At 44.1% G+C, this 143,793-nt stretch overlaps 6 protein-coding genes and 2 pseudogenes across 10 annotated transcripts; 3 read left to right on the forward strand and 5 right to left on the reverse strand.

Moving 5' to 3' along the window:
* The first annotated feature begins 1,821 nt into the window (after positions 1–1,821).
* On the forward strand, positions 1,822–19,887 carry LOC129838087 (probable C-mannosyltransferase DPY19L1). The gene is made up of 22 exons (XM_055904800.1): positions 1,822–2,218; positions 2,575–2,599; positions 2,736–2,823; positions 3,017–3,154; positions 3,251–3,371; positions 4,846–4,939; positions 5,064–5,121; positions 5,573–5,664; positions 8,004–8,103; positions 8,669–8,746; positions 14,001–14,087; positions 14,205–14,264; positions 14,558–14,638; positions 14,836–14,937; positions 15,112–15,183; positions 16,068–16,147; positions 16,291–16,315; positions 16,644–16,763; positions 17,143–17,317; positions 17,562–17,661; positions 17,754–17,879; positions 18,172–19,887. Exons 1-22 carry the CDS (start codon positions 1,975–1,977, stop codon positions 18,341–18,343), a joined length of 2,238 nt encoding a protein of 745 aa, XP_055760775.1. The 5' UTR covers positions 1,822–1,974; the 3' UTR covers positions 18,344–19,887.
* Positions 19,888–23,952: 4,065 nt separating this feature from the next.
* On the reverse strand, positions 23,953–28,829 carry LOC129837552 (uncharacterized; annotated as a pseudogene).
* Positions 27,219–35,773, forward strand: LOC129838088 (uncharacterized). Of its 2 annotated transcripts, none has more exons than XM_055904801.1 (2): positions 27,219–28,796; positions 29,071–35,773. In XM_055904801.1, the coding sequence occupies exon 2, from the start codon at positions 31,262–31,264 to the stop codon at positions 32,342–32,344; it is 1,083 nt and encodes a 360-aa protein (XP_055760776.1). In that variant the 5' UTR covers positions 27,219–28,796; positions 29,071–31,261; the 3' UTR covers positions 32,345–35,773. The 2 variants fall into 2 exon arrangements, with proteins under 2 accessions (XP_055760776.1, XP_055760777.1); XM_055904802.1 differs by having other exon boundaries at positions 27,219–28,563; positions 28,730–35,773.
* Positions 35,774–36,907: 1,134 nt separating this feature from the next.
* On the reverse strand, positions 36,908–54,517 carry LOC129838090 (fucolectin-6-like). 3 transcript variants are annotated; one of them, XM_055904806.1, is made up of 6 exons: positions 54,339–54,429; positions 53,140–53,216; positions 43,808–44,102; positions 43,333–43,487; positions 37,952–38,234; positions 36,908–37,366 (listed from the first exon to the last, which is right to left on the reverse strand). In XM_055904806.1, the coding sequence occupies exons 2-6, from the start codon at positions 53,213–53,215 to the stop codon at positions 37,195–37,197; spliced, it is 981 nt and encodes a 326-aa protein (XP_055760781.1). In that variant the 5' UTR covers position 53,216; positions 54,339–54,429; the 3' UTR covers positions 36,908–37,194. The 3 variants fall into 3 exon arrangements, with proteins under 3 accessions (XP_055760781.1, XP_055760782.1, XP_055760779.1); XM_055904807.1 differs by lacking the exon at positions 54,339–54,429 and adding an exon at positions 53,633–53,663; XM_055904804.1 differs by lacking the exon at positions 53,140–53,216 and having other exon boundaries at positions 54,339–54,517.
* Positions 54,518–55,161: 644 nt separating this feature from the next.
* LOC129837553 (fucolectin-6-like) lies at positions 55,162–63,143 on the reverse strand (annotated as a pseudogene).
* A 4,808-nt stretch (positions 63,144–67,951) lies between these two features.
* Positions 67,952–97,874, reverse strand: LOC129838089 (uncharacterized). Its single transcript, XM_055904803.1, has 6 exons — positions 97,678–97,874; positions 93,199–93,275; positions 79,745–80,039; positions 79,293–79,447; positions 78,816–79,098; positions 67,952–68,486 (listed from the first exon to the last, which is right to left on the reverse strand). The coding sequence occupies exons 1-6, from the start codon at positions 97,749–97,751 to the stop codon at positions 68,315–68,317; spliced, it is 1,056 nt and encodes a 351-aa protein (XP_055760778.1). The 5' UTR covers positions 97,752–97,874; the 3' UTR covers positions 67,952–68,314.
* A 1,529-nt stretch (positions 97,875–99,403) lies between these two features.
* Positions 99,404–108,268, reverse strand: LOC129838091 (fucolectin-4-like). The gene is made up of 5 exons (XM_055904808.1): positions 108,101–108,268; positions 107,521–107,839; positions 107,079–107,233; positions 100,473–100,758; positions 99,404–100,254 (listed from the first exon to the last, which is right to left on the reverse strand). The coding sequence occupies exons 1-5, from the start codon at positions 108,153–108,155 to the stop codon at positions 100,104–100,106; spliced, it is 966 nt and encodes a 321-aa protein (XP_055760783.1). The 5' UTR covers positions 108,156–108,268; the 3' UTR covers positions 99,404–100,103.
* A 14,940-nt stretch (positions 108,269–123,208) lies between these two features.
* On the forward strand, positions 123,209–142,055 carry LOC129837186 (SWI/SNF complex subunit SMARCC1-like). Of its 2 annotated transcripts, none has more exons than XM_055903114.1 (26): positions 123,209–123,445; positions 125,101–125,220; positions 125,449–125,534; positions 125,742–125,916; positions 126,022–126,091; positions 126,458–126,527; positions 126,640–126,715; positions 126,843–126,968; positions 127,216–127,334; positions 127,482–127,612; positions 128,247–128,306; positions 128,437–128,474; positions 131,078–131,199; positions 131,307–131,378; positions 131,540–131,653; positions 131,915–132,068; positions 132,351–132,521; positions 132,620–132,878; positions 133,296–133,457; positions 134,811–134,866; positions 137,398–137,539; positions 137,645–137,814; positions 138,207–138,341; positions 139,985–140,252; positions 140,444–140,560; positions 140,659–142,055. In XM_055903114.1, exons 1-26 carry the CDS (start codon positions 123,260–123,262, stop codon positions 140,748–140,750), a joined length of 3,291 nt encoding a protein of 1,096 aa, XP_055759089.1. In that variant the 5' UTR covers positions 123,209–123,259; the 3' UTR covers positions 140,751–142,055. The 2 variants fall into 2 exon arrangements, with proteins under 2 accessions (XP_055759089.1, XP_055759090.1); XM_055903115.1 differs by having other exon boundaries at positions 127,240–127,334.
* Positions 142,056–143,793: the final 1,738 nt, after the last annotated feature.

Genomic DNA, 143,793 nt, shown 5'->3' on the forward strand with positions numbered 1-143,793 from the left:
GATGTCATCACTAGAAGGCAGCTTTTCCCTCTAGTGCTCTCTGTCCCTTTCCAAGCCAAACAGATGAGATCAGATCATCTTTCTTGATGTTCCTGTCTGTGTGACCAGCCACCATTACTCCACTCCGCTGCAGCTTTGGCAACCATGTCTCTGTCCTCGAGGGTTGTCGCGGCCACAGAGTCGCTCTAAAGATACACAGTTAATCTGGTCACCTGGCATAAAGGTGGTACCTCTGGTATGACAGCAAATATAGTTCTGCACATTATTGGTCAGTTATTTTATCTGATAACCTTCAGCCAAGAACATTTTGTATCTAGAGGAAGACATCTTGATCAGTCCAAGATTAATCTGAAGACTTATAATGAAATAAATACATTTAATTATTAACCATATTGAACCATTGTGACCACTACAGCAGATTTATTAAAATGAAAAAGCTAGAAAGAGCGATAAACAAAAGTAGCACAAATGATTTAATACTACATGTGTCCAATAAACTCTCATAAAGTAGTAGTGTTTATAGTTTTGTAGTCTTTTGTGAGATACAGAGGCCATTAGGAATACATTATCAGGTCAAACAGTACACGTGTAGTAAATGGAATGCCATTTTGCCTGGTTTTGTAGCAAACTTGAATGTTCTCAATTCATACCCGAAACTGTAGTGACATCTAGTGGTTAAAACCAAGACAAGTGTAAACCATTATCTGCTGGTCAAGGGATGCCATTACTGTAGTTTGTCAATTTCTGGAAAATGTAGTGGCATTAGTAATGCAAATGTAAACCTGTGCTTAGCATTCATAATTCACAGGGAAATATCCTGGGGCTCTTTTCACAAACACAAACAGACCCCACAGAGCCCCAGGACAGCAACACAATTAAACTCAACAAAATCATGAGAAAACAAAAAGATAATTACTTGACACATTGGAAATAATTAACATAAATACAGAGCAAACTAGAATGCTATTTGGCCAAAAACAGAGAGTACACTGTGGCAGAATACCTGACCACCGTGACTGACCCAAACTTAATTAAGGAAAGCTTGAATATGTACAGACTCTGTGAGCATAGCCTTGCTATTGAGAAAGGCCGCCATAGGCAGACCTGGCTCTCAAGAGAAGACAGGCTATGTGCACACTTCCCACAAAATAAGGTGGAAACTGAGCTGCACTTCCTAACCTCCTGCCAAATGTATGACCATATTAGAGACACATATTTCCCTCAGATTAGACAGATCCACAAAGAATTATAAAACAAACCCAATTTTGATAAACTCCGATATCTACTTGATGAAATACCACAAAGTGCCATCACAGCAACAGGATTTGTGACATGTTGCCACAGAAAAGGGCAAACAGTGAAGAACAAACACCATTGTAAATACAACCCATATTTATGTTTATTAATTTTCCCTTTTGTACTTTAAGTATTTTGCACACCGTTACAACACTGTATATAGACATAATATGACATTTGAAATGTCTTTATTCTTTTGGAACTTCTGTGAGTGTAATGTTTACTGTTAATCTTTATTATTTATTTCACTTTTGTTAATTATCTACTTCACTTACCTTGGCAATGTTAACATATGTTTCCCATGACAATAAACCCCTTAAATTGAATTGAAAGCCTTTCAATTGAACTGAAATTGACAGAGCGAGAGCCCGAGGGATGGGGGGGATTCTGCTGGCATGTGCCACTGTCGCATTAGGATTATATTTACGTTAGAAAAACAACATTTTGAATGTAAGTGTTCTAGCTACCAACTGACGTATTTGTGTTACCATGGCTACTAACGCATGCAGTCTGTATTAACTCCAGTTGGGGGCGAACATTTCAAAGATTTGTGCAGTGAACACAGCATCACTCAGGTAGCTAGCAAAAGGTGTAGACCCTGATCGGTGGATAGAAGGTACCCATCCAGTTACTTCTACAAAACGTCTTTCACAGCCGAAGATTTACGATTATGAAAACATGGTCGTAAAAACTAGAAAACAAAACGTGAAGGATCAACCGCCGCAGCCCAACGTCGACGACAGAGACAGGAGTCCGTTTGTATCGCCAGGCACAGGGAAAAGTAGACGAGCAGGCAAAGGCACCCCTTTCAACAGCTTGCTTCACAATAGGAATGGACTATTTCCTGGGTTTTCATTCATCAGAAGTAAGCTTGGCCTTACTCCGTCTGCTTTTGTGAAACTCGGAATCACTCTGGTTCTTGGTAAGTGTCACACAACACATATACAGTAGTTAGCTACCTACCAGTACTGTAACTATGTTGCTAACGTAGCTAGTTAGCTTACGTTACGTTAGCTAGCCAACGCTAGCTCAAACAGCACAACCACAACGACAGCTAACGTTACTGAGGTTGCTATCCCAGACTGTGCCCCGGTCATTGGTGGCTAGCAACTTTAACATTACTGTAACTACAGTTGTTAGCTAACGGAAGTTATATTATTAAAACTAACGCTAGCTAGCTAACGTTAGCTAACTAATAATAGAACAATGATTAAACCCCACAACTTTCCCAATATCATTAACTAGTTATATTCATGTTTCTCTGTATTTTCTTCATAGCTGCTCTGGCTGGGTATTTACATTGGTAAGTTAAAAAGCTAACCTCTAACATTTCAGGTCAATGGCATGCACTTCAAAGTCTTGCACGTTTCCTGTGTACATTGATTGTAGATAACTAACTTTAGCTAGATATCCCTAAAGCCTATTTGTTGTTTCTGTAGGTACCATCTCTCACGCCTCTTTGAAAATGACAGGCACTTCTCACATCTGTCAGGACTAGAAAAGGAAATGGCATTTCGGACAGAAATGGTAAGTCTTGTGGTATTGAAAGATGACAGAAGGAGAAACGAATGAAATAATGATGACCTATTCTATATGATTTTGTGTGATACTCTGTCTTGCAAAATCTTAGAGCTGTGTTTCTGTAGCAGGCCATGAGCCAATACCTGATAAGGGCTTTTATGTGGGAATTTAATCCATTTGTTATATGATCCTGTTTTAGGGTTTATACTACTCCTATTTCAAGACGATCATTGAGGCACCAACCTTTCTCAACGGCCTGTATCTGGTCATGAACGATCGGCTTACAGAGTACCCACTGGTTATAAACACACTGAAGAGGTTCAATCTCTATCCAGAGGTAATATTTGTGGATATGGACATCCTTGGAATTTGATTGGACAACAGACTTTGTTCAGGGTCTTCATGCTGAAATCCTTCCTCCACTGCTCTTTAGGTGGTCCTGGCCAGCTGGTACAGAATCTACACAGATATAATGGAATTCTTTGGACTCCCCACCAAGATGTGTTGGTCCATCAATAGAGGAGAGGGTATGGCTCCGGTGGATGGCTGTGAAGGTACCAATGCAGTCTTGTTTGACCTGAACACACACAGACACACACAACTCTCTAGGCCAGATGCAATCAAACCAGCAGTATGGGAAATAATTAAGAAAATTAGTGTTATTCCTGTGCCATCCCGCTGCAGTGGTTCATCTGAAATATTAGTTATATAAAAATTTAAAAAACTAGTTATTGCTGCATATGAAATTGAAAGTTGGCATAACGCCAATGTTCCACTCCGTAGGGAGAAAACTGCATGATGATCAAAAAAATATATTTCAGCATATATATATATATATATTCCACTGCACTGGATCAATGTTATTTTTCTGAATTGTGGATTTCCAAATGTGCAAGTTTGACTGAATATCAGTTAATTTCAGGAAAATAGAGATCTGTTTCCCACAGGAATGCCATGCAGTTGCTTAGCTCATGAATAATTACAATCCATGAGGCTATTTCTTGCTTTTGTTGCATTTTTATTGAGCTGCTGCACAAAGGAAAACCTTTCTTATTTCACATAACACATTTCACATGTATCCGGAGCGACTTCAATGAAATCTATGAATATGGGGGAGGTGTTTTGTGAGGGGAGGTTGTTCCCCTTTTCTACTTGTTGAACTGTTCTCTTGACTTGTCATTAGCACTCCATAGCATGTTATATGCGTAGTACTTCAGTGTTATATAGTTTAGACTGGCGCAAGTTACACTTCTTTCTAATTAAAGGTGTGAATTATGTGAAAGCACACACAATGTAGTTTGAAGGTGCTGCTGTACATGTAAGTGCCGCCTGCCTTTTGTTCCTGTTTCCACTAGCTGAGTGCACAGCAAATTAGAGCAGACTCAAAATAGCCCTTTATCCTCAGCAGTTCTATGGTAGTGAAATGAGAAAGCCTCCCACTTCAGGAAAGCATTAAGACGGCGACTGAAGGCTTCAATGTTTCCTTTAGGCTTATGTCTTTCACTATGAGCGAGCCATGTGTCAGGTGTCAATCAATCATTATTCCATCATGCTTTCAAACATCTTGTTTTGAGCCATTCCATCAGTCGACTTAACATTTTCTAAAAGGAAGGTAATTTGTGTGCTACAGCAATACAACAAGCAAACAATATTCTTGTTAACTCGAAATGACACAACGACAAGGTTCCAGTTTAACAAAGTTTACTCTACTATATGAACACACTACAAGGTAGCCATTACACTCCAGGCTAGGTCCAACAACCCACTCTTTTCATGCGCAGGCGCACTCTTGACTCAGTGATAGCCCCGTAATAACAGAAGTATAGGGATACTTAAAACATGAACTTAACAATTCTCACTCTCATTTTTGTTCCGGACTTCAGGTCATGGCCATAGAATAACATATAGTAATTTTAATAGAATCTCTGGTCATGAGAATCAGTGCTTTGAAGTTATGGCCTTTGGCTATTTGAGGTCCTTGCCATTGCCAGTCTCAATCCTAATAGCCTCTCTGTCTGTGTGTGTCAGGTATGGGTGACCCCGCATACTTCTACGTGACCTTTGTGTTCCTCCTCAATGGTCTGATGATGAGTCTGTTCTTCATCTACGGGACCTACCTCAGGTAACTTAACCTTTACCCTCCTTTGATTTTGCATCGGTTGGGCTCAAATTTGAAAGTAATTTAGTGACTAATGTTCAAACAAAATAAGAAAAGATTCATCATCTCCCTCCCTTCATCTTTCTAGTGGCAGTCGGCTCGGGGGTATGGTCACGGTGCTGTGTTTCTTCTTCAACCATGGAGAGGTGAGTGTATAGCGTACAGGACCGTGAAGGTGGGGATGGGTTGATGGATACAATGCAGGCAGCCATCAAAAGGATATCTGTCTCAGTCAGGCTGAGTGGTTGCTCTATTGTATTCTTCACACCAATCGATACTGACATTTCAGTCATACTCTCAGCTCTCCTGTCTCCTCTCCACAGTCGCCACCCACTTGTCTCCTTGACCTTCTCTGTCTGTACTGGTTTCAATGCAGAAGTGTGAATGTATCCGCATCATTATGATAGGAGCATTGGTGTAGTGTGGGTTGTAGGATGATGACTAAATGTACTGCATGAGATTACTGGATGCGTCTTTATGTACAAATAGCTCTTTGCAGTTGTCATTGATTGATTGCGTAGTGGTACAGAAAATCCCATCCTACGCAGCAATTTGTTGTCGCAAAATAAAGTAGGATTGTGTTTGTTTCTGTGTCAGAGCACCCGGGTCATGTGGACTCCACCCCTGAGGGAGAGCTTCTCCTATCCCTTCCTGGTCCTGCAGATGTTACTCCTCACCCACATCCTCCGGTAACTCACCATCCCTCCTTTCTCTCCTTTCTCTCCTTCTCTTTTCAATACCCTCTGGCTGCCTCTTCATGTGCTAGTCAAATGTAATGTAGAGCAGCGATTCTCAACTGGTAGGTCGCAAATTTGGGTCGCAAAGGTTTTTGATGGTTCACGGGTGTCTGAGTAATTTTTTTAAATTTTTTTTAATAGGAAAATACTCCAGTCTGAACTTAAACCAGGTAGAAAGTGTGAAGAACTGATAATGTACTTGCATGTTTTTATAATTTAATCCCTGAACACTTTTTCTTAAATCACAGTATTTTCAATATAGAGCTATTAACTTCTCTGGAATATGTGGGACGGTAGCGTCCCACTTGGGCAAAAGCCAGAAAAAATGTGGCGCGCCAAATTCAAATATATTACTATAAAAATCAATCTTTCATGAAATCACACATGAAAGACACCAAATTAAAGCTACACATGTTGTGAATCCAGCCAACATGTCTGATTTCAAAAAGGATTTACGGCGAAAGCACACCAAACGATTATGTTAGCTCAGTACATAGCCACAGAAAAACACAGCCATTTTCCCAGCAAAAGATAGTAGTCACAAAAAGCAGAAATAGAGTTCAAATGAATCACTAACCTTTGATGATCTTCATCAGATGACACTCATATGACATCATGTTACACAATACATTTATGTTTTGTTCGATAATGTGCATATTTATATCCACAAATCTCGGTTTACATTGGCTCTATGTTCAGAAATGCCTCCAAAATATCCGGAGAAATTGCAGAGAGCCACGTCAATTAACAGAAATACTCATCATAAACTTTGATGAAAGATACATGTTTTACATATAATTAAAGATACACTTGTTCTTAATGCAACCGCTGTGTCAGATTTCAAAAAAACTTTACGTAAAAAGCACACCATGCAATAATCTGAGATGGCGCTCAAGCATAACAACATTTCTCTGCCATGTTGGAGTCAACAGAAATACGAAATTACATCATAAATATTCCCTTACCTTTGATCATCTTCATCAGAATGCACTCCCAGGAATCCTAGTTCCACAATAAACCGTTGTTTTGTTCGATAATGTCCATTACTTATGTCTAAGTAGCTACTTTTGCTTGCATGTTTAGTGCACATGTCCAAACACTCGCGCAAATGCAGGCGAACTTGGACAAACTTCAAAAGGTTATATAACAGGTTGAATAAACAGGTCAAACTAAGTAGAGAATCAATCTTCAGGATGTTGTTATCATATATATTCAATAACGTTCCACCCGGAGCATTCCTTCATGTCTGTAGAAGTTATGGAACGCAAGGCGATATCATGAGGAAAGCGCGTGACCAGGAACTGGCAATCTGCCAGACCACTGACTCATTCCCCTCCCATCCGGCCCCACAACACAGCATAAGCTTCATTCCATGTTCTACAGACTGTTGGCATCTAGTGGAAGGCGTAGGAAGTGCAAACAGATCCATATCTTATAGGGAATTGAATCGGTGATGAGTTGAACATTGACCAGTCTCAGAATTCTCACTTCCTGTTTGGATTTTTTCTCAGGTTTTTTCCTGCCATATGAGTTCTGTTATACTCACAGACATCATTCAAACAGTTTTAGAAACTTCAGAGTGTTTTATATCCAATGGTAATAATAATATGCATATATTAGCATCTGGGACAGAGTAGGAGGCAGTTCACTATGGGCACGCAATTCATCCAAAAGTGAAAATGCTGCCCCCTATCATAAAGAAGTTAACAGCACTATTTTGGTTGATTTTTGTGTTCTCAAGCCAGTGAGGTGACTTTATTAACATTCTTCATCAAGAATATGGGCAAAATGTAATTATTGACAATGAAAGAGTTGGCTGGGAATATAATTGCTACATTAGCTATCAATATAACATTCCGTTTTTTTCAAGATTGGATTTTGGCGATTCTTTTTCACTATGCGAATGTCGCGACTGAGACAACCTAGTTCAATTTGGATCCCGAGGCAAAACCAGTTGTAGATTATATTGAGAGCTCTGCAATTGTTATGATCTCAATTCATTGTGGTCCAGATATCTGGTTTGTAAAGCTTGGTGTTTGCAATACCAAGGTTGTTGGTTCCATTCCCACATTGTTCACATTTTGTATTAACTCTAATTCACTTTGAGTCAAAGTGTTTGCTATTCGACCATGTTAACTTGTTCTCTAAAGCTGTCAGTGTGAGTGGAAGGCTTGGTGGCTGATACATTCTGTCTAGAGGCAGCCTGAATGGGAGCATTAGAGTGTGTTCCTGTGTTAATGGATTTCCTTAACTCTCGCCTCCTGCCCTTTTCCACATCTGTCTCTCCAAAGGACACGCAACCCCAGCAGAAAGACCATGTGGGCGCTGGGCATCTCCAATTTGTGCTTCATGCTGCCCTGGCAGTTTGCCCAGTTTGTGCTACTTACCCAGGTAAGAGAAAAAAAGAGACATAAAGAAGGGTGGAGGGAAAGGTAGAGTATGTGAGAGGGGTGAAGAAGAGATAGGGATAGATAGAAGGGAGGCTGCGAGAGAGAGATAAAAAGAGACAGAGAAAGAGATTGACAGAGAAAGGGAGAAGAGTAAACTGTTAAAGGGACGTTGTAAAAGATGGAGACGAGGTTAACAAAAAAGAGCACAGACAGTGAAAAAGGAGGGAGGGTGTGAAACGGATGGAGAATAAGACTGGAGGAGGAGCGGAGGCAGACAAAAGTGTCGAAGGTTAGTCTTTCACACGGATCTGCTGGCATCTTTGATAGCAAAGCTGTTGCAAAGCAGTCTGGCTAGATTATAATAGCAAATGTCCCTCAGCTAGCTACAGTTCCCTATCCTAATCAGAGCCTTATATATAGGGATTTTACAACATACTGTAATCTAAGTACTTATAACATCAATGTGTTGTGCTCAAAATAAGCATGTACCCTTTATTGCAATCATTTCACAGTTGTTGTATACACTACTTATTGCTTGTGTTTACACATTTGACTACTTGTTTCAGGTGGCCTCTCTCTTTGCCTCGTACATCCTGGGATACATCAGCCCCACCAAAATTCAGTCCCTCCTAGTGACACACATGGTAAATGTATTTTATGGTTCCTATCTAACCTGCACTTGTGGACGTGCATCGTAAAACAGGGCTGTGCGTTTTGCCAAGGAGTGTGTTTGTGTGTTTGTGTGTGTGATTCAGTCTGTAGCTACCTCAGTTCCAGCTCTCCTAATCCTCTCAGCAACACAGGCTGTTAGCGTGGCTAGCGTAGCGGGCTGGGGCCAGTGTGCTGGGGAGATAAGAGAAGAGGCCCTTTGTATTAAGATGATGCTGGAGATTTGTGTCATCGGAGGAGGAGAGAAGAGAGGACATATGGCTGTGAATAATTCATCCGCCTGGCAAGAAGTGGCAGCGTGAAGAAAACGGGACACTCACAGGCTTGTGTCCTTGACGACCTACAGCATTGTTAAGCCCACTTTGTCTGTAACAAGTTTGGTGTGTGTGTCTGTGTGCTATGACAACAGTAAAATAGTCCCAGTTGGTATTAGATTGAATGTCGTGGCCCTGCCCACCTGTGGGGGGAAAACAACCTGTGGTTGCCTAGGTTACCCCATTGGCACACAGCTGAAACGTAAAAGCTATTTCCTTGTTGTTTACCTGTTTTAGTAAATTACAACAACAAAAAAGTATGTCTAAAGATTACTTCCAAGTGTTCTCACTACTTAGAAAAACATCATATTGTAGAGCTTCCCTCATGCCCGTTGTCATGACTGCTAGCAGCCACGTGAGTGAGTGCTACCCACCGGCTACAGACCAGAACATTAAGCTAACCGAGAACAACAACACGAACAAACGGACTATAAAGGACTATACAGCTACTAGTAGTGAGTGGAGTTATAAACGGACTATAAAGGACTATACAGCTACTAGTAGTGAGTGGAGTTATAAACGGACTATAAAGGACTATACAGCTACTAGTAGTGAGTGGAGTTATAAACAGACGATAAAGGACTATACAGCTACTAGTAGTGAGTGGAGTTATAAACAGACGATAAAGGACTATACAGCTACTAGTAGTGAGTGGAGTTACAAACAGACTATAAAGGACTATACAGCTACTAGTAGTGAGTGGAGTTATAAACGGACTATAAAGGACTATACAGCTACTAGTAGTGAGTGGAGTTATAAACGGACTATAAAGGACTATACAGCTACTAGTAGTGAGTGGAGTTATAAACGGACTATAAACGGACTATACAGCTACTAGTAGTGAGTGGAGTTATAAACGGACTATAAAGGACGATACAGCTACTAGTAGTGAGTGGAGTTATAAACAGACTATAAAGGACTATACAGCTACTAGTAGTGAGTGGAGTTATTACATTTACATTTAAGTCATTTAGCAGACGCTCTTATCCAGAGCGACTTACAAATTGGTGCATTCACCTTATGACATCCAGTGGAACAGCCACTTTACAACAGTGCATCTAAATCTTTTAGGGGGGGGGGGGGGGGGGGGGGGGGGGGGGTCAGAAGGATTACTTTATCCTATCCTAGGTATTCCTTAAAGAGGTGGGGTTTCAGGTGTCTCCGGAAGGTGGTGATTGACTCCGCTGTCCTGGCGTCGTGAGGGAGTTTGTTCCACCATTGGGGGGCCAGAGCAGCGAACAGTTTTGACTGGGCTGAGCGGGAACTGTACTTCCTCAGTGGTAGGGAGGCGAGCAGGCCAGAGGTGGATGAACGCAGTGCCCTTGTTTGGGTGTAGGACCTGATCAGAGCCTGGAGGTACTGAGGTGCCGTTCCCCTCACAGCTCCGTAGGCAAGCACCATGGTCTTGTAGCGGATGCGAGCTTCAACTGGAAGCCAGTGGAGAGAGCGGAGGAGCGGGGTGACGTGGGAGAACTTGGGAAGGTTGAACACCAGACGGGCTGCGGCGTTCTGGATGAGTTGTAGGGGTTTAATGGCACAGGCAGGGAGCCCAGCCAACAGCGAGTTGCAGTAATCCAGACGGGAGATGACAAGTGCCTGGATTAGGACCTGCGCCGCTTCCTGTGTGAGGCAGGGTCGTACTCTGCGGATGTTGTAGAGCATGAACCTACAGGAACGGGCCACCGCCTTGATGTTAGTTGAGAACGACAGGGTGTTGTCCAGGATCACGCCAAGGTTCTTAGCGCTCTGGGAGGAGGACACAATGGGGTTGTCAACCGTGATGGCGAGATCATGGAACGGGCAGTCCTTCCCCGGGAGGAAGAGCAGCTCCGTCTTGCCGAGGTTCAGCTTGAGGTGGTGATCCGTCATCCACACTGATATGTCTGCCAGACATGCAGAGATGCGATTCGCCACCTGGTCATCAGAAGGGGGAAAGGAGAAGATTAATTGTGTGTCGTCTGCATAGCAATGATAGGAGAGACCATGTGAGGTTATGACAGAGCCAAGTGACTTGGTGTATAGCGAGAATAGGAGAGGGCCTAGAACAGAGCCCTGGGGGACACCAGTGGTGAGAGCACGTGGTGAGGAGACAGATTCTCGCCACGCCACCTGGTAGGAGCGACCTGTCAGGTAGGACGCAATCCAAGCGTGGGCCGCGCCGGAGATGCCCAACTCGGAGAGGGTGGAGAGGAGGATCTGATGGTTCACAGTGTCGAAGGCAGCCGATAGGTCTAGAAGGATGAGAGCAGAGGAGAGAGAGTTAGCTTTAGCAGTGTGGAGCGCCTCCGTGATACAGAGAAGAGCAGTCTCAGTTGAATGACTAGTCTTGAAACCTGACTGATTTGGATCAAGAAGGTCATTCTGAGAGAGATAGCAGGAGAGCTGGCCAAGGACGGCACGTTCAAGAGTTTTGGAGAGAAAAGAAAGAAGGGATACTGGTCTGTAGTTGTTGACATCGGAGGGATCGAGTGTAGGTTTTTTCAGAAGGGGTGCAACTCTCGCTCTCTTGAAGACGGAAGGGACGTAGCCAGCGGTCAGGGATGAGTTGATGAGCGAGGTGAGGTAAGGGAGAAGGTCTCCGGAAATGGTCTGGAGAAGAGAGGAGGGGATAGGGTCAAGCGGGCAGGTTGTTGGGCGGCCGGCCGTCACAGGACGCGAGATTTCATCTGGAGAGAGAGGGGGGAAAGAGGTCAGAGCACAGGGTAGGGCAGTGTGAGCAGAACCAGCGGTGTCGTTTGACTTAGCAAACGAGGATCGGATGTCGTCAACCTTCTTTTCAAAATGGTTGACGAAGTCATCTGCAGAGAGGGAGGAGGGGGGGGGGAGGGGAGGAGGATTCAGGAGGGAGGAGAAGGTGGCAAAGAGCTTCCTAGGGTTAGAGGCAGATGCTTGGAATTTAGAGTGGTAGAAAGTGGCTTTAGCAGAGTTATAAACAGACTATAAAGGACTATACAGCTACTAGTAGTGAGTGGAGTTATAAACGGACTATAAAGGACTATACAGCTACTAGTAGTGAGTGGAGTTATAAACGGACTATAAAGGACGATACAGCTACTAGTAGTGAGTGGAGTTACAAACGGACTATAAAGGACTATACAGCTACTAGTAGTGAGTGGAGTTACAAACAGACGATAAAGGACGATACAGCTACTAGTAGTGAGTGGAGTTATAAACGGACTATAAAGGACGATACAGCTACTAGTAGTGAGTGGAGTTACAAACGGACTATAAAGGACTATACAGCTACTAGTAGTGAGTGGAGTTACAAACAGACGATAAAGGACGATACAGCTACTAGTAGTGAGTGGAGTTATAAACGGACTATAAAGGACGATACAGCTACTAGTAGTGAGTGGAGTTACAAACGGACTATAAAGGACTATACAGCTACTAGTAGTGAGTGGAGTTACAAACAGACGATAAAGGACGATACAGCTACTAGTAGTGAGTGGAGTTATAAACAGACTATAAAGGACTATACAGCTACTAGTAGTGAGTGGAGTTATAAACAGACTATAAAGGATTATACAGCTACTAGTAGTGAGTGGAGTTACAAACAGACTATAAAGGACGATACATCTACTAGTAGTGAGTGGAGTTATAAATGGACTATAAAGGACTATACAGCTACTAGTAGTGAGTGGAGTTATAAACGGACTATAAAGGACTATACAGCTACTAGTAGTGAGTGGAGTTATAAACGGACTATAAAGGACTATACAGCTACTAGTAGTGAGTGGAGTTACAAACAGACGATAAAGGACTATACAGCTACTAGTAGTGAGTGGAGTTATAAACGGACTATAAAGGACTATACAGCTACTAGTAGTGAGTGGAGTTATAAACAGACTATAAAGGACTATACAGCTACTAGTAGTGAGTGGAGTTATAAACGGACTATAAAGGACTATACAGCTACTAGTAGTGAGTGGAGTTACAAACGGACTATAAAGGACTATACAGCTACTAGTAGTGAGTGGAGTTATAAACGGACTATAAAGGACTATACAGCTACTAGTAGTGAGTGGAGTTATAAACGGACTATAAAGGACTATACAGCTACTAGTAGTGAGTGGAGTTATAAACGGACTATAAAGGACTATACAGCTACTAGTAGTGAGTGGAGTTATAAACGGACTATAAAGGACTATACAGCTACTAGTAGTGAGTGGAGTTACAAACAGACTATAAAGGACTATACAGCTACTAGTAGTGAGTGGAGTTATAAACAGACTATAAAGGACTATACAGCTACTAGTAGTGAGTGGAGTTACAAACGGACTATAAAGGACTATACAGCTACTAGTAGTGAGTGGAGTTATAAACAGACTATAAAGGACTATACAGCTACTAGTAGTGAGTGGAGTTACAAACAGACTATAAAGGACTATACAGCTACTAGTAGTGAGTGGAGTTAGACTATAAAGGACTATACAGCTACTAGTAGTGAGTGGAGTTAGACTATAAAGGACTATACAGCTACAAGTAGTGAGTGGAGTTACAAACAGACTATACTAAACAAGTTAAATGTCTTACCTGTGATGAAATGTTTTCCACACACATACTGTAGCTACGTATAGTGTACTTGGACACTGGGTCCCCATATTTCCCACTGTCCCACACCGAATAGCCTGAAGTCATAGGGCTCTTCTCGCAGGCTCTATTTCCCTACGTGGAAGTATTGCGAACCGTAGGTTGGGATTTTTGACCTGGTTACATGTACATTGAACAACACAGCAGCTTTTTCTGTATGCCATCAAATCTATGATGAAGTTGTCTCTTTTACACTGGGGTAAATGGGAAAATGTTTGTTTTCCCCAATTTGTGGGTGTGGTCAAGGGGAATTCCTTATTATTATGTGAATATCGACTCGGACTATGTCACCAAACTTCTTTCCACCCCACTCCATCTCCAGATCACACTTGCTGTGTGCTTTGTTCTGATGTTTGGAAACTCCATGCTGCTGACATCATTCTACGCCTCCTCGCTGGTCTCCATTTGGGTGAGCTGGACTAACACTCTCCTCATGCTTTCCATGTGTAGAGGATGTCTTTTATGTTAAGCATGGTGTGATGTTGAAAACGGTATGGTGTTGAAATCAGTTCCTTCCTGGTTGCAGGGAATAATTGCCCTGCGGGACAAATTTGCAGAAGCCTTCAAACCTGGCCTCATCACATGGGTAAGAGGACATAAGTGTGTGTGTGTGGACATGTTTAACTATACTTGTGTGGACATGATACTTGTGTGGACAATCAAAAACTGGGGTCCCCACAAGGAAAAAGTATATTTCTAGGGGGGGGTGTAGAGTTAGTGTTTAGGGTTAAGGTTAGGTTTTGGGGTTGGGTTAGGGAAAATAGGATTTTGAATGGGAATCAATTGTGTGTCCCCACAATGTTAGTAAAACAAGACTGCGTGAGTGTGTGCGCGGGCACATGTCTGTGTGTCTTCTGGTTGACCTATGTCTGCTCTCAGGTCATGCAGGGCCTGGTATGGGTTGTCTCCACTGTCATTCTCAAGTTCATGCTGTCAGCCATCTTTGGAGCCTCTGATGATGTAAGTCTTTGAAAATAGCCCTGAGCATTTGAAACAAGCTAGCTATATGGCCTTACATGTTGGTTCCTTTTCTGGAAGAATCACTGCATTTTGAAACAAGCCATCACTCAATAGTATGATAGTAACAAAAGTTAACAGGAATATGCTAACTGTATTTGAAATTGCAGCTATTTTTACTACAACTTTCTCTCTCCCAGGCTCACATCAGTAGCTTAATAAAGTCCAAGTTTACCAGCTACAAGGACTTTGACACCATGATGTATACCTGTGCTGCTGAGTTTGACTTCATGGAAATTGAGGTATGAAAAACACTTGGACCTATTTGGCATAGGAACACGGCACTAGTGTTAGAAGGGATCCTTTCGTAGTATTTGGCAGCTCATTTTGTAAAGGTCATGTAATGTGTGTGTGGTGTGTCAGAAATAAATGTTTTTCTCCAGTCGATATGACGTGTGTAACATTGCTCTTCTCAGACCCCACTGCGCTACATCAAGACACTGCTGCTCCCCATCAACATGCTGGTGGTTGCTGTCATTGCAGGACGGGTAAGACTTAATTTGTGTGCCATACACCAGGCGCTCCACACAATCCACTGTTAGTGAGCAAGGCAGGCAACCTTTACATGTCATTTCTCCCGTTATGCTCTGGACTTGCCTGTTGAGCTCAATTTGTCATATTTGAGGCAGACTTGAAGAAACGGCAAGAGAATCATGTTGCAAAAATATTCAAGAATCTCCTCGAGCGTGTCCAAATGTGTCAGTTTGATCTAATTGTGTGTCAAATGCAGAATCAATAAGACAAGTCCGGGTCTCCCGAGTGGCGCAGGGGTCTAAGGCACTGCAGTGCTTGAGGCATCACTACAGATCCGGATTCGATCCAGGGCTGTCGCAGCCGGCCGCGTCTGTGAAGCGCATGAAGCGACGCACAATTGGCCCAGCGTCGTCCGGCCTGGATGTCCTTGTCCCATCGTGCTCTAGTTACTCCTGTGGCGGGCCGGACGCATGCACACTGACACGGTCTCCAGTTGTACAGTGTTTCCTCCGACACATTGGTGCGGCTGGCTTCCGGGTTAAGCAAAGCAGTGCGGCTTGGCAGGGTTGTGTTTCGGAGGACACATGGCTCTCAACCTTCGCCTCTCCCTAGACCGTATGGGAGTTCCGGCGATGGGACAAGACTGTAACTACCAATTGGATATCACGAAATTGGGGAGAAAAAGGGGCATTCTGCTTGACTTGCTTTGCTAATATAGAAATGTAGGGCTTCTTAATAATGACACTGGTGAAAATTGTTAATTATTTAATATTTGCTGTGAGTATGCTCACTTTTAGCATATAATAGAAGGTGGAGTCATCCTGCTCAACGTTATATCCCTTCTGAGGTTCTTTTTTAAATTTGTGACACTGTTTGTCCCTTCTCCTACTCTGTACAGACGATCCAGGATGTTGTGAGGTTCCTGAGGGAAGGAGAGAAGTATTCTGTCAAACCTGAAGACGATGACGACGATGAAGAGTGAGTATATTTCCCTCTGTCCTCTCTGTAAAACTCACCCTCTTAACAGCACAAGTCAAAAGGTAAACTTCTGTGTATATTTTGCCCATTCATTCTTATAAAGACCACACAACTTCTCATAACTTTTTTCACATTTTTCACAGGCCAGAAATGTTGGCAAAAGGAGAGGTAAGCAAGCATCCTGATTTCCCTGAATGTTACTGCTGTGTACACCGTGGCTGAGTCTCCTCATGTTATATGATTCAAGCCTTCTGTTTTCTTAAATGCGGTAATGTTTATCTGCTTCAGCTACAATAATGATCATAACCTGCATACAGAGGCAATTTTCTCCTGCCAGTTAAATTGTGCTCGCTTTATTATCAGTTCTAGCTCTAAGCATTTCATTCTCTTGCTTCTTCCATCCATCCCTCCCCCAATCTTCTTCTCTCCCTGTGCCCTTCAACCCTCATTCTCTACCTGGGCTCTTTCTCTCTCTCTCTCTCTGTCATGGTGTCAGCTGGTGTACCATAGCCTACAGTTGATAGCGTTTGCAGTGCTGGCGATGCTCATCATGCGTCTCAAGCTCTTCCTCACGCCCCACATGTGCATCATGGCCTCCTTGATCTGCTCCAAACAGGTCAGTCCCTGACACGACAAGATTATCACAACACATTTAGCACTGACACCACACACATACCGCAGATTTTTTTTTTTTTTACCTTTATTTAACTAGGCAAGTCAGTTAAAAACAAAATTTTATTTTCAATGGCCCTAGGAACAGTGGGTTAACTGCCTTGTTCAGGGGCAGAATGACAGATTTTTACCTTGTCAGCTCAGGGATTCGATCTTGTAACCTTTCGGTTACTAGTCCAACGTGCTAACCACTAGGCTACCTGCCGCCCCTACATAACGTTACCAAAGATGGATCACAACACCACCAGAGACCTTCATCACCAGAGACACTACAGACCGGTGTTCTCTGTGATGCTCATGGGTTGTCTGTCTGTCTGTGTCAGTTGTTTGGCTGGATAGGGGAGAAGTTCAAGCTCCACATGATGGTGTTTGGCATCCTGTCCATCATGGCCATGCAGGGTGCGGCCAACCTGCAGGCCCAGTGGGGCATCATGGGAGAATTCAGCAACCTACCCCAGGAGCAGCTGCTGGACTGGATCAAAGACAACACCCGACCCAGTGAGTGCTGTCTTCATCCTATGTCTGAAACCAACCCCTGGCAATTGAGACAAACGTATTTATAAAAAATAAAAAATAATTTGCTAAATAGCATCCTTCGTTATGGAATTGACTAATCTGACTAGGTTGGATTGGTGAAAGCAATTGGCTGGTAACCTCACTTTCAGGTATCCAGTCCCTTTCAGATCACCCATGCCTTTGTGGACTCTTCCCTTAGATGTACTTTGTTTTGTGTGTGGTGCAGACGCTGTGTTTGCTGGAGCCATGCCCACCATGGCCAGTGTGAAGCTGTCAGCCGGCCGGCCCATCGTCAATCACCCACACTACGAGGACGCTGGACTGAGGTGTGGACAGAACATTGATACTACTGCACTAGCTTTGTGCTAGGCTAAAACCAATTCAGCGTTGTCTAAACGTTATGGTCTGTTCCACTCAGGGAGAGGACCAAGCTGGTGTACGCCATGTACAGCCGCAAGTCTGCCGAGGTGGTGAAGAGGAACCTGATGCAGATGGAGGTGGACTACTTCGTCCTGGAGGACTCATGGTGCACCCGCCGCTCCAGGTAACCCTGGGTGGCTTTCCCGTCAGTAATCCACTGCTGTTAACACTGTCATATGTTCTTGTGACATTGTCAACAAGTCATTCCAGTCAGTACAGGGTATTTTTCCAACTCACTCTGAAATGACTCTGAATTGAACTGAACCCAATTCTGCTGCCAAGTGACCTTTTGAACAATCTGTTTCGCAGTCCGTTAATCACACAATGTTTTTGTTTAGTTTGGTTCTTTGCTGAAATATTTATCTTTCGCTGCCCCTCTCTTTCTCCTTTCCTGGCTTTCTCTGTGCTCTCCCCAGGCCTGGCTGCAGTATGCCTGAGATCTGGGATGTGGAGGACCCTCAGAACGCTGGGAAAGTCCCCCTCTGTACGCTCATGTCCAGGGACTCCAGGCCCCACTTTGCCACAGTCTTTCACAACAACGTTTACAAAGTTCTAAAAGTTCCCAAAGCAGATAAAGAGCTCAGATAACAGCAGGGTCGGCCTGTTTTTGGTGCTACCTTCTAGTATTTCCACCGACCTGGTGCGTGTTTTTATATAGTTCCTTTTCCTGTTTGTCTGTCTCCCTTTGGAGGTACCACTGCCACAGCTGCGTTTTACGTCTCCCTTTTTTTGAGGCTCTGTTAGAGCAGTGGACTGACGTGATGGGCTAGATAAGAGTCCCCACTCGTGTTGTATAAGCATTTTATTTTATGCGAGCTTATACTGAAAGTTGTTCTTTATGACTGAATTCATTTTATTTTAGTGTGTATTAGTACATTTTGGATGTCAGGCATATTTAGTTTTTGTACTTTTATGCCCTTTTTTTTGCGTATTAAGAATGGTCATTATTTAGACAGTGTTATTTTTTTATTCACTGATGTGTGTAATAATTTTGTTATTTGCCAAAGCAAAGTGTAGTTAGTATAACTAGTAGTGTTACAGCTGCAAGTGTCAGGTTAATGTAGCACACCTGAAATGTCCTTTAAAAGAAGCGGAATATGATAATCTGCAAAAAGATTTTTCCCAACAAGCCATTGCAACTTGTAGCAGTGCATTATTTTAAGCATTAGCGTAATGACCTACCACCAAATATCAGTGGTTTAGGACCCTGTATTGACATACAGAAAACACTTAGGCATCTTTGGAGTTGTTAAAGTCATGCCAATTTAGCGTCATTGCTTTGTACTCCACCACACAGGAAGTTACATCATGAATTTTAGCCTTTTTTGCACCTCAAAAAGTGGCCTTTGCACATGTCACAACAGCAACATATTAGAATTCAACAATGTATTATGACCCAACATTTTTTATTTTTTTGCTTGCGGTGACTTCCCCACCATTCAATTTTGGGGACATAGCTGTGAAAGACTACACCACTCTGTGGACTCCACTTTACACTCGATAGCACTGGTGTGCTCTACCCACTTAAAACCACTGTCCCCTTTTGTTCATGCAGCTGTGAAAGTCCCTTTGCCACTCTGATGAGGTCAAGGGTCAAACAGGAGAGTGCTCCGCTTAACCGGAGTGTCCTTCTCATTATCCCTGTGACTCACTGCCTTTTACCAGTGTGGCATTGAAGTTACTTAAAACAACCCCAGTGTAAAAGCTACAGTATTGTTGGGTACAAATCATCTCACCAATACAGGTGAGGCTTTTTAGCAATAAGCATAGTTAGTTACTCATAAAGACTGTTTAAGGTTTATACATTTTATACAACATTCATCAATTGTAATAGTATCAAGCGGCGGTTTCAATTAAATGCAAGGTGAAAGCTAGAAGTTTATTTCAATGTATTCTGCTATTTCATGAATAGCACAGCAGATGCTTATGGTGTTTTATGCTAAGTTTATTTTTGGTTATGTCCAAGATATACAGTAAGGTACTGAAGTGATCTTGAAAGCAAAGTGCTCATTTTTAGTGGTGGGGCGGTGACCACCCAACCTGAAATATCTCTAATTTGAGTGACAGACCTAGCTTTGTCTAATGCTTGTCTATTTAATCTGTATTTTCAAAATAAAATGTTCATCAGCCTCTTTCTTTCTCTTGTTTTTAACAGCGAGTAAAAGTTTGTGCTAGTTGATCATTTGAGAGAATTGGATATTTCATTCATTAAATGGTTTCTGGATTCACAGTAACAAGCCTTTATTACTAGAATACACAATTGAATACAAATGTGACTGTTTTTATAGTGCGACGGCCACCTCCAACAAAGAAAAACATTTGAGGTTCCACTGAGTATGACAAGAGATAGTGAGTGACTTACAGAAATATCTCAACATAAGTATTCAAACCCCTGAGTCAATATTTTGTAGAAGTACCTTTGGCAGCGATTACAACAGTCAGTCTTTCTTGGTAAGTCTTTAAGACAGGGATCATCAATTATATTCACTCGTGGGGTGATTTTTACTTGAGCGGATGTTCAGGGACATAATTACAAATTGACTGCAAGAAGAACAAACATATTTTATTAAAACATCTTCAAACCATGCTTTCATTTGTATACGGTCACAAATATCTCTTATGCGTGGGAATGCTTTGGAACAGATTTCCAAAACTAAAATCACTTGGAGCTGATTTGCTGGTGTTTTTACAGTATTTTATGTCCACATTTAAAAAAATAATATATACAGCACCAATCAAAGTTTGGACACACCTACTCATTCAAGGGTTTTTCTCTATTTTTACTATTTCCTACATTGTAGAATAATGGTGAAGACATCAAAACTATGAAATAACACATGAAGTCATGTAGTAACCAACAAAGTGTTTAACAAATCAAAATATATTTGAGATTCTTCAGCCACCCTTTGCCTTGATGACAGCTCTGCACACCCTTGGCATTCTCTCAACCAGCTTCATGAGGTAATGACTTAGAATACATTTCAATTAACAAGTGTGCCTTGTTAAAAGTTCATTTGTGGAATTTCTTTCCTTCTTAATGCGTTTGAGCCAGTCAGTTGGGGTGGTATACAGAAGGTGGCCCTATTTTGTAAAAGACCAAGTCCATATTATGGCAAGAACAGCTCAAATAAGCAAAGAGAAATAACAGTCCATCATTACTTTAAGACATGAAGGTCAGTCAATACGGAACATTTCTTCAAGTGCAGTTGCAAATACCATCAAGCACTATGATGAAACTGGCTCTCATGAGGACCGCCACAGGAAAGGAAGACCCAGAGCTACCTCTGCTGCAGAGGATAAGTTCATTACAGTTAACTGCACCTCAGATTTCATCCCAAATAAGTGCTTCACAGAGTTCAAGTAACAGACACATCTCAACAACTGTTCAGATGAGACTGCATGAATCAGGCCTTCATGGTTGAATTTCTGCAAAGAAACCACTACTAAAGGACACCAATAAGAAGAGACTTGCTTGGGCCAAGAAACATGAGCAATGTACATTAGACCGGTGGAAATCTTGTCATTTGGTCTGATGTGTCCAAATTGGATATTTTTGGAACCAACCGCCGTGTCTTTGTGAGATGCAGAGTAGGTGAACGGATGATCTCCGCATGCGTGGTTCCCACCGTGAAGCATAGAGGTCAGGGTGCTTTGCTGGTGACACTGACAGTGATTTATTTAGAATTCAGTTTCATCATGTTTTTTGCGACTGCACTTGAAGAAACTTTCAAAGTTCTTGAAATTTTCCGGATTGACTGACCTTCGTTTCTCTTTGCTTATTTGAGCTGTTCTTGCCATAATATGGACTTAGTCTTTTACCAAATAGGGCTATCTTCTGTATACCACCCCACATAACTGATTGGCTCAAACGCATTAAGAAGGAAAGAAATTCCACAAAACTTTTAACAAGGCACACTTGTTAATTGAAATTCATTCCAAGCGACTACCTCATGAATCTGGTTGAGAGAATGCCAAGTGTGTGCAAATCAAAATAAACAAAATATATTTTTATTTGTTTAACACTTCTTTGGTTACTGCATGATTCCATATGTTTTTGAATAGTTTTGATGTCTTCACTATTATTCTACAATGTAGAAAATAGTAAAAATAAAGAAAAACCCTTGAATGAGCAGGTGTCCAAACTTTTGACTGATACTGTATATTATTTTGTTTGTTCAGAAAACGTGGGGAAACAAATAATATAACCCTCGGGCCAAATTTGGGGAATATCATCTGCGGGCCACCAGTCGGGGAACCCTGCTCTAAGAGCTTCCACACATCTGGATTGTGCATTTAGCCATTATTCTTTTCAAAATTCTTCAAGCTCTTTCAAATTGGTTGTTGATCATTGCTAGACAACCATTTTCAAGTCTTGCCATATATTTGTCTTGCCGTAGATTTAATTCAAAACTGTAGCCCGGCCACTCAGGAACATTTACTGTCTTCTTGGTAAACAACTCCAGTGTATATTTGTCCTTGTGTTTTAGGTTGTTGTCCTGCTGAAAGGAGAATTAATCTCCCAGTGTCTGGTGGAAAGCAGAATGAACCAGGTTTTCTTCTAGAATTAGGTCCATTCCATTTATTTTTTATTCAGAAAAACTCCCAAGCCCAACCTCTCTGGGATATGTGGGACGCTAGCGTCAACAACAGCCAGTGAAATTGCAGGACGCCAAATTCAAAACAACAGAAATCCCATAATTAAAATTCCTCAAACATTCAAGTATTATACAGCATTTTAAAGATAAACTTCTTGTAAATCCAGCCACATTGTTCGATTTCAAATAGGCTTTACGGCTAAAGCAAACCAAACGATTATGTTAGGTCAGCACCTAGTCACAGAAAACCATACAACCATTTTCCAGCCAAGGAGAGGGCTCACAAAAGTCAGAAATAGCGATTAAATTAATCACTAACCTTTGATGATCTTCATCAGATGGCACTCACAAGGCTTCATGTTACACAATAAATGTGTGTTTTGTTCGATAAAGTTAATCTTTATGTCCAAACACCTCATTTGAAATTGGTGTGTTATGTTCAGAAATGCATTGTCTCAAACAAACATCCGGTGAAAGTGCAGAGAGCCACATCAAATTACAGAAATACTCATAATAAACATTGATAAAAGATACAAGTATTCTGCATGGAATTATAAACTTCTCCTTAATGCAACCGCTGTGTCATATTTCAAAAAGGCTTTACGGCGAAAGCACACCTTGCGATTATGTTAGGTCAGCACCTAGCCACAGAAAAACATACAGCCATTTTCCAAGGAAGGAGAGGTGTCACAAAAGTCAGAAATAGCGTTATAAATATTCACTTACCTTTGATGATCTTCATCGGAATGCACTCCCAGGAATCCCAGTTACACAATAAATGTTTGTTTTGTTCGATAAAGTCCATAATTTATGTCCAAATACCTCCTTTTTGTTCGCGCGTTTATCCCAGTAATCCAAATGCTCAATGCGCGATCGCTTATTTCAGACGAAAAGTCAAAAAAGTTATATTACAGTCCGTAGAAACATGTCAAACGATGTATAGAATCGATCTTTAGGATGTTTTTATCATAAATCTTCAATAATGTTTCAACCGGAAAATTCCTTTGTCTTTAGAAAGGAAAAGGAACGCAGCTAACTCTCACGGGGGTGTGCCTGACTGAGCTCATGGCATTCTGCCAGACACCTGACTCAAACAGCTCTTATTCTCTCCCCCTTCACAGTAGAAGCCTGAAACAAGGTTCTAAAGACTGTTGACATCTAGTGGAAGCCTTAGGAAGTGCAATATGACTCCATAGACACTGTATATTCGATAGGCAATGACTTGAAAAACTACAAACCTCACATTTCCCACTTCCTGGTTGGATTGTTTCTCAGGTTTCTGCCTGCCATATGAGCTCTGTTATACTCACAGACATCATTCAAACAGTTTTAGAAACTTCAGATTGTTTTCTATCCAAATCTACTAATTATATGCATATTCTAGCTTTTGGGCCTGAGTAGCAGGCAGTTTACTCTGGGCACCTTATTATCCAAGCTACTCAATACTGCCCCCCAGTCCCAAATAAGTTTAATTAACCATTATAAGTATACCCATAACATATTGCAGCCACAACTATGCTTGAAAATATGGAGAGTGGTACTCAGTAATGTATTGGATTTGCCCCAAACATAACATTTTGTATTCAGGACAAATATTCAGGATATTGTGCCAGTGACATTTTAATATTTTTTTAATCTATTTTAAATTCAGGCTGTAACAACAAAATGTGTAAATAGTCAAAGGGGTGTGAATACTTTCTGAAGGCACTGTAAGTGTAATAGGCTGCATTTACACAGGCAGCCCTATTCTGATCTTTTTCCCAATAATTTGTCTTTTGACCAATCACATCAGATCTTTTCACATCAGATCATAATCAGAGCTAATCTGATTAGTCAAAAGACAAATGAGTGGAAAAATTATCAGAAGTGAGCTGCCTATGTAAACAGCCTTAGTGACACACAACGAAAGCAAGCGGGTTTGCTTGCAGTTTGCAGACTATGTGGGTAACTTACCATGCACTGTATCAACTGGATATTGTGTCTCAATTGATATTTTCTCATGATCAAACGTCTCTTCGTCTGTACTGTTTTGATTATAGGTCTCTTCGTCAGTGGAGAAATAGAAGACGAGAAGTGAGGGAAATCAATGCAAAAGCAGGATTGAAACTACCACGTCAACTCATTTCAGGGCTAATCCTAATGCATGAAACTTGAGGTAAATACATCGATTTGAAGTTAGGATTTGGCCTTTCGTGAATCAACTGTGTTGAAATGTAATTGACCCATTGAGTTGGTTAGAGGTAGCATGTGTCCGACAACCTGGCATGTGCATTGAGGATTTTCACCATTTTGAAGTAGTCAACTGGGTAGGACTTGCAATGGGTTAAGGAAGGATCACAGTAGGTCAGTAGGAGTGTTCAGCCAATGAATTATACACCTGAGGAAACATTCCATAATTGCAGGTGGCAGTAAATCTATCTGTTCAAACTATACACATTCCAGCAAAGTAGGTAGTGGTATGCACCTTTTCAGTTCATTTTGGTACTGCCAATACACTCATAGAAGTAGAAGAAGAAGAAATGGACAACTTTAAAATGGGGACAGCCCTCAATGGCGCTGCCCATGCTCTCACAGAAGTGGCCATTGCAAAGATAGTGGAAGAGCTCTTTTGTACATCTCTATGAATTTACCCCAATTCTAATCCATCATATACCCACCAAGCACGGGTTGAAGCAGCCCGGGCGGATGATGTCCCTCCATCCCGTGGCACTGGAAGGTGACAGAGTCCCCAGCCGCTATGGATGAGATCACAGCACACCTGCCAGGTAGATTAGGAGTCATTCATACAATAGCCTACAGGATTTATATTATGTATCCTTTATTTAGGTGATCCCATTGGTTCTGAAATAGTACTGTTACAGTAACTACATTGTAGCAGTGTGGCAATTATAGTAGTACTTTAGTACTGTGTTAGTAGTTCTCTTTGGTTGCATTGTGCTTTTCATGTACTAGTACTTTAGTAGAAGTACAGATTTGTGAGTAGTTTATTGTCAACATATTTGCTCAGCCTGCTCACTGAGGGTTACTGTTGCCGTTGTTCTTCAGGGAGCTTCCGATGAGAATCTCTGCCGCGTCCTGCCTCCAGGGGCAGCAGTCCTCTCTGTTAGTGATGGTAATGGAGGTGACTTTGCGAACAGCCAGGTCCACCCTCCACCAGGGGTCGCTCTGCAGCCGGGTGTGGGCACAGGAGCCAGAGAGGCACTCTGCATCCAGGCGACCATCGATGGCGTTCTCGGCATGGGTCAGACGGCTTAGCTTGGACAACTGGGTCGCTCTTCCTATCAGCGCCACGTTGCCTTCATTCAAACAAGAGGGATGGGGTTTGCTCAGAAAAATTACAAGGCTCTGGTTAAAAATGTCTGATTTCTGGTCCCAATTTTAGCCTGGAGGGGACTGTATCATTGGATGTAGGAGTAGCTGACCTCTCCGAATGGCAAGTCTTCTGAGGGATCTCAGAAGATCCCACAGCCAGGCCAGGTTTAGGTTTGGAGCTGTAACAGCTGTCTCAGTGGCAGTTGAAGGTAGGGCTGGAAAAAGGAGAGGCACAGGGAGAAAGGGAGTAGAGTAAAAAAATAATAATCCGTAAACAAGAATTAAAAAAGGCATCTGCTGGAGAAGGTGTACATTCTGAATGATGGAGCCCATACCTGCCTGAAAGGTGCTTGAGTGCAGTTCCACCTCACACAAAGTCCGGCACTTCTCTTTTCCTGGGAGGAGAATGTTGACATCGCGCCACGATATCCCACCGCACGGAAATGTCCTGGTTTGCCCAGCAGGGATGTATGGAATCCCGGCACACCTACAGGTATAGTAATCTTGAGCATTGTTATATTTTATGAGAAGATTGCGGGACAAACAGTATTTGATCAAAATAAGGGATCAGGGATGAATTTCCTGAAAGCTTAAAGGGGCAATCTGTAGTGGCTAAATCCATTTTGGGATGTATAAATTAATGATGGATTCTTGAAGAATTTACTGTAACTTAGAAATGCCTCATGAGCTTAGTTCAACTGTCGTAGCCCATCAGAACACAAAATATAATCTTGTTTTATGCAATGTTCTGAAACAAAGTAAATGTAAACAAACTATATAGCCTCAAAACATGGTTCCAACAAAAAAAAATATTTCACAGATGGTCAGTCCTTGCATCCATAGCTATGTCTATGAATTTAAGAGTGGTTACATTTCTCCAGACCCATCCCTAGTCTGGGAGAACCGTTTGTTATTGTTTCAACTCCGGATTGCCCCTTTAAGTCTGGTTAAATTCTCATAGTTGATGATGATGAGTTATGGAGATGGCTGTGTTGTTTAAGGGAGAATTGTGTTACTGGGATGACACATAGTGCGTTGTGTAGCCAGCCAGAAGTTGTGTTACGAAGATAAGTCACAGTGGGTTGCTATTGCCGTTGTTGAACAGTGAGTCCCCAACGTGGATCTCTGCTCCACTGATCCTATCGGAGCAGCAGTCCCCTCTGTTGGTAATGGTGACGTAGGTGATGTTGTGGGTCTCACCAGGAGTCGATATCTGCTTTCGTGTGGCTGCAGGACCCCTCCAGATACCATTTGGTCCAATTCGGGTCAATGGCATTGTTGGCATTTCCAAACTTGTCCCACTGCGACGACTGACTGGCTACAGTGGCTGCACTCTCTTCACAGAACAAACAAGATTAAAAACATTGGGATTACAAATGGTTCATTGTCAGTTCAAGATGCAGTACATAGCTGTACTAATTAATTATCTCAATTAAAACTTTTTCTCAAACAGTGGTTGTATTCTCTATAGTACAACAAAAGTAAAAAATATTGTATATTGTATTACCATATTGAGTCTTATGATGTAGGCATAGAATGTTTTGCCCTCTCTTCATATCTTGCACCCTCCTCTCTACAGGAAACATTACAGTACATAAGGGTTTGAGTCACAGGCTTAAAAGACAGTTAGCCATGGCTTCAAGTCATCGAATAGCTACCATGTTGGCAAGTTAATGTCCAACAACAACACATCAGAGAAATAGGAACTAAAACCCTGTACATACCAGAGGAAAGATGTTTGTCTATATCTGTAAAAGGACCAATACATTTGTTGTAATTTTGAGGAATAGGTCAAGTTTGACCAGATGTCATGATTTTGTCACCCTAACAAGCTTATAAACTTAGATGAAGTGATCATATATTGCCCCTTCAGTTAATTGATGACAATACCATATAATGTCTGCTCCTCACCTGGACGGCTGCCCACATTCACCTCCACCTCACACAGTGACAGGTCTTTATTGCAGCCCGGCAAGAAGACGTTCACATAGCGACCCTCGATCCCTCTGCACTGAAAGGTCATGACCTCCCACGCGGAATATGAGGACATCACAGCGCACCTAAAGAAGGAAATCGTATAATCAGGCTTTTGATCTCAAATCATAAACATCAAATGCGCTCTGTGTTTTAGTGTTTTAAATAAGTCAATATTTGCTGACGAGCTTCCTCACAATGGATTGTTGTTGCCGTTATTCTGCAGATAGTTTCTAAAGTGGATTTCAGCACCATCGATCATCTCTGGATCAACGTCTTCAATGTTGGTGACTGTTATGGAGGTAACGTTGTAAGTTCGCTGCAAGTCCACCCTCCACCATGGGTTGACTTGGGACTTGGTGCGGCTGCATGATTTGTCTTTGTGCATGGAGAGGCGTCTTCCATCTACGACATTGTCAGAGACCCCATGTAGGAGTTCTGTGAGGATTGACCAGTAGTTTTCTTTAAGGCAACATGGTATTTAAGGAAATAGAAGGTTTACACTTACCAATACAGTACAAAGATCTATGAATTTATGCAACATACTTATGTGTCACCAGGTTGTTCCACTGAGTCTTCACAACACTCAAGGCCGTCTTAGTGTTTCTGTGAAGCTTCCTCATGTCTTATGAACATACTCATGAGCATACTGTACAAGGAATACAAAAAGTGCAGTTCACACAAAAAGTACAGAGATTGGAATAAGATGACTAAATGTGACTTGCCTGTGTCAGGGCTTTGTATATGTAATGCTCCATGGCACAGTCTTGTTGGCCACTTTTGAAAAGTAAACAGTTCTTTGTACATTGCGAACATAGTGACTCAGAGGTCAATGGACCCTTCCTATGTTCAATCCATTTTTGCCAGTCTCTGAGGACCTAAAGGAATCCCCTCTAATGCAGAGCATGCAAACACAATACATACACAGTAAGTTCCCAAATGTATATGGTAACTTCATTTTGAGAAGCCTATTGCAAAATGTGTCAGTCACATGTTTTATCTGATCTGTGACCTTTCAAAGAACTGTCTGTTGAACAGAACATCTGAACCTGTCGATGTTTATCTGTGACCCTCTCCTATTTGTTTCTATCAGCAAGATGAAAGAAGTTACTCCCTACTGGGGATTCTGGGAATGGGAAGGGGATCTAAAGATGAATTAGGTTGGTAAACCCCCTTACCTTGTTGGGTCCCATGGGAATCTATTTTCTATTGTTCTGTATGTAAAGTTAACGCATAAAAATAGTGTCATTATTTCAAAAGTGGATCTTTAAATACAGTCTTTAAAAACTATTTTATAACATATAAGAAGATTATCAGCTGGTAACATGATTTATGGTTGATCTGTGTGCTGAATAGCTATCCTCATTATTCTTATTCTGGCCCACAGTGAATGTTGCTCTGAGCTATCCTCATTATTCTCCTTCTGGCCCACAGTGTATGTTGCTCTGGGGGGCAAAGCAGCCCAATCCTCCACATTCTATGGAGGCACTGCAAAAAGATCCATTGATGGAATATGGAACTCGACTTACGAAGATCACTCCTGCAGCCACACTTTGGGAGAGACCAACCCCTGGTGGAGAGTGGACCTGCCGGAGACTTACCAAGTCACCTCCGTCAGTCATCATCACCAACAGAGATACTTCAGCAGAGAGGATCAACGGGGCTGAGATCCGCATTGGAAACTCCCTGGAGAACAATTGTAACAGTAATCCCAGGTATGGCACTGCCCTTCATCCTACATTTTAGCTTAGTTAAAATACCTTTGACAACTTTTACTCCACTAGATTCCTATTTTATGTTTACTTTTCACTCCCATATATTTTCACTGACACCCAAAAGTACTCAGGCAGGACAGCAAAATGGTCCAATTCACGCACTTGTAAAGATAATTTTACTGGGTGACTTACACTTTTACTTCTATCTTTTTTTACTGCAGTATATTTACTTTTACTCAAGTATGACAGCTATGTACTTTTTCCACAACTGTGCTTTAAAAAGGAGGTGACGATAGAGAACACGAGGAATCAATTTCTTTAAGCCCTCAGAGACTGGCAAAAATGGATTGAACATAGGAAGGGTCCACTGACCTCTGAGTCACTATGTTCGCAATGTACAAAGAACTGTTTACTTTTCAAAAGTGGCCAACAAGACTGTGCCATGGAGCATTACATATACAGAGCCCTGACACAGGCAAATCACATTTAGTCATCTTATTCCAATCTCTGTACTTTTTGTGTGAACTGCACTTTTTGTATTCCTTGTACAGTATGCTCATGAGTATGTTCATAAGACATGAGGAAGCTTCACAGACACACTAAGATGGCCTTGAGTGTTGTGAAGACTCAGTGGAACAACCTGGTGACATCAACCTGGCCATTGCCCTATTATCATGCTGTAGCATACAGTACACATGCGTATAGTCCAAAACCACCTCTAAGTCAGTCTTAAATGGTCATTTAAAACTAGTTGTATGTTTATCTAATCATTTTACCAGGCTGAATAAACTGAATAAATATAGCAGCATTGCAGAATCACGGTTTGCCGTGTCCAAGTGGAAGAAATGTTTCCAATACAACAGCAGCATCAGATGGTTGAAAAGAGGAGCTTCATTTCATCTCAAATATTGGAAGTTAAACAAACCAAAAATCAAGAATACAGTATGATTTAATCACTGTGTGTGTGTGTTTTTGGGGGGTTTTACTATCCTCATGGGGACCAGAAATCTTAGCATAGTAAAATGAGGAAAATCCAGAGAAGTGGGGTTCCCACAAGGAAAAAGCCTATTTTAGGTTTAGTGGTTAGGTTTAGGGATACAGTTAGGATTAGAATTAGGGTTATGGGTTAGATTTAGGAGTTAGGTTTAGGGAAAGTAGGATTTTGAATGGGAATAAATTGTTTGGTCCCCACAAGGATAGTAAAACAAATGTGTGTGTGTGCGTGCATGTTTGTGCGTGCACACGTGTGTAGATGACCAAGATTGGGGCTCTGCTTGGCATGTCCACCGCCTACATTGTCCCACTGAAGAACTACTCATCTGAGCTGGACATTGATGAGAACACGGACATCCTTCTGCTCAGTGCAGTGGACCACATCCTGCAATATGTGGACCTGTACTTCAGGAGAGTGCAGCAACAGAGCCTAAAATGGTTTCTTTAAAACAAAGCTGTAAAATGCAGTATAACATAAATATGCATTACATATGCTTATCATGTTTTATTAATTGTTTTAACTATTGTTAACTTGTTAGTCATTGACAGCAGTCTTGCATTGAGTAAAACTAATATGTAGGAGATATTTCAGGCCTGTGTATATGCTGTTGTCACGTTCCTGACCTTATTTCCTTTGTTCAGTCTGTGTTTAGTTGATCAGGACGTGAGCTGGGTGCGCATTCTATGTTTTGTGTTTCTATGTTGGGTTTGTTGTTTGGCCTAATATGGTTCTCAATCAGAGGCAGGTGTTTATCATTGTCTCTGATTGGGAACCATATTAAGGTAGCATGTTTGCACTGTTGGTTTGTGGGTGATTGTTTTCTGTCTTTGTGTTCTGCACCAGATAGGACTGTTTTCGGTTTTCACATTTATTGTTTTGTAGCTTGTAGTGTTCACATTATTATTCTTTATTAAACATGTTGAACACTAGCCGCGCTGCGTTTTGGTCCTCTCCTTCATCCCAGGAAGAAAGCTGTTACAGAATCACCCACCAAACTCGGACCAAGCAGCGTGGTAACGGGCAGCAGCGGCAGCAGCAGCAGCAAAGTCAGGAATTATGGACATGGGAGCAGAATCTGGACTACACTACTTGGGAGGAGATAGACAGGTGGGCGATCGACCCAGGGAGAATGCTGGAGCCCGCCTGGGATTCTCTGGAGCAGTGTGAGGAGGGATACCAGCGAATGGAGGCAATACGGCGATGCGGTAGGAAGCCCGAGAGACAGCCCAAAACATTTCTTGGGGGGTGGCTTAAGGGGAGTGTGGCGAAGTCAGGTAGGAGACCTGCGCCAACTTCCCGGGCTTACGGTGGAGAGCGAGAGTACGGGCAGACACCGTGGTATGCGGAAGAGCGCACAGTGTCTCCTGTACGTGTGCTTAGCCCGGTGCGGTACATCCCAGCTCCACGTATCGGCCGGGCTAGAGTGGGCATCGAGCCAGGTGCCATGAAGCCGGCTCAACGCATCTGGTCTTCAGTGCGTCTCCTCGGGCCGGTGTACATGGCACCAGCCTTACGCATGGTGTCCGCGGTTCGTCAGCATAGCCCAGTGCGAGCTATTCCACCTCGCCGCACTGGCCTGGCTACGGGGAGCATTCAACCAGGTAAGGTTGGGCATGCTCGGTGCTTAAGAGCTCCAGTACGCCTTCACGGTCCAGTCTATCCGGTGCCACCTCCTCGCCCCAGTCTAGTACCACCGTTGCTAACACCACGCACCAGGCTTCCTGTGTGTCTCCAGAGCCCTGTTCCTCCACGCACTCGCACCGTGGTGTGTTACAGCTGTCTAATAATGTTTAACCTGTTTTGTCTACTAGAAGTACTCTCCCGGAGTTATGGGTCACTGGCCACATGTACACTGAGTGGACAAACTAGGAACACATTCCCAATAATGAGTTTCACCCCCTTTCCCCCTCAAAACCTAAATTCGTTGGGGCATGGACTCTCCAATAATTTCATATGTTTATGGTTCTTCAAACCTTGTTCGCCATGTGCTATGATATGAGGCCGGTAAGTAATAAAGTTGCATGCAATAAGATAATCTTCAGTGATCCCGACCATAACTTGGGGCCCTAATAGAAGATAGGGCTACAACTTCAGAGGGAACAGGATGTGGCAAAAAGAGGATTGTTGTTCAAAGGATGAAGGAGCGCATATTGCCCTATTTACCTACCAGAAGCACAAACAACCAAATACACAATGGAAACATTACAGATTTATTCATTAAGTTTATTCATTAATTTGGTCCCACTTTAAATTACGTGCAGCTTATAAAGGCTTCCTAAAACCTTCATAAAGCCTTCATAATCACTACATAAATGTGTTACACATCATCTATAACCGTATGCCATGCTTTGGAAAGGGTTCATAAATGTGGCATAACTGTTTGCCATAACCACCAATGTCTAAGGGGACAAAACTCACCATGTCAAATATGATACAAACCTGTGCTTTATAAAGGGTGGCATGAGCACCGCTTAATAAAGAACTTATAAATCATATTAAATTGTGGCTTCACAAAGCATTTATAACCCTGTAATACATCTTGGTAGAACATTGCAACGGCAGGATATTGGGTTCGATTCAACACCCTATACGTAAAAAATGTATTCACGTATGAATGTAAGTCGCTTTGGATAAAAGTTTCTGCAAAATGTTATATATTATATTTCACTAAAACATTTCTAGAATGGCCCAATCTCTTTCCCTCTTGGGTGCATAGTCAATATTGGACTTGACTTCCCCCAAAATGCAAATTCATCTTCCCCCAAAATGCTGTGCTGCAGGAGAACACAGACTCTAAAGTTGCCTACTTCTTTTTCCCCCCTAAATTCCGTTTTCTTGTTTTTGTTTTTCCAGGTTTCAGATTTTCCCCATTCTTTCTGGTTTCCCCCAGTGTTTTCACACTTTCTTAATAGAAAAACAACGTTTAATTTTCTGTGTTCACAACAATTCTTAAACCACACCAGGGTTTGACTTTTAAATTCGAGGAAAAATCTAAGAAACTTATATTTTTAAGTGTAGTTGCCCTTTAATTCAGTGAGCATGCTCTGCACTGTTGTTTTGTTAGCAGGTTTTCTGTAGTGCAGTAAGCACACATGATGTGATCTGGCCGCCAATACAATGGGTGGAGTAAAAGGCCGGCCACATTCCATATTATTTAGAGCCCCATGAAGTGACACCATGAAATGACACCATTCACAGCCCTGTGTAATGTTCAATGTAATGGCATTGCTGGACTTTTTGAAATGTCATGTATTTGTATTGTTTTAAAAATGTACAAATAAAATAAATGTACTGTATGGTTTAAACATTTCTTTCATGTTTACTTGTTTTATCTTTTAATGCCAATTCCCTAAGTGTTAATACAGTTGTGTTAACATCATTAAGCCATTATGCATGTGTTATGAATGACCAAAGGTGTCTGACGTTATAGTAAGTACAGCGTCACATGATATAAGGCATTTATGCATGTGTCATAAATGACCAAAGTAGATTGACTTTAAATGAAGTACAGCGTCATACGAAGGTGTCTCATTTCAAACTAATTATTACTGGACACTACATGAAGTGTTAATAAATAGGTGATTAAAGTTCTGCTGATTTATTAAGTTTATTACGTTTCTCTCATGATCCACAGGTTACTGAAGGGTGCGAGAGGTATTAAGTGGGTTGATGGACCTGCAAAGCTTGTGTTTATGTGTCAGAACCAAGATGATTTGGAGTAGTCCAACCTGAGACTACTGCATCAGCTAGTCCTCTTCTGTTCCCGTGCTGGGGACCAGGGCTTGATTACAACATGTTACAATGGTGCAGACATTTTGTGGCTGATCTTTCAGCGGGGAAGTGGGTGAATGTGTCAAAGACTTGACAGGGCCCAGCACTGTGCAGTATGGCTCGTTTTTGTTGTTTGCATGTTTGTGTATGTAACGGATGTGAAATGGCTAGCTAGTTGGCGGGTACGCGCTAGTAGCATTTCAATCAGTTACGTTACTTGCTCTGAGACTTTAAGTAGGGTTGCCCCTTGCTCTGCAAGGGCCGCGGCCTTTGTGGAGCGATGGGTAACGACTGTGCTTCGTGGGCGACCGTTGTTGATGTGTGCAGAGGGTCCCAGGTTTGCGCCCGTGTCGGGGCGAGGGGACGCCGTAAAGTTATACTGTTACATTGATGCTGTTGACCCGGATCACTGGTTGCTGCGGAAAAGGAGGAGGTTGAAAGGGGGGGTGAGTGTAACGGATGTGAAATGGCTAGCTAGTTAGCGGGTACGCGCTAGTAGCATTTCAATCAGTTACGTCACTTGCTCTGAGACTTTAAGTAGGGTTGCCCCTTGCTCTGCAAGGGCCGCGGCTTTTGTGGAGCGATGGGTAACGACGCTTCGTGGGTGTCAGTTGTTGATGTGTGCAGAGGGTCCCTGGTTCGCGCCCGTGTCGGGGCGAGGGGACGACGTAAAGTTATACTGTTACATGTACTGAGGAACATGTAACTTGGTTCCAGAAGAAAGATACTTTCAATTTCTTTATTGATTGGGGTCTTTCATCAATGGAAGTGTTTCTTTGTGTAATGTTGTTCCCAGGCTATTGCTCACACAGCACATTGAAGCCTGGGATATCAACCATTCAAAATTGGGCTTAGTGGGAGTGACCATAGAATTCTATAGCAGTGACCTTACTGAGTAAAGTATTTGTCATCGTCACTCCTTAACAGAGTCAAAAAGTCATCATTTTGGCTAAACCCTGCCCATTTCCACACTTTATCTTGTTAAAATGTGATTTGAAACCTAACCCTGACTAATGAAGGCCAAGTTTGATGCAATGGTCCATCAGACCTTCTGAGCATTTGGGCGGAAGTGTCTGGGAACGAGATTAGGTGTAATGTGACTAAGATGACATCCCTTTAGAGCTTTTGCCATCCTTCAGCACGTTACCCTTTATAAAGCACATGTTAATATCATATTTGACTTAGTGGGTTATATCACATATGATATAGGTGATTATGTCACACAGTTATGCCACATTTATGAACCCTTTATAAAGCATGACATATGGTTATAGATGCTTTGTAAACATTTATGTACTGCTTGTGAATGCATTTTTAAGGCTTTATGAAGCCTTTATAATCTGAACGTCATTTAAAGCGGGACCATTAATTCTAACATAATAGTAGTATTATTACAGCTGTCATGACGTTGCCTGTTTAGGTACATAAAAGCCCATTCCCCTCTCCCTGCCACTCCCTGCCTCCCCCTTTCCTCCTTCAACCCATGCTGTGATCACAGAGAGACGTCGTAAATTCCTGAGAGTCTCCTCATGGCCAAACAGTATTAGAGAGAGGGTAAACTTTCAGGACAAAGAGGTTTCTTCCACCTCACAGAACTTGAGGTACGAACGGATTTCATGTTCCGGAGGAGGTATGGAAGATCGGTGAAGAGTCCAGCTATTAACATGTCCGTTTGTCCCCATGTGGGAAACTCATGAGAGACTGTGGGACTACATTACCATACCGCTGTTTATATAATAACCTCAGATATGAGGTTTACATCTGTTTGTTGTATAAAATGAATGAGTGAGTATAATACTGTTTGTATAATTGTGTAATATGATTTTGGACTGTTTAATGAAGAAAAATACAAATCCCTTTTGATTTGAACTAAATCCGAGGACCCGCCCCTGAGCCAGTTGGGTCAAACACCCTGGGACAGCCCCTCTCTGCTATCTGAATAAAAGCTCAACTCTGAGAAATTATCATTAGACCATGTTTCTCTCCATGGGAGGAGAACAAAGGTTAAGTACCATTGCTGAATCTTTAACCATACCACGTGGGTGAACTCTTAGACGAATAAGAACAAGTCTTTGATATTGACTACTAGTCTGCAGCTAGGAATTTGGTATCATTGAACGCGAAGAAAGACAACCGCCGAAACATCCATTCTATACTGAATGTCCCTCTGAACTATCCACAATAACCAGGACAGAGACCGACGAATCTCCAACAGAAACTAACTTTCCTCCAGCGGTGAAGACGACACACCGAGCGTAAATATATATTGATTGCAATTGTTCCCGAATGAGTGAGCGTTCATGTGTAAGGATTAGCATGTCAATTGTTATAATTATGGACTCTGTAGTGACTTCTTAGTCGAACCACAATTTTCCCTTTGTCTATCAAGCCGCCATGCCGGTTCAGCCCACTAGGGCATATTTCTCCCATCATTTTCATGTAACCATTTTAAGTTTGTTTGTTTGTTTATGCATTTCTGTGAATTACTTAGTTAGTAATAAATAAATTATTTAAGACAATTGATGTATGGATGACTTATAGTGAAGACTGGGTTCGTGCAGATAACCAACAATTTACGACGTTTGGAATGAGACTAACGTGAGGTAAAATAAGTAAATCATTAATCAGAAGACTATTGATCAGATATGAAAATATCTGAAAGGTTATATTGGGAAATTATAACTTTGTAATCTGACTACTTTCTCTGGTGCTCCCAAATTCCTAGTTAATTAGTTACGTTATTACTAGGTTGATCGCGTAATCCCAAATTACAGGAATCTTTGATAAAAACTATAAGTCTTCAATTTAATGATAGCAAAGACACAACACAGCATTACATGCATTTCAAGGTATGAAGGATAACTGTCTAACCAATAATTAGGCTACATAATAATTAATGAAAGTTGTTCTTAAAAAGTGTTACAAAAAGTGTTAGCTAATTTATACCCAAACATCCAAAAACAGTGTGCAAGAAGAACTTCCAGAATAGTGATAGTATACTAAAAAGTTGAATTGTTTTCGTAAGACAATACAGCCCACAAAACATTGCAGGGTTCTGTTAAGAGTTAATGATGTGATTTAGTTACATGTAGGCCCAGTCCCATCCAGGGGTGACCCGTACACCTCCACCTCACACAAGGTCAGGTACTCCTCCCTCCCTGGAATAACCACGTTGACATATCGACCCTCCATGCCGTTACACTGGAAAGTGCTTGAATTGCCACCAGGGATAGAGGAGATCACAGCACACCTGCAGGATAACACAGAAACAAACTACTATAGCAACTTCTGATCAACTTCAAATTGATATCTAGCCACTATCTCTAGCCGTCCATCTGCAGTTCAAACAATAACAAAGCGGACACCCCGCCATTGTTTTGGTAAAAAGCTGAGGGATGAGGCTGGATTAATGTAACCTCTTTCAAATTCCTATGGATGCAAGGACTGACCAACCATGATATCAAAATTATAGTTTTAACAATGTTTTGAGACAACACATATTTAAATCTACATTGTTTACAAATATTGGAGTAAAACAAGTTTATATTTTGAGTTCTGATGAGTGTTGAACTAAGTTCATGAGGTATTTATGAGCTACATACTTCAAGAATCAATTGGTATAAAATCGTTAATTTAAAAGTAAAAAAATGGATGTACCAAACCTGGATTACCACTTTAAGGTACCCGGTAGGTAAAGTAGGCAGGATAAATGTACTAATATGGTCATAGCTCCACCTTGCCTTCTGATAGGTTAGGTTGGTTTTCCATCGTTTTTTTGCTTCAACTAATCGTTAAAACGTATAAAAAGGACCTCAACTCTCCTACAGTAATTCACCTAGGATTATTGATGCCGTTGTCTTTCAGGGAATCTCCAATGCAAATCTCAGCTCCATTGAGTCTACTGGGAACACTGTCGACTGTGTTGGTGATGATGATGGAGAACACTTTGTAGGTCTTCAGAAGGTCCACCCTCCACCAGGCGTTGATGTCCTGTAGAGTGTGGGTGCAGGACCCTCCTATCCAAATAGCGTTGCGATTCCCGTCAATAGCATTGCCTGGAATGCCAAACTCATACAAAGACGACTGGGTGGCCTTTCCATATAGAGCCACATTTTCTCCTGGACAAAATAGAGCATAATGCACATTAACTATCATCTTAACAAACAATTATTGGAACTTGTGTAAGCATATTCATGCACTGTAATCATAGAGATTAATGTTTAGACTATGATTACAGAGAATGTAACAACAATTGTACTTATAACACACTGTTCATAATCTATATATACAGTACATACAGTATATACAGTGAGGAGAACAAGTATTTGATACACTGCCGATTTTGCAGGTTTTCCTACTTACAAAGCATGTAGAGGTCTGTAATTTTTTATCATTGGTACACTTCAACTGTGAGAGACGCAATCTAAAACAAAAATCTAGAAAATCACATTGTATGATTTTTAAGTAATTCATTAGCATTTTATTGCATGACGTAAGTATTTGATACATCAGAAAAGCAGAACTTAATATTTGGTACAGAAACCTTTGTTTGCAATTAAAGAGATCATACGTTTCCTGTAGTTCTTGACCAGGTTTGCACACACTGCAGCAGGGATTTTGGCCCACTCCTCCATACAGAGCTCCAGATCCTTCAGATTTCGGGGCTGTCGCTGGGCAATACGAACTTTCAGCTCCCTCCAAAAGATTTTCTACTGGGTTCAGGTCTGGAGACTGGCTAGGCCACTCCAGGAGCTTGAGATGCTTCTTACGGAGCCACTCCTTAGTTGCCCTGGCTGTGTGTTTCGGGTCTTTGTCATGGTGGAAGACCCAGCCACGACCCATTTTCAATGCTCTTACTGAGGGAAGGAGGTTGTTGGCCAAGATCTCACGATACATGGCCCCATCCATCCTTCCCTCAATACGGTGCAGTCGTCCTGTCCCCATTGCAGAATAGCATCCCCAAAGAATGATGTTTCCACCTCTATGCTTCACGGTTGGGATGGTGTTCTTGGGGTTGTACTCATCCTTCTTCTTCCTCCAAACACTCCAAACACGAGTGGAGTTTAGACCAAAAAGCTCTATTTTTGTCTCATCAGAACACATGACCTTCTCCCATTCCTCCTCTGGATCATCCAGATGGTCATTGGCAAACTTCAGACGGGCCTGGACATGCGCTGGCTTGAGCAGGGGGACCTTGCGTGCGCTGCAGGATTTTAATCCATGATGGCGTAGTGTGTTACTAATGGTTTTCTTTGAGACTGTGGTCCCAGCTCTCTTCAGTTCATTGACCAGGTCCTGCCGTGTAGTTCTGGGCTGATCCCTCACCTTCCTCATGATCATTAATGCCCCACGAGGTGAGATGTTGCATGGAGCCCCAGACCGAGGGTGATTGACCGGCATCTTGAACTTCTTCCATTTTCTAATAATTGCGCCAACAGTTGTTGCCTTCTCACCAAGCTGCTTGCCTATTGTCCTGTAGCCCATCCCAGCCTTGTGCAGGTCTACAATTTTATCCCTGATGTCCTTACACAGCTCTCTGGTCTTGGCCATTGTGGAGAGGTTGGAGTCTGTTTGATTGAGTGTGTGGACAGGTGTCTTTTATACAGGTAAAGAGTTCAAACAGGTGCAGTTAATACAGGTAATGAGTGGAGAACAGGAGGTCTTCTTAAAGAAAAACTAACAGGTCTGTGAGAGCCGGAATTCTTACTGGTTGGTAGGTGATCAAATACTTATGTCATGCAATAAAATGTAAATTAATTACTTAAAAATCATACAATGGGATTTTCTGTATTTTTGTTTTAGATTCCGTCGCTCACAGTTGAAGTGTACCTATGGTAAAAATTACAGACCTCTACATGCTTTGTAAGTAGGAAAACCTGCAAAATCGGCAGTGTATTAAATACTTGTTCTCCCTACTGTATATATACACTACTGGTCAAAAGTTTGGACACACCTACTAATTGAAGGGTTTTTCTTTATTTTTACTATTTTCTACATTGTAGAATAATAGTGAAGAAATCAAACTATGAAATAACACATATGGAATCATGTAGTAACCAAAAAAGTGTTAAACAAATCAAAATATATTTTAGATTCTTCAAAGTAGCCACCCTTTGCCTTGATGACAGCTTTGCATTCTCTCAACCAGCTACATGATGTAGTCACCTGGAATTCTTTTCCACCAGTCTTGAAGGAGTTCCCACATATGCTGAGCACTTGATATCTGCTTTTCCTTCACTCTGCGGTCCAACTAATCTCAAACCATCTCAATTGGGTCTAGGTTGGGTGATTGTGGAGGCCAGGCCATCTCATGCAGCCCTCCATCACTCTACTTCTTGGTCAAATAGCCCTTACACAGCCTGGAGGTGTGTTTTGGGGTCATTGTCCTGTTTAAAAACAAATGATGGTCCCACAAGGGCAAACCAGATGGGATGGCGTATCGCTGCAGAATACTGTAGTAGTAGCCATGCTGGTTAAGTGTGCCTTGAATTCTAAATAAATCACAGACAGTATCACCAGAAAAGCACCCCCACACCCCCACACCTCCTCCTCTATGCTTCACGGTGGGAACCACACATGCAGAGATCATCCGTTCACCTACTATGCGTCTCACAAAGACACAGTGTTTGGAACCAAAAATCTCACATTTGGACTCATCAGACCAAAGGACAGATTTCCACCGGTCTAATGTCCATTGCTCATGTTTCTTGGCCCAAGCAAGTCTCTTCTTATTATCGGTGTCCTTTAGTAGTGGTTTCTTTGCAGCAATTCGACCATGAAGGCCTGATTCACTCAGTCTCCTCTGAACAGTTGATGTTGAGATGTGTCTGTTACTTGAACTCTGTGAAGCATTTAATTGGGCTGCAATTTCTGAGGTAACTCTAATGAACTTATCCTCTTCAGCAGAGGTAACTCTGGGTCTTCCTTTCCTGTGGCGGTCCTCATGAGAGCCAGTTTCATCATAGCCCTTGATGGTTTTTGCGACTCCCCTTGAAAAAACTTTCAAAGTTCTTGACATTTTCCGTATTGACTGACCTTCATGTCTTAAAGTAATGATGGATTGTCGTTTCTCTTTACTTATTTGAGCTGTTATTGCCATAATATGGACTTGGTATTTAACCAAATAGGGCTATCTTCTGTATACCATCCATAACTTGTCACAACACAACTGATTGGCTCAAATGCATTAAGGAAAGAAATTCCACAAAATAACTTTTAACAAGGCACACCTGGTGACTACCTCATGAAGCTGATTGAGAGAATGCCAAGAGTGTGCAAAGCTGTCATCAAGGCAAACGGTTGCTACTTTGAAGAATATCAAATATAAAATCTATTTTTGTTTAACAACTTTTTGGTTACTACATGATTCCATATGTGTTATTTCATAGTTTTGATGTCTTCTCTATTATTCTACAATGTAGAAAATAGTACAAATAAAGAAAAACCCTGGAATGAGTAGGTGTGTCATGAGCTGGCGAACACCCAGAGAAATGGTTATATGAAGAGGTGCTGACTAACGGCGAATAAACTATAAGCTCTAAAAATAATGAAGAGAGCCACACACTCCATATACTGTATAAACTCCCAGTCATTTATGGGGTAAATCACCAACGTTTCGGCATCACTCTGCCTTCTTCAGAGTAATGTCATGAATGCTTGAACCAGGTTATGTAGACAAACAGTGCAATTAATGCAACCAGTGACAATAGTGTCAATAGTGTCAATTGTGTCATAATTATTACGTTTATTAGAATGAATTGAGTGAAACTGTTAAAAAACAATAGTTTATAGCAAATTGAATATATTAGGCTATTATTATCATACGTGTCGAGCCACTGAGGTATCAGGCAGCAGTGGTGAGAGAGGCACTGATTTAGGTGAGGGATCAAACCAAAGACCCTATGATAAAGATTGAGGCCCAGTCCTTGTCAGAGGAGGTGGGATCATACCTCTTCAGCATCTGTACAGTGGTGTGGTATGACATCTGGAGACAGATCCAACATGTAAGCAAGCTGATGCAGTCTCCCAGTATGCATGTGGATGTTGCAGTCAGCCTTCTCAGAAAGACAGAGAGAGGTCTCAGCAACTACAGGGCAACAGGCTTTATGACTGCACAAACGTCAGTCAAGGATATTTGCGAGGGTATGAATGTAGAGGCCGTTCTACAACAAAAAAGGGCTGAGGTCCACAAAATGGCACTTTTCATACGGATCATTTGATGAGCCTTTGAGTGATGTCCTAAAGAAGCTGGAGGTGACATTTCTCAATGTCGTTGTTGATGCTGCAACCTCGGCCCTTCAGGAAAGATTTTACACATTGGAAAATGTGGGAGAGAAGCTTGGAGTGCTGTCAACCTTCCAAAGTCTCTCAAATGAGGAGCTGACAGAACAATGTGAGGCCCTTAGTGTGACAGTGCACTATAAAGAACACTCAGACTTGGATGGCAGAGAGCTTGCACAGGAAGTGAAGAACTTGCCTGACTTACCGTCGAAGACCATGACCCTGCTTGAGCTGCTGATATTTATACACGAAAGGGAGCTCTCAGAAATGTATCCACATTTGTGGACTGCTCTCATATTTTGTCTTACTCTTCCAGTGACCGTAGCTGAAGCAGAGAGGAGCTTGTCAAAGCTGAAGCTCATCAAATCCTACCTGAGGTCCACCATGCCACAGGAACGCCTTAGTGGCCTTGCTGTCATCAGTATTAACCATGCAATTGTTGGGCAGATTTCTTATGAGGATGTAATTAATGACTTTGCATCAAGGAAGACAAGAAAGGTCAGGGTTTAGATGGCAGTTGTGCAATTTAGTTTGTGTGTTTCTTGTTTGAAGTGCATTAGTGTAATAATCAGGTTCTCTTCTTTATAAGTGTGCTATTCTATTTGTGTATTTGTGTGATATAGGATTTGTGCAATTTAGTTTTATTTGTGTGTTTTTTGTTAGTAATAGGGTAATAGTGTAATAATTTGATTCTCTTTTTTATTTATATACTACAATTTGTTTATATTTGTCTTTGTTGCTTCTTTTTGATATTATTGAGTCTTATTTTTGTATATATTTTTATATTTTATGATTATTTATTTGTGTTGTTACAAATGTCTGAATAAAAATGCCAGTTAAGGGGCGCTGAAGGGGAGGTTCGCCCAGGGAGCCATACAAGCTACAACCGCCACTGTTGGTACAGTATATATAAAATATATGAATATAAGTTCTGACCGGTTGGGGCAAGGTAGCCGTAAACCTCCACTTCACAGAGTGTCAGAAGTCTTTGCTGGCCTGGTAGAACCACAATCACATAACGTCCTTCGAAACTTGGGTCAAAAGCCAGGGTGAGAGAACTTCCGGCTGGAACAGAGGAAATTGTTTTAGCCCTGGAGAGAGAAATGGGTTTTACTGACCTCTGTCAAGATACTGCATCATATGCTATATAACTTCATTTAAACTATATAAACAAGACACAGGAGATGATATGCTGATATCTACAACTGTGCCTGTGTTCTGGTTGTAACCTGTGAGTGGGGTTGAAACTTTTCACCAGCATTTCTTGATTCTATCTGTCCTGCCTGCATGGGTTTTATCTACAGTATGTCCACTATGTATATTCTGGTCACTCTAATTGAGTTCTTCATGGACATAAACAGTAACAACACATTGTAAATGCAATTTCAAAAACCACAGTATCTTGACTCACAGAGGGTTATGAATGCCATTGTCCACTAAAGAATTTCCTATTCGTATCTCAGCCCCGTTAAGTCTCTCAGGAAAATCATCCCCTCTGTTGATGACGGTGATGGAGGTGACTATGTAGGTATCAAGCAGGTCCACTCTCCACCAGGGGTTAGTGGATTCATCAGTGGCAGTGCAGGACCCATGATGAAAATGTGAATCGCGGTTCCCATCAATGGCATTGGAGGCATGACTGTAACCGTGCCATATGCTCTCAATGAGGTCTGACTGTGTAGCTTTTCCACGCAAGGCAAGATTTCCTGCAGGGAAACATATCATTGAGTGAGTATAGAGGAGCAATTTAATGATGCTGTCAAAACAGAAGAACACCGTTTTCTAATCTGCTGAAAGTCCGGGCGGGGCCTTAGCGAAATAAATATGTTACGTGGTAGATAAAAGTATGACATTTGGAACAAACATGAATTCAGGTGATGTGAAAACATCCTAGAAGGGATGCTCATTGCAAACTTAACGTGGAGGCGCAAGACTGAATGGCCGCCGATGTAGATGATAATGAATCCATAGTCATGTTTAAAATAACGTATTAAGTGACATTTTCATAAAATAAAATGACATTAAGTAATAATACATTAAATGTATTCTTTAAGTTCTGATACGCGGAGAAAATAAAATACTTAAGGCTCTGGTTCACATGTGCCAGCACAATGGCACAATGGCATAATGCAGTGCATGATAATCCAGCATCCAGCCATCATCACTTCTGAGAACAGAGGGGCTCACTTTTGCAGCGGTACTGAAACTACAACATGAAAAACGGTTCGATTATAGAATTTTGTTACTTTTGGTACTTCTATTAAATTTGTCTCACGTTTGGAAATCAACTAAATGTATTTAACTTATTATAAATTATTAAATTTGCTCTGTGTGTGCGGTGCGGGTATGCTTTCCTAAGAACTTTTTCATTTAAAAGTTATCTACAAAGTGGCCTATGCCTACCTGTCAGAATCATGATTATTTGCATCAATCCAGTGGCCATGTGTTTTGCAAACTCCATCACATGTGTGTGTGTGTTACAGAAATGCTGCTAACCAAACAAAAATGTTAAGTGCATGCGCACTTGAATTAAAGGTTAACAACACTCAAAATATTATTTTTGCCGTTGTATGGTTTTGGCATCATATATCATGATACTAAACCTGGTATCGGTATGGAAGTAAACTTTTTTGTATCGTGACAACACTAGCAGGCAGTTTGGCAGCCTCTGGTAAAAGCGTCCACAAAGTTGTAATGGGCACGTTTTGCGGTCCCCTAACCAATTGTGCTATTGTGTGTGTTATATCAAGTTATTTGTAACTTATTTTGTACATAATGTTTCCGCCACCATCTCTTATGACCGGGCAGAGCTTCTAGATATCAGGACAGCGATTGCTCACCTCGTACTGGAAGAAGATTCTTTCTTTAACGAGTCGGACGCAAAGGATTTACTCCAGACACCCGACAAGGCCCTCATCCCCGTCATTCGCTGGAGAAAGAGAGGGAGATATCGGGGACGTAGGTCTGGGTGCCTTGTAAGTATCCGACGGCGAGTGGGTAATCTGACTTTACCATCGGTCCTATTCGCCAAAGTACAATCATTGGATAATAAAATGGACAAACTACGAGCACGTATTTTCTACCAACTGGACATTACAAACTGTAATATCTTACGTTTCACCGAGTCGTGGCTGAACGACGACATGAATAACATACAGCTGGCGGGTTTTAAGCTTTTTCGGCAGTATAGAACAGGCGTCTCTGGAAAGACGAGGGGTGGCGGTCTATGTATATTTGTAAACAACAGCTGGTGCATGACATCTAAGGAAGTCTCGAGGGTTTGCTTGTCTGAGGTAGAGTATCTCATGATAAGCTGTAGACCACACTATTTACCAAGAGAGTTTTCATCTATATTCTTCGTAGCTGTCTATTTACCACCACAAACCGTTGCTGACACTAAGACCGCAATCAATGAGCTGTATACGGCCATAAGCAAATAGGGAAAGCTCATCCAGAGGCGGCGTTACTAGTGGCCGGGGACTTTAACGCAGGGAAACTTAAATCCGTTTTACCTAAAAAGATCTCTAGACCACCTTTACTGCACACACAGAGATGCGTACAAAGCTCTCCCCCAGCCTCCATTTGAAGCAGATGAAGCAGATGCTAAGCAACAGGACTGTTTGCTAACACAGACTGGAATATGTTCCAGGATTCTTCCGATGGCATTAAGGAGTACACCACATCAGTCACTGGCTTCATCAATAAGTGCATCGATGACGTCGTCCCCACAGTGACTGTACGTAAATACCCCAACCAGAAGTCACGGATTATAGGCAACATCCGCACTGAGCTAAAGGGTAGAGCTGCTGCTTTCAAGGAGCGGGACTCCAACCCGGATGCTGTTAAGAAATCCCACTATGCTCTCTGACGAACCATCAAACAGGCAAAGCATCAATACAGGACTAAGATTGAATCTTATTACACCGGCTCCGACGCTCATCAGATGTGTCAGGGCTTGCGAACTATTACAGACTACAAAGGGAAGCACAGCCGCAAGCTGCCCAGCGACACGAGCCTACCAGACAGTTAAATCACTTCTATGCTCGCACTCGAGGCAAGTAACACTGAAACAGGCATGAGAGCATCAGTTGTTCCAGACGACTGTGTAATCATGCGCTCCGAAGCCGATGTGAGTAAGACCTTTAAACAGGTCAATATTCACAAGGCCGCAGGTGCCAGACGGATTACCAGGATATGTACTCCAAGCATGCACTGACCACCTTGCAAGTGTCTTCACTGACATTTTTAACCTGTCCCTGACCGAGTCTGTAATAACAACATGTTTCTAGCAGACCCCCAAAGTCCCTGTGCCCAAGAACACTAAGATAACCTGCCTAAATGACTACCGACTCATAGCACTCACGTCTGTAGCCATGAAATGCTTTGAAAAGCTAGTCATGGCTCACATCAACACCATTATACCAGAAACCCTAGACCCACACCAATTTGCCTACCGCCCCAACAGATCCACAGATGATGCCAACTTGATTGTACTCCACACTACCCTTTCCCACGTGGACAAAAGGAACACCTATGTGAGAATGCTATTCATTGACTACAGCTCAGCGTTCAACACCATAGTGCCCTCAAAGTTCATCACTAAGCTAAGGTCCCTGGGACTAAACACCTGCCTCTGCAACTGGATCCTGAACTTCCTGACGGGCTGCCCCCAGGTGGTAAGGGTAGGTAACAACACATCCGCTACCTCAACAAAGGGGCCCCTCAGGGGTGTGTGCCTCCTGTACTCCCTGTTCACTCATGACTGCATGGCCAGGCATGACTCCAACACCATCATTAAGTCTGCCGATGACACAACTGTGGTAGGCCTGATCACTGACAACGATGAGACAGCCTATAGGGAGGAGGTCAGAGACCTGGCTGTGTGGTGCCAGTGTAAGAGAGTTAAAATGGTTATTACATCAAACTAGTGCACAACGCAAAACAGAACCTCCAGGTTAAGGGTCAGTGGTCCAAGCCCACAAAAAGGAATATTCCAAGTTCAGACAGTTGGGGGGAGTCAGATCACTATGATCGCCAGGAACTTAACCTTTGGTTTCTATTTTCAATTGTTGCGCTACTAGTATTGCCTGTTAATGTTAAGTAGGCAGCTACAGTAGCTTGATGATATTAACATCTTCGGTTTTAATTTCATTGAATGTATTTTATGTAATCTGGGTGCTTACGTCACCTACTAACACCCTGGTACTAACCGTAGCTCCCGTTCTCCTCAGTCCAAGAAAACACAGAGAGAAAGGTATGTGTCGCAGATTACTCTGGTGTAGAAGTCCGTAATGTTAAATAAATAAAGCATCCCAAGGTGAATCATATAGGTATTGTTATAAGGGAGTGTGAGACGATTGAAACAAGTAAGTTTCAGAGTTTTATCATTGCTATTGATATAGTTTTACAGAATGCTAAAAAGTATTGCTGTCTGTAAAACTATATCAGCACTTATTTCAGTCTTATCCTGAGTTCTGATAGTCTCTTCATTGTTGGTAAGCAGGCCTACTATAGTTGTGTCGTCTGCAAACTTGATGATTGAGTTTGAGGCGTGTGTGGCCACGCAGTCATGAGTGTAAAGGGAGTACAGGAAGGGCCTGAGCACACAACTTTGTTGGGCCCCTGTGTTGCGGATCGGTGAAGTGAAGGTGGTGTTACCTACCTTCACCACCTGGGGGCGGCCCATCGGGAAGTCCAGGACCCAGTTGTACAGGGCGGGATTCAGACCCAGGGCCCTTACATTCTTACATAGGTATTCCTCTTGTCCAGATGGGATAGGGCAATGTGCAGTGCAATGGCGATTGCATCATCTGTGGATCTTTTGGGGCGGTAAGCAAATTTAAGTGGGTCTAGGGTGTCAGGTAAGGTAGAGGTGATATGATCCTTAACTAGCCTCTCAGAGCACTTCAGGATGACAGAAGTGAGTGCTACGGGGCGATAGTCATTTAGTTCAGTTACCTTTGCTTTCTTGGGTACAGGAACAATGGTGGACATTTTGAAGCAAGTAGGGACAGCAGACTGGGAAAGTGAGAGATTGAATATGTCCGTAAACACTCCACCCAGCTGGTCTGCGCATGCTCTGAGGATGCGGCTAGGGATGCCATCTGGGGCGGCAGCCTTGCGAGGGTTTACACGCAACATCTTCAAGAGGGTCACCATTGTTCCTGTTCCCAAGAAAGCTAAGGTAACTGAGTTAAACGACTATTGCCCCGTAGCACTCACTTCCGTCATCATGAAGTGTTTTGAGAGACTAGTCAAGGATCACATCACCTCCACCCTATCTGACACCCTAACCTATCTGGACAAAGAGGAATACCTATGTAAGAATGCTGTTCACCGACTACAGCTCAGCATTAAACACCATAGTACCCTCCAAACTCTTCATTAAGCTCGAGAGCCTGGGTCTCGACCCCGCCCTGTGCAACTGGGTCCTGGACTTTCTGATGGGCCGCCCACAGGTGGTGAGGGTAGGAAACGACTTCTCCAGCCCGCTGATCCTCAACACTGGGGCCCCACAAGGGTGCGTGCTCAGCCCCCTCCTGTACTCCCTGTTCACCCGTGACTGCGTGGCCATGCAAGCCTCCAACTCAATCATCAAGTTTGCAGACGGCGCTACAGTGGTAGGCTTGATTACCAACAACGACGAGACGGCCTACAGGGAGGAGGTGAGGGCCCTTGGAGTGTGGTGTCAGGAAAATAACCTGTCACTCAACGTAAACAAAACAAAGGAGATGATCGTAGACTTCAGGAAGCAGCAGAGGGAGCACCCCCTATCCACATCGACGAGACAGCAGTGGAGAAGGTGGAAAGTTTTAAGTTCCTCGGCGTACACATCACGGACAAACTGAAATGGTCCACCCACCCAGACAGCGTGGAGTTAGAGCTACAGGATTCAAATTTCTGTTTGAAAGGCTAGCCTTTGCTTTCCTGACTGACTGAGTGTATTGGTTCCTGACTTCCCTGAACAGTTGCATATCGCGGGGACTATTCGATGCTATTGCAGTCCGCCACAGGATGTTTTTGTGCTGGTCAAGGGCAGTCAGGTCTGGAGTGAACCAAGGGCTATATCTGTTCTTAGTTCTACATTTTTTTGAAAGGGGCATGCTTATTTAAGATGGTGAGGAAATAACTTTTATAGAACGACTAGGCATTCTCGACTGACGGGATGAGGTCAATATCCTTCCAGGATACCTGGGCCAGGTCAATTAGAAAGGCCTGCTCGCAGAAGTGTTTTAGGGAGCGTTTGACAGTGATGAGGGGTGGTCGTTTGACCACGGACACATAGCATACGCAGGCAATGAGGCAGTGATCGCTGAGCTCCTGATTGAAAACAGCAGAGGTGTATTTGGAGGGCAAGTTGGTCAGGATAATATCTATGAGGGTGCCCATGTTTACAGATTTAGGGTTGTACCTGGTGTGTTCCTTGACAATTTGTGTGAGGTTGAGGGCATCTAGCTTAGATTGTAGGACTGCTGGGGTGTTAAGCATATCCCAGTTTAGGTCACCTAACAGAACGAACTCTAAAGATAGATGGGGTCAATCAATTCACATATGGTGTCCAGGGCACAGCTGGGAACTGAGGGGGGTCTATAACAGGCGGCAAAAGTGAGAGACTTATTTCTGGAGAGATTCATTTTTTTAATTAAAAGCTTGAATTGTTTGGGCATAGACCTGGAAAGTATGACAGAACTTTGCAAGCTATCTCTGCAGTAGATTGCAACTCCTCCCCCTTTGGCAGTTATATCTTGACGGCAAATGTTGTAGTTGGGTATGGAAATCTCATTTTTGGTGGCCTTCCTAAGCCAGGATTCAGACACGGCAAGGACATCAGGGTTGGCGGAGTGTGCTAAAGCAGTGAGTAAAACAAACTTAGGGAGGAGGCTTCTGATGTTAACATGCATGAAATCAAGGCTTTTTCGATTACAGAAGTCAACAAATGAGAGTGCCTGGGGACACGCAAGGCCTGGATTAACCTCCACATCACCCAAGGAACAGAAGAGGAGTAGGATGAGGGTACGGCTAAAGGCTATCAAAACTGGTCGTCTAGTGCGTTGGGGACAGAGAATAAAAGGAGCAGATTTCTGGGTGTGGTAGAATAGATTCAGGGCATAATGTGCAGACAGGGGTATGGTGGGGTGCGGGTACAGTGGAGGTAAGCCCAGGCGCCGAGTGGTGATAAGAGAGGTTGCATCTCTGGACACGCTGGTTATACTGGGTGAGGTCACCGCATGTGTGGGAAGTGGGACAAAGGAGGTATATGAGGCATGTTAAGTGGGACTAGGGGCTCCGCAGTAAACTAAAACAATGATAACTATCCTAAACAACAGTATACAAGGCATATTGACATTCGAGAGAGACATAAAGCGAGGCATAAAGCAATCACAGGTGTTGATTGGGAGAGCTAGCTAAGATAACAACAGCTAATCAGCTAAGATAACAACAACAGGTAAAATGGCGATGAATGGGCAGAGAGGGTCGGTTAACTACAAACAGGGCCTGAGTTCGGGGCTAGGGCCGACAGATTAACAAAAAGTAAACAAAGTGGAGTACCGTGATAAATGAACAGTCCAGCAGGCATCAGCTTTGTAGCCAAGTGATCATAGGGTCCAGTGAACAGCAATCGATGGAACAGGGAAGCCGCGGGGTAGTAGTTACTACGCTAGCACGCGGGAGACACGGCATTTAAAGTTAGCAGGCCGGGGTAAGTAGAAGCGTCTGCTCCGACATCCGGCAAAGGCCGGTTGAGGGCACAGCGGATGGAATTACGGCTGCGGACTAGTCGTGGTGGTACGGCGGGGCGCCGTGTCGACAAAGGGTCAGGGCTAGATGGCGAAAGAGGAATTGTAGTTGTAGTAATTTCGTTTGCTAGCCGGGAGATGCGCCTGGCTCAGGGCTAGCTTCGGGTCTGGGTCACTCAGCGGCAGCTAGCTAGCTGTGATGATCAGGAGTAATGGTCCAGGGTTTCTTTGTAGTGGAGAAAAACAGTCTGAGGCTGGCAGGGATTATCCAGGCTAAAAAACGGCTGGTGCCTGTGCAGGTAAAAGGTAGAAGGTAAAAGGCACTAGCAGTGGCTAACAATGACTAAATAGCTAGTAGCTAATTAGCTGGTTAGCTTCTGATGGCTAGCTTCTGATAGAGGTTCTGTCTAAGGTCTAAAAAAAAATATTGCGGATCCGTGTCACATTGAGGGAGGCGGGTTACCGGAAGGTATATTTAATTTAAAAATGGAAAAGAGATTGAAAAATAAATTTAAATATATACAAAAAAGACGAAAAATACAAAAAGTAAAAGAGAGGACGACAAACCACGTCTGCACTGCTACGCCATCTTGGGAAAAAGAGGTAGTTGTATAAGGTAGTTGTTGTGAAATTGTTAGATTACTTGTTAGATATTACTGCACGGCCAGAACTAGAAGCATAAGCATTTCGCTACACTCACATTAACATCTGCATATGTGACCAATACAATTTGATTTGATTTGTCTACTTTATTGTCCAGAGTCTGAACTTTAGCAAGTAATATACTCTGAAGCGGTGGATGGTGTGCCCGCCTCCTGAGTCGGACTAGAAGTCCACTCCAAATACCTCTTCTCGGCCGGCGTCGTCTTGGAGCAGACTCTAGGATAAATTAAATTGCCCTGGGTGGTGCGAACAACGCAACCAATTCAGGAAAGTTGTAATCCTGGTCGTAATGCTGGTGAGTTACCGCCACTCTGATATCCAAAAGTTATTTCCGGCTGTATGTAATAACACAAAAAACGCTATGGGATAATAATGTTACAAATTCCACACACAAAAACGAAATACTGCAAAGTTGCTTAGGAGCTGGAAGCAGAGCTGCCAGGTCAGTCGGCGCCATCTTTCAGCCATCACTTTTTAACACCAAGGCCAATGATATGATCCTAGTACATAAATCTGCAAGTTGTGTCATAAAGACATTGAGATATAATATTACCTCACATTTCATAGTAAGAGACCTTGCCCTGTTAATTTAAAGGGCATTATATCTCAACCTGGTCTCAGAGCATTTCATATTATTCTGTATGTAAATGCATAAAACACCATTTAGCACAATATGTTATGTTTCATATGGTATGTATTAATTTGTGGATGTTCATCACCCATTTCGTATGATATGTTAAGAATTACAATTCGTATTACATATTACGAATTTGCTAAACGTTTTATATGTTACATATTTGCAAACTTATAATATAAGTATAATATAAGTATGGTATGTTACGAATTTGAAAAAGTATGATAAGTTACAAATACTAGCTAGGTGGCTAACGTTAGCTAGGCTAGGTGTTAGGGTTAGGAGTTAGGGTTAAGGTTAGGGTTACTTTTAGGAGTTAGGTCAAGGGTTAAGGTTAGGGTTAGGGGAAGGGTTGGTCGAAAAAGGTTGAGGTTAGGTTAGTTAATATGCTAAGTAGTTGCAATGTAGCTCAAAAGTAGTAAGTAGTCAAAAAGTTGCCAATTAGCTAAAGTTGTCCATGATAACATTCGAACTCACGATTTTAGGGTTGTTAGAGATTCGCGTTATACGTCCGCCCATCCATCCAACTAACCACCCTACTATAGTTTTCGCCTTAATTAACCATCTGTCTTATGTAACCATATCAAACGTAACATATCATACTAAATGGAGAGTCTTGGATTTATGTACAGAATGATACGAAATGCTCTCAGACCAGGTTGTATATCTATCAGTTAACAGGAGGAAAGGAATTAGAGATGTGATTACTTGGGACGGTCGCACCAATAGAGCATGCCAGTTCCAGGAGAGTCAACAAGATGAACATCATGGCTGATCTCACCATCCTGGAGGAAAAGCCCAGAGCAAGTCAACAATGGGTCTGATAGGAACCAGTCCACAGAAACATTGACAGAAAAACTGAAACTATCTGTTAGGCTGCAATTCAATCACAATTTATAATTTGTATAAATTCAGCCCACTTGAACAAAGACATTTTAAATATTGTTTTACTCACCTCTCAAGAAGAACAATAAACACAAAGAGAGTGCATTTTGGGTAGTGTAATATTTGAATGTTTTATACTATTCATTTCAACTCATTTTAACATTCTGTCAAAATGAGCACATGTTGACGTTCATTTTATAATTTTTTTCAACATTTCTAGTCTATCATCTATGTGTAACATTGTTGACGTGTTATTCTTGACTTGCTCAGTTTTCCACTATGTTTTAATTGAAAATATTATTTAAAAAGTAATCACCATATGAAAATGAGACTTCAGTTCCCGTAGCATAGTTGAGCTTGAAAATGAGGGACAAATGTAAATGTATCACTAATCTCGTGAAATTAGTAATAATCTTCAGAAATGACATTGTCAAAGCAACAAAATAACTAGTGCTTTACTATTATGGTGAAGACCTGGGGAAATTTTTGGGTTAAAATCTTCCTCAGAAAAGGGACATGTCAAAAGGCAGATTTTTGGCTATTTAGAAATACTTTATTCATATAAAAAATCTGATGTATAAAACTTTTCTTTAAAGGCACTTATTTTAATATAACAGGCTTAACTGTCTGCAAGAATTCTACTTAATAAAGAACTTAATTCAAGAGAGTATGATATTAGCAGAAAGGACAATGAGAGGTATTGCATTACTCTTAGCACTATTCTCTCCTTTCATGAACTTGCTACTTTTAAAAATAGAATACAAGTCTTTCAGTATAAAATACAGTCCAGCGTGTTGTCTCTTTGCAATCACAGCCTCCTTGCAAACACATCAGCATGCATTTAAGTAAAGGATTATGGGAACATCATGCCCATCTGAATTCAACCCACTGCTGAATTAAGACATTATTATTATGAAATAACTGTTAGGTAAATCAACAGTTAATGTGTGGTTGTGTAAGACAGAAAATATAACGTAATAGAAGACAATTTCAAATAGTATTAGATTGTAATATCCTCTTACCTTCACACTCAACAAAAATAAGGTCACTGTTGATGTGATGTAGGTAAAAGCTCTGTAGACAACAATCTGACTGATTCATTTATACACCAGTCACAAAGTCAATGACCCTGTCCACCCCCCTCGTCTCCAAAGACATCCTCCTAACAATTACCATACCATGACAACTAGTCACCTGCGCTACTGTTCCATTGCTTGACTTCCAGCCCTACATCAGTGCGATAAAACAGGTCTCAACCAGCTCCAGTTAATCATCAACAGGGCTGCTTGTATCATGACCGGGCATTCATGGAGGGAACACAAGAGAAACTTCTGTAAAATGCTGGAATCTAACCACTGACGGACAGGGTCCGTTTCAACATCCAAGTGACGTTTCTTTGGGACCATTACAGACATCCTGACAACTGATACACTGAATGTCCTGAGAACGTCCTAAATACTAATCTAGTCCTCATTGACGTCCCAGGACCATATAGGGAACTAGACAAAAGCAGACTACAAGAACGGGCCTGGCTGCATCAGGACACCATGTGGGAGAGCTTCTGGCAGGTATTGGAGGACTTTATGCTCAAGGGGACTTTGTTTGCTATGAGTGGGTTTATTTATTTTTGTGTGAAACATTTGCTTTTCGGTGGATCCTTGCTGCAACCTGCCTGCTGGCCTACGGTGATGGCTTTAAACCATGACGTATGAACATACATGTTAAAAATATACTTTTTCCCTCTGCTTCACTATGCCTGCTCAACTCACTTTTCCACCCTGTGACATAATCATTGAGATAAATAACTAAAACATGATTCCAACTTATGGCGAAATACAGACAGTATAACTGAATGATCAGGATATCGTGATATGGAAGGGAATAACAGGAAGCATCTACACATGTTCAACGTGTTACAGAGTAGTTGTATACTTTGCTACTTATAGAATCTCAAGAGCATGTACAGGAGCAGGCAACATATTGTATGTATTCTTATTCCACATCAGATATTTTACTGCAGTTGATGACTAAATTCATTCAGATAAAAGTAGATTAAAAGTGTCTAATTATAAAATGACTTCAATGTTTACTTATGGTCCTGGTACAATTACAATCCACACTCTTCTACATGACCAAGTGAGTGTGCATACAGTATGTGTGTCCATGCATGTATGAGTGCGTACACAGGTGAATTAGCTAAATGTCTTGGTTTTGAGAATTTAAAAACATAGGGTTAGGCCATCATATTCCTATCAAAATACCTTTGATAATTGCATTCTAGGTGACACCAAGAAATGCTTCTGAAACAGGTGCTGTGTTACACTTTATCTTCTCCAAATACATTAACATACAATACATTACAATGATAGGAGCCTTTAATTGAAACTGTACTTGCTGTAAACAGATCTAAATGAATGTACTCAATATAACTATATTTACAATGTGAAATAACAAATACTCAACTGTTAATACATTTAAACATGGATTTTTCCTACACATAGCTCCTTTACTTCTAAGAGTGTATCTAGAACCTTAAAGGGTTCTTCGGCTGTCCCCATAGGAGAACCCTTTGAAGAACCCTTTTGGGTTCCATGTAGAACCCTGTTCCACATGGAACCCAAAAGGGTTCTACCAGGAACTTAAAAGGGTTCTCCTATGGGGACAGCTGAAGGACACCCTTTTTTCTAAGAGTGTGGAGAATGTTACCTACAATATAATTTAGGGTGGCAGGTAGCCTAGTGGTTAGAGCGTTGTGTCAGTAACCAAAAGGTTGCTGGATCATAACCCATAGCTGACAAGCTAAAAATGTGTCATTCTGCCCCTGAACAAGGCAGTTAACCCACTGTTCCCCAGTAGGTCAAATTGCAAATATGAATTTGTTCTTAACTGACTTGCCTAGTTAAAAAAAAATATATATATAAGTTATCTATCACGTCCAGAAAACAGTGTGTGCTCCAGATTACATTTTGGTAATAAATGCTCTGGATCTATCAGTCCAGTGGTGACCCATAGACCTCCACCCCACACACGGTCAGGTATTCACTTCTTCCTGGAAGGACCACGTTGACGTATCGACCCTCCATTCCGTTACACTGGAAGGTGCTGGAGAAGCCAGCTGGAATAGAAGAGATCACAGCACACCTGCAGGAGGAAATCGAAACAGCTTTAGAACAGTAACTATAACACAAGCAGCTCCATGTTAACTCATCAGACTCATATAGTGAACCACTCAATAATGTTGACAATTCAACACATTTCCTGGTGTTGTAAGTCAGGCTGCACCATAGAGATAGAGGACTCAAGTGACCAAAAGCCCGTTTTAGCATATGGAGTGCCATTGAGGACTTTCACCATTTTGAAGTACTCAACTGGGTGGGACTTTCTATGGGTTAAGGATCACATAATTCCAGGAGGGATCAGCCAATGAATTATACTCGTGAGCAAATATTCTGTAACTGCAGGAGGCAGTAAATAGTCAACCTTGGCTTTATACCCGTTCAAACAGCACATTCAACGTGGCAGTACGCATCCTTTCAGTTTGTTTATCAACTCATAGAAGTAGTAGAAAATAGAATGTGCTACTTCAAAATAGAGATGGCCTCAATGGCACTGCTCATGCTCTCAGAGACGCCATAATGGGACAGATAGAATGTTGTGTCCTCTAACTATCTCTACAGTCTGTACACAGTTGTGCTAACCAACCTTTTGTCAAATATAGCATTGCCTTTAACTCCCACAGTTCACCTGGGATTGCTGTTGCCATTGTTCTTGTTTTGTCAGGGAGTCACCAATGCGGAACTCAGAACCATTCAGTCTACTGAAAGTCCCGTCTATTCGGTTGGGGATGGTGATGGAGAACACTTTATGAGTCCACAGAAGGTCCAACTGCCAACAAGGGTTAACTTTCACTTTGGTGTTGGTGCAGGAGGAGGAACCATCTTCCCAAATACCGTTGTGATTCCCATCAATGGCATTGTAAGCAAAACCAAACCCACACAATGATGACTGGGTGGGTTTTCCCTGTAAAGCTGCATTATTTCCTGGACAAGAGAATTGTTAGCACTTGCATTCGTATGCTGATGTTCATGTAATCCCCCTTGTAATTGAAGAAGTATATATATTATTTTATTTTATTTATTAATTTCAGGCCAGTTGAGAACAAGTTCTCATTTACAACTGTGACCTGGCCAAGATAAAGCAAGCAGTGCGACACAAACAACAACACAGAGTTACACATGGAATAAACAAACATACAGTCACTAAAACAATAGAAAAGTCCCTATAAAGTGTGTGCAAATGATGTAAGATTAGGGAGGTAAGGCAATAAATAGGCCGTAGTGACGAACTAATTACAATTTAGCAATTAAACACTGGAGTGATAGATGTGCAGAAGATGAATGTGCAAGTAGAGATACTGGGGTGCAAAGGAGCAAAACAAAAAATAATAATATGGGGATGAGGTAGTTATACGAGCTATTTACAGATGGGGTATGTACAGGTGCAATGATCTGTAAGCTGCTCTGACAGCTGATGCTTAAAGTTAGTGAGGGAGATATGAGTCTCCAGCTTCAGTGATTTTTGCAATTCGTTGCAGTCATTGGCAGCAGAGAACTGGAAGGAAATGCGGCCAAAGGAGGAATTGGCTTTGGGGGTGACCAGAGAGATATACCTGCTGGAGCACGTGCGACGGGTGGGTGCTGCCATGGTGACCAGTGAGCTGAGATAAGGCGGGCCTTTACCTAGCAAAGACTTATGGGTTTGGCAACGAATTTGAAGCGAGGACAAGCCAATGAGAGCATACAGGTCGCAGTGGTGGGTAGTATATGGGGCTTTGGTGACAAAACGGATAGCACTGTGATAGACTGCATCCAATTTGCTGAGTAGAGTGTTGGAGGCTATATACATCTTCACATTTTACGGATTCGGCAGCCGGCTTTAAACCAATGTTTAACTACTGTTGAGACAATGATACATGATTTATAATGTATTGTATCATACAGTATGTATATCCAAGACATCACTTGAATATTTGTCTGCATAAAATGAGTCAGTAGAAGACATGATTGCTCTGAGTTACTTACTAAAAGTATTTACTTCAATAATATTCAAATGGAATTAAACGTGATGGGGCTTATCCTTACCAGTTGGGGCGAGGTACCCATAAACCTCCACTTCACAGAACGATAAAAAGACTGTTATATCCTATAATGACAAAGCGAAATCAGTGTTTTTGAAAATTTAGCAAATTTATTAGAAATTTAAAAAACAGAAATATCTTATTTAGACCTTTCGCTATGATACTCATAATTGAGCTCAAGTGCATCCTGTTTCCATTGATCATCCTTGAGATGTTTCTACAACTTGAGTCCACCTGTTGTTAAATTCAATTGATTGGACATGATTTGGAAAGGCAAACACCTGTCTATATAAGGTCCCACAGTTGACAGTGCATGTCAGAGCAAAACCAAGCCATGAGGTCGAAGGAATTCTCCGTAGAGCTTCGGAATAATGATGGCGCCGGAGGGTAGGGCTGCCGTCTTATCGGCTCTCAACCAACAAGGCTATTTTGTTTGTTTTTTCGTAACTTGTTTTGTACATAATGTTGCTGCTACCGTCTCTTATGACCGAAAAGAGCTTCTGGACATCAGAACTGGGATTACTCACCTCAAAATAGATGAAGAGTTTTTCTTCAATGAGTCGGACGCGAGGGATATACTGCAGACACCCGACCAGGCCCCGATCCCCGTGATTCTGGAAAAGGAAACCGAGATTGAGGCAAAAGATCAGGGTGCCTTGCGAGGATCAGGCACATATCAGAACATACAGCTGGCGGGTTATACACTATCGGCAGGACAGAACAGCAGCCTCTGGTAAGACACGGGAAGGGGCCTAAGCATTTATGTAAACCACAGCTTGTGCACCATATCTTGGTATGATTTCCACACCCAACTATAACCCTTTCCGTCAAGATAGAACTGCCAAAGGGGGAGGAGTTGCAATCTACTGCAGAGATAGCCTGCAAAGTTCTGTCATACTTTCCAAGTCTATGCCCAAACAGTTCGAACTTCTAATTTTAAAAATTAATCTCTCCAGAAATAAGTCTCTCACTGTTGCCGCCTGCTACCGACCCCCCTCAGCTCCCAGCTGTGCCCTGGACACCATCTGTGAATTGATCGCCCCCCATCTAGCTTCAGAGTTTGTTCTGTTAGGTGACCTAAACTGGGATATGCTTAACACCCCGGCAGTCCTACAATCTAAGCTAGATGCCCTCAATCTCACACAAATTATCAAGGAACCCACCAGGTACAACCCTAAATCCGTAAACATGGGCACCCTAATAGACATTATCCTGACCAACTTGCCCTCCAAATACACCTCTGCTGTCTTCAATCAAGATCTCAGCGATCACTGCCCCATTGCCTGTATCCGCTACTGGTCCGCGGTCAAACGACCACCCCTCATCACTGTCAAACGCTCCCTAAAACACTTCTGCGAGCAGGCCTTTCTAATTGACCTGGCCCGGGTACCCTGGAAGGATATTGACCTCATCCCGTCAGTTGAGGATGCCTGGTCATTCTTTAAAAGTTACTTCCTCACCATATTAGACAAGCATGCTCCGTTCAAAAAATGCAGAACTAAGAACAGATATAGCCCTTGGTTCACTCCAGACCTGACTGCCCTCGACCAGCACAAAAACATCCTATGGCGAACTGCAATAGCATCGAAGAGTCCCCGCGATATGCAACTGTTCAGGGAAGTCAGGAACCAATATACGCAGTCAGTCAGGAAAGCAAAGGCCAGCTTTTTCAAGCAGAAATTTGCATCCTGTAGCTCTAACTCCAAAAAGTTCTGGGATACTGTAAAGTCCATGGAGAACAAGAGCACCTCCTCCCAGCTGCCCACTGCACTGAGGCTAGGTAACACGGTCACCACCGATAAATCCGTGATAATCCAAAACTTCAACAAGCATTTCTCAACAGCTGGCCATGCCTTCCTCCTGGCGACTCCAACCTTGGCCAACCGCTCCGCCCCCCCCCCCCCCCCGCTGCTACTCGCCCAAGCCTCCCCAGCTTCTCCTTTACTCAAATCCAGATAGCAGATGTTCTGAAAGAGCTGCAAAACCTGGACCCATACAAATCAGCTGGGCTTGACAATCTGGACCCCCTATTTCTGAAACTGTCTGCCGCCATTGTCGCACACCCTATTACCAGCCTGTTCAACCTCTCCTTCGTATCATCTGAGATCCCCAAGGATTGGAAAGCTGCCGCGGTCATCCCCCTCTTCAAAGGGGGAGACACCCTGGACCCAAACTGTTACAGACCTATATCCACCCTGCCCTGCCTATCTAAGGTCTTCGAAAGCCAAGTCAACAAACAGATCACTGACCATCTCGAATCCCACCGTACCTTCTCCGCTGTGCAATCCGGGGTCCGAGCCGGTCACGGGTGCACCTCAGCCACGCTCAAGGTACTAAACGATATCATAACCGCCATCGATAAAAGACAGTACTGTGCAGCCGTCTTCATCAACCTGGCCAAGGCTTTCGACTCTGTCAATCACCATATTCTTATCGGCAGACTCAGTAGCCTCGGTTTTTCTAATGACTGCCTTGCCTGGTTCACCAACTACTTTGCAGACAGAGTTCAGTGTGTCAAATCGGAGGGCATGTTGTCCGGTCCTCTGGCAGTCTCTATGGGGGTAGCATAGGGTTCAATTCTCGGGCAGACTCTTTTCTCTGTATATATCAATGATATTGCTCTTGCTGCGGGCGATTCCCTGATCCACCTCTACGCAGACGACACCATTCTGTATACTTCTGGCCCTTCCTTGGACACTGTGCTATCTAACCTCCAAACGAGCTTCAATGCCATACAACACTCCTTCCGTGGCCTCCAACTGCTCTTAAACGCTACTAAAACCAAATGCATGCTTTTCAACCGTTCGCTGCCTGCACCCGCACGCCCGACTAGCATCACCACCCTGGACGATTCCGACCTAGAATATGTGGACATCTATAAGTACCTAGATGTCTGGCTAGACTGCAAACTCTCCTTCCAGACTCATATCAAACATCTCCAATCCAAAATCAAATCTATAGTTGGCTTTCTATTTCGCAACAAAGCCTCCTTCACTCACGCCGCGAAACTTACCCTAGTAAAACTGACTATCCTACCGATCCTCGACTTCGGCGATGTCATCTACAAAATAGCTTCCAATACTCTACTCAGCAAACTGGATGCAGTTTATCACAGTGTCATCCGTTTTGTCACCAAAGCCCCATATACTACCCACCACTGCGACCTGTATGCCCTAGTCGGCTGGCCCTTGCTACATGTTCGTCGTCAGACCCACTGGCTCCAGGTCATCTACAAGGCTATGCTAGGTAAAGTGCCGCCTTATCTGCGTTCACTGGTCACGATAGCTACACCCACCCGTAGCACGCGCTCCAGCAGGTGTATCTCACTGATCATCCCTAAAGCCAAAACCTCATTTGGCCGCCTTTCCTTCCAGTTCTCTGCTGCCTGCGACTGGAACGAATTGCAAAAATTTCTGAAGTTGGAGACTTTTATCTCCCTCAACAACTTTAAGCATCTGCTATCTGAGCAGCTAACCGATCGCTGCAGATGTACATAGTCCATCGGTATATAGCCCACCCAATTTACCTACCTCACCCCCATACTGCTTTTATTTATTTACTTTTCTGCTCTTTTGCACACCAGTATCTCTACTTGCACATGATCATCTGATGATTTATCACTCCAGTGTTAATCTGCTAAATTGTAATTATTCGATTTAATGCCTACCTCCTCATGCCTTTTGCACACATTGTATATAGATTCTCTTTTTTTCTACCATGTTATTGACTTGTTTATTGTTTACTCCATGTGTAACTCTGTGTTGTTGTCTGTTCACACTGCTATGCTCTATCTTGGCCAGGTCGCAGTTGCAAATGAGAACTTGTTCTCAACTAGCCTACCTGGTTAAATAAAGGTGAAATAAAATAAAAATAAAATAAATATCTAAGGAAGTCTCAAAGTTTTGCTCACCTGAGGTAACATTATCTCATGATAAGCTGTAGACCACACTATCTCCCTAGAGAGTTGTCATCTGTATTTTTCATAGCTGTCTACATACCACCACAGAGCGAGGTTGGCACTAAAACCACACTCAATGAGCTGTATTCTACCATAAGCAAACAGGAAAACGTACATCCAGAGGCGCAGTTCCTATTGGCCGGTGACTTTAACGCAGGGAAACTTAAATCAGTTTTACCAAATTTCTTTCAGCATGTTAAATGTGCAACCAGAGAGAAAAAAATCCTAGACCAACTTTACTCCACACACAGAGACGCATACAAAGCTCTCCCTCGCCCTCCATTTGGCAAATCTGACCATAATTCCTTCCTCCTGATTCCTGCTTACAAGCCAAAATTAAAGCAGGATGCACCAATGACTCGGTCTATAAAAAAGTGGTTGATGAAGCAGACGCTAAACCACAAAACTGTTTTGCTAGCACACACTGGAATATGTTCCGTGATTCTTACGATGGTATTGAGGAGTACACCACATCAGTCACTGGCTTTATCAATAAGTGCACCGAGGACGTCGTCCCCACAGTGACTGTACGTACATAACTCAACTGTTGCTTTCAAGGAGCAGGACTCTAACCTAGAAGCTTACAAGAAATCCCGCTATGCCCTCTGATGAACCATCAAACAGGCAAAGCGTCAATACAGGACTAAGATTGAATTAAAAAGACAGTGTTATCTATTAAGGTTGTACCTTTTGTTCCTCCTACTTACCGTAGTTGTATGCACAGAGCATCATTGTTATTGTTGTGTATGAGATGTGTACATTGGTTGAACTGGTTGAACTGATTCTTGCTCCTGTCTCATTGTTATTGAATTGTCATAGCTACTGACATGGTCATGAAACCCACGCAGTGGTGCGTACTCATGGATGCCAAGGGAAGCCCCTAAAAATTGAGCAAGAAAAATAAAATACTAATAATATACCTTTCGTCTCTGTGTCATTTTCCTTGAAATCACAAGAGGCTGTATGTATTGTGGAGGATGAATCAGAATTATCAGAATTATTTGGGTAACATAGATCAATAAGATGTTTTATTTACATAATATGCTTATGTGAGATACTTGTCATTAGAATGTCTCCCTTTGGACTATACTGTTGGCCGTTGCACATTTCCCTTCTCAGCTAGGGAAATTTCACTTGGGGCCCAGAGGGGAGAGGTCAGGCTTGTCTTTTACGTGTCTGGTAATATGCAGAATATCAGAAAGGGAGAGGTCAGAATGGAACGTTGTCTTCAAATGTGAATGTATCTGTTGAACCATGTGAAGGGATGGCGCGATTAAGGAGGAACCAATTATCTCTTGGCTCCACAATGTCTGTACGCCAGTCACTCCCTCCTTTTCCCATTGGGGGGAGGAGCATGGCAGTGTCTGGAACCATTGTATGTCCCCTCTGATGTTGCACTTATCCTGAGATAGTATATGACCTAGAGGCTCACTCCCCTCAGTGAGCTTGTCCAGGAGTGGGGTGTACTTGAGATGGGAGTATCTAAAGTTGACATTTGATATATGCCATTGGATGAGTTGATGTTTTTGTACTATGAAGTACCAGGAACGAGATTAGAAGTCTCTAAGAGCTTTCCACACCTGGATTGAGCAACATTTGCCCATTATTATTTTCAAAGTTGTTCAAGGTCTGTCAGCTTGGTTGTTGATCATTACTAGACAACCATTTTCAGGTATTGCCATAGATTTTTAAGTAGGTTTAATTTAAAAACTGTAACTCGGACACTCAGGAACATTCGCTGTCTTCTTGGTAAGCAACTCCAGTGTAGATTTGGCCTTATGTTTTAGGTTATTCTCCTGATGAAAGGTAAATTAATCTCAAAACAGACAATCAGGTTTTCCTCTAGGACTTTGCCTGTGCTTAGCTGCATTCCGTTTCCTATTTATCCTGAAAACCTCCCCAGGCCTTAACAATTACACAAATACCCATGACATGATGCAGCAACCATGTGGAAAAAGTACTTTCAAAGGCACTGTATTCCTTCTCATGTTAATAACCCCATAGTGTTGCCTATTGTAGTATTCACTTGAAGCCTTTTCATGTTTGTTTTATTAAGTACAATTAAAATACACATTACGTAAACAAATTAGCATCACTAGTATTATTTCCAAATAAGGTTAAAGGCATTCAATGGACTACTGGAGGATTCTGTCATATTCTCTTACCTAACGTCCAGTGGAGTTTAAATGTGTCACGATCGTCATAAGGAGTGGACCAAAATGCAGCGCAGTATGTTTCCATCCTTTTTATTAGGAAGAAAAAACTCAAATAACAAAAACAATAAAGCGAACAAACGAAACGTGAAGCTCAGAGTAGTGCTCACAGGCAACTATACCTAGACAAGATCCCACAAAGCACAAAGGGGAAATGGCTGCCTAAATATGATCCCCAATCAGAGACAACAATAAACAGCTGCCTCTGATTGGGAACCATAACAGGCCAACATAGACATAAACACCTAGATGACCCACCCTAGTCACACCTCAACCTAACCAACAGAGAATAAAAAGCTCTCTATGGTCAGGGCGTGACATTACCCCCCCAAAAGGTGGAGACTCCGACCGCAGAACCTGACTCAATAGGGGAGGGTCCGGGTGGGCATCTACCGTCGGGGGCGCCTCCGGTGCGGGGTGAAGTACCCACTCTGCTCGTGGACACGTAATCGGAGGAACCGGACCGTGGCTCGTCGCCGGATTAACCGGACCGTGGGCCGTCGCCGGGAGGAACCGGACCGTGGATCGTCGCCGGGGGGCTCCGGACCGTGGTTCGTCGCCGGAGGCTCCGGACCGAGAACCCCCGCTGGAGGTTCCAGACCGCGGACCGTCGTTGGAGGTTTCGGACCGTAAAACGTCTCCGGAAGCTCTGGACCGTAAAACGTCTCCGGAAGCTCTGGACCGTAAAACGTCTCCGGAAGCTCTGGACCGGGAACTGACGCCGGAAGCTCTGGACCGGGAACTGACGCCGGAAGCTCTGGACCGGGAACTGACGCCGGAAGCTCTGGACCGGGAACTGACGCCGGAAGCTCTGGACCGGGAACTGACGCCGGAAGCTCTGGACCGGGAACTGACGCCGGAAGCTCTGGACCGGGAACTGACGCCGGAAGCTCTGGACCGGGAACTGACGCCGGAAGCTCTGGACCGGGAACTGACGCCGGAAGCTCTGGACCGGGAACTGACGCCGGAAGCTCTGGACCGGGAACTGACGCCGGAAGCTCTGGACCGGGAACTGACGCCGGAAGCTCTGGACCGGGAACTGACGCCGGAAGCTCTGGACCGGGAACTGACGCCGGAAGCTCTGGACCGGGAACTGACGCCGGAAGCTCTGGACCGGGAACTGACGCCGGAAGCTCTGGACCGGGAACTGACGCCGGAAGCTCTGGACCGGGAACTGACGCCGGAAGCTCTGGACCGGGAACTGACGCCGGAAGCTCTGGACCGGGAACTGACGCCGGAAGCTCTGGACCGGGAACTGACGCCGGAAGCTCTGGACCGGGAACTGACGCCGGAAGCTCTGGACCGGGAACTGACGCCGGAAGCTCTGGACCGGGAACTGACGCCGGAAGCTCTGGACTGGGAACTGACGCCGGAAGCTCTGGACTGGGAACTGACGCCGGAAGCTCTGGACTGGGAACTGACGCCGGAAGCTCTGGACTGGGAACTGACGCCGGAAGCTCTGGACTGGGAACTGACGCCGGAAGCTCTGGACTGGGAACTGACGCCGGAAGCTCTGGACTGGGAACTGACGCCGGAAGCTCTGGACTGGGAACTGACGCCGGAAGCTCTGGACTGGGAACTGACGCCGGAAGCTCTGGACTGGGAACTGTCGCCGGAAGCTCTGGACTGGGAACTGTCGCCGGAAGCTCTGGACTGGGAACTGTCGCCGGAAGCTCTGGGTTTTGGAGGCCTGATGCGTGGGACCGGTAAAGGTGGCACCAGGCTGATGACACGCACCTCAGGGCGAGTGCAGGGAGGAGGCACAGGACGTACTGGACTGTGGAGGCACACTGGAGGCCTGATGCGTGGGACCGGTACAGGTGGCACCGGGATGATGACACGCACCTCAGGGCGAGTGCGGGGAGGAGGCACAGGACGTACCTGACTGGGGACACGCAGTTTAGGGAGATTGCGAGGAGCAGGCACAGGACATACCTGACTGGGAAGGCGCACTTGAGGGAGAGTGCAAGGTGCAGGCACAGGACGTACTGGGCTGTGGAGGCGCACTGGAGACCTGGTGTGTAGAGCTGGCACAGATGGTGCCGGAACAATGACACACTCCGCACGGTGAGTGCGGGGAGCTAACACAGGACGTACTGGGTTGTGTTGGCGCACTGGAGACCTGCTGCGTAGAACCGGCCCACGTGGTACCGATTAAATGACACGCTCCTCAGGACGAGTATAGGAAGCTGGCACAGGTGGCATCGGACGGCTAACACGCTCCTCAGGGCGAATGCCGTGCATACTACGCCAAACCAACAGCTCTCTCGCTTCACTCTCCTCCAATTTCTCCAACAACTCCTTGAAGGTCTCTAACTCTCCCCTCTTCACTCTCCTCCAATTTGTCCAATAACTCCTCGGTCTCTGACTCATACCTCAACTTCGCCGACCACCCCGTGTGCCCCCCCCCCCCCCAAAAAAAAACATTTTGAGGCAGCTTCTTTGGCTTGCGTCGTGGCCGCGAACCCCGGCGTTGTCGCTGTCCTTCCTTCACAGCTTGCGTCTGCTTCCATGGAAGGCTTCCGTCTCCTGACATTATCTCCTCCCAAGTCCAGGATGTCTTTACCTCCTGGATATCCTCCCAGGCCCAGGATACCTGTTCCTCCTGGCCACACTGCTTGGTCCGTTTGTGGTGGGATCTTCTGTCAAGATCATCATAAGGAGTGGACCAAAATGCAGCGTGGTATGTTTCCATCCTTTATATTCGGAATGAAAAACTCAAATAACAAAAACAATAACGCGAACAAACAAAACGTGAAGCTCAGAGTAGTGCTCACAGGCAACTATACCTAGACAAGATCCCACAAAGAACAAAGGGGAATGGCTGCCTAAATATGATACCCAATCAGAGACAACGATAAACAGCTGCCTCTGATTCGGAACCATAACATGCCAACATAGACATATAAACACCTAGATGACCCACCGTAGTCACACCCCGACCTAACCAACATAAAGAATAAAAAACTCTATGGTCAGGGCGTGACAAAACGTATGTTGATGTATGCTTGATTTGGTTTGGTCCTCGTCTGGTCATCTGAGTAGCATTCAACCGTATATTAATGCAGCTGGTAAACATCTGCTTATGTTTTTGGTCCTTCAAACTGAGTTCACCATGTCTTATGATACGAGGCCAGCAAGCAATAAAGCTGCAAGCAATAAAGTAATCTGCAGTAATTCCGACCACAATTGAATAATTTAGAGTAGAAGATAGGGTTACAACTTTAGAGGGAACAGGATGTGGCAAAGAGTGGATTATTGTACAGAGGCCAAAATGGACCTATTTACAGACTACAAGCACAAACAACCAAATACATGATGGAATAATTCCAGATCCAAGATTTCACCTTTAATTCATTTTAGCATAATAGCAATACTATTACAGCATTATATGTATTTCTAAGTATGAATGAGAACCATCTCACCAATAAGTCAGGCTACATAAAATGTATGAATATATTTTTTTAAAGTGTTATAAAAAATGTTGGCCAATTTATACCCAAACTTCCAAAAACAGTGTGCAAGAAGAATTTCCAGAATAGTGGACCAAATTTGTTTTTGTATACTGAAAGTAAATACACATTTTTGATAATTAACATACTGGAAGTATACTAAATAATATGAATTGTTTTTCGTAAGACAATACATTCCCCAAACATTGCAGGGTGCTGTTAGAATTAATGATGTGATTTAGTTACATGTAGGCCCAGTCCCATCCAGGGGTGACCCGTACACCTCCACCTCACACAAGGTCAGGTACTCCTTCCTCCCTGGAATAACCACGTTGACATATCGACCCTCCATGCCGGTACACTGGAAGGTGCTAGAAGTGCCACCTGGGATAGAGGAGATCACAGCACACCTGCAGGATAAAACAGAAACAAACTACTATAGTACCTACTGATAGCAACTTCTATTCAATTCCAAATGGATAGTAAGCCCCTATCTCAGGAGACTTAAAGTAGTTAAATAAAGGTTAAATAAAAATAAGAAAGTGCCCATCTGCCGGACACCCCACCAATGTTTTGGTAAAAAGCTGAGGATGAGGCTGGATTAATGTAACCTCTTTCAAATTCATATTCAGAGCTGTGGATGCAAGGACTGACCATCCATACTATGAAAAGTTGTAGCGGCAGTCTAGCTCTTCCTCCTCCTCGGACGAGGAGAGGAGAGGAGGATCGGAGGACCAATGTGCAGCGTGGTAATTTTCCATGAATTTAATAAACACCAAGACAAGATACTGACAAACTAATACAAAACAACAAACGACTGTGAAGCTACAAACGAAAGTGCAATACACAAACTACTAACGTTAGACATAGACACTATACAAAATAACAAACTAACCGTCACAGTCCTGTGTGGCACAAACACTGACACAGGAAACAACCACCCACAATCCCCAACACAAAACAAGCCACCTATATATGATTCTCAATCAGGGACAACGATTGACAGCTGTCTCTGATTGAGAACCATATTAGGCTGAACACAGAAACAGACGAACTAGACACACAACATAGAATTCCCACCCAGCTCACGTCCTGACCAACACTAAACAAGCAAAGCACATACGAACTCTGGTCAGGACGTTACAAAAGTAGAGTTTTAACAATGTTTTGAGGCTATAAAGGGTTTATTTAAATCTAAATTGTTTACAAACATTGGAGAAAACTATTTTAGATTGTGGGTTCTTATGGGGTATTACAGTTGAACTAAGCTTATGAGGTATTTATGAGTTATATACTTTAATAAATCAGCATTACTTTGGGTATGAATCATTAATTTAAAAGTATAAAAATCGATGTACCAATAACAGATTGCCCCTTTAACATAACCATTAAGTAAATTAGGCAGGATTTAGTGCCTTCAGAAAGTATTCAGACCACTTGACTTTTGACATTTTCGTAGGTTACAGCCTTATTTTAAAATGAATTCAATAGTTTTTTCCCTCATCAATCTACACACTCAATACCCCATAATGACAAAGAAAAAAATGGATTTTTAGAAATGTTAGCAAATGTATAAAAAAAACCCGGAAATATCAAATTTACATAAGTATTCCAACCCTTTACTTTGATGAAGCACCTTTGGCGACGAATACAGCCTTGAATCTTCTTGGGTATGACGCTACAAGCTTGGCACACCTGTATTTGGTGAGTTTTTCCCACTCCTCTCTGCAGATCCTCTCAATCAGGTTGGATGAGGAGCGTTGCTGAACAGCTATTTTCAGGTCTCTCCAGAGATGTTCGATCGGCTTCAAGTCCGGGCTCTGGCTGGGCCACACAAGGACATTCAGAGACTTGTCCCGAAGCCACTCCTGCATTGTCTTGGTTGTGTGTTTAGGGTCGTTGTCCTGTTGGAAGGTGAACCTTCACCCCAGTCTAAGGTACTGAGCACTCTGGAGCAGGTTTTCATCAAGGATCTCTGTACTTTGCTCCATTCATCTTTACCTCGATCCTGACTACTCTTCCAGGTCCTGCCACTGAAAAACATCCCCAAAGCACGGCTGCTGCCACCACCATGCATCACCGTAGGGATGGTGCCAGGTTTCCTCCAGAAGTGATGCTTGACATTCAGGCCAAAGAGAGACCAGAGAGTCTTGTTTCCCATGGTCTGAGAGTCTTTAGTTGCCTTTTGCTGAGGATTGGCTTCCGTCTGGCCACTTAACCATAAATGCCTGATTGGTGGAGTGCTGCAGAGATGGTTGTCCTCCTGGAAGGTTCTCCCATCTCCACAGAGGAACTCTAGACCTCTGTTAGAGTGACCATCAGGTTCTTGGTCACCTCCCTGACCAATGCCCTTCTCTGGACTTCTCTGGAGGCCATTTTTTGGTACCCTTCCCCAGATCTGTGCCTCGACACAATCCTGTCTTGGAGCTCTACAGACAACTCTTTCTACCTCATGTCTTGGTTTTTGCTCTGACATGCACTGTCAACTGTGGATCCTTAAATAGACAGGTGTGTGCCTTTCCAAATTATGTCCAATCAATTGAATTTACCACAGGTGGACTCCAATAAAGTTGTACAACATCTCAAGGATGATCATTGGAAACAGGATGGACCTGAGCTCAATTTCGAATCACATAACAAAGGGACTGAATACTTATGTAAATAAGGTATTTCTGTTTTTATTTGTATTAAATTAGCAAACATTTCAAAAAAACTGTTTTCGACTTATCATTATGGGGTATTGTGTGTAGATTGCTGAGGATGTTTTTGTATTTAATCCATTTTAGAATAAGGCTGTAACGTAACAAAATGTGGAAAAAGTCAAGGTGCCTGAATACTTTCTGAATGCACTGTATTTATTTATATGGTTATAGCTCCACCTTTCCTGCTGATAGGCTAGGTTGTTTTTCCATGCTTCATTGCTTCAACTAATCTTTAAAATGTATATGGCGCCAGATTCAAAACTTGTAATTTTTCAATTTAAATTATTATACAAGTTATTGCAACCAATATAATGTTATATACAGTATATGGGGGATCCAACTGTCATGACGTAGCCCTCTTTGGGTAGAGCGAGTGCCTTCCCCTCTCTCCTCTCCTACACCCAGATTCTGTTATCTCAGGTCGTAATTTCCTGGCCATGCAGAAAGAGACACAGAGAGAACAAAGGAACATCTTCTACATCACAGATCTTGAGAACTGAACAATATCCATGTTTTGGAGAATGTGTAAACGGTCGGTGGAGAAGCCAGCTACGACCCGGTCCATTTTGTTTCATGTTTGTGACCTCATGAAAGACAATACAGCCACATTACCATAACACTGTTTATACAGGTGCCTGAGGTTTGCGTCTAATCATTGTATAAAATGCATGAGTAAAGATGAAACTATTTGTGAAATGATGTAAGGTGATGTTGAACCGTTAATGTGAGAGAATTGTTTTCCCTTTAAAGTTTAACTAAGTCATTGGCCATGGACAGAATAAGAGCAACTCTTCGATACTAATTACTAGTCTGCAGCTAGAAATGATGTAAACCTGACATGCGAAGACCGACAACCGCCGAAACATCTATTCTATAAGAACATTTCTGATTGGTACTCTGAAGTAACCATTCTAACCACGAAAGACTTCAGGAAAGCAGAGAGAGACGCGCGGATGAACTTTCCAACAGAAAGACGGACGATTCCAACAGATATCACGACGACACACTGAGCGTAAATATATATTGATTACAATTATTCCCGAATGAGTGAGTGTTCATGTGCAAAGGATTAGAATTTAATAAAATTATCAACTGTGTAGTGACAGCCTGTCACGATCGTCAATGGGAGAGAGAGAGGACCAACATGCAGCGCGTGAAAAACACATCTTCTCTTTATTAAAGAAGGAAAAAACGAACCAAAACAACAAACAGACGAACGTGAAGCTAAGCAAGGACTAAGTGCACAACATGCAACATAGAACATCGACATAGACAATTACCCACAATTGCATGATGCCTATGGCTGCCTTAAATATGGCTCCCAATCAGAGACAAATGAAAGACATCTGTCTCTGATTGAGAACCACTCAGGCAACCATAGACATACCTAGAAACATACACTCCACCATAGACACAGCTAGACTTCTATACTAAACATAAACCCAACTACTCTAATAAACCCCCTAAACCTTACAACCACCCTAGACACTACAAAAACCACATACATTCCCCATGTCACACCCTGACCTAACTAAAATAATTAAGAAAACAAAGAATACTAAGGCCAGGGCGTGACATAAACCCCCCCCCCCCCCCCCCTTAAGGTGCGAACTCCGGGCGCACCAGCACAAAGTCTAGGGGAGGGTCTGGGTGGGCGTCCGTCCACGGCGGCGGCTCCGGCACTGGTCGTGGTCCCCACCCCACCACAGTCACTAACCGCCTCCGTAGCCTCCTCCAAATGGCCACCCTCCACATTAACCCCACTGGATTAAGGGGCAGCACCGGACTAAGGGGCAGCACCGGACTAAGGGGCAGCACCGGACTAAGGGGCAGCTCCGGACTAAGGGGCAGCACCAGGATAAGGGGCAGCACCAGGATAAGGGGCAGCTCCGGACTGAGGGACGGCAGCTCCGGACTGAGGGACGGATCCTGGCTGGATGACGGCTCTGGCGGATCCTGGCTGGACGGCTCTGGCGGATCCTGACTGGACGGCTCATGGTTGGCTGACGGATCTGGCTGCTCATGGCTGGCTGACGGCTCTGGCTGCTCATGGCTGGCTGACGGCTCTGGCTGCTCATGGCTGGCTGACGGCTCTGGCTGCTCATGGCTGGCTGACGGCTCTGGCTGCTCATGGCTGGCTGACGGCTCTGGCTGATCCTGTCTGGTTGGCGGCTCTGGCTGATCCTGTCTGGTTGGCGGCTCTGGCTGATCCTGTCTGGTTGGCGGCTCTGGCTGATCCTGTCTGGTTGGCGGCTCTGGCAGATCCTGACTGACGAATGGCTCTAGCGGCTCCTGACTGACGAACGGCTCTGACGGCTCGGGACAGACGGGCGGCTCTGACGGCTCGGGGCAGACGGATGGCTCAGATGGCGCTGGGTAGACGGATGGCTCAGATGGCGTTTGGCAGACTGATGGCTCAGATGGCGCTGGGTAGACGGGCAGTTCAGGCACCGCTGTGCAGACGGCAGACTCTGGCCGGCTGAGGCGCACTGTAGGCCTGGTGCGTGGTGCCGGAACTGGTGTTACCGGGCTGGGGACACGCACCTTCAGGCTGTGCGGGGAGAAGGAACAGGGCATACTGGACCCTGGAGACGCACATTAGGCCTAGGTGCGTGGTGCCGGAACTGGTGGTACCGGGCTGGGGACACGCATCTCAGGGCTAGTGCGGGGAGCAGCAACAGGACGCACAGGACTCTGGGGACACACAGGAGGCTTGGTGCGTGGTGTAGGCACCGGTGGTAAAGGGCTGGAGACACGCACCATAGGGCTAGTGCGTGGAGGAGGCACTGGTGGTACTGGACTGGGGCGGGGAGGTGGCGCCGGAAATACCGGACCGTGCAGGCGTACTGGTTCCCTTGAACACCGAGCCTGCCCAACCTTACCTGGTTGAATGCTCCCCGTCGCCCGACCAGTGCGGGGAGGTGGAATAACCCGCACCTATGTAGGTGAACCGGGGACACTATGCGTACGGCTGGTGCCATGTATGCCGGCCCGAGGAGACGCACTGGAGACCAGATGCGTTGAGCCGGCTTCATGGCACCTGGCTCGATGCCCACTCTAGCCCGGCCGATACGAGGAGCTGGAATGTACCGCACTGGGTTAAGCACGCGTACTGGGGACACCGTGCGCTCCATCGCATAACACGGTGCCTGACCAGTACGACGCCCTCTCTCTCCACGGTAAGCACGGGGGGCTGGCGCAGGTCTACTCCTGGACTCGCCACACTCCCCGTGTGCCCCTCCCCAAGAAATTTTTGGGGCTGCCTCTCTGGCTTCCAGCCTTGCTTCCGTGCTGCCTCCTCATACCACCGCCTCTCGGATTTAGCTGCCTCCAGCTCTTCACGAGGGTGGCGATATTCTCCAGCTTGAACCCAGGGTCCCTTACCATCCAGAATTTCCTCCTATGTCCAGGAGTCCTGTGTACTTTGCCGCTGCTGCTGCTGTCCTTTACCACGCTGCTTGGTCCGGTTTTGGTGGGTGGTTCTGTAACGGCTGTCGTCTTCCTCGTCTGAGGAGGATAAGTTAGGAGGATCGGAGGACCAATGCGCAGCGTGGTAATTGTTCATCTTACTTTAATAAAGGTGAACACTCAAAATACAAAACAACAAAAGTGACAACCGAAACAGTTCTATCTGGTGCAGACACACAAAGACTGAAAACAACCACCCAACAAAAACCCAACACAGAACAGGCTACCTAATATGGTTCCCAATCAGAGACAACACAAAACACCTGCCTCTGATTGAGAACCATATCATACCAAACACAGAAATAGGAAAACATAGAAATACAAACATAGACATGCCCACCCCAACTCACGCCCTGACCATACTAAATAAAGACAAAACAAAGGAAATAAAGGTCAGAACGTGACACAGACTCACAATAAGCATCTCCAATCCAAAATGTAAATCTAGAATGGGCTTCCTATTTCGCAACAAAGCATCCTTCACTCACGCTGCCAAACATACCCTCGTAAAACTGACTATCCTAACGATCCTTGACTTCGGTAATGTAACTTACAAAATAGCCCCCAACACTCTACTCAGCAAACTGGATGTAGTCTATCACAGTTCTATCCATTCTGTCACCAGAGCCCCATATACTACCCACCACTGCCACCTGTATGCTCTTGTTGGCTGGCCCTCACTACATATTCGTCGCCAAACCCACTGGTTCAAGGTCATCTATAAGTCTTTGCTTGGTAAAGCCCCACCTTATCTCAGCTCACTGATCACCATAGCAACACCCACCCGTAGCACGTGCTCCAGCAGGTATATTTCACTGGTCATCCCCAAAATCCAACACTTCCTTTGGCCGCCTTTCCTTCCAGTTCTCTGTTGCCAATGACTGGAACGAATTGCAAAAATCACTGAAGCTGGAGTCTTATATCTCCCTCTCTAACTTTAAGCATCAGCTGTCAGAGCAGCTTACCGATCAATGTACCTGTATACAGCCAATCAGTAAATAGCACACCCAACTACCTCATCCCCATATTGCTGTTCATCCTCTTGCTTTTTTGCACCCCAGTATCTCTACTTGCACATCATCATCTGCACATCTATCACTCCAGTGTTAATGCTAAATTGTCATTATTTCGCATCTATGGCCTATTTATTGCCTTTACCTCCGTACTCTTCTACTTTTACACACACTGTACATAGATTTTTCTATTGTGTTATTGACTGTACGTTTGTTTATGTGTAACTCTGTGTTGTTTTTGTCGCACAGCTTTCCTTTATCTTGGCCAGGTTGCAATTTGAAAATGAGACCTTGTTCTCAACTGGCCTACCTGGTTAAATAAAGGTGAAATAAAAAATGTAAATATATCATTTGTTTTGGTACTTTCCATATGTAGCTTTTTTTGGTTGCAGGTCTAGAAATGGCTGAAGAATTGCTACATTTACCTGGAGCTAACTCTGCAGATAGCACTACAGGGTGATTTGAAAAGTCATAAGTCAATCGATCGATAATATAAAAACCTTTGGCACTGTATGTATATATATAAACTCAGCAAAAAAAGAAACGTCCCCTTTTCATGAACCTGTCTTTCAAAGATAATTCGTAAAAATCCAAATAAGTTCACAGATCTTCATTGTAAAGCGTTTAAGCGTTTAAACACTCTTTCCCATGATTGTTCAATGAACCATAAACAATGAATGAACATGCACCTGTGGAACGGTCGTTAAGACACTAACAGCTTACAGACGGCAGGCAATTAAGGTCACAGTTATGAAAACTTAGGACACTAAAGAGGCCTTTCTACTGACTGAAAAACACCAAAAGAAAGATGCCCAGGGTCCCTGCTCATCTGCGTGAACGTGCCTTAGGCATGCTGCAAGGAGGCATGAGGACTGCAGATGTGGCCAGGGCAATAAATTGCAATGTCCATACTGTGAGATGCCTAAGACAGCGCTACAGAGAGACAGGAAGGACAGCTGATCGTCCTCGCAGTGGCAGACCACATGTAACAACACCGGCACAGGATCGATACATCCGAATATCACACCTGCGGGACAGATACAGAATGGCAACAACAACTGCCCGAGTTACACCAGGAACGAACAATCCCTCCATCAGTGCTCAGACTGTCCGCAAAAGGCTGAGAGAGACTGGACTGAGGGCGTGTAGGCCTGTTGTAAGGCAGGTCCTCACCAGACATCACCGGCAACAACGTCGCCTTTTGTCACAAACCCACCGTCGCTGGACCAGACAGAACTGGCAAAAAGTGCTCTGACAAGTCGCGGTTTTGTCTCACCAGCGGTGATGGTCAGATTCACGTTTATCATTGAAGGAATGAGCATTACACAGAGGACTGTACTCTGGAGCGGGATCGATTTGGAGGTGGAGGGTCCATCATGGTCTGGGGCGGTGTGTCACAGCATCATCGGACTGAGCTTGTTGTTATTGCAGGCAATCTCAACGCTGTGCGTTACAGGGAAGACATCCTCCTCCATCATGTGGTCCCCTTCCTGCAGGCTCATCCTGACATGACCCTCCAGTAAGACAATGCCACCAGTTAAACTGATAATTCTGTGTGTGATTTCCTTGCAGACAGGAATGTCAGTATTCTGCCATGGCCAGTGAAGAGCCCGGATCTCAATCTCATTGAGCACGTCTGGGACCTGTTGGATAGGAGGGTGAGGGCTAGGGCCATTCCCCCCAGAAATGTCCGGGAACTTGCAGATACCTTGGTGGAAGAGTGGGGTAACATCTCACAGCAAGAACTGGCAAATCTGATGTAGTACATGAGGAGGAGATGGCCACACCAGATATTGAATGTTACTTTTAATTTTGACCCCCCCCCCTTTGTTCAGGGACACATTATTCCATTTCTGTTAGTCACATGTCTGTGGAACTTGTTCAGTTAATGTCTCAGCTGTTGAATCTTGTTATGTTCATACAAATATTTACACATGTTAATTAAGTTTGCTGAAAATAAATGCAGTTGACAGCGAGAGGACGTTTCTTTTTTGCTGAATTTATATACACTGCTGGTCAAACATTTTAGAATACCTACTCATTCAAGGGGTTTTCTTTATTTTTACTATTTCCTACATTGTAAAATAATAGTGAAGACATCAAAACTATGAAATAACACTTACGGAATCATGTAGTAACCAAAATAGTTTTAAACAAATCAAAATATATTTTATATTTGAAATTCTTCAAATAGCCACTCTTAGCCTTGATGACAGCTTTGCACATTCTTGACATTCTCTCAACCAGCTTCATGAGGTAGTCACCTGTAATGCATTTCAATTAACAGGTGTGCCTTGTTAATTTGTGGAATTTCTTTCCTTCTTAATGTGTTTGAGTCAATCAGTTGTATTGTGACAAGGTAAGGGTGGTATACAGAAGATAGCCCTATTTTGTAAAAGTCCAAGTCCATATTATGGCAAGAACAGCTCAAATAAGCAAAGAGAAACGACAGTCCATCATTACAATAAGACATGAAGGTCAGTCAATGCGGAACATTTCAAGAACTTTGAAAGTTTCTTCAAGTGCAGGCGTAAAAACCATCAGGCGCTATGATGAAACTAGCTCTCATGAGGACTGGCACAGTAAAGGAAGACCCAGAGTTACCTCTGCTGCAGAGGATAAGTTCATTAGAGTTACCGGCCTCAGAAACTGCAGCCCAAATAAATGCTTCACAGAGTTCAAGTAATAGACACATCTCAACATCAGCTGTTCAGAGGAGACTGCGTGAATCAGGCCTTCATGGTCGAATTGCCGCAAAGAAACCACTACTAAAGGACAACAATAAGAAGAGACTTGCACGAGCAATGGACATTAGATCGGTGGAAATCTGTCCTATGGTCTGATGTGTCCAAATTTGAGATTTTTGGTTCCAAATGCCGCGTCTTTGTGAGATGCACAGTAGGTGAACAGACAATCTCCGCATGTGTGGTTCCCACGTGAAGATGGTGTGGAGGTGCTTTGCTGGTGACACTCAGTGATTTATTTAGAACTCAAGGCACATTTAACCAGCATGGCTACCACAGCATTCTGCTGCAATACTCCATCCCATCTGGTTTGCACTTAGGGGGACTACCATTTGTTTTTCAACAGGACAACCTCAAGGCTGTGTAAGGGTTATTTGACCAAGAATGAGAGCGATGGAGTGCTGCATGAGACGACCTGGCCTCCACAATCACCCGACCTCAACCCAAATGAGATGGTTTGGGATGAGTTGGACCGCAGAAGGAAAAGCAGCCAACAAGTGCTCAGCATATGTGGGAACTCCTTCAAGACTGTTGGAAAAGAATTCCAGGTGAAGCTGGTTGAGAGAATGCCAAGAGTGTGCAAAGCTGTCATCAAGGCAAAGGGTGGCTACTTTGAAAAATCTCAAATATGAAATATATTTGATTTGTTTAACACTTGTTTTGGTTACTACATGATTCCATACGTGTTATTTCATAGTTTTGATGTCTTCACTATTATTCTACAATGTAGATAATAGTAAAAATAAAGAAAAACCCTAGAATAAGTAGGATCTTAAAGTTAAATGGACCTCAACTCTCCTACATTAATTCACCTAGGATTGTCGATGCCATTGTTTTCCAGGGAGTTTCCAATGCGAATCTCAGCTCCATTGAGTCTGCTGGAAACACTGTCGACTGTGTTGGTGATGATGATGGAGAACACTTTGTAGGTCTTCAGAAGGTCCACCCTCCACCAGGCGTTGATGTCCTGTAGAGTGTGGGTGCAGGACCCTCCCATCAAAATAGCATTGCGATTCCCGTCAATAGCATTGCCTGGAATGCCAAACTCATACAAAGACGACTGGGTGGCCTTTCCATATAGAGCCACATTATCTCCTGGACAAAATAGAGCATAATGCACATTAACTATCATCTTATCAAACAATTTGTTTGAATTTGTGTAAGCATTTGCATGCACTGTGATCGTAGAGGTTACTTTCAGAGTGGATCATGTTTAACCTACCATTACAGAGAAAATAACAAAAGTTGCACTTTAAGATACTGTTCATAATATGAATATAAGTTCTGACCGGTTGGGGCAAGGTAGCCATAAACCTCCACTTCACAGAGTGTCAGAAGTCTTTGCTGGCCTGGTAGAACCACAATCACATAACGTCCTTCGAAACTTGGGTCAAAAGCCAGGGTGAGAGAACTTCCGGCTGGAACAGAGGAAATTGTTTTAGCCCTGGAGAGAGAAATGGGTTTTACTGACCTCTGTCAAGATACTACATCATATGCTATATAACTTTATTTAAACTATATAAACAAGACACAGGAGATGATATGCTGATATCTACAACTGTGCCTGTGTTCTGGTGGTAACCTGTGAGTGGGGTTGAAACTTTTCACCAGCATTGCTTGGTTTTTATCTACAGTATGTCCACTATGTATATTCTGGTCACTCTAATTGAGTTCTTCATGGACATAAACAGTAACAACACATTGTAAATGCAATTTCAAAAACCACAGTATCTTGACTCACAGAGGGTTATGAATGCCATTGTCCACTAAAGAATTTCCTATTCGTATCTCAGCCCCGTTAAGTCTCTCAGGAACAGCATCCCCTCTGTTGGTGACGGTGATGGAGGTGACTATGTAGGTATCAAGCAGGTCCACTCTCCACCAGGGGTTAGTGGATTCATCAGTGGCAGTGCAGGACCCATGATGAAAATGTGAATCGCGGTTCCCATCAATGGCATTGGAGGCATGACTGTAACCGTGCCATATGCTCTCAATGAGGTCTGACTGTGTAGCTTTTCCACGCAAGGCAAGATTTCCTGCAGGGAAACATATCATTGAGTGAGTATAGAGGAGCAATTTAATGATGCTGTCAAAACAGAAGAACACAGTTTTCTAATCTGCTGAAAGTCCGGGCGGGGCCTTAGCGAAATAAATATGTTACGTGGTAGATAAAAGTATGACATTTGGAACAAACATGAATTCAGGTGATATGAAAACATCCTAGAAGGGATGCTCATTGCAAACTTAACGTGGAGGCGCAAGACTGAATGGCCGCCGATGTAGATGATAATGGATCCATAGTCATGTTTAAAATAACGTATTAAGTGACATTTTCATAAAATAAAATGACATTAAGTAATAATACATTAAATGTATTCCTTAAGTTCTGATACGCGGAGAAAATAAAATACTTAAGGCTCTGGTTCACATGTGCCAGCACAATGGCACAATGGCATAATGCAGTGCATGATAATCCAGCATCCAGCCATCACTTCTGAGAACAGAGGGGCTCACTTTTGCAGCGGTACTGAAACTACAACATGAAAAACGGTTCGGTTATAGAATTTTGTTACTTTTGGTACTTCTATTAAATTTGTCTCACGTTTGGAAATCAACTAAATGTATTTAACTTATTATAAATTATTAAATTTGCTCTGTGTGTGCGGTGCGGGTATGCTTTCCTAAGAACTTTTTCATTTAAAAGTTATCTACAAAGTAGACTATGCCTACCTGTCAGAATCATGATTATTTGCATTAATCCAGTGGCCATGTGTTTTGCAAACTCCATCACATGTGTGTGTGTGCTACAGAAATGCTGCTAACCAAACAAAAATGTTAAGTGCATAAGCACTTGAATTAAAGGTTAACAACACTCAAAATATTATTTTTGCCGTTGTATGGTTTTGGCATCATATATCATGATACTAAACCTGGTATCGGTATGGAAGTAAACTTTTTTGTATCGTGACAACACTAGCAGGCAGTTTGACAGCCTCTGGTAAAAGCGTCCACAAAGTTGTAATGGGCACGTTTTGCGGTCCCCTAACCAATTGTGCTATTGTGTGTGTTTTATCAAGTTATTTGTAACTTATTTTGTACATAATGTTTCTGCCACCATCTCTTATGACCGGGCAGAGCTTCTAGATATCAGGACAGCGATTACTCACCCTGTACTGGAGGAAGATTTTTTTCTTTAACGAGTCGGACGAAAAGGATTTACTCCAGACACCCGACAAGGCCCTCATCCCCGTCATTCGCTGGAGAAAGAGAGGGAGATATCGGGGACGTAGGTCTGGGTGCCTTGTAAGTATCCGACGGCGAGTGGGTAATCTGACTTTACCATCGGTCCTATTAGCCAAAGTACAATCATTGGATAATAAAATGGACAAACTACGAGCACGTATTTTCTACCAACTGGACATTAAAAACTGTAATATCTTACGTTTCACCGAGTCGTGGCTGAACGACGACATGAATAACATACAGCTGGCGGGTTTTAAGCTTTTTCGGCAGTATAGAACAGGCGCCTCTGGAAAGACGAGGGGTGGCGGTCTATGTATATTTGTAAACAACAGCTGGTGCATGACATCTAAGGAAGTCTCGAGGGTTTGCTTGTCTGAGGTAGAGTATCTCATGATAAGCTGTAGACCACACTATTTACCAAGAGAGTTTTCATCTATATTCTTCGTAGCTGTCTATTTACCACCACAAACCGTTGCTGACACTAAGACCGCAATCAATGAGCTGTATACGGCCATAAGCAAATAGGGAAAGCTCATCCAGAGGCGGCGCTACTAGTGGCCGGGGACTTTAACGCAGGGAAACTTAAATCCGTTTTACCTAAAAAGATCTCTAGACCACCTTTACTGCACACACAGAGATGCGTACAAAGCTCTCCCCCAGCCTCCATTTGAAGCAGATGAAGCAGATGCTAAGCTACAGGACTGTTTGCTAACACAGACTGGAATATGTTCCAGGATTCTTCCGATGGCATTAAGGAGTACACCACATCAGTCACTGGCTTCATCAATAAGTGCATCGATGACGTCGTCCCCACAGTGACTGTACGTAAATACCCCAACCAGAAGTCACGGATTATAGGCAACATCCGCACTGAGCTAAAGGGTAGAGCTGCCGCTTTCAAGGAGCGGGACTCCAACCCGGATGCTGTTAAGAAATCCCACTATGCTCTCTGACGAACCATCAAACAGGCAAAGCATCAATACAGGACTAAGATTGAATCTTATTACACCGGCTCCGACGCTCATCAGATGTGTCAGGGCTTGTGAACTATTACAGACTACAAAGGGAAGCACAGCCGCAAGCTGCCCAGCGACACGAGCCTACCAGACAGTTAAATCACTTCTATGCTCGCACTCGAGGCAAGTAACACATACAGCATCAGCTGTTCCAGACAACTGTGTAATCATGCGCTCCGAAGCCGATGTGAGTAAGACCTTTAAACAGGTCAATATTCACAAGGCCGCAGGTGCCAGACGGATTACCAGGATATGGACTCCAAGCATGCACTGACCACCTTGCAAGTGTCTTCACTGACATTTTTAACCTGTCCCTGACCGAGTCTGTAATAACATGTTTCTAGCAGACCCCCAAAGTCCCTGTGCCCAAGAACACTAAGATAATCTGCCTAAATGACTACCGACTCATAGCACTCACGTCTGTAGCCATGAAATGCTTTGAAAAGCTAGTCATGGCTCACATCAACACCATTATACCAGAAACCCTAGACCCACACCAATTTGCCTACCGCCCCAACAGATCCACAGATGATGTCAACTTGATTGTACTCCACACTACCTTTTCCCACGTGGACAAAAGGAACACCTATGTGAGTGTAACAGTATAACTTTACGTCGTCCCCTCGCCCCGATACGGGCGCGAACCAGGGACCCTCTGCACACATCAACAACGGTCGCCCACGAAACATCGTTACCCATCGCTCCACAAAGGCCGCGGACCTTGCAGAGCAAGGGGAAACCCTACTTAATGTCTCAGAGCAAGTGACGTAACTGATTGAAATGCTACTAGCGCGTACCCGCTAACTAGCTAGCCATTTCACATCCGTTACACTCACCCCCCTTTCAACCTCCTCCTTTTCCGCAGCAACCAGTGATCCGGGTCAACAGCATCAATGTAACAGTATAACTTTACGTCGTCCCCTCGCCCCGACACGGGCGCGAACCAGGGACCCTCTTCACACATCAACAACGGTTGCCCACGAAGCATCGCTACCCATCGCTCCACAAAGGCCGTGGCCCTTGCAGAGCAAGGGGAAACCCTACTTAATGTCTCAGAGCAAGTGACGTAACTGATTGAAATGCTACTAGCGCGTACCCGCTAACTAGCTAGCCATTTCACATCCGTTACATGAGAATGCTATTCATTGACTACAGCTCAGCGTTCAACACCATAGTGCCCTCAAAGTTCATCACTAAGCTAAGGTCCCTGGGACTAAACACCTGCCTCTGCAACTGGATCCTGGACTTCCTGACGGGCTGCCCCCAGGTGGTAAGGGTAGGTAACAACACATCCGCTACCTCAACAAAGGGGCCCCTCAGGGGTGTGTGCCTCCTGTACTCCCTGTTCACTCATGACTGCATGGCCAGGCATGACTCCAACACCATCATTAAGTCTGCCGATGACACAACTGTGGTAGGCCTGATCACTGACAACGATGAGACAGCCTATAGGGAGGAGGTCAGAGACCTGGCTGTGTGGTGCCAGTGTAAGAGAGTTAAAATGGTTATTACATCAAACTAGTGCACAACGCAAAACAGAACCTCCAGGTTAAGGGTCAGTGGTCCAAGCCCGCAAAAAGATATATTCCAAGTTTAGACAGAAGGGGGGAGTCAGATCGCTATGATCGCCAGGAACTTAACCTTTGGTTTCTATTTTCAATTGTTGCGCTACTAGTAATGCCTGTTAATGTTAAGTAGGCAGCTACAGTAGCTTGATGATATTAACATCTTCGGTTTTTATTTCATTGAATGTATTTTATTTAATCTGGGTGCTTACGTCACCTACTAACACCCTGGTACTAACCGTAGCTCCCGTTCTTCTCAGTCCAAGAAAACACAGAGAGAAAGGTATGTAATGTTGTAATGTAATGTTAAATGAATAAAGCATCCCAAGGTGAATCATATAGGTATTGTTATAAGGGAGTGTGAGACGATTGAAACAAGTAAGTTTCAGAGTTTTATCATTGCTATTGATATAGTTTTACAGAATGCTAAAAAGTGTTGCTGTCTGTAAAACTATATCAGCACTTATTTCAGTCTTATCCTGAGTTCTGATAGTCTCTTCATTGTTGGTAAGCAGGCCTACTATAGTTGTGTCGTCTGCAAACTTGATGATTGAGTTTGAGGCGTGTGTGGCCACGCAGTCATGAGTGTAAAGGGAGTACAGGAAGGGGCTGAGCACACAACTTTGTGGGGCCCCTGTGTTGAGGATCGGTGAAGTGAAGGTGGTGTTACCTACCTTCACCACCTGGGGGCGGCCCATCGGGAAGTCCAGGACCCAGTTGCAAAGGGCGGGATTCAGACTCAGGGCCCTTACATTCTTACAAAGGTATTCCTCTTGTCCAGATGGGATAGGGCAATGTGCAGTGCAATGGCGATTGCATCATCTGTGGATCTTTTGGGGCGGTAAGCAAATTTAAGTGGGTCTAGGGTGTCAGGTAAGGTAGAGGTGATGTGATCCTTAACTAGCCTCTCAGAGCACTTCAGGATGACAGAAGTGAGTGCTACGGGGCGATAGTCATTTAGTTCAGTTACCTTTGCTTTCTTGGGTACAGGAACAATGGTGGACATTTTGAAGCAAGTAGGGACGGCAGACTGGGAAAGTGAGAGATTGAATATGTCCGTAAACACTCCACCCAGCTGGTCTGCGCATGCTCTGAGGATGCGGCTAGGGATGCCATCTGGGGCGGCAGCCTTGTGAGGGTTTACACGCAACATCTTCAAGAGGGCCACCATTGTTCCTGTTCCCAAGAAAGCTAATGTAACTGAGTTAAACGACTATCGCCCCGTAGCACTCACTTCCGTCATCATGAAGTGTTTTGAGAGATTAGTCAAGGATCACATCACCTCCACCCTATCTGACACCCTAACCTATCTGGACAAAGAGGAATACCTATGTAAGAATGCTGTTCATCGACTACAGCTCAGCATTAAACACCATAGTACCCTCCAAACTCTTCATTAAGCTGGAGACCCTGGGTCTCGACCCCGCCCTGTGCAACTGGGTCCTGGACTTTCTGACGGGCCACCCACAGGTGGTGAGGGTAGGAAACAACATCTCCAGCCCGCTGATCCTCAACACTGGGGCCCCACAAGGGTGCGTGCTCAGCCCTCTCCTGTACTCCCTGTTCACCCGTGACTGCATGGCCATGCAAGCCTCCAACTCAATCATCAAGTTTGCAGACGGCGCTACAGTGGTAGGCTTGATTACCAACAACGACGAGACGGACTACAGGGAGGAGGTGAGGGCCCTTGGAGTGTGGTGTCAGGAAAATAACCTGTCACTCAACGTAAACAAAACAAAGGAGATGATCGTAGACTTCAGGAAGCAGCAGAGGGAGCACCCCCTATCCACATCGACGAGACAGCAGTGGAGAAGGTGGAAAGTTTTAAGTTCCTCGGCGTACACATCACGGACAAACTGAAATGGTCCACCCACCCAGACAGCGTGGAGTTAGAGCTACAGGATTCAAATTTCTGTTTGAAAGGCTAGCCTTTGCTTTCCTGACTGACTGAGTGTATTGGTTCCTGACTTCCCTGAACAGTTGCATATCGCGGGGACTATTCGATGCTATTGCAGTCCGCCACAGGATGTTTTTGTGCTGGTCAAGGGCAGTCAGGTCTGGAGTGAACCAAGGGCTATATCTGTTCTTAGTTCTACATTTTTTTGAAAGGGGCATGCTTATTTAAGATGGTGAGGAAATAACTTTTATAGAACGACTAGGCATTCTCGACTGACGGGATGAGGTCAATATCCTTCCAGGATACCTGGGCCAGGTCAATTAGAAAGGCCTGCTCGCAGAAGTGTTTTAGGGAGCGTTTGACAGTGATGAGGGGTGGTCGTTTGACCACGGACACATAGCATACGCAGGCAATGAGGCAGTGATCGCTGAGCTCCTGATTGAAAACAGCAGAGGTGTATTTGGAGGGCAAGTTGGTCAGGATAATATCTATGAGGGTGCCCATGTTTATGCATTTAGGGTTGTACCTGGTGGGTTCCTTGACAATTTGTGTGAGGTTGAGGGCATCTAGCTTAGATTGTAGGACTGCTGGGGTGTTAAGCATATCCCAGTTTAGGTCACCTAACAAAACGAACTCTAAAGATAGATGGGGTCAATCAATTCACATATGGTGTCCAGGGCACAGCTGGGAACTGAGGGGGGTCTATAACAGGCGGCAAAAGTGAGAGACTTATTTCTGGAGAGATTCATTTTTTTAATTAGAAGCTTGAATTGTTTGGGCATAGACCTGGAAAGTATGACAGAACTTTGCAAGCTATCTCTGCAGTAGATTGCAACTCTTCCCCCTTTGGCAGTTCTATTTTGACGGAAAATGTTGTAGTTGGGTATGGAAATCTCATTTTTGGTGGCCTTCCTAAGCCAGGATTCAGACACGGCAAGGACATCAGGGTTGGCGGAGTGTGCTAAAGCAGTGAGTAAAACAAACTTAGGGAGGAGGCTTCTGATGTTAACATGCATGAAACCAAGACTTTTTCGATTACAGAAGTCAACAAATGAGAGTGCCTGGGGACACGCAGGGCCTGGATTAACCTCCACATCACCCAAGGAACAGAGGAGGAGTAGGATGAGGGTACGGCTAAAGGCTATCAAAACTGGTTGTCTAGTGCGTTGGGGACAGAGAATAAAAGGAGCCGATTTCTGGGTGTGGTAGAATAGATTCAGGGCATAATGTGCAGACAGGGGTATGGTGGGGTGCGGGTACAGTGGAGGTAAGCCCAGGCACCGAGTGGTGATAAGAGAGGTTGCATCTCTGGACACGCTGGTTATACTGGGTGAGGTCACCGCATGTGTGGGAGGTGGTACAAAGGAGGTATTTGAGGCATGTTGAGTGGGACTAGGGGCTCCGCAGTAAACTAAAACAATGATAACTATCCTAAACAACAGTATACAAGGCATATTGACATTCGAGAGAGACTTAAAGCAAGGCATAAAGCAATCACAGGTGTTGATTGGGAGAGCTAGCTAAGATAACAACAGCTATCAACAACAGAACAGTCCAGCAGGCATCAGCTTTGTTGCCAAATGATCATAGGGTCCAGTGAACAGCAATTGATGGAACAGGGAAGCCGCGGGGTAGTAGTTACTACGCTAGCACGCGGGAGACACGGCATTTAAAGTTAGCAGGCCGGGGTAAGTAGAAGCGTCTGCCCCCCGTCTGCGGACTAGTCATGGTGGTACGGCGGGGTGCCGTGTTGACAAAGGGTCCGGGCTAGATGGCGAAAGAGGTATTGTAGTTGTAGTAATTTTCTTTGCTAGCCGGGAGATGCGCCTGGCTCAGGGCTAGCTTCGGGGCTGGGTCACTCAGCGGCAGCTAGCTAGCTGTGATGATCAGGAGTAATGGTCCAGGGTTTCGTTGTAGTGGAGAAAAACAGTCTGAGGCTGGCAGGGATTATCCAGGCTAAAAAACGACTGGTGCCTGTGCAGGTAAAAGGTAGAAGGTAAAAGGCGCTAGCAGTGGCTAACAATGACTAAATAGCTAGTAGCTAATTAGCTGGTTAGCTTCTGATGGCTAGCTTCTGATAGAGGTTCTGTCTAAGGTCTAAAAAAATTAATTGCGGATCCGTGTCACATTGAGGGAGGCGGGTTACCGGAAGGTATATTTAGTTTAAAAATGGAAAAGAGATTGAAAAATACATTTAAATATATACAAAAAAGACGAAAAATACAAAAAGTAAACGAGAGGACGACAAACCACGTCTGCACTGCTACGCCATCTTGAAAAAAAGAGGTAGTTGTATAAGGTAGTTGTTGTGAAATTTTTTGATTACTTTTTAGATATTACTGCACGGCCAGAACTAGATGCATAAGCATTTCGCTACACTCACATTAACATCTGCATATGTGACCAATACAATTTGATTTGATTTGTCTAATTTATTGTCCAGAGTCTGAACTTTAGCAAGTAATATATTCTGAAGCGGTGGATGGTGTGCCTGCCTCCTGAGTCGGACTAGAAGTCCACTCCAAATACCTCTTCTCCGCCGGCGTCGTCTTGGGGCAGACTCTAGGATAAGTTATATTGCCCTGAGTGGTGCGAACAACGCAACCAATTCAGGAAAGTTGTAATCCTGGTCGTAATGCTGGTGAGTTACCGCCAATCTGATATCCAAAAGTTATTTCCGGCTGTATGTAATAACACAAAAAACGCTATGGGATAATAATGTTACAAATTCCACACACAAAAACGAAATACTGCAAAGTTGCTTAGGAGCTGGAAGCAGAGCTGCCAGGTGTCACGATCGTGTGGAGGATTTACGGACCAAAACGCAGCATTTGGAAAATACGCCATCTCGTTTATTTATGACGAAGGCAAAACGAAACAAAAAACACTTACACACCAAACAAAACAATAAACGATCGTGAAGCTACAAACGTTGTGCACAAACATACAGGCTACTAACGTTCTTACATAGACAATTACCCACAACCAATGAGAGCCTATGGCTACCCTAAATAAGGCTCCCAATCAGAGACAACCGAAATCAGCTGTCTCTAATTGGGAACTCATTCAGGCCACCATAGACTCTCCTAGACAACTAAACATACATAGAAAACACTAGACACCTGTACTCCACACAAACCCATATACTATACAACAACCCATAACCCCTTTACCATATAAACACCCAACACCAACAAAACATAAACATTCCCCATGTCACACCCTGACCGAACTAAAATAATAAAGAAAACCAATAATACTAAGGCCAGGGTGTGACATAACCCCCCCCTTGAGGCGCGAACTCCGGGCGCACCATACACAGTCTAGGGGAGGGTCTGGGTGGGCTTCCATCCACGGTGGCGGCTCCGGCTCTGGTCGCGGTCCCCACGTCACCACAGTACCTAAACACCTCCTAGGCTTCCTCCAAACGACCCCCCTCCACCTTAACCCCATTGCATTCAGGGGCAGTTCCGGACTAAGGGGCAGTACCAGGGTAAGAGGCAGTACCAGGGTCAGGGGCAGTACTAGGGTCAGGGACAGTACCAGGGTCAGGGGCAGTACCAGGGTAAGGGGCAGCACCAGGGTAAGGGGCAGCACCAGGGTAAGGGGCAGCTCCGGACTGAGGAATGGCAGCTCCGGACTGAGGGACTGCAGCTCCGGACTGAGGGACTGCAGCTCCGGACTGAGGGATGGCCCATGGCTGGCTGACGGATCTGGCTGCTCATGGCTAGCTGACGGATCTGGCTGCTCATGGCTAGCTGACGGATCTGGCTGCTCATGGCTAGCTGACGGATCTGGCTGCTCATGGCTAGCTGACGGATCTGGCTGCTCATGGCTAGCTGACGGATCTGGCTGCTCATGGCTAGCTGACGGATCTGGCTGCTCATGGCTAGCTGACGGATCTGGCTGCTCATGGCTAGCTGACGGATCTGGCTGCTCATGGCTGGCTGACGGATCTGGCTGCTCATGGCTGGCTGACGGATCTGGCTGCTCATGGCTAGCTGACGGATCTGGCTGCTCATGGCTGGCTGACTGATCTGGCTGCTCCTGTCTGGTTGGCGGCTCTGGCAGATCCTGTCTGGTTGGCGGCTCTGGCAGATCCTGTCTGGTTGGCGGCTCTGGCAGATCCTGTCTGACGGACGGCTCTAGCGGCTCCTGTCTGGCTGGCGGCTCTAGCGGCTCCTGTCTGGCGGACGGCTCAGTGGACTCATGGCAGACGGGCGGCTTTGCAGGCTCATGGCAGACGGGCGGCTTTGCAGGCTCATTGCAGACGGATGGCTCAGATGGCGCTGGGGAGACGGATGGCTCAGATGGCGCTGGGGAGACGGATGGCTCAGATGGCGCTGGGGAGACGAGCAGTTCAGTCATCGCTGTGCAGACGGCAGACTCCTGCCGGCTGAGGCGCACTGTAGACCTGGTGCGTGGTGCCGGGACTGGTGGCACCGGGCTGGGGACACGCATCTCAGGGCTAGTGCGGGGAGCAGGAACAGGGCATACTGGACCCTGGGGACGCACATTAGGCCTAGTGCGTGGGGCCGGAACTGGTGGTACCGGACTGGGGACACGCATCTCAGGGCTAATGCGGGGAGCAGCAACAGGATGCACAGGACTCTGGAGACGCACAAAAGGCTTAGTGCGTGGTGCCGGAATTGGTGATACCGGGCTGGAGACACGCACCATAGGACGAGTGCGTGGAGGAGGAACAGGACTCTGGAGACACACTGGAAGCCTGTTACGTGGTGTAGGCACTTGTGGCACTGAACTGGGGCGGGGAGGTGGCGCCGGAAATACCGGACCGTGCAGGCGTATTGGCTCCCTTGAGCATTGAGCCTGACCAACCTTACCTGGTTGAATGCTCCCCGTTGCCCGACCAGTGCGGGGAGGTGGAATAACCCGCACCGGGCTATGTAGGCGAACCGGGGACACCATGCGTAAGGCTGGTGCCATGTAAACCGGCCCGAGGAGACGCACTGGTGGCCAGATATGTAGGGCCGGCTTCATGACATCCGGCTCAATACTCAATCTAGCCCTGCCAGTGCGGGGAGGTGGAATAACCCGCACCGGGCTATGCACACGTACAGGAGACACCGTGCGCTCTACTGCGTAACACGGTGTCTGCCCGTACTCTCGCTCTCCACGGTAATTACAGGGAGTAGGCGCAGGTTTCCTACCTGACTTCGCCACTCTCCCTTTAAGCCCCCCCCAAAGAAATTTTTTGGGTTTTCCCACAGGCTTCCTACCGCTTCGTCGTGCTGCCTCCATTCGCCGGTATCCCTCCTCGCACTGCGCCAGAGAATCCCAGGCGGGCTCCGGCACTCTCCCTGGGTTGATCGCCCACCTGTCGATCTCCTCCCACGTAGTGTAACCCAGATCCTTTGTAGGTTCCTTTTCCTGCCTCCGAGCTAGCTCCTCATATCGCCGCCTCTCTGCTTTCGCTGCCTCCAGCTCAGCTTTGGGGCGGTTATATTCTCCTGGTACCTCCCGGTCTAAAATTTCCTCCCATGTCCATAAATCCTTGTATTGCTCCTGTTGCCGCTGGTCATGCCGCTTGGTCCTATGGTGGGTAATTCTGTCACGATCGTGTGGAGGATTTACGGACCAAAACGCAGCATTTGGAAAATACGCCATCTCGTTTATTTATGACGAAGGCAAAACGAAACAAAAAACACTTACACACCAAACAAAACAATAAACGATCGTGAAGCTACAAACGTTGTGCACAAACATACAGGCTACTAACGTTCTTACATAGACAATTACCCACAACCAATGAGAGCCTATGGCTACCCTAAATAAGGCTCCCAATCAGAGACAACCGAAATCAGCTGTCTCTAATTGGGAACTCATTCAGGCCACCATAGACTCTCCTAGACAACTAAACATACATAGAAAACACTAGACACCTGTACTCCACACAAACCCATATACTATACAACAACCCATAACCCCTTTACCATATAAACACCCAACACCAACAAAACATAAACATTCCCCATGTCACACCCTGACCTAACTAAAATAATAAAGAAAACCAATAATACTAAGGCCAGGGTGTGACACCAGGTCAGTCGGCGTCATCTTTCAGCCATCACTTTTTAACACCAAGGCCAATGATATGATCCTAGTACATAAATCTGCAAGTTGTGTCATAAATACATTGAGATATAATATTACCTCACATTTCATAGTAAGAGACCTTGCCCTGTTAATTTAAAGGGCATTATATCTCAACCTGGTCTCAGAGCATTTCATATTATTCTGTATGTAAATGCATAAAACACCATTTAGCACAATATGTTATGTTTCATATGGTATGTATTAATTTGTGGATGTTCTTTTTTTTTTTTTTTTTTTTTTATCCCATTTTCTCCCCAATTTTCGTGGTATCCAATCACTAGTAATTACTACCTTGTCTCATCGCTACAACTCCCGTACAGGCTCGGGAGAGACGAAGGTCGAAAGCCATGCGTCCTCCGAAGCACAACCCAACCAGCCGTACTGCTTCTTAACACAGCGCGCCTCCAACCCGGAAGCCAGCCGCACCAATGTGTCGGAGGAAACACCGTGTACCTGGCCCCCTTGGTTGGCGCGCACTGCGCCCGGCCCGCCACAGGAGTCGCTGGAGCACGATGAGACAAGGATATCCCTACCGGCCAAACCCTCCCTACCCCGGACGACGCTATGCCAATTGTGCGTCGCCCCACGGACCTCCCGGTCGCGGCCGGCTGCGACAGAGCCTGGGCGCGAACCCAGAGACTCTGGTGGCGCAGTTAGCACTGCGATGCAGTGCCGTAGACCCCTGCGCCACCCGGGAGGCCAATTTGTGGATGTTCATCACCCATTTCGTATGATATGTTAAGAATTACAATTCGTATTACATATTAAGAATTTGCTAAATGTTTTATATGTTACATATTTGCAAACTTATAATATGTTACGAATTTGCTAAAAGTATGGTATGTTACGAATTCGAAAAAGTATGATAAGTTATAAATACTAGCTAGGTGGCTAACGTTAGCTAGGCTAGGTGTTAGGGTTAGGGTTAGGAGTTAGGGTTAAGGTTAGGGTTACTTTTAGGAGTTAGGTCAAGGGTTAAGGTTAGGGTTAGGGGAGGGTTAGTCGAAAAGGTTGAGGTTAGGTTAGTTAATATGCTAAGTAGTTGCAATGTAGCTCAAAAGTAGTAAGTAGTCAAAAAGTTGCCAATTAGCTAAAGTTGTTCATGATAGGATTCGAACTCACGATTTTAGGGTTGCTAGAGGTTCGCGTTATACGTCCGCCCATCCATCCATCCAACTAACCACCCTACTATAGTTTTCGCCTTAAGTAACCATCTGTCTTATGTAACCATATCAAACGTAACATATCATACTAAATGGAGAGTCTTGGATTTATGTACAGAATGATACGAAATGCTCTCAGACCAGGTTGTATATCTATCAGTTAACAGGAGGAAAGGAATTAGAGATGTGATTACTTGGGACGGTCGCACCAATAGAGCATGCCAGTTCCAGGAGAGTCAACAAGATGAACATCATGGCTGATCTCACCATCCTGGAGGAAAAGCCCAGAGCAAGTCAACAATGGGTCTGATAGGAACCAATCCACAGAAACATTGACAGAAACACTGAAACAATCTGTTAGGCTGCAATTCAATCACAATTTATCATTTGTATAAATTCAGCCCACTTGAACAAAGACATTTTAAATATTGTTTTACTCACCTCTCAAGAAGAACAATAAACACAAAGAGAGTGCATTTTGGGTAGTGTAATATTTAAATGTTTTATACTATTCATTTCAACTCATTTTAACATTCTGTCATAAAGAGCACATGTTGACGTTCATTTTATAATTTTTTTCAACATTTCTAGTCTATCATCTATGTGTAACATTGTTGACGTGTTATTCTTGACTTGCTTAGTTTTCCACCATGTTTAAATTGAAAATATTATTTAAAAAGTAATCACCATATGAAAATGAGACTTCAGTTCCCATAGCATAGTTGAGCTTGAAAATGAGGGACAAATGTAAATGTATCACTAATCTCGTGAAATTAGTAATAATCTTCAGAAATGACATTGTCAAAGCAACAAAATAACTAGTGCTTTACTATTATGGTGAAGACCTGGGGAAATTTTTTGGGTTAAAATCTTCCTCAGAAAAGGGACATGTCAAAAGGCAGATTTTTGGCTATTTAGAAATAATTTATTCATATAAAAAATCTGATGTATAAAACTTTTCTTTAAAGGCACTTATTTTAATATAACATGCTTAAATGTCTGCAAGAATTCTACTTAATAAAGAACTTAATTCAAGAGAGTATGATATTAGCAGAAAGGACAATGTGTCACACCCTGGCCTTAATATTCTTTGTTTTCATTATTATTTTTAGGTAGGTCAGGGTGTGACATGGGGAATGTTTGTGTTTTGTCGTTTTGGGTGGTTATATGGTAAAGGGGGTGTTGGGTGTAGTGTATGAGTTTGTGTTGAGTGAATGTTTCTAGGTATGTCTATGATTCAGTGAATGTGTCTAGGTATGTCTATGGTTGCCTGAGTGGTTCTCAATCAGAGACAGATGTCTTTCATTTGTCTCTGATTGGGAGCCATATTTAAGGCAGCCATGGGCATCATGCATTTGTGGGTAAATGTCTATGTCTATGTTGAATGTAAGTAGTTTGTGTGTGCACTTGCGTTTGTAGCTTCACGGTCGTTTGTTGTTTTGTTAGTTTGTATAAGTGTTTCGTGTTACGTCTTCTTATAATAAAAAAGAAGATGTATTCATATCATGCTGCGCCTTGGTCCTATCATTTATATCAAGACGATCGTGACAGAATTACCCACCAATCTAGGACCAAGCGGCGTGTCAAGCGGCAACAGGACCCAGCTACACAGGATTCATGGACATGGGAGGAGATACTGGATGGTAAGGGACCTTGGGCACAACCGGGAGAATATCGCCTCCCTCGTGAAGACCTGGAGGCAGCTAAAGCCGAGAGGAGGCGATATGAGGAGGCAGCACGGAAGCAAGGCTGGAAGCCCGTGAGTACAACCCAAAAATTTCTTGGGGGGGGGCCTTAAAGGGAGTGTGGTAAAGTCAGGTAGGAGACCTGCGCCTACTCCTTGTACTTACCGTGGAGAGCGAGAGTATGGGCAGACACCGTGTTATGCAGTAGAGTGCATGGTGTCTCCTGTACGCGTGCATAGCCCGGTTCGGTACATTCCAGCTCCACGTATCGGCCGGGCTAGATTGAGCGTTGAGCCGGATGTCATGAAGCCGGCCCAACGCATCTGGTCACCAGTGCGTCTCCTCGGGCCGGCTTACATGGCACCAGCCTTATGCATGGTGTCCCCGGTTCGCCTACATAGCCCGGTGCGGGTTATTCCACCTCCCCGCACTGGTCGGGCGACGGAGAGCATACAACCAGGTAAGGTTGGGCAGGCTCAGTGCTCAAGGGAGCCAGTACGCCTGCACGGTCCGGTATTTCCGGCGCCACCTCCCCGCCCCGACCCAGTACCACCAGTGCCTCCTCCACGCACTAGCCCTATGGTGCGTGTCTCCAGCCCTTTGCCACCGGTGCCTACACCACGCACCAAGCCTCCTGTGTGTCCCCAGAGTCCTGTGCGTCCTGTTGCTGCTCCCCGCACTAGCCCTGAGATGCGTGTCCCCAGCCCGGTACCACCAGTTCCGGCACCACGCACCTAGGCCTAATGTGCGTCTCCAGGGTCCAGTATGCCCTGTTCCTTCTCCCCGCACTAGCCTGAAGGTGCGTGTCCCCAGCCCGGTAACACCAGTTCCGGCACCACGCACCAGGCCTACAGTGCGCCTCAGCCGGCCAGAGTCTGTCGTCTGCACAGCGGTACCTGAACTGCCCGTCTACCAAGCGCCATCTGAGCCACCCGTCTGCCAAGCGCCATCTGAGCCACCCGTCTGCCAAGCGCCATCTGAGCCACCAGTCTGCCAAGCGCCATCTGAGCCATCAGTCTACCCAGCGCCATCTGAGCCATCAGTCTACCCAGTGCCATTAGAGCCGCCCGTCTGTCCCGAGGCGTCAGAGCCGTTCGTCAGTCAGGAGCCGCTAGAGCCATTCGTCAGTCAGGATCTGCCAGAGCCGCCAACCAGACAGGATCTGCCAGAGCCGCCAACCAGACAGGATCTGCCAGAGCCGCCAACCAGACAGGATCTGCCAGAGCCGCCAACCAGACAGGATCTGCCAGAGCCGCCAACCAGACAGGATCTGCCAGATCCGTCAGCCAGCCATGAGCAGCCAGATCCGTCAGCCAGCCATGAGCAGCCAGATCCGTCAGCCAGCCATGAGCAGCCAGATCCGTCAGCCAGCCATGAGCAGCCAGATCCGTCAGCCAGCCATGAGCAGTCCAGCCAGGATCCGCCAGAGCAGTCATCCAGCCAGGATCCGCCAGAGCAGTCATCCAGCCAGGATCCGCCAGAGCCGTCATCCAGCCAGGATCCGCCAGAGCCGTCATCCAGCCAGGATCCGCCAGAGCCGTCATCCAGCCAGGATCCGCCAGAGCCGTCATCCAGCCAGGATCCGCCAGAGCAGTCATCCAGCCAGGATCCGCCAGAGCCGTCATCCAGCCAGGATCCGCCAGAGCCGTCATCCAGCCAGGATCCGCCAGAGCCGTCATCCAGCCAGGATCCGCCAGAGCCGTCATCCAGCCAGGATCCGCCAGCCAGCCAGGATCCGCCAGCCAGCCAGGATCCACCAGAGCCAGCCAGCCAGGATCCGCCATCCAGCCAGGATCCGTCCCTTAGTCCGGTGCTGCCCTTTAGTCCGGTGCTTCACCTTATCCTGGTTCTGCCCCTTATCCGGGTGCTGCCCCTTATCCGGGTGCTACCCCTTATCCGGGTGCTGCCCCTTATCCCGGTGCTGCCCCTTAGTCCGGTGCTGCCACTTAGTCCGGTGCTGCCACTTAGTCAGGTACTGCCCCTTAATCCAGTGGGGTTAAGTTGGAGGGTGGTCATTTGGAGGAGGCTACGAAAGCGGGTAGTGACTATGGTGGGGTGGGGACCACGACCAGTGCCAGAGCCGCCACCGTGGACAGACGCCCACCCAGACCCTCCCCTAGACTTTATGCTGGTGCGCCCGGAGTTCGCACCTTCAGGGGGGGGGGGTTATGTCACACCCTGGCCTTAATATTCTTTGTTTTCATTATTATTTTTAGGTAGGTCAGGGTGTGACATGGGGAATGTTTGTGTTTTGTCGTTTTGGGTGGTTATATGGTAAAGGGGGTGTTGGGTGTAGTGTATGAGTTTGTGTTGAGTGAATGTTTCTAGGTATGTCTATGGTTGAGTGAATGTGTCTAGGTATGTCTATGGTTGCCTGAGTGGTTCTCAATCAGAGACAGATGTCTTTCATTTGTCTCTGATTGGGAGCCATATTTAAGGCAGCCATGGGCATCATGCATTTGTGGGTAAATGTCTATGTCTATGTTGAACGTAAGTAGTTTGTGTGTGCACTTGCGTTTGTAGCTTCACGGTCGTTTGTTGTTTTGTTAGTTTGTATAAGTGTTTCGTGTTACGTCTTCTTATAATAAAAAAGAAGATGTATTCATATCATGCTGCGCCTTGGTCCTATCATTTATATCAAGACGATCGTGACATAATGAGAGGTATTGCATTACTCTTAGCACTATTCTCTCCTTTCATGAACTTGCTACTTTTAAAAATAGAATACAAGTCTTTCAGTATAAAATACAGTCCAGCGTGTTGTCTCTTTGCAATCACAGCCTCCTTGCAAACACATCAGCATGCATTTAAGTAAAGGATTATGGGAACATCATGCCCATCTGAATTCAACCCACTGCTGAATTAAGACATTATTATTATGAAATAACTGTTAGGTAAATCAACAGTTAATGTGTGGTTGTGTAAGGCAGAAAATATTACGTAATAGAAGACAATTTCAAATAGTATTCAATTGTAATATCCTCTTACCGTAAAAAAAAAATAAGGTCACTGTTGATGTGATGTAGGTAAAAGCTCTGTAGACAACAATCTGACTGATTCATTTATACACCAGTCACAAAGTCAATGACCCTGTCCACCCCCCTCGTCTCCAAAGACATCCTCCTAACAATTACCATACCATGACAACTAGTCACCTGCGCTACTGTTCCATAGCTTGACTTCCAGCCCTACATCAGTGCGATAAAACAGGTCTCAACCAGCTCCAGTTAATCATCAACAGGGCTGCTTGTATCATGACCGGGCATTCATGGAGGGAACACAAGAGAAACTTCTGTAAAATGCTGGAATCTAACCACTGACGGACAGGGTCCGTTTCAACATCCAAGTGACGTTTCTTTGGGACCATTACAGACATCCTGACAACTGATACACTGAATGTCCTGAGAACGTCCTAAAAACATCTTTATCTGGTCCTCAATGATATCCCAGGACCATCCTGGGAACTAGACAAAAGCCTCCTAGAGAACCATCACACATTGTGACCATCACACATTCGTCCCGGTGACGGGAACAATAATGTGTTGACTTGTGTCTTGTAGAAGGCTACAAGAGTGGCTCTGGCTGTCCAAGGACACCATGTGGGAGAGCTGCTAGCAGGTATTGGAGGACTTCATGCTCAAGTGGACTTTGGTATTTGCTATGAGTAAATATGGGTTTTTATTTATTTTTGTGTGAAACATTTGCTTCAGTGGATCCTTTTTGTATCCTGCCTTCTTGCCTGCGCTGCTTAATGTGCCCCTTTGTTTCTTTGGTTTGGATTATATGTTTGTCTGATGATTTGAAGTAACATGGTTTTTAAATGAAAAGTAAAGAACATTTTATTCGGAGACAAAGCATTCTCACTGAATTGTGAAAACGAATTGAGAACGTATTGAAACTTGATTACTGAAACGGTGACAACTGAAAACCACGGCGTTTGAAAATAATAAATATACCTTTTGTTGTTTGCCTCTGCTTCACTCTGCTCAACTCAAACCTTAGAACATGTCACTTTTCCACCCTGTGACATAAACAATTAAACATGATTCCAATTTATCGCAAGATACAGACACTATAATTGAATGATCAGGATATAGTGGTGTGGAAGGGAATAACAGGAAACATGTTCAATGTGTTACAGAGTAGTTGTTAACATTGCTACTTATAGAATCTCAAAAGCATACAGGAACCATACATATTGCATGTATTCTTATTCCACTTCAGATATTCTATTGCAGTTGATGACTAAATTCAATTAAATAAAAATAGACTAAAAGGGTATAATTATAAAATTACTTCAATGTCTTCTTACTGTCTAGTGCAATTGCAATCCACACTCTTCTACCTGACCAAGTGAGTGTGTATACAGTATGTGTGTGCTTGCATGTGTGAGTGTGTGTGTACATGCTTGACACCATGAAATGCTTCCGAAACGTAGGAGCTGTGTTACACTTTATCTTCGCCAAATACATGGACATACAATACATTACAATGATAGGAGTCATTAATAAATGTACTCAATATAACAATATTTACAATATGAAATACAAATTCTAAACTGTTAATGAATTTTAACATGGATTTATCCTACACATAGCTCCTTTTTATCTAAGAGTGTATCTAGAACCTAAAAGGGTGTCACGATCGTGTGGAGGATTGACGGACCAAAACGCAGCAGTAGGAAAATAAGCCATATTCCTTTTATTGAATACGAAGGCAAAACGAAACAAAAACACTTACACACTAACAAAACAATAAAACGACCGTGAAGCTAATAAACGTTGTGCACATACACAGGCTACAAACGTTCAGACATAGACAATTACCCACATCAAACGAAAGCCTATGGCTACCCTAAATATGGCTCCCAATCAGAGACAACAGAAATCAGCTGTCTCTAATTGGGAACTCATTCAGGCAACCATAGACTCTCCTAGACAACTAAACCAACATAGACACAGCTAGACACATGCACTCAACACAAACCCATACACTACACCCAACACCCCCTTTACCATATAATCACCCAAAACCGACAAAACACAAACATTCCCCATGTCACACCCTGACCTAACTAAAATAATAAAGAAAACAAAGAATACTAAGGCCAGGGCGTGACAAAGGGTTCTTCGGCTGTCCCCATAGGATAACCCTTTGAAGAACCCTTTTTGGTTGCAGGTATGTAGAACCCTTTTGGGTTCCATACAGAACCCTTCCTAAAGAGGGTTCTACATAGAACCCAAAAGGGTTCTACCTGGAGCCCAAAAGGGTTCTCAAATGGGAACCGCCGAAGAACACTTTTGGAACCCTTTTTTCTAAGTGTACATAACTACAATATAAGTTATCTATCAAGTCCAGAAAACAGTGTATCTTGTTCTCCAGATTACATTTTGGTAATAAATGCTCTGGATCTATCAGTCCAGTGGTGACCCATAGACCTCCACCTCACACAGGGTCAGGTATTCACTTCTTCCTGGAAGGACCACATTGATGTATCGACCGTCCATGCCGTTACACTGGAAGGTGCTGGAGAAGCCTCCAGGTATAGAGGAGATCACAGCACACCTGCACAATCAAACACACTGATAACTTACTGCAGCAAAGGTGTCTATGACATTGTTTGCACCCTGTCATATGTGGATTACACACTTTAGCGTTGACCAATTTTACACTAAACCGACAGTAGCAAATCTGATCGGTTAGAACGCTTATTGGTTCCAGGTATAACTCTTTTAGGTTCAGTGTAGAACCCTCTGAGTAAAGGGCTTTACACTTTTGTTCACCTGGGATTGTTGTTGCCATTGTTGTTGTCCTTTGAGTCTCCGATGCGGATCTCAGCTCCATTCAGTCTGTTGGAAACACTGTCCACTCTGTTGGTGATGGTGATGGAGAACACTTTGTAGGTCTTTAGAAGGTCCAGTCGCCACCAGGGGTTATAGTTGGCTTTGGTGTGGGTGCAGGAACCATCTCCATAAATACCATTTCGGTTCCCGTCGATGGCATTGTTAGCAAACCCAAACCCATGTAATGATGACTGAGTGGCCTTTCCTGTTATCGCCACATTCATTCCTGGACAAAAGTTTTAAGAATTTTATTTTCTTCTGTGAAACACTGTATAATAATGGTAACACTTTATATGAAGGGGGAATACATCATGCGTTCATAACACCTTTAGGAAACCATTCATGACCCCTTCGTCAATGTTGCAGTTTCATTCATAACAACCTTCATAACCCATTTATTCAACATCATTCATAAAGAACCTTAAAAATATATATATTTTTCATTAAAAGTTATTTGAATAGAAAAATCTAGTGGGAGTGAGCTGGATGGTTGTTGGTATTACTGACTGGGTCAGTCCTGCACACCACAATGCCTCTGAGCTAAAGCCAGGGTATTAGCTTGGGGAGCTAATGCAAGTTCTCATGTCTTAGTCAAGGTTACTCAACACATTACAATAACATCAATTGCTCTGGTGCCTTCCAGACCTGAGATCAAATAGCATTTAAAATATTTCAGGATTTGCACTTTTGAGACTATTCCAATTGTTCCACTGTGCCAGGCAAGCTCAATCATGTGAAATGTACTATTTACACCCAGGTCTGATTGCAATCCCTAAAGCAGGGGTGTTAAACCAATTTCTGGAGGACAGAGTGTCTGCGGGTTTTCAGGCCTTCCTTTATTAATCAATGAAGGTAATTGATTAGTTAGGAACTCCACTCACCTGGTTGTCTAGGTGTTTACTGGATACTAATTGAAAGGAAATAGCAAAAACCATTAGACACATGCTCCAGGAGTTGAATTTGACACACCTGCCTTACTGTCATTGCGGCCTTGAGCAAGGCATATAAACCCCTTTACTGCTACCTGGGCAATGCTCTGAGGCTTACCCGGTGCTCCCAGACTGTTGCGTGAATAGTGTGTCAGGGGGTTGGGTACTGTTACAGTGGAAATATGAATTTCCGTTGAAATGATAAATAAAGAGCTATTCGAGGGGACTTTTATTTTGAACATTTCTTACGAATTATGTTGAATAAATGTGTTATGACTGTTGTTATGAATGACACTGCATTACTTATAAAGATGTTATGACTGGTTTCATGAAGGTGTTTTGTACAGGTAACTGCCAAAATAATGGAAACACTTGAGTAAATTAGGGATACAAAGTACAGTGCCTTTAGAAAGTATTCACACCCCTTGAACTTTTACACATTTTGTGTTACAGCCTGAATTTAAAATGGATTAGATTGAGATTGTTTTGTTACTGGCCTACACACAATACCCCATAATGTCAAAGTGGAATTATGTTTTTTCCAAAAATTGACAAATTCATAAAAAAAAGTAAGCTAAAATATCTTGAGTCAATAAGTTTTCAACCCCTTCGTTGTGGCAAGCCTAAATAAGTTCCAGAGTAAACACTTGCTTAAAGCAAAATAATAAGTTGCATTGACTCACTATGTGTGCATTAATAGTGTTTGGGAGAGACCCGCACACTGTAAAAAAAAAAGATTAAATCCAAAATAAAGATGTTTATTAAAACATCATGATGCCAAAAAACTCTTGGTGCAAGAAAGTGCATAAATGAAAGTTGAGAATAAAACAAATGTTTAGGCCTCAGGCCATCCTCAGTGTAAGGAGAAATGACCCTAAATCACCCATGTAGGGGTGTCTCTAGCCTCCTACTCTTACAATCCTGTCTTATTTATTCTGAGGAAATGTTCACATTGGATATGTAAAAGTAATAATTGATGATGTTTCTCTTTCCGCTTATATTTTAGATATAATGTAGATCATACATTCTATTGTAGTAGGTACTGATTTATAGATTTTCTGATGTTTTCTTGATCATGACATACACAATTATAATTGTAATAGAAACCAGGTGTGTGTGCCGATGAGTTACACTGACGATGGCCTGAGCCCGAAACGGTGGTTTTGTTTCCACGTTTTATTTATGCAACTTTCTTGCATTATGATTTTTTGGACACAGTGGTGTTCTAATAAACGTCTTTATTTTGCACTCAGACCGCAGTTTTGGATTTATACATTTTGTTCGACAGTGTGTGGTCCTCCATCTCCTCCAAGACTCTTATTTTGACTACTACACACCTGGAACAGACACTATTCAGTAGTACAGACCTTAAAATAGTGCAGATGGACTCTTATCATTCATCAATAATAGTGTTCAACATGATTTTTGAATAAGTATTCAACCCCTTTGTTATGGCAAGCCTAAATAAGTTCTGGAGGAAACATTAACAAGTCACATAATACGTTGCATGGACTCACTCTGTATCAATAATAGCTTAACAAGATTTTTGAATGAGAACTTCATAAGGTCCCTCAGTCGAGCAGTGAATTTCAAACACAGATTCAAACACACAGACCAGGGAGGTTTTTCAAAGACTCGCAAACAAGGGCACCTATTGGTTGATGGGTTAATATAAAGAAAGCAGATATCCCTTTGAGCATGGTATTAATTACACTTTGGATGATGTATCAATACACCCAGTCACTACAAAGATACAGGCGTCCTTCTTAACTCAGTTTCCCGAGGAAATCGCTCAGGGATTTCACCATGAAGCCAATGGTGACTTTAAAACAGTTACAGAGTTTAATGGCTCTGGTAGAAGAAAACTGAGGATGGATCAACAACATTTTAGTTACTCCACAATACTAACCTAAATGACAGAGTGAAAAGAAGGAAGCCTGTACAGAATACAACTATTCCAACACATGCATCCTGTATGCATCAAGGCACTAAGGTAATACTGCAAAGTGTTATGTTTGGGGGAAAATCCAATACAACCCATTACTGAGTACCACTCTCAATATTTTCAAGCATAGTGGTGGCTGCATCATGTTTGTAATTGTTAAGGCCTGAAGAATTTTTTGTGGGATAAAAAATTAATGGAATGGGGCTAAGCACAAGCAAAATCCTAGAGGAAAGCCTGGAGATGTCTGCTTTCCACCAGACACTGGGAGATAAACCCTTTCAGCAGGGCAATAACCTATTATACAAGGCCAAATCTACACTGGAGTTGCTTACCAAGAAGACAGTGAAGGTTACTGAGTGGCCGAATTACAGTTTTTACTTAAATTTGCTTGAAATCTATGGAAAGACTTGAAAATTAGACAGAGTATTAACCAATTAGACAGAGCTTGAAGAATTTTGTAAAGAATAATGGCCAAATATTTTACAATCCAGGTGTGCAAAGCTCTTAGAGCAGGGGTGTCAAACATACGGCCCGCGGGCCGGAACCGGCCCCCAAGGAGGTTCGATCAGGCCCGCAGGATAATTTGAAAGTGGAAAAAATGCATAAAAGACATGGAATTAATATTTTTAATTCGCTGCAATTCATGGATTATCCGCTAAGGGGCGCACTCTTTCCATCAGAGTAGAAGACAAGCCGCATCACTGAGACAGACTGAAAACAGCAGACGGTATCAATGCGCCATCTGCTGCTTGTTACGACGTTGTTAATACCTTGGTCTCTACCTCTCCGCTACACGCTCATTAGCCAAAATGTCGTTATCCAAACGGAGAAAAGTAGATAAGGAGTGTAGAATTTTCAAAGAAAAATGGACCACGTCCTATTTATTTACAGAGATGCACGGAAAACCTTCGTGCTTGGTGTGTTTGCAACAAGTTTCGGTATTGAAGGAATATAATATTCGACGCCACTACGAGACTCATCACAGCGAAAAATATGACGGCTTGCAAGGACAACTGAGAAGAGATAAGATTAACGAATTGCTGGCGGGTCTGAGGAAACAGCAGTCAACTTTCATCCAGAGCCGAGAAGTCAGTGAAGCAGCGGTAAAAGCCAGCTACCTAATTGCTAGCGAAATAGCATTAGCATCGAAGCCGTATTCCGACGGTGACTTTGTTAAACGATGCATGATGAAGGCGGCTGAACTTGTATGTCCCGAGAAGCGACAAGCTTTTGCCAATATTAGCCTGACGAGGAATACTATAGCAGAGAGGATTTCGGGAACTATCGGCAGATTTAGACAGTCAATTGAAACAGAGAGTCAAGTCATTTATTGCATTTTCCGTGGCAATTAACGAGAGCACTGACATCACAGACGTGGCCCAACTGGCCATATTTATTCGAGGAGTTGATGAGACATTGACTGTTACTGAAGAGTTTCTTGAGTTGGTGCCAATGATGGACACCACAACAGCCGAGGACATTTTCGGCTCTGTCGTTGCTGCATTGGACAGAGTTGGAGTGGACTGGTCCCGCGCTGTCAGCCTGGCTACAGACGGCGCGCCATCCATGGTCGGAAAGAAAGCAGGTGTCGCGACAAAGTTCAAAGACAAAGTACAAGCCCTTAATGGAGGAGATCGTTTCTGGACATTTCACTGTATTTTGCACCAGGAGGCATTGTGTTGCAAGTCGCTGAAAATGGACCACGTCATGGAGGTGGTTGTTCGCACTGTAAATTTCATCTGGTCCAGAGGTCTGAACCATCGTCAGTTTGACAAACTTCTCAGCGACAGCAACATTACCCACAGCCTGCCATACCACACTGAAGTGAGATGGTTAAGCCGAGGCGCTGTGCTGAGGCATTTCTTTGATCTACGAGAGGAAATCGGACAGTTCATGGAGAAAAAAGGAAAACCGGTGTTGGAATTACAATCTCAGGAATGGCTGAACAATCTGAACAAAATGTTGCAAGGCCGCAAAAAAGTTGTCACACAGTTTTCTGACAACATACATGCATTTAAGTTGAAGCTGACTTTGTGGGAGATGCAACTGGCAAATGGCAACCCTGCTCATTTCCCCTGTCTGAGAGATGTGTGTGTGACCAGACCTGATGCGGACATGAAACGGTACAAAGACAAAATTGCAGGACTACTGCGGGAGTTTGAGAAACGTTTTCAGGTATTTGGTGAACTTGAGACAGAATTTTCAGTTTTTCGCTCACCTTTCACAGTTAAAGCTTCTGATCTGCCGGTCGAAATTCAGCTAGAGATAATTGATTTGCAGTGTGATGCAGATTTGAAGGGCAAATTTGCCTCTGTAGGTCTGGACAGATTTTATCAGTATCTACTACCAGGGTACCCCAAATTAACAGCCCTGGCTGCTAAAATTTTGTGCATGTTTGGGACAACCTACCTTTGTGAACAAATTTTCTCAGTGATGAATATCAATAAAACAAAAATGCGTTTAAGGCTCACAAACAAGCACTTAAATGACATTCTGAAAGTGACAGCTAGTCAGGACATGACACCTGGTGTTGATGCACTTGTACAGGCCAAAAGATGCCAAGTTTCAGGAACAAATACAAGTCCAGACTAGACTAACACCTTTAAAATGCTGCCTTAGATACTGTTTGCATTGAAAGAATACAGCTCTGTGAAGATGAATCCTTACTGTGGTGATTTAAAAAATGTGCACTTTAATGTTAGTCAGCAGCTTCAAAACAAAAGTTGTGTGATGGAATTCTACTGTTCATACAACTCCATAAATGTTCAGTATGTATTGTATGTGTATGTATGTTTCATGTATGAAGTTTACAGATTTACAGGACAGGCGAACACTTTCTTCATTACACATTTAAAATCACTCTCCTTAGTTTGTAAGGTGTACGCAGGGATTACATTTAGATTTTATATGCGTATGTGTAAGTGGTTTAAAAATTCCTTTCTTTAAAAAGTCTCACTTAATCTTAAAGTGCATTACTATATTTTTCAGTACCAATTAAAGTTTTGTGCCTTTGTACAATCAGTGGGATCAGTTGCAATGCATATTTGTGAATGATAAAAGTAAATTGCACATTTGTCTAAGGAAATATGAGGTGTTTCATGAAATGTTTTGTAAAAGGATAGTTCATTAAATTTCAATATTTTCCTAATGTTCTTGTGCTTCTTTACACCAAAACAAAGGAAAGACATGATATTTTGGTTATTTATAGCAGAGTATGGTATAATTTTAATGGTCCGGCCCACTTGACATCTCCCTAGGCCGTATGTGGCCCACGATGCGAAATGAGTTTGACACCCCTGTCTTAGAGTCTTAACCAGAAAGACTCACAGCTGTAATCACTGCCAAAGGTGATTCTAACATGTATTGACTCCGAGGTGTGAATACTTATGGAAATTAGATATTTCTGTATTTAATTATCAATCAATTTGGACAAATCTCTGAAAACATGTTTTCACTTTGTCATTATGGCCTATTGTGTGTAGATGGGTGAGATTGTTTATTGATTTAATCCATTTTGAATTCAGTCTGTAACACAACAAAATGTGGAATAAGTCAAGGGGTATGAAAACTTCCTGAAGGCACTGTATGTGCCTACAGTATGATACCAGTGCTAATAACATGTACAATTCCAAAACTACATGCATCCATTCAAGTGATAGCTCTTATCCTTACCAGTTGGGGCAAGGTACCCATAAACCTCCACTTCACAGAGTGTCAGTTGTCTTCCTGTCCCTGGTAGAACCACAGTCACATAACGTCCTTCCACACCTGATGTCCACCTCAGAGTTAGAGATCTACCTGCTGCAAGGGTGGAGATCACACCAGCTCTGGAGAGAGAGAGAGAGAGAGAGAGAGAGAGAGAGAGAGAGAGAGAGAGAGAGAGAGAGAGAGAGAGAGAGAGAGAGAGAGAGAGAGAGAGAGAGAGAGAGAGAGAGAGAGAGAGAGAGAGAGAGAGAGAGAGAGAGAGAGAGAGAGAGAGAGAGAGAGAGAGAGAGAGAGAGAGAGAGAGAGAGAGAGAGAGAGAGAGAGAGAGAGAGAGAGAGAGAGAGAGAGAATGAGCAATCGAAAGAACAATCATATATAACAAATTCCTGGAAAGTAATTGTGGTCTTACAGTGTGTTGTGAATGCCCTCATCCTGTAAGGAGTTCCCAATGCGAACTTCAGCACCGTTGATGTTTGTATGGCAGCAGTCACCTCTGTTGGTGATGGTCACAGAGGTGACTATGTAGGTATCAAGCAGATCCACTCTCCACCAGGGGTTAGTCTCAGAGTCAGTGAGAGCACAGGACCCATGATGGAACTGTGAATTGCGGTTCCCATCAATGGCATTTGAGGGATGGCTGTAACCTGACCATGGGTTCTCGAGAAGGTTTGACTGAGTAGCTTTTCCACGTAAGGCAAGATTTTCTGCAGGAGGATAATATTGTTTGACTGCAGGAGAGCATTTTAATGGTGTACATGACACAATAACATTCTAATCTGCTCATTCCAATTTCTAGTTCCTCGTGTGTGATTATTATCTGCTCTATTACAGACGTGTCGTAAATGAGAACCAGACAACAGTACTCTTGACTACTTAGAAACTGATATCACTCTTAGTATTGATAATGAGAGGCTTTGCCCTGTCAATCTAAAGGCATCATATATCTGGAGATAACAACAAGAGGAAGTGTTTACTTGGAACAATGGCACCAGTAGGCGTTCCTAGAAGAGCCAGCAAGAGGAAGAACATGGCCTGTCTCATCATCCTGGAGGGGAAACACAGAACAAGCCAATGTACAGCTACTGTCGTAGGAGATACAGTGGTACAGGCACATTGCAGATTCAGTTGTACAGGCACATTGCAGATTCAGTGGTACAGGCACATTGCAGATTCAGTGGTACAGGCACATTGCAGATTCAGTTGTACAGGCACATTGCAGATTCAGTTGTACAGCAACATTACAGATTCAGTGGTACAGACACATTACAGATACAGTGGTACAGACACATTACAGATACAGTGGTACAGACACATTGCAGATTCAGTTGTACAGCAACATTACAGATTCAGTGGTACAGACACATTACAGATACAGTGGTACAGACACATTACAGATACAGTGGTACAGACACATTACAGATACAGTTGTACAGACACATTACAGATACAGTGGTACAGACACATTACAGATACAGTGGTACAGACACATTACAGATTCAGTTGTAACGGTGGTCCTCCTCCTCTTAAACCGAAAAGGAGGAGTAGTGATGGAACCAAGGCGCAGCGGGTTGTGATGACATATTTATTTACAGAAAAGACGAAAACACGAACTTGACTATAAACTAACAAAACAACAAACGGAGTAGACAGACCTGGACGACGAACTTACATTAAACACGAAGAACGCACGAACAGGGAAAAATAGACTACACAAAATGACGATGTACAAAACAAACCGAACAGTCCCGTATGGTGTGACAAACACTGACACAGGAGACAACCACCCACAACGAACACTGTGAAACAACCTACCTAAATATGACTCTCAATTAGAGGAACGCCAAACACCTGCCTCTAATTAAGAGCCATACCAGGCAACCCTTAAACCAACATAGAAACAGAAAACATAGAATGCCCACCCAAACTCACGTCCTGACCAACTAACACATACAACAAACTAACAGAAATAGGTCAGGAACGTGACATCAGTGGTACAGACACATTACAGATACAGTGGTACAGACACATTACAGATTCAGTGGTACAGACACATTACATATTCAGTGGTACAGACACATTACATATTCAGTGGTACAGACACATTACAGATACAGTGGTACAGGCACATTTGTCACGTTCTGACCATAGTTCTTTTGTGTTTTCGTTGTTTTAGTGTTGGTCAGGACGTGAGCTGAGTGGGCATTCTATGTTGTGTGTCTAGTTTTTTTGTTTCTATGTTTGGCCTGATATGGTTCTCAATCAGAGGCAGGTGTTAGTCATTGTCTCTGATTGGGAACCATATTTAGGTAGCCTGTTTAGTGTTGGGTTTTGTGGGTGGTTGTCTTCTGTCTTTGTGTCTATGAATGTAACGGCTTTCTTCCTGGGATGAAGGAGAGGACCAAAATGCAGCGCAGTTAGTGTTCAACATGTTTAATTAAACAATAAACAATGAACATTAACAAAATAACAAAATAACAAACGTGAAAGCCGAGACAGTCCTATCTGGTGCAGAACACAAACACAGAGACAGGAAACAACCACCCACAATCCCCAACACAAAACAAGCCACCTTTATATGATTCTCAATCAGGGACAACGATATACAGCTGTCTCTGATTGAGAACCATATTAGGCTGAACACAGAAACAGACGAACTAGACACACAACATAGAATACCCACCCCAACTCACGCCCTGACCAACTAAACACATACAAAACAACAGAAAACAGGTCAGGAACGTGACAATGAACCAGATCGGACTGTTTCGGTTTTTCACATTTATTGTTTTGTAGTTTGTAGTGTTCACGTTTTTGTCATCATTATAACATGATAAACACTAACCACGCTGCGCTTTGGTCCGATCCCTGCTACACCTCCTCTTCAGGCAAAGAGGAGGAAATCTGCCGTTACAACATTGCAGATTCAGTGGTACAGACACATTACAGATTCAGTGGTACAGGCACATTGCTCAGACACAGGGCTCACATTGCAGTAACATATAAACAGACCCGGGCCTCCCGGGTGGCGCAGTGGTCTAGGGCACTGCATCGCAGTGCTAACTGCGCCACCAGAGTCTCTGGGTTCGCGCCCAGGCTCTGTCGCAGCCGGCCGTGACCGGGAGGTCCGTGGGGCGACGCACAATTGGCATAGCGTCGTCCGGGGTAGGGAGGGTTTGGCCGGTAGGGATATCCTTGTCTCATCGCGCTCCAGCGACTCCTGTGGCGGGCCGGGCGCAGTGCTCGCCAACCAAGGTTTGCCAGGTACACGGTGTTTCCTCTGACACATTGGTGCGGCTGTCTTCCGGGTTGGAGGCGCGCTGTGTTAAGAAGCAGTACGGCTGGTTGGGTTGTGCTTCGGAGGACGCATGGCTTTCGACCTTCGTCTCTCCCGTGCCCGTACGGGAGTTGTAGCGATGAGACAAGGTAGTAATTACTAGCGATTGGATACCACGAAAATTGGGGAGAAAATGGGATAAAAAAAAAAAAAAAAAAAAAACAACAACATACCCATATTACAAAAGCAGAAACATATTTTTTTGTTTGACATTATTTATATTCTTCACAAAGCAGTGCTCCCAATTTTATATTTGTATGTGTATGTATTGTAAAAAATAGCAAATAAACTTTTCTCACAGGTAAGCAGCTTAGTTGTGTAAAGAAAGATACAGTATACAATGCATAAGAATGTCCAAGTCACTGCTGAATTATGACATTGTTATTATGCCGTAACTGTTATGTAAATCAAGGGTTGATGTACTTTTGTAGTAAGGCAGAAAATATAATATAATATAAAGCAATTCCAAGTAGTATTAGAAATATCCTCTTACCTTCACACTCAAAATAATAAAGTGACTGTTGATGTTGATGTAGGTAAAGGTTCAGTAGAGTAACCTGAATCTCACAGAGGTATTTATACACCAGTCACCAAGTCAATGACCTTGTGATCTTTATTGTTTTCTACAAGTAAAACGTGCGACATATGATATTATCAGAATAGATAAGGCTGAGTAATCTTTGAGATAACTGAAACATGATTCCAACTTCTGGCGAAATACAGACAGTATAACTGAATGATCAGGATATCGTGATATGGAAGGGAATAACAGGAAGCATCTACACATGTTCAACGTGTTACAGAGTAGTTGTATACTTTGCTACTTATAGAATCTCAAGAGCATGTACAGGAGCAGGCAACATATTGTATGTATTCTTATTCCACATCAGATATTTTACTGCAGTTGATGACTAAATTCATTCAGATAAAAGTAGATTAAAAGTGTCTAATTATAAAATGACTTCAATGTTTACTTATGGTCCTGGTACAATTACAATCCACACTCTGCTACATGACCAAGTGAGTGTGCATACAGTATGTGTGTCCATGCATGTGTGAGTGCGTACACAGGTGACTAAGCTAAATGTCTTGGTTTTGAGAATTTAAAAACATAGGGTTAGGCCATCATATTCCTATCAAAATACCTTTGATAATTGCATTTTAGGCGAAACCAAGAAATGCTTCTGAAACAGGTGCTGTGTTACACTTTATCTTCTCCAAATACATGGACATACAATACAGTACAATGATAGGAGCCTTTACAGAATATACATTTTCAATTAAACATATCTAAATGCATGTTCTCAATATAACTATGTTTACAGTGTGAAATAAAAAATACTCAACTGTTAATACATTTAAACATAGACTTTCCCTACACAGAGAGAATGTTACCTACAACGTAAGTTATCTAAGTACAGTGCCTTCAAAAAGTATTCACATCCCTTGACTTAAAAAAAATATATTGTTGTGTTACAGCCTGAATTTAAAATGGATTATATTGAGATTGTTTGTCACTGGCCTACACACAATACCCCATATGTTTTTTTCCCCCGAAATGTTTACAAATGAATGACAAATAACAAGCTGAAATGTCTTGAGTCAAGAAGTATTCAACCCCTTTGTTATGGCAAGCGTAAATAAGTTCAGGAGAAAACATTAACAAGTTAATAAGTTGCATGGATTCACTCTTTGTCAATAATAGTTTAACAAGATGTTTGAATGACTACTTCATCTCTGTACCCGACATATACAATTATCTGTAAGGTTCCTCAGTCGAGCAGTGAATTTCAAACACAGATTCAACCACACAGACCAGGGAGGTTTTCCAATGCCTCGCAAACAAGGGCACCGACTGGTAGATGGGTAAAAAAAAGCAGACATTAATTATCTTTTTGAGCATGGGGAACTTTTTAATTACACTTTGGATGGTATATCAATACACCCAGTCATAAAGATACAGGCGTCCTTTCTAACTCAGTTGCCGGAAAGGAACGAAACCTAATTGACAGAGTGAAAAGTAGGAAAAATCCAAGCCATGCATTCTGTTTGCAACAAGGCATAAAGTAATACTGCAAAAAATGTGGCAAAGCAATTAACAATTAACAATTAGCATTCGTCCAGGGTATCTACGATGCAGATCTCAGCTCCATTGAGTCTGCTGTAATAATGAATGTTCTTTCTGTTGGTCATGGGGAACACTTTGTAGTTATTAAACAGGTCCACTCGCCACCAGGGGTTAAGGTCCTGGTCAGTGAACGTGCCAAATCACTGTGCCAAACGTGCCAAATCTATGTGCCAAATCACTGTCAAGGTGTTTTGAGCATAATAAAATTCCCACATTGATGACTTGGTGGCTTTCCCCGTAAAGCCACATTCTTTCGGCACAAGATAGTACAAAAAGAGTTGTGAGAAACAACCTAATTGTGGTTACACATTTTAATGAGTCGGTCGAAGAGATGATTGCTCTGAATAAGTTAATAATAACCTTTATGATTCCTTACTCCAATAATACTAGAATTGAATTAAAAGTGATGGCACTTATCCTTACCAGTTGGGGCAAGATAGCCATAAACCTCCACTTCACAGAATCTGTTCAATGATCTGTTCAATGATTCCCAACCAAATTTCCTGAGCTTGAGCAATTTTGACAAATACAGTGAATATACAGTCTGTTGCCTTAAGAGTTGTGCTAGGCTGGTGGAATCTTATTCCAAATGATTCACAGCTGTAATGGCTGCCAAAGATGCTTCCACCAAGTGTTAACTCCAGGGTGTGAAGACATACACAATCGACACATCTTCATTTTTGATTAATTTGAAAAATGTTCTATAATGTTTCTTTCACTTTGAAAATGTGGAGTAGGTTGTGTAGATCGTTAGGGGGAAAAAATGTATTTAATCCCTTTTTAAATGTAATTTTAATGCAGCAAAATGTGAAGGCTGCAAGGGCTGTGTAGACTTTCACTAGTGGCTGTATACACCAGTCAGATACCAATTCAAAGATAGTGAGATTTTATTGCTTTGTTTTTTCATGCATGGTATTTTTCAGAACAGATAAGGTGCAATAACGTTCAAGTAAATACCTGAAACGTGATTCCAGTTTATGGAGTTATGCAGTATGTGATCAAATGTGTGGGATTGTGTGTGATACAACAACAGGAAGCATTTGCAGAAAAATAAGGGAGGAATGAGGGCAAAGGACAGGCACAGCAACAAGGAAACTGTTATCAAATCAAATCAAATTTATTTATAAAGCCCTTCATACATCAGCTGATATCTCAAAGTGCTGTACAGAAACCCAGCCTAAAACCCCAAACAGCAAGCAAAGCAGGTGTAGAAGCACAGTGGCAAGGAAAAACTCCCTAGAAAGGCCAGAACCTAGGAAGAAACCTAGAGAGGAACCAAGCTATGAGGGGTGGCCAGTCCTCTTCTGGCTGTGCCGGGTGGAGATTACAACAGAACATGGCCAAGATGAATTAGAGAGAGCATACTTAAATTCACACAGGACACCGGATAAGACAGGAGAAATACTCCAGATATAACAGACTGACCCTAGTACTGCAGCATAAATACTGGAGGCTGAGACAGGAGGGGTCGGGAGACACTGTGGCCCCATCCGACAATACTCCCGGATAGGGCCAAACAGGCAGGATATAACCCCACCCACTTTGCCAAAGCACAGCCCCCACACCACTAGAGGGATATCTTCAACCACCAACTTATCATCCTGAAACAAGGCCGAGTATAGCCCTCAAAGATCTACGCCACGGCACAACCCAGGGGGGGCGTCAACCAAGACAGGAAGATCACGTCAGTGACTCAACCCACCCAAGTGACCCACCCCCCCTAGGGACGGCATGGAAGAGCACCAGTAAGCCAGTGACTCAGCCCCTGTAATAGGGTCAGAGGCAGAGAATCCCAGTGGAGAGAGGGGAACCGGCCAGGCAGAGACAGCAAGGGCGGTTCGTTGCTCCAGTGCCTTTCCGTTCACCTTCACACTCCTGGGCCAGACTACACTCAATCATAGGACCTACTGAAGAGATGAGTCTTCAATAAAGATTTAAAGGTTGCGACCGAGTCTGCGTCTCTCACATGGGTAGGCAGACCATTCCATAAAAATGGAGCTCTATAGGAGAAAGCCCTGCCTCCAGCTGTTTGCTTAGAAATTCTAGGGACAATAAGGAGGCCCTGCGTCTTGTGACCGTAGTGTACGTGTAGGTATGTATGGCAGGACCAAATCGGAAAGATAGGTAGGAGCAAGCCCATGTAATGCTTTCTAGGTTAGCAGTAAAACCTTGAAATCAGCCTTTGCCTTAACAGGAAGCCAGTGTAGAGAGGCTAGCACTGCAGTAATATGATCAAATTTTGGGGTTCTAGTCAAGATTCTAGCAGCTGTGTTTAGCACTAACTGAAGTTTATTTAGTGCTTTATCCGGGTAGCCGGAAAGTAGAGCATTGCAGTAGTCTAACCTAGAAGTGACAAAAGCATGGATGAATTTTTCTGCATCATTTTTGGACAGAAAGTTTCTGATTTTTGCAATGTTACGTAGATGGAAAACAGCTGTTGAGAGATCACGGTCTAGAATAACGCCGAGGTCCTTCACAGTTTTATTTGAGACGACTGTACAACCATCAAGATTAATTGTCAGATTCAACAGAAGATCTCTTTGCTTCTTGGGACCTAGAACAAGCATCTCTGTTTTGTCCGAGTTTAAAAGTAGAACATTTGCAGCCATCCACTTCCTTATGTCTGAAACACAGGCTTCCAGCGAGGGCAATTTTGGGGCTTCACCATGTTTCATCAAAATGTACAGCTGTGTGTCATCCGCATAGAGGTAAAATACCAAGAGGTAAAATACACTGCTCAAAAAAATAAAGGGAACACTTAAACAACACAATGTAACTCCAAGTCAATCACACTTCTATGAATTCAAACTGTCCACTTAGGAAGCAACACTGATTGACAATAAATTTCACATGCTGTTGTGCAAATGGAATAGACAAAAGGTGGAAATTATAGGCAATTAGCAAGACACCCCCAAAAAAGGAGTGATTCTGCAGGTGGTGACCACAGACAACTTCTCTTCCTATGCTTCCTGGCTGATGTTTTGGTCACTTTTGAATGCTGGCGGTGCTCTCACTCTAGTGGTAGCATGAGACGGAGTCTACAACCCACACAAGTGGCTCAGGTAGTGCAGTTCATCCAGGATGGCACATCAATGCGAGCTGTGGCAAAAAGGTTTGCTGTGTCTGTCAGAGTAGTGTCCAGAGCATGGAGGCGCTACCAGGAGACAGGCCAGTACATCAGGAGACGTGGAGGAGGCCGTAGGAGGGCAACAACCCAGCAGCAATTCCTAATTGGACAGTTTGATTTCACAGAAGTGTGATTGACTTGGAGTTACATTGTGTTGTTTAAGTGTTCCCTTTATTTTTTTGAGCAGTGTATAGAGTGAAAACAATAGTGGCCCTAAAACGGAACCTTGAGGAACACCAAAATGTACAGTTGTTTTGTCAGAGGACAAACCATCTGTAGCGAGGTGCGTACTGGCGACAGAGAAGTCAAGCGCAGGAGAGCAAAAACAGATTTAAAACAGTGTCGTTTAATAACACATAACCCACCGTCAACAGCACAATACATGAAATGGTTAAAACAAAAACCCGGTAATCACCAGCATACCGTGCACAAGCACTGCATGAAACAATTACGGACAAGGACATGAGGGGGAACAGAGGGTTAAATACACAACATGTAATTGATGGAATTGGAACCAGGTGTGATGGAAGACAAGACAAATCCAATGGAAATTGAAAAGTGGATCGGCGATGGCTAGAAGGTTGGTGATGTCGACCTCCGAACCCCGCCCGAACAAGGAGAGGGACCAACTTCGGCGGAAGTCGTGACACCATCCACAGAGACAAACTGATATCTTTCCGACAGATAAGATCTAAACCAGGCCAAAACTTGTCCGTGTAGACCAATTTGGGTTTCCAATCTCTCCAAAAGAATGTGGTGATCGATCGTATCAAAAGCAGCACTAAGGTCTAGGAGCACGAGGACAGATGCAGAGCCTTAGTCTGACGCCATTAAAAGGTAATTTACTACCTTCACAAGTGCAGTCTCAGTGCTATGATGGGGTCTAAAACCAGACTGAAGCATTCGTATACACGTGGTCACTTTTGTCATGACGACAAGGTGAAAGTGCTCTACTCAAATAGCACAACAGAATCATTCGGATTGACGAAAGCACAGCATATAACAACCATCTCGTATAACCGAGGGATGTCTCCTTTCATATCTGGAAAAAAACAAGTAGTAAAAGTTAAAACTGATGTTGCTGCGACATTGCTCATCTTCACAGTGGGAATCCAGTCGACATGGGTGTCTTGATAGAGGTCGGCTGGTGAACGTACAGTAGTACATAAACAAATGAAAAGCACCCCTGATGTTAGAATATCACTTCTTCAGGTCACCTATATCATCAGTGCTCTTAAGTGTTTGGTTGTGTTTAATTGATTCAGGTGTTTTAGTGTCATATAAAGATGAAATCTATTGTTGGGCTGGATCAACCAATAGTCAATACAGCAGGTTGTCCTATCCCAGAGCCCCACCTGTTTTGATCCCCACATTTTTGTTTTTGGGGCTTGCCTGTTTTGCATGTTATTTTGGCATTAATAAGTGTCACATATCAGTTTGCAACAATGTACAAAAATATATACTGTATATCATTGATTTCTTGCGTAAGGCAGCTCCAAGCTCAGTGCTTTCTGTGGTGGTGGGGCAATCCAGCAAAAAATAGGAGCATTGCACCGTGACTGGCTTAGTGTTCTGTCACTCATGGGGACAGTACGTCATCGCCAAGTTTAAGTCCTTAGTAAGGATAGACATCCAACATGTCAGCCCTTTGGGTCCTACCATAGAGTTATATTACAAGTGCCCTTCCAAGAAGTCTCAAGGTCATTGACCACAGATAAAATGACATCAAATAACGTTATATGTACAGTAGCTTTGATTGGACTGATCATGTCAACATCTACTTTCAAAGCCTTAGCTAGCAGTCATCATCATGAATCAAGTCGACAATCTACTGGCAAATAATTTTTAATCCTTGTCACATGAAGGGAAATAATAAAGAGAAATTATAGATAAAACGTATTGGTGTTCATTGGCCATTGGACATAAAGATTACGCAACAAGTTGGAAATGGCAAATTCAACCATGAGTTTGCAGGCTAGTGGTTTGTAAGGAATCAGTGGCTAACTGAAAGCATTGCAAAGCAACCACTAGCCTGCTATTCAATGGAGTGGCTGTGTGTGTTTTTTTTTCACAAGTTCCCACCATAAATCCAGAGAATACCAGACTTTGATGACAAAGTTTGATGACAAAATTTGCTGACAAAGGACCGCAGTGCCACCTTCACAAGGTGAGTCCAAAAATGTATTGTATGCTGCTGCATAAATTATGCAATATGCAAGGGAGATATGTATACTGTAGCTAATAAAGTAGTACAAAGTGTGTGTTATTTAGTAAGCTGTTAGTAGCCCATGTGCCTCTGTAACAGTATAGCTTCCGTCCCTCTCCTCGCCTCGAACCAGGGACACTCTGCACACATCAACAACTGACACCCACGAAGCATCGTTACCCATCGCGCCACAAAAGCCATGGCCCTTGCAGAGCAAGGGGAACAACTACTTCAAGGTCTCAGTGCGAGTGACGTCACCAATTGCAACGCTATTAGCGCACACCCCGCTAACATTTCACATCGGTTACACTCACCCCCCTTTTGACCTCCTCCTTTTTCGCAGCAACCAGTGATCCGGGTCAACAGCATCAATGTCACCGATTGCTTCCATCCCTCTCCTCGCCCCTACCTGGGCTCAAACCAGGGACCCACTGCACACATCAACAACTGACACCTACGAAGCATCGTTACCCATCGCACCACTAAAGCCGCGGCCCTTGCAGAGCAAGGGGAACAACTACTTCAAGGTCTCAGATCGAGTGACGTCACCGATTGAAACGCTATTAGCGCGCACCCCGCGAACTAGCTGCCATTTCATATCGGTTACACCTCATCCTAATAATTTGGTCTATTTTCACCAACGCGGTATTGTAAACACATCGTTCATGGCCGGTGTGTGCTTGTTTGCAAACGCTTTTGTACAGCTTTGACAGTTCTACTGATAGAAGTGGTGGCACTTGGCTTGCACTTGTAAATTCAGCACACACAACTTCTATAATAGAAATGTGTTTTTTAACGTGTCAAACTAAAAGCTTATTTAACCCGTCTAATGACATGTATCTTTTTTGACACGCAAAGACCCAAACGTTCAATGTGCCTCACCCTTATAATTTGGTCTATTTTCACCTCTTAATTTCGCCTAATGTTCTAACTTGGTCGTGCACATGTAGCCTATAACCTGTTTTAGATAAATGTAATCATCGAATATTGTATGAGCTTTCATTGTCTGTGTCACGTCCTGACCATAGTTCTTATGTGTTTTGCTTGTTTAGTGTTGGTCAGGACGTGAGCTGGGTGGGAATTCTATGTTGTGTGTCTAGTTTGTCTGTTTCTGTGTCCAGCCTAATATGGTTCTCAATCAGAGACAGATGTCAATCGTTGTTCTTGATTGAGAATCATATTTAGGTGGCTTGTTTTGTGTTGGGGATTGTGGGTGGTTGTTTCCTGTCTCTGTGTTTGTGTTCTGCACCAGATAGGACTGTCTCGGTTTTCACGTTTGTTATTTTGTAGTTTGTATAGTGTTCACGTTATTGTCATTCTTTATTAAACATGTTGAACACTAACTGCGCTGCATTTTGGTCCTCTCCTTCATCCCAGGAAAAAAGATGTTACAGTCTGTTTATATGCCCCCTTTACTTATCCTACAGTTCTGACTTGTTGTACAGGGAGTACACTGTAAGGATGGCCCATGTTCTGAATTCTGACGCTGTACATTTCAAAAGTGCTGAAAAAATAGTTATATTGACTACGTCCGTCATTATAACTATTTGCTCATGAATGTCTTAATTTTAATTACGGATTGCATCTTATCCGCTTGATGTCCCCTTATGCCATAGTTTGTACATCTAAATTGTCAGTAGAAACCACATTTGTTTAAGCAAGTCAGCCATATCAGCTATGATTTTTTTAAAGGCAGTAAATGAGGCTGAACTGTTTCGCAGTTTTGTTACACAACACAATGCCACAGATGTCTCAAGTTTTGAAGGAGGGCATGCTGACTGCAGGAATGTCCACCAGAGCTGGTGCCAGAGAATTTAATGTTAATTTCTTTACCATAAGCCACCTCCAACGCCATTTTAGAGAATTTGGTAGTACGACCAACCGGCCTCATAACCGCAGACCTCGTGTAACCACCCCAGCCCAGGATGTCCACAACCGGCTTCTTCACCTGCTAGATCGTCTGAGACCAGCCACCTGGACAGCTGATGAAACCGTGGGTTTGCAAAACCAAATAATTTCTGCACAAACTGTCAGAAACTGTCTCAGGGAAGCTCCTCTGCGTGCTCGTTGTCCTCAACAGGGTCTTGACCTGATTACAGTTTGGCGTCGTAACAGACTACAGTGGCCTCTGGCAGGCTGGAGAAGTGTGCTGTTTATGGATGAATCCAGGTTTCAACAGTACTGGGCAGATGGCGTTGTGTGGGCGAGCAGTTTGCTGATGTCAATGTTGTGTGTACCCAGCTGTTTGATCTGATCATTAATCTTGATGGTTGTACAGTCGTCTCAAATAAAACTTTGAAGGACCTCTGCCTTACTCTGGACCCTGATCTCTCTTTTGATGAACATATCAACAATATTTCAAAGGCAGCTTTTTTCTATCTTCATAACATTGCAAAACTCTTAAACTTTTTGTCCAGAAATTATGCATAAAAACTAATCCATTCTTTTGTCACTTCTAGATTAGATTACTGCAATGCTCTAATCTCTGGCTACCCAGATAAGGGACTAAATAAACTTCAGTTAGTGCTAAATACGGCTGCTAGAATCTTGACTCGAACCAAAATATTTGATCATATTATTCCAGTGCTAGCCTCTCAACACTGGCTTCCTGTTAAGGCTAAGGTTGATTTCAAGGTTTTACTGCTAACCTAAAAAGCATTACAGGGACTTGCTCCTACCTATCTCTCAATTTTGGTCCTTCCGTACATACCTACACGTATGCTATGGTCACAAGACGCAAGCCTCCTTATTGTCCCTAGAATTTCTAAACAAACAGCTGGAGGCAGGGCTTTCTCCTGTAGAGCTCAATTTGTATGGAATGGTCTGCCTACCCATGTGAGAGACGCAGACTTGGTTTCAACCTTTAAGTCTTTACTGAAGACTGCTCTGTTCAGTAGGTCCTATGATTGAGTGTAGTCTGGCCCAGGAGTGTGAAGGTGAACGGAAAGGCACTGGAGTGACGAATCACCCTTGCTGTCTCTGCCTGGCCGGCTCCCCTCTCTCCACTGGGATTCTCTGCCTCTGACCCTATTACGGGGGCTGAGTCACTGGATTACTAGTCCTCTCCCATGCCGTCCCTAGGAGGGGTGCGTCACGTTGTGCCTGGCTTTTTTCGCTATACTTGACTTGAGTGGGTTGAGTCACTAACATGATCATCCTGTCCGGTTTTGCGCTCCCTCAGGCTCAGGCAGTGGGGAAGATCTTTGTGGGCTATACTCAGCCTTGTCTGTTGGTAGTAAATTGGTGGTCTGTTGATATCTCTCTAGAAGTGTGGGTGCTGTGCTTTGGCAAAGTGAGTGGGGTTATATCCTGCCTTTTTGGCCCTGTCCCGGGGGTATCGTTGGACAGGGCCAAAGTGTCCCCCTATCCCCAGTATCTATGCTGCAGTAGTCTATGTTCTGGGGAAAAGGGTCAGTCTGTCCTATCTGGTGTAATTCTCCTGTGTTATTAGGTGCTCCCTCTAATTCTACCATCTCTCTCCCTCTGCCCTCCTGCAGGACTACCTGGCCTGAGGACTCCTGGCTGCCCTTTTACAAAAAAAGATTGCAGATAGAGTACAGTATAACTGCAGTATGCCACAAATACTGCGTCTAAATTAACACCGTCAACTGCAGTGTACATTACAGTTATTATGCAATTACTGCTTCCAAAATACCACAGTCGACTGCAGTTATTGCACGTTTCAAAACTAATATTTTTTGGGATGTGTGTCCCCAGTCCACCTGGTCTTGCTGCTTATCCAGTTTCTGCTGGGATAATAATGGAACCCTGACCTTTTATTTATGATTATTTTTCATTTATTTTTTTATTGCAGAAAAACCAGTATACATGCTTCTACACCTGCATTGCTTGCTGTTTGGGGTTTTAGGCTGGGTTTCTGTACAGCACTTTGAGATATCAGCTGATGTAAGAAGGGCTATATAAATAAATTTGATTTGATTTGATACATACAAGAAGTATACAAACAGACAATGATAACATATGCTAGGGTGTACAACAAATTACAGATTATACAAAGACCTTAAAAGATGCACACATATTGATTGTTTTAACAGCTTTCTTATTAGTAGAATGTAGAATGTTCTTAATGTACTGCTCGAATTCCTCATAGAAAACACGGAAGAGTGTTTTTTTATTCGTGAATTTACATTTATGAATATGAAATTTTGCCATTAGCACAATTAAATTTATGAGGTAAAATTGTTTTTCTTTATCCTTTTTATAGTTAAGGAAACCGAGCAGCACATTCTCACATAAAAACAAAAGTCATGAAGAATATTAACAATTATAAAACTATGAATACCTTTCCATATTTTCTTTACATGTAGACAATCCCAAAATAAATGCTAAACCGTTTCTGGATGCTCAACACAAAAACACAATCAGGAAATGATTCGCAGGGAAATACTTATGAATCATTGTAAAAGAGACCTCTTTGACCTTGTTAACAAGCAGGTATTTGTGTGGTAATAACCAGGATTTTTCCCAACAGAAATGATTGACAAATGTATTCCAGAAAGTTGTGACATAAGGAATGGATACAATATCCATTTGAAATATAGATCTGTTGTTCTGAGGGAGCAAGGAGAAAACACGTTTTCCTATTGGAGAGTCAACTGGATTATGCGAGGGTAGGTCAAGAAGGTGAGATCTGGTTAGTGGTTACACCTCTAAACAACATGAGAGTTCCAGATGGAATAGCATCAAAGACTATGGCGACCTCTCTGGGTATTGTAACGAGATAAAAATGCGTCATAATTGAGTAACATTCCTTCTATATTAAAAAGTTGGCTCACCAGCAGGATATGATTATGAAACCAGTTCTTAAAAAATAAAGACATGTTTCTATACAAAATATCCTTATTGTTCCAAATGAAATACCTATGCGGGAAACATTATGTTTATATATTAACGGCCACGCTAAGAATACTTGTCCATGAAAAGCAGATAATTTTGTAGGAACCGTATCAATGTTATAGTTACAAAGTAACATACATTTGAAGCCACCAAAACTGGAGAAGATATAATGCGGGATGAAATTCGATATTGAAGTTGGATTCTTTAAGAAATGTTTATCCCAATTTATCTTAAAAGTATTTTTCAAAGTATGAAAATCAAAAAAATGGAGACCACCATATTCATATGTGTTCATAACGACAGATTTCCTAATATAATGTGTACATTTTTCCAACCCTGACCTTCACACGGACTCTTCCCATATGAACTCTCTTTATCGCGAGATTCAGAAACGTTACGTTATTTACGAATATGCGCATGCGCACCCCCCCCCGAAAATTTGCCTGGTGAGTGACGCGGTTGAGAAGCGAAATAGCAGCGGACAGGACAAGAAACAATGGCGACAGCGGCAACTGCAGCGGGTGGAACGGGTTCAGGGGGACCTGCAGCTGGCCCTGTGGGCGTCGGTACTGCGGTGGGCCGTAAGAAAGATGGAGGTCCTTCGTCAAAATACTGGGAGTGCTCAGAAACGGTCTCTCAGATCGATTCGGTGCGCCAATGGATCGGGAAACACTACAAAAAGGTTAGCGAGCGCTGGTTTTAACCTCCATTGATTTCCATCGTCAAGGCACGCGTCTCTAGCACAATGGAAGTGCTATCTCTTTCAATCTATCGCTCCCATTAGGTACTTGTGGCAAACTAGATATTAATAGCTTCATGCATCTTAAGATATCCATCACAACATTACCCAACAACATGAACATTACATGTCAAGCGATAGCTAGGCAAGCTAACATTAGCTGCTAACTGAACAGCTATCGTACCGTCCGTTTGATTTGTTGCACGGCCAACACTAACGTTAGCTGAAGAGTTGTCTGTTTGTGTAACCTACCAATCTAGGGTAGCAAGGTAACATAATTACTCCTGTTTTCATCTGACTCTATTCAATTCAAGGGGCTTCGAAGGACTCTATCTATCTGAGCGTAACGTTAGCTGGCAAGCTAACGTAACTAGTTTAGGTAGGTAAGATAACTAGTTAACATGTCTAGAGACAGTATCAGTAATGTAAACATTGTTGTGGTGAACAGGTGTTGTGCCTAAAATCTCTCCCCTGCAGGAATCCCCCTTTATAATTTCCTTGATTTTTTGGCTAGAGTCAAATACTTTATATATAACGAACTTCGTCAGGATAGGTAACCGAAATGTTTAATGAATGTATGTGTGTTATATTAAACATAGAGGGAGTAAAATGTTGGCAAGCAATAAACATTTCAGAACAACTATGGCTGAATTATTATCCTTACACTCTCAAAAATACTAGTCGAATAAGACATGGGAGAGATGACGAATTTTGGCAGCGATATTTATTTATATCCTAATTTATAGGCTAATACAAATCAGTAGCGGATGTAGGTACGGAAGGCATCTTGCCGGGTGAGCCCCCGGGGGGCGGTCGGGCGCTGAAGGGGAGGGGGTGAGCCCAGGGCGCCATACAAGCTAGAACCGCCACATACACTTGAAACAAGTGTAGCCAACCCGAAAACTGCAGATAAAAATGCTTTATGCTACTAAGATGAGTGAAATATTAGCTGAACGGAGTGAAGTGCAGAAATCAAAGCAAGCAAGCCACCGCAATGAACGCGAAGGGGGGATATTTTCGGCACAACGCTGGCAAGGCACGGGACTTGATGTAATTAACAACATTGGTTAGCTACAGTAACATTGTGATTGACCAGAGAATAGCAGACAGGTCGATTGGTCCACTGATGACTTACATTTATGTCTAAGTAATTAGCTGAATCGTCTTGATGGGAAACCACCAGTGTTCCACACACAACCAAGCAATGGCTGACTGCAGCAAACCATCAAAACATCTCAGCGTGGCCGTGGATTTCCCAAAACAACTTTGTTGAAAAGAAGTAGCTAGCTACTGTAAACTATTTTCTACTGTATTTATTTTCTTGAAACTAGAGAGCAACTCTTTTCAGTGACCAGGGAAGGGGCCTCACTGAAAGAAAAAGTGATGTCATATCACCTCACATTTACCTAAGAAAGGCTGCTGTTTTGGTCTTATAGTATGATCTATCTACTCATGAGATCTTGTGTGTGCCTGCATTGGCCATGTGTTTGTCTGACCAATGTAGCCTAACACGTCTGTGGTCTCACAATATTCAATCCCTCCTTTGTCACACATGAGTGTGCCGCCCTCACTAACTCAGTGGTTTTGTTGTGTCTCAGTATGTACAGGCAGACTCTCCCTCCAATAAGTCCCTGGCAGGGCTGGTGGTGCAGCTGCTTCAGTTCCAGGAAGATGCTTTCGGACGGAGGGTGAACAACCCTGCCCTCACCAAGTTACCTGTGAGTATCTCTTCCACACGCGTCTTTACACCTGACCAGGTCGGGACAGGGACGGGACCTACACACACAGTGATATTTTTCGGGCAAGGGAAGTGTGGGCTGTAGAGTGTTGTAGGGCTTCCCAATCACTTCTGCACATTTTGTGTCACAGTAGTTTGCCATGTCTTTATCTATCTGAGCTAGCTTGTGTGAATGTCCTTCGCCTTTTCTTCTGTATTGCCTCATCAGACCAAGAGCTTCCTGGACTTCAAGGCAGGGGGTGCTCTGTGTCATATCCTGGGCTCCACCTACAAGTTCAAGAGCGAGCAGGGCTGGTGAGTAGGGTCTTGATTTGAATACATTTTAAAAATGCATCATTTCCACCTTGGACTAATCATGTATATGTGGAATGAATAGTTGACACGTTCTTTCTCCTATGGAATCACATAGAAGGTAGCGGTTGCTCCAAGAGAGGGAGGGGAAAAGATGCCCTGTGGAGTTGAGACTGTAAGTAACATGTTCTATCCCTCCTATCTGTGCAGGCGTAGGTTTGACCTGCAGAACCCCTCCAGGATGGACAGGAATGTGGAGATGTTCTTGAATGTAGAGAAGACCCTGGTTCAGAATAACTGCCTGACTCGACCAACCGTGTTCCTGGTGCCTGACATGGAGCAGAAGCAGGCCAATAAGCTGAAGGACATCATCAAAAGACACCAGGTAAGACACGCCCACCCAAATCGCACCAACCAATAGTAGGATTGTTTCACCACTCACCAGAAATTCAAATGGCATCATAAAGCTACTCTCCTTCCTTTCCTTTAGGGCTCCATCACTGAGGACAAGTCTAAGGCCACCCATCATATCTACCCCTCATCAACCCAGCAGGAGGATGGTAAGTGATGTGCTCTGCTGAGAAAGGAAATAAACCTCCCCCCTGCAATGTATATATCATCTACTTTGTTACTTGGTCCTATGTGGCTCAGTTGGTAGAGCGTCTGCTAAATTGCTGAAATGTACAAAATGTATATATTGTTATATACATATGCCTAAATTCTGGTGTAGTCTGGATTGTGCTGTATTCTTTGAATCTAATTCCTTATGGTCACCTTACAGAGGCTTATTCTACTCTCATATCACATTTCAAAGAAAGTGAAATGTGTGTATACAGTAATATACTATTATTAATACAGTAGTCTGTATGCATTACTCGAGGATGTGTGTGTATACGCTGATAGCAAGGTGTGTGGTTGTCTTGCAGAGGAGTGGCTGCGTCCGGTCATGCGTAAGGACAAGCAGGTGCTGGTGCACTGGGGCATGTACCCAGACAGGTGAGAGACTGGCACCGTTAGACTTCAGCTTTGCTGGTTCACTCTGCCCTCTTGCACGTCCACCCACTGTGACCTGTTACTGACCTTTAACCCCTCTTCTCTGTGTGGTCAGTTATGACACCTGGGTGTCCACCAGCGACGTGGAGGGGGATGTGGAGGACCCACCCACCTCTGAGAAGTCCTGGAAGGTGAGGATGGAGCAGCCAGTCATGTTAATGTTTTATATAGGCCAAATCAACCCCTGCCTCCAGCCTGAAAAGTACTGGCAGACAACACCACCCTTGAGTAGTGGATACTCCTCTCCTCCTCTCCCAGGTGCATGCCAAGTGGGTCCTGGACACCGACGCCTTCAACGAGTGGATGAATGAGGAAGACTATGAGGTGGACGAGAACAAGAAGACTGTGAGCTTCCGCCAGAGGATCTTCCCAAAGGAGGAGGAGGTAGGCCAAACTCTGAGGTGTGTGTTATGGATTCTTAGGAAGTGTGTGTTTAAGTGAGTTGCTGCACCCTGTGGATTGTTGTCTTGTTTGTCTGTCTGTGTCGTGTCACCCATCCTTTCAAATTCTTCCTCTCCTCACCACCACATCCTCCCTCTTCTCCTCCTCCCCCGCTCCCCTCTGTGTGAGACCGTTCCATCCTCTCATTCTCTCTCTCTCTCACCTGGCCATCCCTCGTGGTTCTGATCAGTCTTCCCGTACACCCGATCGCAAGGAGCGCAAGGCCAACTCCGCCGGGAAGAAGAGGAGGCGCTCGCCATCTCCCCCGACCACCCCAGCCGAGTCCCGCAAGAAGGGTGGCAAGAAGGGGTGAGTCCCCCTATAGCCACAGATCTAGGACCAGCTTAACCTTCCCAAATCCTAACCTTAGCCATTAGGGAGAAAAACACTAAACTGACCATGGATCAGTGTCTTGGGAAAACTTCACCGACCCTTGACCTCTTCTCCTGTCCCCAGGAACCCTGCGTCTCACTGGAAGCGTCGTGGCCACCGTGGCGAGGAGGAGGAGGAGGAAGAGGATCTGACCAAGGACATGGAGGACCCCTCGCCTGTTCCCAGCATGGAGGAGGTCACTTTGCCCAAGAACGGTCAGTTGATTGTCCAACTCGTCCCTCTCATTGTCTCCCTCTCCCACATCTGCTCTCCTCCCTCTTGACCCTTTACTCTGTCTTCTTTCTCACCCATACCTCTCCTCCTCCTCGTGTTCCTCCCCTCTCTTCTCCTTCATTGGCTCAGTCACTCTAAATCACATGTTGTAAATCTCCCATTCTCTCTCTCATGGTCCTGTTTCTTTCTCTCAGTGCATCAATCTTATGCTTGACACCATGTTGACTTGCAGTTTATTCCTCTCTGTAGTAACTGCAGTTTCCCCTGAATTATTTATTTTCTAACTGTTACACACCACACATGTACACTCTGTCCTTGCCAAGATGGCATGGAGTTGCCCGGAGGGACTTTCTTCAGTGGTGCATTGAATGGAGTGCTATTCGAGCTGGAAGTGCTCTAAGCCAAACGCACTTAACTAAAAATTGCCTTTTTGGACCCAGTCCCTTCTGCAATGTCCCACTTCTGCAACCCCCCCCTCTGTATCTATTTCCGTGGTTGCTTTTGAAAAGAGAGCTTACAAGAGAAAAGAGAGCCAATGGCCACTGTCAGTGTATTTCACTACTACCATACTCTCTGGCTATTCTTCAGCCTATTTTTCTTCTTCCCTGTCCTCAGTGAACTCTAAGAAAGACAGCGAGAACACCCCAGTGAAGGGAGGGGCAGTGGCTGATTTGGGTAAGTGTGTGTAGAACTATTTCAGTGTTTAAGTATCTACCTGTCCCTGTACTAAACTGTCAATCACCGAGATGTATTGTGTCAAGCAATGGATAGAGTGATGTCATAACGTCCCCTCTCTGTCTTCCAGATGATCTGGAGGATGACTCTGTGGTCTCTGGAGGCAAGGTAACACCAGCTTTTCCTTAACCTTTAATGATTGCCTCTAAATGCGGTCTCTTCTTCATCGTAAACTGTTCCCTATTCACCCACAACCATAGTCGTCATTGATAGATCTACGGTCAGATTATCCTAACCCCCACTTCTTAGCAAATCCAGAAGGAAGATGGAAAAATATCTCACCTGGTGTCTGTTTTAGAGGCAATGTCTACCCATTTGTAGATTTGGGCCCGGTTTCCCGATAGCGATGGAACTTAGGCCTACGGCTGTTTTTAACAATGCATATTTCCTACAACTGCCGAAGACATGCATTTCCAAAAACACTACGCCAAGAGAACGGTCACGAAGTGCATCGTTGGAACATATGTCCATACTGATAGGATCGTGCTGGTCTCGATCAGCTTTCTCCATTCAAAACATTCTTTAAAATTATAATTATTTCACAATACTGATGACGGATCAGCTCCTATTATCACTTACGGCTGCTAATATTGAGTCCGTTTATTATAATGCTTACCCAATGACAACGCACTAAGTCACCAATTTGTTACATAATTGCGCACGTTAGGCTACACATCATGAAATACACTGCTCAAAAAATAAAGGGAACACTTAAACAACACAATGTAACTCCAAGTCAATCACACTTCTGTGAAATCAAACTGTCCACTTAGGAAGCAACACTGATTGACAATACATTTCACATGCTGTTGTGCAAATGGAATAGACAAAAGGTGGAAATTATAGGCAATTAGCAAGACACCCCCAATAAAGGAGTGATTCTGCAGGTGGTGACCACAGACCACTTCTCAGTTCCTATGCTTCCTGGCTGATGTTTTGGTCACTTTTGAATGCTGGCGGTGCTCTCACTCTAGTGGTAGCATGAGACGGAGTCTACAACCCACACAAGTGGCTCAGGTAGTGCAGCTCATCCAGGGTGGCACATCAATGCGAGCTGTGGCAAGAAGGTTTGCTGTGTCTGTCAGCGTAGTGTCCAGAGCATGGAGGCGCTACCAGGAGACAGGCCAGTACATCAGGAGATGTGGAGGAGGCTGTAGGAGGGCAACAACCCAGCAGCAGGACCGCTACCTTAGCCTTTGTGCAAGGAGGAGCACTGCCAGAGCCCTGCAAAATGACCTCCAGCAGGCCACTAATGTGCATGTGTCAGCATATGGTCTCACAAGGGCTCTGAGGATCTCATCTCGGTACCTAATGGCAGTCAGGCTACCTCTGGCGAGCACATGGAGGGCTGTGCGGCCCCACAAAGAAATGCCACACCATGACTGACCCACCGCCAAACCGGTCATGCTGGAGGATGTTGCAGGCAGCAGAATGTTCTCCACGGCGTCTCCAGACTCTGTCACGTCTGTCACATGTGCTCATGTGCTCAGTGTGAACCTGCTTTCATCTGTGAATAGCACAGGGCGCCAGTGGCGAATTTGCCAATCTTGGTGTTCTCTGGCAAATGCCAAACGTCCTGCACGGTGTTGAGCTGTAAGCACAACCCCCACCTGTGGACGTCGGGCCCTCATACCACCCTCATGGAGTCTGTTTCTGACCGTTTGAGCAGACACATGCACATTTGTGGCCTGCTGGAGGTCATTTTGCAGGGCTCTGGCAGTGCTCCTCCTTGCACAAAGGAAGAGGTAGCGGTTCTGCTGCTGGGTTGTTGCCCTCCTACGGCCTCCTCCACGTCTCCTGATGTACTGGCCTGTCTCCTGGTAGCGCCTCCATGCTCTGGACACTACGCTGACAGACACAGCAAACCTTCTTGCCACAGCTCGCATTGATGTGCCATCCTGGATGAGCTGCACTACCTGAGCCACTTGTGTGGGTTGTAGACTCCGTCTCATGCTACAACTAGAGTGAGAGCACCGCCAGCATTCAAAAGTGACCAAAACATCAGCCAGGAAGCATAGGAACTGAGAAGTGGTGTGTGGTCACCACCTGCGGAATCACTCCTTTATTGGGGTTGTCTTGCTAATTGCCTAATTTCTACCTTTTGTCTATTCCATTTGCACAACAGCATGTGAAATTTATTGTCAGTGTTGCTTCCTAAGTGGACAGTTTGATTTCACAGAAGTGTGATTGATTTGGAGTTACATTGTTGTTTAAGTGTTCCCTTTATTTTTTTTTGAGCAGTGTATATTGAGACAAATTAGACAGTAGCCTACACGTACTAAAATAGAACTCCGTTGTATCCATCGCAAAGATATTGGCAACTTTTGTATTGTAGTCAACTTTGTTCTGAAGTTATCAGCGGTCACAGACTGATAAATCATGTGATTCTATGTTTAGCGGAGGTCTACTGTGTATCAAGTGACACGGGAGGGCAAAAAAGCCGCTAACAATGCACTTAGCTGTTCTACGAGTGGTTTGAGGCATGCATTAGATTACGAGTGTTTTCTAGTGCAGCGTTAACTCATTCAGATCCAGTTTTTCTACATTTGGGATGGGATTATTCCTGATTTAATCTGGAAACCCTGCTTTTCTAATGTTTTATCCTCTGTTCATATATAATAGAAACTGACCAAGAACTAGCCAAAATTCTGCTCTCCTTTCTTGCCTATGTTGATCTGATCCCATCCGTGTGACTCTGTCTCCGCCTGCAGGAGGAGGAGGAGCAGGGCAAGGCCGAGGTCAACCGCCTCATCGACTCCAGCGAGGACAACGTGACCGAGCAGACCCACCACATCATCATCCCCAGCTACGCCGCCTGGTTTGACTACAACTGGTGAGGATGGCCCCACTGTTCTTACTGTGTGGGGAGTGTATCATGGGGGTGTTGGGCTGTATTTTATGTTTGTGTCTTGGGTTTACCCCCCCCCCCCCCCATTTCAGTATCCACGAGATTGAGAGGCGTGCACTGCCAGAGTTCTTCAACGGCAAGAACAAGTCCAAGTCCCCAGAAATGTGAGTCGGTGGAGAACATTGCCCAACACATCAACTCACTCAACCTGTTAAAGAACTGCAGACGCACGCTTCCACTAAGAATCTTTCATCGTACAAAAACACCCATTGCTGTCTAACACATGGTGTCCCTATTTTTTGCAAAATGTGTTTGTCCCTGTCAGATACCTGGCCTACCGTAACTTCATGATCGACACGTACCGGCTCAACCCCCAGGAGTACCTGACCTCCACCTCCTGCCGCAGGAACCTGACGGGAGACGTGTGTGCCGTCATGAGGTGAAGGGTCAAGGGGTTAACGTGAAATGGTTTCCCTAGGGCAGAAGTTAGAACATTGTTCGTCAGGGCACACCGTATGCAAGACACTTTGTAATGTGTGTTTTTTTTATAGAACACGTTTAGGTTGTCCCATACTGTTCCAGTTAATTTTTCCCCGTTTGGTGCTTAATGAATATGACCCAGGTTTAGTTGGACTCACTGATCAAGAGTGATGATTGTGGAGTAAATTCTTTGCATATATCTGTCGTGTCTCTCTACTAGGGTCCATGCGTTCCTGGAGCAATGGGGGCTGGTGAACTACCAGGTGGATGCTGAGAGTCGCCCCCTCCCCATGGGCCCCCCGCCCACCCCCCACTTCAACGTGCTGGCTGACACCCCCTCTGGTCTGACACCGATGCACCACCGCCCCCCACAGGTTAGATAGACAACTACATGGAGCTATGGTCATAGTTCTTTCATCTGTCTAGTCCTTTCAGGTTGTTGAATACTGAGGGGCTAGGGGAAGGGTCTTTAAACCCAATCCTGTTAGTGCCGATAGCGAATTATATACAAATACACATACAGGCGTTGTGTGTATGTAACTGTTGATTTTGATTATTTAATGGGTCATACATGTTGTGAAAGTATTCACTGCATCCTCTGACCACAGTGTGATTCCTTTCAACCTCCTCCCCTGTCTCTCCATCCATCCTTCTAGATCCCCTCTGGCCAGCAGATGCTCAACTTCCCAGAGAAGGGCAAAGACAAGCCCTCTGACATGCAGAACTTTGGCCTGCGTAATGACCTCTACTCCAAGAAGAACCCCAAGAGTAAAGCAACCAGCGGCGGCCGGGAGTGGACCGAGCAGGAGACTCTGCTCCTATTGGAGGTATGTCAGTCACAAGACCAGCTGACCAATCACAAACATAATCTTAAACCTACCAGCCTATCAGAACCCTTCTCATTCCTCTATCTCCTCCATACCAGGCTCTGGAGATGTACAAGGACGACTGGAACAAGGTGTCGGAGCACGTGGGCTCGCGCACCCAGGACGAGTGTATCCTGCACTTCCTGCGCCTGCCCATCGAGGACCCTTACCTGGAGAACTCTGAGTCGTCCCTGGGCCCCCTGGCCTACCAACCCGTACCCTTCAGCCAGTCAGGCAACCCCGTCATGAGCACCGTGGCCTTCCTGGCCTCCGTGGTGGACCCCCGTGTGGCCTCCGCTGCTGCCAAGGCAGCCCTGGGTACGTGTTGTGGCGACTGGGTACGTGTTGTGGCGACTGGGTACGTGTTGTGGCGACTGGGTACGTGTTGTGGCGACTGGGTACGTGTTGTGGCGACTGGGTACGTGTTGTGGCGACTGGGTACGTGTTGTGGCGACTGGGTACGTGTTGTGGCGACTGGGTACGTGTTGTGGCGACTGGGTACGTGTTGTGGCGACTGGGTACGTGGGTCATTTGCAAGGGTGTTTTATCACAATGTGTTGATTCACAAAATATATATTTTTTAATTTGTATGTAATATCACGCTTCATGTAGTGTGTCGTAATGACACGGTTGTGTGTGTAATATCGCTGTGTGTTTGAACATATCTGTGTGTGTGGAGGAACTATCACAAGGTGTGAGTCTGTAGCTAACTACAGTGTCTCCCTCTCTCTCCAGAGGAGTTTAGCCGTGTGCGTGAGGAGGTGCCAGCAGAGCTGGTGGAGGCCCATGTGAAGAAGGTGCAGGAGGCGGCCCGCAGCACGGGCAAGGTAGACCCCGCCTATGGCCTGGAGAGCAGCGGCATCGCAGGAACCGCCCCCGAGGAGCCCGAGAAGACCGGTAAAACACACACTCGGAGCAGAACACATGCATTCAGATATACGTACACACACAGTCGCACATTTACAAAGATAGATAAAAAATACTCTTGTGCGTACACAAACATAAAAACGATCACACGGTATACAACATTGATCGGGAGGGGGGGGAACAATAGTTATATATTGGGATATAATTTTTTGTACTGTTTTGTCAAGATCACTATTTTTGCGCTAGTTGGTTGTACCTGCACCAAAACTCCAGTATTTTTTTTCTTCATAGCTCGTTCTCCATCTTTTTAAATAAGGAGCCAATTTGATATCAGCAATTTTATTTCCATGACTGAATGACTCGTTTTCATGGCTCTCTTGTCTCACTGCAGAAGACCTCTGGTGAGCAATTTGTTTGGAACATCAAATCTCAATAAAGTCACAGTATCGAATAGCAATACATATAGAATCGTGTAAACACACAGGCCTTCATATAAACACACAAAGCATTCTCTCATCACATACATCCAACATACTCATGCGTGCAATACTCACTCACACAAAATACCCACCCATATACTCAGCCCCCACATTTAGACGGAGTACTGAGTGTTACCAGTGGAGGGCAGCAAATGGCCAAGACACAGACAGACCACAGCTAACAGGTTAGGGCGAGGCTGCTCGTAGCCAGCTGTTCGCAGGTCACCTAGACCTTATACCTACCTCCTGCGTGTGTGTGCGCTCACGTGGGTAAAGCCAGATGTGTATTCTCACCAATACATTTTGAGGTACCAGCTGAAATCAGGATGGCCAGTGGGGGGGCGACGTAGAGGTTTCTTCAGAGTGTTATGTCTATGTGTCCGGCTGTCGTGGTAACCAGTGGATTAGAACAGCAGATGGGGCGTGGGGGAAGGGGTTGAAACTGGGTCAACACACTATGCTACGGTCTCAATGCCTGGTACACACACAGCAATCGCTCAATCAGCAATTCTACATGAATAAATACATGTTACACATACATGCATTAACAACTAAGAAATAGCCTAAATGCATTCAATACCCTCCCCAAAGCAGTCTACCATCTGTCATACAGGTCAATACTCACATAGTAAAAACACACCCAAATGCACATGTGGACATGTTTTATTTCAAACACACACATGCACTCTCACTTGGCATCGACTCGCTCACTTTCTCCCACATTTGCACAAACGCTCGCACGCACACACACATACTGTCATTCCTAACCACAGTAATGTCTGAATCATGGTGAGGTTCTACTTAGGATGCGTCATCTGTTTGTGATCAGTTTCTCTGAGAGATGTCTTGTTCTTTGTCTAGCCCTCTTCTCAAAGCCCCTCCTTCTCTCTCCCTGTCACTGTAGAGCCAGCAGAGACGGAGAAGATGGAAACAGACTCCGACTCCCAGCAGCCTGACAAGGTGAGACGGCCCAGGGGTGAGGTCTTTAGTTTAGTTTATTAATTCAACCATTAAAATTTTTTTAAAACAGCACACATAAAACTGAAAAAGCCATACATGCACATGAGTTATATCATGGAGGATAACGCACAATAAAGTCTGGGACTTATTTCCATTGTTAAATCATGGAGGATAACACACAATAAAGTCTGGGACTTATTTCCATTGTTAAATCATGGAGGATAACGCACAATAAAGTCTGGGACTTATTTCCATTGTTAAATCATGGAGGATAACACACAATAAAGTCTGGGACTTATTTCCATTGTTAAATCATGGAGGATAACACACAATAAAGTCTGGGACTTATTTCCATTGTTAAATCATGGAGGATAACACACAATCAAGTCTGGGACTTATTTCCATTGTTAAATCATGGAGGATAACACACAATCAAGTCTGGGACTTATTTACATTGTGATCCGTCTTGAAACAAGATGGCAAGGCAAGATGGAACACGGTTGAACACAGTATGACAGCGAGATAATGTAACAAAGAAGAACAACATCTCATCATTGCAGTTACATCGTAGGGGACATTCATATGTGCACAGAAGACATCAAACAGTTTTTAACTTTATTTTTAACGCTGGCAGTCGTACAGTCTGCCCCTCCATTTACTACTCTCCGTCTTTCGCTTACTCTATTCTCCATCCATCCTATCTCTGTGTTTAGGATGGCCACGGGGTAAATGTAACGCCACAGATAACGTTAGCAGGAGTTAGCCATGCATCATTGACCACTGGTTGAAATCTTCATTAACCTTCACTAGCCATCGCCTATCCACGAAGGTTCAAGTTCCGATGGCTTTACTGCAGGCTTTTTGAAATGCAGGGAATTAGCTTTGACTCTTGTTCGGTTTTGTATATTTTTCTCCTTAGCTCTCAAGGACCTGTCTAGCTATAGTCTTCAGTTAGGTGTTTCTCAGTTCTGACCTGCATACACATTGTATTCAGAACCCTTGACCTTTTCCTAATTTTGTTACGTTACAGCCTTATTCTATAATTGATTAAATTGTTTTGTTCCCTCTGCCTTATCGACACACAATACCCCATAATGACAAAGCAAAAACAAGTAAAACATATATTTTTTTTAACTTAAGTATTCAGACCATTTGCTCAATACTTTAAAGCACATTTGGCAGTGATTACAGCCTTCAGTCTGTCGCTACAAGCTTGGTACACCTGTATTTGGGGAGTTCCTGCAGATCCTCTCAAGCTCTGTCAGGTTGGATGGGGAGCTTCGCTGCACAGCTATTTTTAGGTCTCTCCAGAGATGTTTGATCGGGTTCAAGTCTGGGCACTGGCTGGGCATCTCAAGTACTTTCAGAGACTTGTGCCGAAGCCACTCCTGTGTTATCTTGGCTGTGTACTTAGGGTCGTTGTCCTTTTGGAAGGTGATTCTTCACCCCAGTCTGAGGTCCTGAGCACTCTGGAGCAGGTTTTCATCAAGGATCTCGCTGTACCCTGCACCGTTCATCTTTGCCTCGATCCTGACTAGTCTCCCTGTACCTGCCGCTGAAAACCATCCCCACAGCATGACGCTACCACCACCATACTTCACCGTAGGGATGATGCCAGGTTTCCTCCAGACGTGATGCTTGGCAAAGAGTTCAATCTTGGTTTCATCAGACCAGAGAATCTTGTTTTGTCATGTTTTGAGAGTCTTTAGGTGCCTTTTGTCAAACTCCAAGCGTGCTGTCATGCCTTTTACTGAGGAGTGGTTTTGTCTGGTCACTCTACCATAAAGGCTTGATTTGGTGGAGTGCTGCAGAAATGGTTGTCCTTCTGGAATGCTAGAGCTCTGTCAGTGACCATCTGGTTCTTGGTCACCTCCCTGACCAAGGCCCTTCTCCCCGATTGCTCAGTTTGGCTGGGCGGCCAGCTCTAGGAAGAGACTTGGTGGTTCCAAACTTCTTCCATTTAAGAATGATGGAGGCCACTGTGTCCTTGGGGACCTTCAATACTGCAGAAATGTTTTGGTACCCTTCCCCAGATCTGTGCCTCGACACAGTCCTGTTTCTGAGCTCTACGGACAATTCCTTCGACCTCATGGCTTGGTTTTTGCTCTGACATGCACTGTCAATTGTGGGACCTTTATATAGACAGGTGTGTGCCTTTCCAAATCATGTCCAAATCATGTCCAATCAATTGAATTTACTGCAGGTGGACTCCCAAATTGTAGAAACATCTGAAGAATGATCAATGGAGACAGGATGCACCGGAGCTCAATTTCGAGTCTCATAGCAAAGAGTCTGAATACTTATGTAAATAAGCTATTTCTGTTTTTAATAAATTTGCTAACATTTCTAAAAATCTGTTTTTGCTTCATCATAGTGTGTAGATTGCTGAGGATTTGTATTTATTTAATCCATTTTAGAATAAGGCTGTAACATATCACAATGTGGAAAAGGTGAAGGGGTCTGAATACTTTCCGAAGGCTCTGTAAATATAATCAGCTGTAACGCCACAGTCTTACCTGTCTCTGTCTCAGGCTGAGTCTAAGGATGAGGCGGAGAAGCCCAGTGAGTCTGCTGAGAAGCTGGCTGAGGGAGAGAAGGTGAAGAGCGAGATGACCGAGCCGTCGGAGCGGGAGGAGGGAGAGAGCGAGGGAGGAGAGGGCAAGGCTTCAGCAGGTAGAGTAGATGGCTATTCCGCTTCGATTGAATCATCCACTTTTGGGGGAGGGTCGTATAAGTCCAGCATTGACTTGATTGATAATGTTTATGCAATGTTTTCAGACAAAGACGAGGCGGCCATGGAGACCTCGGAGGAAGACAAGGAGAAGGAGGAGCAGGGAACGATGGAAGAGGAGGAAGAGGAGAGGAAGAAGCTAGAGCCGGACGGAGGGGAGGGTAACATTGCCACTGCAGCCGCCGCTGCCCTCGCCTCAGCTGCCACCAAGGCCAAGGTGAGCTTCTTCCAGAGGGCCAAGGGGATAGCACTTTGTATATCGAGCCCTGAAACTACACCGCAAGCATAGCGCTAGCTTTCGGTATGTGCTGTTTTTGGTGTTTGAAACCAGAAGTAGCAAACGGAGGCAGAAATCAAAAGCGAGAGCCGACTTGTCAGTTGGGAAACGTCAACGAAATGCTTGAAATAGACCTGAGGCCTTAACAGATGCTTCAGCAGCTCCAGCTCCATTCACTCATGCTATGCTTGCGCTGCCGGTGTAGCATCTCATTGATCGGTCTGTCAGTTTTACCCACGGCTCAAAAGCGCTTGCGCTACTACCTGGCCAGTCTAGTTTGGCAAAGCTTTATATTTCTGTTACATCTCTTTCCTCTGTATTTCTCCCTGTAGCACCTGGCGGCGGTGGAGGAAAGGAAGATCAAGTCTCTGGTGGCTCTGCTGGTGGAGACTCAGATGAAGAAGCTGGAGATCAAGCTCAGACACTTTGAGGAGCTGGAGACCATCATGGACCGAGAGAAAGAGGCTGTAAGTAGTGGCCCCGAGGTGGATTGTGGGAAACGTAGTTCAGTGGGAGACTGCATGCTGGGTTGAAGTCGCTTGTATTTTCAGACCCCTTTGCTGTGTGAAAGGATTGGATATGCATCTTGATTGTAGTGGTATCTAGGCTATATCAGTGTCAGTTGTCATCCATCCAGGCATTTCAGAGATGTGTGTGAGGGAGAGCCAACGACAGATGGATAACTTGGAAGGACAAAGAGCTGCTTTTGGGAGTGGGCCTATATCTACAACATGAGCAGACGTGGAAAGTGTCAATATTAAACGTTTGCATTAATAATTGGTGGTAATTATGAGGGGTAGTTGCAGAGTACACAGAGGATAGTAGAGTAAAGAGCATGCAAGCCTATGAAGGGAAAGCGCTTTGGGGGGTGATCAGGCATCGTTGCTTTGTCCATTTGGGTACACATGGTTTAAGAGCAGTAAAATAAGTTAGTCAACTAACTGCTGGGTAGATAGTGGGCCTCTAGTCCAGTGGAAAGTGTTTGTGTCAGGAGTGTAAAACTGTAAAGCGTGGAGCTGCTGTGGACCGCAGCCCAGTTGAACAGCCTGATAAATAGTGCATGAAAAAGCCAGCCAGCCGTTACATAACCCTCTGGAACAGCACCCAGGCTGCCTCCCTCCTACCGTTACCACAGGCTGTAAACACTGGGTTACACACACACTCTCATACGCACACTGTGTCTCTGTCTTAGACATACACACACACTAAATAAGGGCACTCCTCACTGTCTTACTACTCCAAACTTTTCCACCACTACAAATGTACTTAACAGGGCACACACAGTGAATAGACTTCCTCACCTCCTTCCATCTCTTTCTCCACCTCTCTCCATCCCTGTGTCTCTGTAGGGTTTCTGGTAATGGAATTCACCCGTTGATTCCGTGTCAGAGAGAGTGTTAGTGGTTTATTGCATGCAATCAATCCCTTTATCGACATTTCCAGCCATTGCTCCCCCTCTCCTTCCTGCTTCCAGAGTGGTCCTGTTTCACTGCCTCCTCTCTTCCTCCCCACAGTCTCATTCCATTGCTTTTCCTCTCCTTCCTGTTTCACTGCCCCCTCTCTTCCTCCCCACAGTCTCATTCCATCGCTTTTCCTCTCTCCTTCCTGCTTCCAGAGTGGTCCTGTTTCACTGCCCCCTCTCTTCCTCCCCACAGTCTCATTCCATCGCTTTTCCTCTCTCCTTCCTGCTTCCAGAGTGGTCCTGTTTCACTGCCCCCTCTCTTCCTCCCCACAGTCTCATTCCATCGCTTTTCCTCTCTCGTTGTACCGCTCTTCCCCTCTGTCATAATGTCAGCTATCGTGATCAGCTTGTCTTTATAGCTTATACTCTTTAATTATTTATTTTCTCTTCTTATTCCTCTCCTTCGTTCTTTGATTTATCAATCCATGAAATGAAGCTGTTTCTGTATCATCACCCTGCTCCATATACCACTGTTGACTTGATGTATCGCTCTCTCGCTCTGTGTTCAATTAAATTAGCTTTATTGACATGATTATCTTTTCAAAGTGACACTATGAGTAATGATCAACCTTATGTCCTTGTGGACAGTGGGCTTTTGAGAATGATAATCATGATTAATAGTATAAAATGATGATCCCCCCCCTCCAGTTGGAGTTGCAGAGGCAGCAGCTGCTGACGGAGCGCCAGGCCTTCCACATGGAGCAGCTGAAGTATGCTGAGATGAAGGCCCGCCAGCAGATGGAGCAGCAGCAGGCCAACGCAGCGGCCCAGGGCCCCGCACCCCACCATGGTCCCCCAGGGCCAGGCATGCACCACGGACCCTCCCACCACGGACCCCCTCCCGCCATGCACTCCGGACACGGCCCCCCCGGACCCGGGTTCCACCCCATGGGTCCCCACCACCCGCAACAGACAGGTAAGGACACACACACACAGGAGCACACCATCTCTCAGCAAAGAAGCACCCAAAAGTCCTGGAACTATATCCAAGGCAAGGGAATAACACCAAATATCAGCTAGGAAACATTAGCCTGTTTTCAAAAACATGTTTCAGCACACTGATTCTGTGATAGGCCAAGAGTCTCACCAAGCCCTCCTTCTGTTTAGGACCAATGGGAGGGCCCGGTCAGCCCATTCCAGGGCGCATGATGCCTGGCGGCCCCCCCACTGGCAGCATGCCTCCCATGATGGGTCCCCGCCACCCTGGAGCCCCCAACGGCATGTGTGAGTACACTATCCATATCCGCCTTCCAGATCCTACTCAGCCAGAAAGTGTGTGTTGGTGTGTCCCATTCTCAAACCAGTGTGTTCTCTGTCCTCAGACCCTGGCCCCTCGCCTGTACAGCCTGATGGTATGCTCCCAGCGTCTGTGGGACCTCAAGCGGCAGCCCCAGCACGAGTTGCTGACAACTAAGATCCCTGCCCCCAAAACAAACACACACCAACACACACACACCTCTTGTAAAACCTCAGCTCATTGATGGCCTTGCCACTGGCTAGGTGTTTTCTCAACTCCAAAAACTCCTCCTGGCTTACACACACACACACACACACCTCCCTCTCAGGGCACAGCGTCGAGGGGGCTGTGGCTCTGGCCCTCCTAGTAAGAACACTGTTTTCTCCTCAGTCAGTCTGGTGTGGGGCAGATCAGATGGGCTCCTCCCAGTCATTTTAAAGAATATATTGTGTTTGTTCTCTATTTAAAAGAATATGAAGCTAATATTTTGGGAGAAAATCAGAGAACTCCCACTTTTCCTTCTTTCCTCTCACCTTTTAGAATGACACTAGTCTCTTCCTCTCCTTCAGCACAACACCAACATCCCCTCTCTTCCTCCCTCTCCCTCGCGTCTTCCCCCAACACAACACCAGGGGAGCTGGTTGATTATTTAGGGACGTGTGTTGTGTACTGTAATGAATGGGATCATGAGGGTTTCCTTCGACACACACAGAGGGGACCAGTAACCCTCCCCTCACACACACACTCTTCTCACTGAGAATCTACCTCTCCACTTCGCTCTTCTGAAGCTAAAACACTGTAGTCCGAAGTGTGTGTTCAGTTGTTCGTTGTTGGCGTGTCTGAAGAGCAGAATGTGCGTACAGCAGAGACGGGTGTTTGATGACTGTCTGCTGGGCTGCTCTGCCCCCCCCCTCACCACCCATAGCCCCCACTAGTGGGCTTCTGGCTGTTCTGGTGCTAATAATGTAGCTGCTGCCGCTACCTAGCGCTACCTCTCTTCATCCATCTCTATTCATTTCAACACCCCTCTACACCTTTCTGCTACCTCTGCCTCCTCCCCTTCTTTGTCTGTCAGCTACCTCTCTAGAACTGCTCTTGCTCTCTGCTAGCTACCTCTCTGATCTACGCACCCCTCTGCTACCTCTAGTACCCTTCTCTCATTCGCTGCCCACGTGACTGCTGCGTTAGTGTTACCTTCTCCCCTCAGGTAGAATATCACACACGCATACACACAGCATCTCTCTCACGCTCTCACACACTTCCTCATTCAAGGTCTTTCCAGTCTGTTATATCACAAATGATGAGAACCCCCTTACATCTTGTATCTTTTTTCAGTTTTATGTATTTTTAAGAATAAACTTTGTGTAGATTGAGTTATCTTTGTTCTTGGAAGTTTGTAGCATTTTTTTTATGTTTTATTGTTTATTCGGGTTTGTTGGTACTTGGACCTGGACAATGTCTAATAAATTGTTTTTGTATGAAGTGATGTCTGATATTTTCAGTAGTTCATTTATTCTGAACTAAATGTTGGATTTTGTTCTTACACTTGTTCGGTTTTTATAGATTCATATTATTTCAGGGAGTGTAAAATATCTAGACTAGAGCATGACGAAATGCTCACATTATCCTGGGAAATAGTTAAGAATATTCTCTTTCTTTCCTATCTTTCTCTATACATATTTCGGGGTAGAAATGTTATGGTTGCAAAAAATAACTAAAGCCATATTTCATATTAAACACTGTCTGACACGCAATCAAACCAAAAAAAGTATACTTTTGTCTGGTGAAGGGTCTAGGACAAAGGCAAGGTGCTACAGGGGAGAGATGGTCTTTGTGTAGTTGTTTTGCTGCTTAGGCTCTTATGCAGCAGCTGCAAATGCATATGAGGAAAAATGATAACCGCGTCTATTCATCCTGGTGTCATTTAAACTAATCCCAGGCAGCCATCACTGTAATCTGGCGAGAGGGGGGGGGGGGGGGGGGGGGTTCTCTGCCCATGGAGATTGGCCAGGAGGATGTTATTGAGAGGGATGAGGGACGATTATGTCTTGGGTTGGGAGGGGTGTTTATTTTTTTATCTGAGCAGCCGTAGAGGAGGGAAACCATGATCACGCAGTACAGATACAGTAATGACAAAGCATCACCCTTTAGAACAAAGTTAGGCAACCCTGGTCCTGGAGGGTCACAAGCACTTCATGTTTTTGATTTAACCAACCTGGAAGACCGGGTGTGTTGAATTTAGGCAATCACTGAACTGATCAATCAACTCAGATGGTCAGGTGTGGTGCCTGAAACAGAACAGGGTTGCATACCCCTACTCTGTAAGATCTACTTCTCTTCACATAAACAGGCTCAATGTTTTGAACAGGTCCTCTCCAGATCTGAAAGGGCATCTACACTGAACAAAAATGTAAATGCAACATGTAAAGTGTTAGAAAATCCCAGAAATGTTCCATATTTCTCAAATGTTCTGCACAAATTTGTTTACTTACCTGTTAGTGCGCATTTCTACTTTGCCAAGATAATCTATCCACCTGACAGGTGTGGCATATCAAGAAGCTAATTAAACAGCATGATCATTACACAGGTGCACCTTGTGCTGGGGACACACCACAGACATCTCAAGTTTTGAGGGAGTGTGCAGTTGGTATGAGAGCTGGTGCCAGACAATTGAATGTTCATTTCTCTACCATAAGCCGTCTCTAAATGGTTTTAGATAATTTGGCAGTATGTCCAACCGGCCTCACAACTGCAGACCACGTGTATGCCGTCGTGTGGGCGAGCGGTTTGCTGATGTCAACGTTGTGAACAGAGTGACCCATGGTGGTGGTGGGGTTATGGTATGGGCAGCTACAGTCAACAAACACAATTGGATTTTATCGATAGAAATTTGAATGTACAGAGATACCGTGTTGAGATCCTGAGGCCCATTGTCGTTCCATTTATCAGCCCCCATCACCTCATGTTTTAGCATGATATTGCACAGCCCCATGTCGCAATGATCTGTACACAATTCCTGGAATCTGAAATGGCCCAGTTCTTCCATGGCCTGCATACTCACCAGACATGTCACACATTGAGCATGTTGGGGATGCTCTGGATCAACGTGTACGATAGCGTGTTCCGCTAATATCCAGCAACTTTGGACAGCCATTGAAGAGGAGTGGGACAACATTTCCCAGGCCACAATCAACAGCCTGATCAACTCTATGCGAAGGAG

Source organism: Salvelinus fontinalis, chromosome 38 (genome assembly GCF_029448725.1).
Source record: "Salvelinus fontinalis isolate EN_2023a chromosome 38, ASM2944872v1, whole genome shotgun sequence".
In the NCBI taxonomy this organism is placed as follows: Eukaryota; Metazoa; Chordata; class Actinopteri; order Salmoniformes; family Salmonidae; genus Salvelinus; species Salvelinus fontinalis.

What these genes read in the sequence shown, in the direction of transcription:
- LOC129838087 (XM_055904800.1), top strand. Translation starts at nt 1,975, where the DNA reads ATGGTCGTAAAAACTAGAAAACAAAACGTGAAGGATCAACCGCCGCAG. An exon ending in CGGAATCACTCTGGTTCTTG is followed by an intron (nt 2,219 to 2,574) that starts GTAAGTGTCACA and finishes TTTTCTTCATAG; the next exon opens with CTGCTCTGGCTGGGTATTTA. An exon ending in CCCTCCTAGTGACACACATG is followed by an intron (nt 8,747 to 14,000) that starts GTAAATGTATTT and finishes CTCCATCTCCAG; the next exon opens with ATCACACTTGCTGTGTGCTT.
- LOC129838088 (XM_055904801.1), top strand. Translation starts at nt 31,262, where the DNA reads ATGTTGAACACTAGCCGCGCTGCGTTTTGGTCCTCTCCTTCATCCCAG.
- LOC129838090 (XM_055904804.1), bottom strand. Translation starts at nt 54,417, where the DNA reads ATGAATCAGTCAGATTGTTGTCTACAGAGCTTTTACCTACATCACATC. An exon ending in TATTTTTGTTGAGTGTGAAG is followed by an intron (nt 44,103 to 54,338) that starts GTAAGAGGATAT and finishes GTTTCCCTGCAG; the next exon opens with GAAATCTTGCCTTGCGTGGA. An exon ending in CGGCTACCTTGCCCCAACCG is followed by an intron (nt 38,235 to 43,332) that starts GTCAGAACTTAT and finishes TATTTTGTCCAG; the next exon opens with GAGAAAATGTGGCTCTATAT.
- LOC129838089 (XM_055904803.1), bottom strand. Translation starts at nt 97,751, where the DNA reads ATGAATCAGTCAGATTGTTGTCTACAGAGCTTTTACCTACATCACATC. An exon ending in TATTGGTGCGACCGTCCCAA is followed by an intron (nt 80,040 to 93,198) that starts GTAATCACATCT and finishes GTTTCCCTGCAG; the next exon opens with GAAATCTTGCCTTGCGTGGA. An exon ending in TGGCTACCTTGCCCCAACCG is followed by an intron (nt 79,099 to 79,292) that starts GTCAGAACTTAT and finishes TATTTTGTCCAG; the next exon opens with GAGATAATGTGGCTCTATAT.
- LOC129838091 (XM_055904808.1), bottom strand. Translation starts at nt 108,155, where the DNA reads ATGATGAGACAGGCCATGTTCTTCCTCTTGCTGGCTCTTCTAGGAACG. An exon ending in TCTTCTAGGAACGCCTACTG is followed by an intron (nt 107,840 to 108,100) that starts GTGCCATTGTTC and finishes GCTCTCCTGCAG; the next exon opens with TCAAACAATATTATCCTCCT. An exon ending in AATGGCAACAACAATCCCAG is followed by an intron (nt 100,255 to 100,472) that starts GTGAACAAAAGT and finishes TTGATTGTGCAG; the next exon opens with GTGTGCTGTGATCTCCTCTA.
- LOC129837186 (XM_055903114.1), top strand. Translation starts at nt 123,260, where the DNA reads ATGGCGACAGCGGCAACTGCAGCGGGTGGAACGGGTTCAGGGGGACCT. An exon ending in ACATCATCAAAAGACACCAG is followed by an intron (nt 125,917 to 126,021) that starts GTAAGACACGCC and finishes CCTTTCCTTTAG; the next exon opens with GGCTCCATCACTGAGGACAA. An exon ending in AGACTCTGCTCCTATTGGAG is followed by an intron (nt 132,522 to 132,619) that starts GTATGTCAGTCA and finishes CCTCCATACCAG; the next exon opens with GCTCTGGAGATGTACAAGGA.